The sequence below is a fragment of the Pipistrellus kuhlii genome, unplaced genomic scaffold (assembly GCF_014108245.1).
Source record: "Pipistrellus kuhlii isolate mPipKuh1 unplaced genomic scaffold, mPipKuh1.p scaffold_m20_p_4, whole genome shotgun sequence".
Lineage (NCBI taxonomy): Eukaryota > Metazoa > Chordata > Mammalia > Chiroptera > Vespertilionidae > Pipistrellus > Pipistrellus kuhlii.
Window position 1 is genome coordinate 33,644,278 of NW_023425540.1, and position 144,179 is coordinate 33,788,456.

At 42.6% G+C, this 144,179-nt stretch overlaps 1 protein-coding gene across 4 annotated transcripts; it reads right to left on the reverse strand.

Moving 5' to 3' along the window:
* Positions 1 to 6,092: 6,092 nt before the first annotated feature.
* Positions 6,093 to 67,506, reverse strand: ZNF366 (zinc finger protein 366). 4 transcript variants are annotated; one of them, XM_036410529.2, is made up of 6 exons: positions 67,206 to 67,502; positions 61,116 to 61,287; positions 24,171 to 25,537; positions 20,867 to 21,058; positions 13,321 to 13,495; positions 6,093 to 9,665 (listed from the first exon to the last, which is right to left on the reverse strand). In XM_036410529.2, the coding sequence occupies exons 2-6, from the start codon at positions 61,261 to 61,263 to the stop codon at positions 9,103 to 9,105; spliced, it is 2,445 nt and encodes an 814-aa protein (XP_036266422.1). In that variant the 5' UTR covers positions 61,264 to 61,287; positions 67,206 to 67,502; the 3' UTR covers positions 6,093 to 9,102. The 4 variants fall into 4 exon arrangements, with proteins under 4 accessions (XP_036266422.1, XP_045427539.1, XP_036266425.1 ...); XM_045571583.1 differs by lacking the exon at positions 20,867 to 21,058 and having other exon boundaries at positions 67,206 to 67,506; XM_036410532.2 differs by lacking the exon at positions 61,116 to 61,287 and having other exon boundaries at positions 67,206 to 67,501.
* Positions 67,507 to 144,179: the final 76,673 nt, after the last annotated feature.

A 144,179-nucleotide genomic window follows, 5' to 3' on the forward strand; every position in this document is an offset into this window, starting at 1 on the left:
ACCTGAGAACATAACAATTACTTTAACAGTGTTGTACAAACATCACCACCAGCTGCAGCCATCTCCTCCTGCAAAGGCCTTCCAGAGCACAGAGCCAGGGACAAAGGGACCTGCCCATGCTCACTGGCTGCTCAGCTGGCCGAGGTCTAGAATAGCTTTCCTACACCAGGAACTGGGGAGTCTGGGAGCTGCCACTTAGAATATTCAGTTGGAGATCCACTGGAATCACTTGCCATGACACAGGCCTGCGGAGGAAGCAGGGACTTCCTTTACCGGCTGCCCTACTCAGCTCGTTCTTACTGAGCAGAGGTCTGGGGGCAGGGACTGCCACCACTGCCTGGCCCCCCACCCAGGATAGGTCTTCTGCATAAAACTGGGCACTGGGATCTACTAGTTGGCTGTCAAGCCCCACTGGAATCTTCCACAACATGGATCTGGTAGGCAGCATGGGAGTAGCTATGCCTTCCACCATCCTACAGGGTTCCTGTAGATTTCATTGAGTAAATACTTCTTAAATTGTTGCAAATAACTTGGTCCATCTCCAGAGGTTTTGGATGATTATATTTGCTTTTTTTTTTTTTTTTTTACCAGTTTAATAGCTGTCTTTCTGGGGGTGAGGTTTCACTAGGATTCTCTCTCCACTATTCGAGAAGCCCCCTCCTTCTCCATACTTTTAATTGACCATAATGGAAAAATGCATATTTTTGAACAGCAGCATTTTGTACAGGTCCTCTACCTGGTAAATTCATGTATCAATCTTATACCCCTTTTCTAGTCTTCCAAGGCCACATCTGATCTCAAGTCTGTCTAAAAACTTGCTGGAGATGGCCAAGCCCTTGGCTCAGGGAGCTACCAATCTGAATACGGTGAAGCATTTAATTACATAAACCTGAGATCAAATGTAAAGTGTCCCTGCAGGAAGGTAAGGGGATTAGCAATGTGGAGGCACACTGAGTTTGTACAAACACAAGCCCTTTGAAATCCACAAAATCACCTGTGCCTGCTCATAGCAGCTTAGAGTGACTTCTGAGGGAGGAGATGAGACCCAGTTGGCAGTGCTTGCTTCCCAGAGATGTATTATTATGCTCAATGACTGTTTATTCAATGTCCGCTGGGATGCTGGCATTGTAATTATCTGTTTATAAGGCTCTGCATCACCTTGCTTTGATTTTTTGCTTTTTCTCCCTGTAAAGTCTTTGTTATTGCTGGGGATTTCATATTTCTTTTATTTTCCATTGGCGAAGAGGCAGTTGACTCGATGCTCCATGTGTATAGTCTTGCAAAGCCATAGTTCAGGATTTTAAATACTTTCCTGACTTGGATAACCTGCCACTCCAAGTAAAACTATTCTCTTTGCTAGACTGGCTGCAGGTTGGAAGGGAAGCTGTCCTTCAACAATGTCAAATAGCACAGTCTCTGCAAGTCCAGAATGAGTAATAGATTTTACCCCATCCATCTCCTCATCCTACACAGCTTGGAGACCAGTTTCATTATTACTACTTCCTGGAAGAAATAAAAGTATTTTTCAGCATCTTAATATGATGAATTGCTAAAATGAAAGAAGTATCCTTGTAATCCTTTTAGATGTCTCTTAATTCTCTATCTCTCCATTCTTCTTCTGAGACCATTTTTTTTTTTTTTAAGATCTGCCCTGTGAAAAGACTCACCCTGCATTGTGGGAACCTTAACACGACCCTCGTGATTGGTTTGAAATGGTTCTTCAGGTGTGATGGCAAGAGCTTCCGCAGCCACCCTCCTATTGCCTCTGTGATCTCTGGCATGTCCTTCCAAACACCCCCTTCTCCCCCTCCCTGTGAAAGTGCATTCTGAATAGCAAGGTTTTCTGGCTGGACTTTTTGTTTGGGTCAAGTTCAGAGAGAGTTCTTGCTCTTTTTTTTTTTTTTTTCATCCTTTAATAAAGATGGGGAGGTGGAGGTCAGGGGAAGCACATCTAGCAGATGAAGGGCAAGAGGAGATCTTTGATTCAAAGGCTGGCTGGGGCTCCATCACTTTCTCTTACGTAGAAATTGTATTCATCCCACACTTCCTGCTGCAAATCACTCTGGTAAGACGTGACAATGCAGCAGATACACAAGGACTTTTCCCACATTGCACTACAAACACAGACCCCCCTCTCCAGGGAACCTAAGAGAAACTTCTGGGCTTCCACTTCCCCTCCATTTGTTTGAAGGCTCAAGAGAACACAGTCCATTTTCAACAAAAATTAAAAAGGAAAATCATGAAAAGAGCCAACCTCCTTTTTTTCTGTCTCTTAATATATTGTTGCATCCAGGGAAGAGGAAGCAGTGAGCGCCACTGATACTGGGTCCCCAGGGACCCTATGAGGGTCACTCCCCAGCTATCAAATGAGCATGTCTTCCTCCACTTGTCGAGCAAGTGTGTGACGGGACTGGAAGTTACTCTTGGCTCAGCTCTGCTGTGCAAAAAAAAAAGAAAAGAAATGAAATGCTTCACACCTGGGCTTTCACAGCGAGGACAGTTTTTAGCTCTAAGGCTTTGGAGCTTTGGAGAGAGGAGATTTGAAAAATCATTAGCCATGTTCCTGCCAGCTGCCCTGGGCCTGCTAAGAACTGTGTGTTCCTTACGGGCAGGAACAAACTCCTTCCACACATTTTGTGTTTTTATTTCTTTTTTAGATGCTGTTTGTAGTGCCATGGGCCAATTCACTTTAGGACTTAAAACATGACAACATCTCATTTATTCTGCCTCGTTACAAAATAATGTGTGCACTGGGTAGAATTTTCCAGATCACTGGACTGCCACCCTCTGAGCACTGAACGGTTTAGAGTGGAAATATATTTAGTTAATAAATATGGTTGAGATGAACTGTCCTTGGACCATGCAAGTTTATTATCAGGAACATGTATCAGTTCACTGGCTGGACCTTAGGGATGACAAGGGCTCTGCAGCGTAACCTAGGTCTCCGAGGTCTAGCCTCTTTCCATAGTTTTCTGGTCTCTAATGCTGTGCCCCCTTGTCTTCACTTCTGCCATTTATTTCTGAGGACTCGTGTCCTCTTCAGTCTCAACTGTTTACTTCCTTACCAGTTGTGCCCCAGGATAAAACTGAGGGACACCAGTTGGACTGAATGATGTTTATATTCTGTCCTTGGTAAATATGCTCCCCTGACAACTGAGTGAAGACTGTGGCTTTTATGATAGCTATAAAATTCTGACTCATCCTTTCTGTCATATGAGGAGATGAACCTTATATTGTCATTTTCTTTTTGTAGAAAAATATCCACTTATCTTCTTATTAAAATTTGCCTTTGGTAGAACAAGTCAATTGGACCTCCCAAACACACTTTAAACTGTCCACTTCTAACTTCTTCTATGCTACCTCCTTACTCCAGGCCAATATTATCCCTCAAAGACTTAGAGATAATGGTCCCCCAGCATCATCCTGGCTTCCTTCCAATCTATCCTCTACACTACAGACAGAACGAGCTTTAGAAAATGTCAATCTATGTCACCCTCTTGCTTAGTGACTCTCCATGCCAGCCTCACCTACATCACTCTCTCCCTCCTGCTGTTCAGCTGATCATGAGGAAGGGGTAGGGCTGTTGTTACAGTGGGCCAGGGAGGGATATGTGAGAACCCAGGTCACTCACTTGGGTTCCTTTTGGTCCTTCTTTCCTCACTTGTGACTGTAGGCGAACAGGAAGAACAACCCCGTTCCGACAAGGCCCTGTGTCTGCTCAGGCTGCTATAACCAAATACCAAGACCGGGTAGCTAAAACGGCACACAGTTATGTCTCAAACAGCAAACGTTTAGTTCTGGAGGCTGGGAAGTCCAAGATTAAGGTACCAGCAGCTTCTATGTCCTTCTAGGACCTGCTTCCTGTTTTCAGGTGGCTGCCTTCTTGTGTCCTCACATGGTGGAGAGAGGAAGGGGGGGTCGGGTATCTCTCTTTTCCTATAAGGACTTTGATCCCATTATGAGAGCCTTACCCTCATGATTCCATCTAAACCTAATTACCTCCCAAAGGCCCCACCTGTAAATACTGTCATACTAGGGGTTAGGGCTTCAACTCCTAATCCTGGGGGACACAAACATCGAGTCCATAGCAGCGTGATGATCAAGGCTCAGACCCCTTGGTGATGAGGATCTGGTCATACCACCTGGAAAGGTGAGAGGTATCAACACAGGTAAGGAGGAAGGAGACAATGAGTATCCATCTGTCTGTTATTCTGATTGCCGTAGTGGGGCTGAAGTTGGTCCCGCTAACTCTGGTGTGCTGAGTTTTCCCTCAGGAAGAGAGACCTTCTGGAACCCTGGAGGAGACGCTCCATGTGTGTACATGACATGGATGGGCGTGGTACAAGGGGTGGACTGTACTAGACACAGAGATGAGTCACTGGTCTCTCTTCAAGGAAGGACTCACACTGACCTGTGAGGGACTGCAATCAGCACACAGCCACCGGCTCCTGGAGAGCTGGCCCCAGCTGAAGAGTCACACCTGCCTGAGGTCATGCCCTTCTGGTGGGGGTGGAAGGCCTGATGGGCAGTCCTTCCCCAGAGCTGCCTGCTGGGGCTTGGTTGTGCCTACCTCACTGTTTGGCTTCTCTCTTTGCTCAGTCTTCTTTCTTCCCCCTTCTTTTAACTAATGCCAATTCCTAATTAGCACTTTGCACTCACATTTGTCTCAGCATCTACAATACTTCAGAAACTTCAACTTGCCACACCCTAAATACTTTGCAGGCAAAGGAGGAACTTACCAGCTAGATAATTTGAAGCAAGCTCTTTTACTCTCCTGAACCTCCACTTCTGCATCCATGAAATGGAGATAACAATGTTTGCTTCTCAGAGTTGTGTGAGGCTTAAGTGAGATCGAGTGTGTAAATGCCTGGCACAGTGGTTGGCATGTAACAGTTGTAGTGTTTAAAAGGGGAGCTCCCATAGAAAGCAACAGTTTCCCCTGCCCACACTGCGTGGTGAGTTCTCTGATGAGGAGAACAGAGTGTTCTGCTTCCTGGCCACTTTGCTGATGATAACCTACTAATAATATTATATAGGATGAACTGTGAGCCAGACACATAAGTGACTCAGATATATTAACCTGCATAACAGCCTGGTGAGAAAGGTAGTGTTTTTTTTTTTAGTCTCATTTTACAGATGAAGAAACAGGCACAGAGCAGTTCACAAATTGGTGTCAGTTCCTAAAGATTGAAAGTGGGAGAGCTGGGCTTTGAACCCAGGTATCTGGCACCAGAAGCTGTGCTCTTGTCCACTAAAATACACTTCCTCTTGGTTGAACTTTATTCTACAAAGAACCTGATGCAGAATGGGCAGTACAGTTTCTAACTCCCACTTTTCCATGACACCCTTCCAGAACTAGTTTTTTGTTTTGTTTTGTTTTTTGTTTTGTTTGTTTGTTTTAATAGGAAAGGTGGAAAAGATAGGAAGATGTCACCAGCCAGCAGATGGGCCCAAGTCATTAATCCTTTCTGAAGGAGGGAGGGAGAATCCAGCATCTGTATCCCTGGGCTGAGGTTCCAGCCAATGAGGACACACACACACACACACACACACACACACACACACCCCTTCCCTGGGCCAGGCAGAGGGTATAGGATGGGACTGAGACATTGACAATGGCAACTTCCTTGCAAAATGTGGGTGTTTGCAAATAACTAACTCAGCTTTTTCAACATGTCTTTATTTGCTTAAGTTAACAAAATATAGGCTACATGCTCTTTTCAGGTAAACTGCTTTTTCACTGAGCAGAAAGCAATATTCACAACCTGCTGCTACTACATACTTGGAGTTTTCATCTTTAAATAGCAAGCCAGAATTTTGTACAAAATCAACATTTGGCGTAATGTTGTCTAAATATGAGAAGGATTTTAAATGTTAGCTCCATTACATTTTGTTCCAGCAAAGCAGACAAAGATCACGATTTAAAACACGATGTTAATATTTTATTAGATGCCTCAGGGCTTAATAAATACAGTATTCACTTTAAGCTTTCTCCACGTAGCTACTCAAATGCAAATATACCAGTTATCCTTGCGGGGTTATGAAAGGTCAGCTTCAGTCTCATGGCCAGTGGGGAGTCAAATTTTTTAAAAAAAGAAAGAGTACAAGATTTGAAAGGCATAAGAGGAGGTAGTGATAGGCCTGAATGGAAAGGAAAAGAAAAATATGCCACAGGGCTGGTCAGTTTTTCGGTTCAAAGTGATAGTGGTTAAAAGCCTGGAAAGCATCTGGCAGTGGCCTCTTTTCAGAGTGTCACAATGTGATGAATGTCATGCTGTCCTGGCCCTGGAGTGCTGGTTACCCTGGATGATATCATCCCTGAGGTTCTGTGAGGATGGACTCGGAGGCTCTCCTACATGGTTTCATTCTGATTAATTAGCTCATTAGGCAGGGTTGGCTAACTCTCTCCTGAACTCTGCACCTAGGCATTGGTGTCCGTGTAATTTATTATCCAAACTGGGATAATTTTCAGAGTTTAGGTGACACTACTGGTAATCACCCTGGAACAACAGGTATAAACCAGGATTGTCCTGGGCAAACCAGATGCTGGTCACTCAAAAAACATACAAAACCAACATTTTAACCTTGGTTCTCAGAAGGTCAGTGTATACTAACCATGGGGATAGAGCTAATTAAATATCTCCTACTCAGAGTTACGAACTATACACAGGCCTTAGAATATGCTCCATAACAACTTTTTACTACTTCCCTTGGACCTCCTTCTCCCTGCAAATTAAATTTTCCTGAGAAGTCTAACGAGTAGAACAGACGAAATCTGAACCACACTGAGTGACCTGGGCATGCATGCTGAGAGCCTCTCTTCTCCCTTGCAGCCCTGGAGGGGCGCCCCAATAGACCATGTGAAAACCACTCTCCTGGACCTCACCCTCTCCATCTCAACATGACCTTGTTCCTCAAACATTCCCACGAGATCCATTTTGGTTAGAACAGACTAGAACTTGCTATTCTAGATGCCCTGGTTCCTGTTCCAGCTAGCCAAACCCAGAACAAACTGGAAGTCTGCAGCCCTCAGAGTAGCTCCTCCACCCACAACTGCTAAAAGAGTTAAGTATGGACCAGGACCCTAAGAGCCGGGGACCTCACAGACCGCATGGTCCACCTCCTGGGTGAGTTCAGCAGGGCATCAATGAGCCATATTAATAATGAGTGGACGGCAAGTTGCCCCTCTGAGGACTTGGGACAGGTTCTTGGCCACACAGTTGTGTTTGTAACTGTAGAAGCCACACTAACCTTCAGCATCCCTTTGCAGAGGCTCTGACCTGAGGGCATGGAAGCTTAAGCAGCTTTGGCACTGGGCGGTAGTGAGGCTGAAGGGAGGAGCTTTAGGCACAGTGGCAGGAGAAAGGCATCAGGAATTGACAAAGCACCCGGGGAGAAAGATGAGAATGAGATGAGGCTGATGGGGAAGCACCGTGGCCAAGAGAAAAAGCTAGCACCCAGCAGTCAAAGATGGGCCAGATCTTCTAAAGAAATGTATCGGGGACTTTGGGAGGAGAGGAAGCAAAATAACAAACAGTACCTAGCTCTACAAATAAGAGTTGAAACTACCAACCTAGAGGCAGTTTTTACATAAACACAGACACAGTACCAGCGGGTTCCTGCTTATGGTCAGCCACACGTAAGTGACGTCCTGTCAGTACTGCGCTACTCGGTGCCATGCCCAAGGGAAGCCTACCTGCAGGCTCGGCCCACCCATTATGATCATCGGCACTCACTGGAGTCAGGATTCAAGCATCTAGGAAGACGTGATTAGTCACTATAAATTGGCTATGTGCTTTAAAAACATATTAAGTGACCTTAAACATCTCAGGCATCATCTTGAAATATAGAAAGCATGTGTTCATACTGTGTGTGTGTGTGTGTGTGTGTGTGTCCCTTCCAGAACAGGTGAAAAGCCCAGGTCAGCAGTGTGATTCCTAGGTCTTCTGCTCTCTCTCCGAATGAGTCTGAAGCCAGACACAGAAATCTTCATGGAGTCCCTGGGAGGGGGTCCTGGGAGTCACTATTTTAGCCCAGTCCGTGCTTCTCAACCCTGGCTGCACAGAAGAATCATGGGGCCATTTAGAAAATGAGCGAAGCAGGGCTCCACTCAGGCCAATTCCATCAGGGTCTCGGACGCTGCGGGCCCACAGGAGGTGTTGTTAGAAAGGCTCCCTGCGCTGACACTAATGTGCAGGCGCACTGGGAACACAGCCCAGACTCTCCCCTGCTGGCGACCGGCTGCTGGCCATTCTAATTCTCCAAACAAGTCAGACCTTCAACTTCAGGGAGGAGCCTTCCCCGACTGCCCCAGCTCTAGCCCCAAGGAGAAGCCAGCTGCTCCCAGGGTGGCAACTCCTCTTTCAGCTGCTTTAGCAAGGCCTCCAGGAGGGAGCTCCAATCGGGACATGGGCTCCAGCACTGGGCGTCATCTGCAAACCGGCTCCTAACCCCGCACCCAATGGAAGTGGCTGGACCCAGGCAGGAACCCAAGAACGGCTGGGCTTTCCTTGGTCACAATTATTCATTTTCTCTTGAAACGTTATCTTATTTCTGCAACGACTAGACGAGAACACTCCTTTTCATTAACTCCTGTGTCATGTCCGGCATATATACATATATATATATATTTTTAATAAAGGTAACTTTTATGTTGATATATACAACTTCTCATATTTTCACCTGGAAAAATATTGTAACTTTCACACATTCAAGGAAACAGTCATTCATTAGGAAACATGTCAAGCACCATAGTTTTGCCACTTGGAAGAAATTGACCATGTATTGTATCTTAGTCAAAGAAAAGGAGAATTCCTATAAGCACCTCAGCATCGGCCTGCAGTTAGATACCCAGAGGAGTGTGTGCACAGCGTCTTGCATTGGAGAGGCAGAAATAACACTGGGGAGACCTGCCTGCGTGTTAAAAACCAAGGGCCCGGAGTGACCCGAGAAGCATTTCCATGGCTCAGGACGTCCCTGCTCACAGAGTCGGAGCCATCTGTGAAGATGTGAGCCAGCCGCCAGCAAATGACAGCTCATGCAGAAAGCTATATGTGAACTGCCTGCTTCTCATTTTCCAAGTGTAATTCTAAAACTGTCAACTTAGATACCTAAAAGCACTGCTTGTTTTTCCATTTTCCTCTCCAGTAATTCTTTTAAGCTCTCCTCTCTGTGCTTGAAGTACAAGTAATCAGAAAAGGAGGCCCCCCGCCGCGCGCCCTGCAGCACCCGGAGGCTGGGACCCTCCTCTCTGCCCGCGCCCTCTCTCTCCTGGCCGCCCTCTGCCCCAAGGCTGTCCTTGCTCTTCTCCTGGCGTTCTTCCTTCTGCAAGGCCTCCTCTTCTTCCTCCTCTTCTTCCTCCTCCTCCTTCTCTTCTTCCTCGCAGGCTTCCAGGGGCGCCCGGGGGGCCGTCTCGGGCTTGGTGGAGAGATCCTGGGGCGCGCAGAGCTGCCTGCTCTGCGGGGCAGGGGCCGGGCCCAGGCTGTCCGGCTCCCCCTCGTAGCAGTGGTCCTCCTCCTCCTCCTCTTCGTGGCTAGAGCTGCCCCTGGCGCTGTCCCCGTCAGACTGGAAGGCCCGGCGCTTCTGGGACAGGTCGAAGGGCTCCTCCTGCTCCAGGCTCCGCAGGACCCCCGCCTGCGCCAGGGCGAGTCTCCCCTTTCCAAAACCTGTGAGAGCAAAGGCAGCCGTCAGGCCCTGGGAAAGCCTTTGAAAATGGGGGGCTGGTGGCACCCAGGGCCCTTCATGGTAGCTTGATTTTGCATGTTAAGCATAGATAAACTCCCTGAAAGAATCCACGTGGATGTGAGCCCTTGAAGGTGAATTTGGTAACATGCACCAAAAGCTAAAAACAAGCCTGGCTCTCACTTAGCCATGACACTGCGGAGAATTTAAACTATGCACATTTGCAGGTGAACAAATATGTGTGGGAGTGTGCTCATCACCACATTTTTTAATAATGAAACTGTGAAGACAAGTTATCTATTTAATGGTAGAGATTTGTTTAAATAAATAATAGTACATCCTCCCAATGAACTATGTGTGGGAGATGCAGAGCCCTAATAACATAAAGAGTTATTCTCTCTATATATTTAAGTATAAAACATATATTTATTATGTACTAGAGGCCCGGTGCATGAAAATTCATGCCCTGGAGGGGGGATCCCTCAGCCAGGCCTGCCCCGTTTCAGTCCTGGAGCCCTCAGAGGCGGGAAGTAACTCAGCGATCAGGGGAAGGTGATGCCCCATCACAGCTCTGCTGCTGCCACTGTTGGCAGCACAAGCCTCAGCTGGCCCTGGTTACCTGAGCCTCAGGCATCCCTGGAAGGTATGGGGCTGAGGGGACTGGGAGACTCCAGAAGCAAGTGCACAGGGCAGCTGGACCCACCTGGGGGTGGGCCCTGCCATGCACCTGCCACCCCAGTAGGGCTGAGGGGACTGGCTGCCGCCATCTCGTGGCTGTGGGGCACTGCCATCTTTAGGGTGTGGCAATTAGCATATTCCCTCTTTATTGGCTGTGGGTGTCACCATATTGTGAAGTTGTGATGGTCAATTAGCATATTCCCTCCTTATTAGATAGAATATTTATAGTGTAGACCCAATTCACTCATTCTACTTCCTTTCTCTGTCTCTTAAAAAAATGTCTAAAATCTAAAAAATGAGGTGATTTTTTTACATCTTTTCTTTTTATTTCTAATGTTTTTATTTTATTATTTTCAGTGAGCTGTTACCATAAGAAAAAAAAATCAATAATAAAGATATTTCCACCCTGGGGGAAAAAAGATATCCTATAAAGGGGTCTTTTGGGGACCCCAAAGCCCCTGTGTCCAACTTCAAGTGTCTCTGCTATCAGGCACAGTAACGTGAGAGGGTCTCACTGTTAGTTTTGCTTGAGGACTCTAGACACCCACTTTTCAGGAGCCAGCAGGCCCATGGAAGGGCTCCACCTGACTTGATCTTGGCCGTAAGGCCCTAAGGAACGGAGGCGGGTGCAATGGGGGAAGGAGACCGCGACTGGCCAGGGGAAGTAGGAGGGATGGGTCTGGGCTTCAGCCAGAGCCTGCTGCGCCGCAGGAGGACCAGGCTTCTGGGTGGGGGCACACAAAGCAAGCTGACGTCCAGCGCTGCCATCCTCAAGATGCCCACAGGCACAGAAGTCTATAGCTTTCATCTTGTGCGGGGCACAGGGAGGTTCTTTTTGATCTGGGCCTTGGTTTTTAAGCCATTTCAAAAATCGGACTGAAAAATGAGTGACACCTTTTGTAGATGAAAACATTAAAATAGTTGCAAGTCTGTCAAAAATTTTCAAAGCAGTTCTGTGATATATAGTGGTGTTCTTTATTTCTCCAGGATGACAGAGATGTCAGGTGCCTGCTAGGCTTTGAGTGTCCATACGGGGTGAATTGTGGTGAGCAGGTTAGGCTGTCAGTGCAGGCCTGTCTCATCATGGCCTTCTGTGTCTCCAGCCCTGGAGACTGATCACATTTCAGCTGTTCTGGAAAAATCCAGGCCTAAATTGGGAAGCCACTCAGACAACTAGAGATGTGAAGAAGAGTTCAGGTGAAAAACATCGTCAGGGTGGGAAAATTGCTTTCGTTTTTTTACCAGAAATTTTCAGGGCTTTTGCACCAATTCTAGGCCTTGCTTTATGACCACAGTTCCCTGTCGAAGAAGTCAGGGTGACATTGTAAAAATCTGAAAACCACAATCATTCCGTTGTGTGCTGCTCACTTATGAACGTGTGTGCCTATCTGACCATCTCCTTTGGAAAGGGTGGGAGAAAGAGCAAACACAAATGAATCACCTGTGTTTTTATCTAGTGTGGTAAGCACTGGCTTGACTCAGAAATTCTTGAATTGGAATTCCAGTTCTGCCTTTTAAACTTGCTGTTTGACCTTGAGCAGTTTATATCTCCTCTTGTATAAAAGGAGAACAACACAGTCTACTTGGTGGAATTGTGGGAATGAGCTCTAATGCACATGTGTCAAACACAAGGCTCGCGGGCCAAATCCGTCCTGCCAGGCCTTGCAATGTGGCCCGCACCGCGCTGTCATCACTGCACTCCGCTGTGTTTCCATCACAATGACAGTTTATGACTGTTCAGTAAACCATTCGGCCCGCGATTTAGGCTGGATTTTAGATTTTGGCCCCTTCTCTGATTGAGTTCGACACCCCTACTCTAATGTGTCTCTGCCTGTGCTTTGGTTATACCAGTGACCAGAAGAGAGCGGACAGCTAGTACAATTTTTTTTTTAATTATGCATCCCAGTGGCATTTTTTTATTTTTATTTTTTATTTTATTGATTTTGTACAGAGAGGAAGGGAGAGAGATAGAGAGTTAGAAACATCGATGAGAGAGAGTCATTGATTAGCTGCCTCTTGCACACCCCCTACTGGGGATGTGCCTGCAACCAAGGTACATGCCCTTGACCGGAATCGAACCCAGGACCTTTCAGTCCCCAAGCCGACGCTCTATCCATTGAGCCAAACCGGTCCCGGCAGCTAGTACGATTTAAGTTACCTCTCTGTATGTCTCCTTTCGCTACATGCAGACCTCCCAGAGGACAAAGCTGGTCTCCGTCCCTCACTGCTGCCCGGCTCAGGGCACACGCCTAGGACGGACTGCACTTACTGCCTATGGATAGACTGCCTGATTAGTGACAAAGGAGCAACCTGCCAAGTTCAGCAGATCTGGAACATGAACTCTGGGGGCCCTGGAACTGACAAACAAGGCGAGAACTTTCCATCCCTTCAGTCAGGTCTCACAGAGGGAGACATAGCCCCCACTGAGCAGGAAAACTGCCCTTGAGCCTGTCTGGTCCTGGACAGGTCAGAGGAGGCCTGCAGACATACCTTTGCTGACATCAGAGCTTGCAAACCTGTTTTTCCAAAAGGGGAAAAAACCACATGCCCTTGAACAGCTGTGTGGTGAAGTGTATACACGACAGGCTCTAGAGTCAGAAAGGTCCGTGTTCAAATCCTGACTCTGCCACTTTTCAATTGACCAACTTCTGGCAAACGAATGTTGGGAAGCCTCAGTTTCCCCATCTATAAAATGGGACTAACAGAAGTCCCTCCAGCCTGAGGCTAGCATCATTATAATGTTCCAATTGACTTCCTAGACTTCATTTGTACTTACCACCTTCAAATCTTAGCATTTTATTTATTACCATAACACTGTCAGCTTGCTCCTGCTACCCTGCAGGCCTGTCTCGTCTTTAAAGTTGCACTCCCTTTTTCGACCATAAGGATAAAGCGAAGCCCCCTGTAAACAAAGTTACCCACTGGCCCCGCAGGCACGGGGGCTTCTTGGGAGATTAATACCTTGAGAATGGAGGCCCCGCTCCATGACGCCATGCTTGACTTTCATGTGGCGCGTCAGGTTCCCCTTCAGAGTGAATTTGCTGGGGCAGTAGAGGCACTTGAAGGGTTTGCTGTCAGAGTGCAGATGCATGTGGCCCATCAGGTTGTGCATCCGGTTGAATTCCTTCCCGCACAGCTGTCAGAGACGGAGACGAGGAGAACACAGTCACTTGCAGGCAGAGGACCCCGCCCAGGTGAACCCACAGCCAGGCCCGTGTGAGGCCCTTTGCTTGGATCTGGGCATTTCGAGTAGCTTCCACAGAAAACGTCTCCATGGAAGTCAAGGAGGGGGTGGACTGTGGCCAGGCTCAGACGAGCAGCAGGTAGGGATGGACTCTTGAGATTGTGGTAGAGGGTTTAAAACTCCAAGTAAAAATCACAAAGCTATTAGAGCTTCTTTTGAACCGTTTGAAAAGGGGAAAAGCTGATCCGAAAAGCAATTGCTCAAAGTGTGCTTCACTTGAATAATAATGATACAGTTACTTACTTAATATTTATGGAGCATTGGCAATATGGAAGGCACTATCCTAAGCCTGCCATGGAACATCACACTTAATTTTCACATCAGTCCCGGTAGGCTGCGTACTGTTGTCAGTACAGATGGACAAACTGAGGGATTAAGATGGGCCAAAGCACACACCTAGTGGGTGCTGGAGTTGGGATAATGAACTCAGGTCATTGGACACCAGAGGCCACATGGTCAGCCACCACACCACACTTTTCTAATTTTTAAATTTGCTAATTATTGGAATGAAAATGGAGACATGTAAAGGAAGGAGTATCTTTTCTCTGGGTAGAGATTTCAAGTACTGAAAATATTATCTCAGGTATACAAGAAGTAAACATGTTTTATTTTATTTTTTTTTTCTTTGTCATTTCTCTTTATTTCCATTAAAGTGCAAATGCATGATGGACCATGACAGTGGTTCTACAACTGCTTTCAGAAGAGACACTGTCTTTTCCAAGGCACTGTTTGCAGATGGGGAGAGTGTGCTTTGCTTGGTCTTGTTGCCCCTAAGCCTCAGCAAGGCAGGGCTTGGAGACTCCAGCCCTTCCTTGGCTGTGCTTGGATACAGTGTCAAGGGAGGAACACTCCCCATCCCACGCCAACCTCAGAAGCCAGCACGGAGTGAGAGATGCCATGGAGAGAGAACTAGGAGTAACCCCGTCCTCTAAAGCTGACATCAGTTTTCCTCTCTTCCTGAGAGGTATGTTCAGGGCCATGGTTGGGGATTCTGGGTTGAATTTTTGGTAATGAAGGCAACGTTTTCCTCATGTGGCTATGGAGGTGAGAGTTGAGCTAGCCTTGGCAGAATGGACAGACCTAACAAATGGTGACCTTGAGAGATTAGCTCAAAAGAATGCTGGATGGTAGAAGCCAGCCTGGGGTATTACATTTATCACAGATAACCCACACATGGATAATGAATGGTTGGTTCTGTATTTTTAAGTGATTCATATTTGGGAGTTTTAAGTACTTTTTTCCCTTTTTACTTCCTTACCAGCAAAGATGAATTCCCACACTCAGTACTCAGAGCATGTGCATACCACATTCATTTAGAAAAGGTAACCCAAGAAGGAAAGGCTGAGAGAGTTGGTCTAATTTCAACATCTTTGGAAGCCCTACATGTGGGATGGATATTTGCTTTCTTTTATTTTCAACAGAGACTATGTATTAAGATGTTATCAACCTGTGGCTAAGTTTTGCACATGTGCGCATGTTCTGGGAACCTTTTGTTATCTTTTTATTAGTTTAGTTTATGCAGTTCTCTGTTCTGGCTACAGAAAAAAAAAAAAAGCTTTGAATCTAAAGATTCTGCATTAGATATTCAAGTCATGGTCATTTTAGAAAAAATATACTTAATTTGGTTCCTATTTATTTGGCATGATGCTGCAGCAGAAGACTCAAAAACAGGTCTGCGAAGATTAAGATACTGGCAGGCATTCGTGGAGGAACTGCTGGAGTGGAGAGGACAGCATTCCTCTTGCAGGCAGTTATCTCAACCGCCCACCCCTCTTAAACTCTCAGTTCTCTAAGGAGGGATATTAGTGAGCCTGATATGAAGCCTCAGCTTTCCCATTGATGGCCACATTTATACCTACTTGTCAAGAAGTAGGTGGGCCTCAACATTTAATAGGAAATTGGAACAAGTGTTTGAACTGTCCTTTAGTAGCAGATTGCATTAGAGTTTGAGAGGGCAGAGCAGAGAGGTGATAGAGAGACCTCAGAAGGACAGAGAACGAGCTCCCCCTTTCCTCTTCCCTCAAATGTTGATGATAATTATAGTTTCTTATAATGATTGTTATAAAGATCAAATGAGACCATTCATGTAAAGGGTCTGGCAAATAGAGCTCAATAAATATGAGTTTTTATTACTATCATTATTATGGACTATGCTCTTACATTCCAGAAATAGATCTTTGAAATGGAGTGCTGTCTTTTTAAACTAAATTATTTGCAGGGAATACTGAAGGAAGTGAAGGATCCTTTGTATAAATACCTGCCAGGTTACTCTAAGCATAATAAAATGGAGGCAGTTGTGCCTGACCCGGCACTGGGAAATGTGGGTGGAAAAAGAAGATTGCTCTTAGATTGTAGGTTTTGGAAGAACCCAGTCTCTGGCTGCCTGATCCTCAGCCTGCTGAACAGCTGACAGGCACCCTGTTCCTATCTTCATGGGAGTTCCCAATTCCAGTTCCCTGGTGCCTCTTCCCTCCCTGATCCAGGGCCTGGAGATGCCTCAGGCAACTTCCCATGAGTCCCAGCGATGATGCTGCCAGCCAGAGAAGCCCAGGCGGCTGTGTGCAGCGGGCAGCGGCTGGGCTGCGGCCAGAGGCCCACGAAGCCAAGAAGAGCCACTTTGCTTTGTGCCAACCGGCCTGTGTGAGCCTGAGGACCAAGATGCGCCAGGAAGCCTGTGTTTTCCTATTCTGGGAGAAAAGGTCAAAGAGCTGCAGCCTGCAGCCCAGGAGAATGGCTTCTGCTAAAACTGCCCTTCCCTTACATTCTTCTTCTCTCTCTCTCTCTCTCTTTTAATAAGAAGGGTGTTCCTTTCCTCAAAGGGAGAGAGAGGGAGGGAGGGAGAGAGAGACTGTAAACTGTCCAAAAGGGCCGTGAGAAAACAGGAAGCTTTGAAAAGTACAAGAGAAAGCAAGATGAAATCTATTTGCAGGCGGGCCCCTGGGGACATGTGAGGCATTGTTAAGCAGGCAGTTCATACAGCTATATCCTTCCTTCTGCTGAGGAGGGCTTTGCTGCCAAAAGGCTGCTATCTGGTCACTGCCTTAACCCCCTCAATGCCAGCCTGAGAACCTCGGTTCCAAGTACGGAGCCCCTGAAAGTCCCCACCTGGTTTCTCCCCCATGAGGCATCCAAGAGCCGGAAGGGAAGATGGGGCCTGCTTGGCAGAGGCGGTGGGGACCCTTTTCAAGGAGACCTCATCCTCTTCTATCAGCTCTGCCCTTGGCCTTCAGGGCTCTGCTTCAGACCGGGCTGCAGATGACCTGGTGATTCATAACTTAGGCAGCTCCCGGCTTCACCCATCTCAAAGGAGAATGTGTCCCGGAAATTCTGGATGGCTGCTTTTCCTGGACAGGTTTCCCAAAGACGGCAGCTGGTTCTCTGCTTTTATGGAGTGTGGCTGCTACAAGGATAGCATCCAAGTCGACCCCCGCATGCTTACGCAGAATCTGGGAAGCATCTTTCTGAAACAAGCTTAAGTGCACAGGCGCAGGTCTCTGGACAGGCTCCAGCTGGCTCCGAGAGCTAGGAGTCCAGGAGCCAAGCCAATAGCAAAAGAGCCCAGAAGGGCAGTAATTTCTTTTTTATAAGGAAAGAAAAAGAAACAGAATGGAAACCTTTCTTCTCCTCTAATTTTCCATTCTATTGTTAAAGCTTAATCCCACCGTGAGCGAACTTTGCTGCTTGCTGAGGACAGCTGTTTCCACTGAGCACGGACTGGAGAGAACCAGTTCATATTGCAACAGGAGGAGGGGTTTATTTTAGGAAGGATTTTTTAGTGGCAAAAGTCCCAAGAAATTGGAATCTATTACCTAAAGAATCTCCTTTTTTTTTTTCCTTCTTTTTTTTTTCTTCTTGCAAGGTTGGGGTAAAAGAGACAGAGCTACTTCTCAGAGTACGGCAGGAGCAAGGTCTGCCCTTCTCCTCCCCCACCTCCCCCACCCCAGCCATGCCAATCCTGTGAGGGAAATGCCTGCCCTGTCACCATGATAAAGCCTTGGTTTAGTTGTCTGGCCCTGTTCTCCTATGTAGCCTGCTAGCCACTCCTCCCTAAAGGCTATGGATTACACAACAATGAGCAAATGGCCCTCCATTCCTTTCCCAACTCTCAAATCCCCAACAAGCTCCACCCAGGATCAGAATTCCAAGAATCCAGCACAACATGGATGGGAATCAAAGTCCACAGGACACCCTCTCAAGGTGACCCGTTTCACCATGGCACCTGTAGCTAGCTTTCCAACACACAGAGGCCCATTACAATAGCCTGTGAACTCAGACATGCTCTGAAATGCCTTTGAAGTGAGGAGGGTGATAGTAGAAAGGGTGACCAGGGTGGCACTCTGCAGGGAGATGGGAACAAATAGAGGGAAAACCTGCAGTATGTTTCTGGCACTTTCCAGGAGACAGAGAGCTCATATTCAAGGCGACTGACACCTATTCTTGTTTTAGAAATGTCTAAGAATGGAGAAGGGCCACCTGCATTTGATTTTTTTTTTTAATTCCCCTTTCACATCCAATTATTTTTGTACTAATGATACTAGTATAATCACTCTCCTAGGCGGCCTCCTGACCTACAGCTGCTGAGAGAACCTAGGCCCCAGGAAGAAGTGACCCTGAAGATACCAGTTCAGTTCCGGCTCCAGGCCCATCTCCCCTTGGGTGTGCATCCTTTCAGAGCTGGCATTTTATGCTACAAGTCCCTCTCTCAAGGTGTGACCAGATATCCAGAGCCTACTGCACACCCAAGGAGAAGCCGAGTTGAGTTTCTGAACCATAAAGTTAGCCATCAGACACCCATGTACGGTGCACTATCACTGGGGAAGAGGGGGCAGTTGTTTATGAGGGGAGGCCTGAAACATCAAGCCAGGCTAGCTCACTGCATCACTGGGCCCTTGTTATACTTGCATTGTACAGTTTCTATGAACCGGTACCAGAGAGAACCCTCTAAATCAGCGTTTTTCAACCGCTGTTCCGCGGCACACTAGTGTGCCGCGAGATGTTGCCTGGTGTGCCGTAGGTGCAGACAAGACAAGAATTTTATAATTTTTCACTATTTTGTTTACTTAATATTTCATAATAAAGTAATTATAAAATACTTTCTTTGTGTTTATTTGATTCCTATTCAAGAGAATTACTTTATATATAGTCAATATAGGCACAGAGTTAAATTTTTTAACATTTTCTAATGGTGGTGTGCCTCGTGATTTTTTTCATGAAACAAGTGTGCCTTTGCCCAAAAAAGGTTGAAAAACACTGCTCTAAATCCTCATATACCACCAGGGCCATGAAATCACTCAGGCTCCTCTGATGCCCTCGATATAAAGAAATAGCACTGTCTCTGTGGCCCCAAATCACACATAGCCCCATCCTTTCAGAGCTGCCATTTTATGCTACAAGCCCTTGTCCTGTATTGGTTCTGCCCCCTCACATATCCTTCCATTTCAGAGACGTTTTCTTCCTGATTTAACCACTACTGCTGGACCTGAATTGATGAGGTAGAGGTGGGAGTTGGTTGGACTGGACAGGTGTGAAATTTTAGGGAACTATGCAATGGTTCCCTTCATATTTTAACAACTTTATGTACCAGCAGTTGATAAGATAAAAAATAAAGAATGTGCTTGAAGTCCAAGAGTAAATTCAACACAGGAATGAAGAGTAGAAAAGAGCTCTTGTTTGCACCTCCATTGTGGGAGACAGGAAACCCTGGCAGGCAGCAACAGCTCTATTAAAAGTGCAGGGGTCAAAGGGCTTAGTGAAGTGGGTAGGAAATCAAAGAAGTGCCTAGAGAGAGAGGACTTGGTCGGTGGCGTCCATTGGCTCACGCAGCAAGGCTGTCACACAGGACCCCAAACTCAGAAGGGTCCCGAGTTATGCATGATGCTCTGTTTTTACTCTGTTTTTACTGTCTTAAATCCTTCCTAACATTTGAACAAAGGGCCTCACATTTTCCTTTTGCACCAGGTCCTACATACAGCTTCCTCCCTATTCCACTCAGATGACTCAAGATGGACATAAATTGACTTTCAAACTAACTAGAACTTGAAGGAAAGGAGGGGAAACACAAGTGGGTGGCAGGAAAAGGGCTGGAGGGAGAAATCTCCTTCCCCCACCTCCGGAGAATGCCCACACAGGTCTAGGGAAGCTCTGGTTCCTGACCCCTCTCACCCTGTCCAGGAGTGGCCAGCACAGGAAAGAAGTTGGCTTCACAGGGGGTTCCTTCAAGTGAGGAGACATGCTGCAGGGGCCTGAATGCAGGAACAGCCCCTGGAAGCGGGACACCCTATTTCAGAAATAGGGATCCACTGAGACTATCATTTGGACCCCGTCAGACATGCAGTAACAGAGAGAAGGGAAACCTCCGTTTCCAACAGAAGGGCTTAGTGTTAGCTGAACATGGTGGTTTCCCTCTTCTTCCCCTCAGCTCCCCCCTGAAGATGTGCATTCAGTGATACTTGCCGGTACATTCCTTGGATGGAACTACCCAATCGTGAGCAAGACTCCTTTGGGAGGGGACAGCCTGGGAAGCCCAAGCATTTCTGAGTGATCCCACTCAGTGCTTTGGGTTTTACAGATCTTCAGCTCACGCATTATCTCAGCTGACGAAATAAAAATCCAAGCAAGTTAATGTGACACGGAGACTTTAACAAAGGTACTCCATGGTCCTTAGGAATAAGTCAGAAATGCTCCAGATGACTGTGCTCACAGTCATTCCTCAGCCCAACCGAGCATTTTTGAGGCCATCTGAGGGCTAGCCTCAGAATATCTTCATCATCCCTGGAAGACCTGCATTCAAGTTATGTCACTCAGCGCAAGTATCAGGAGGGCAGGAGGGGAGGGGTCAGATGGGAGTGGGGGCAGTGCTAGAAGCTTCTCTGACTCCTTTCTGTATTCTACTCATTGGCTTGCACAGGGAAGAAGATAGCTCTTTTCTAGAACAGGAGCTCTCCACATCCCTTCATCCCTGAACCACCTCATTCCCCAAGTGGTCCTTCCACCCTCAGACCTTCCCCTACTGGTGCCTCTACTCCCAGGAACTGATTCCACAGTGAGATGAGCAGAGCCCAGCTGAGGGTTGGTGTGAGCAAAGGTGTGGTGGAAAGAGAGAAAGAGTAGCAGATGAGCCTGAGGTTGGCAATGGGCCTACTCTGAGCTTCAGTGGCCTTGATTAAATGGAGTGGAAGGTTCCCTGGAGACTCTTCCCCTTTGGGCGTTTGCACAACCCTCAGAGTCCCCCCTTTCTGAACTCTCCCAGGGCCCCCTGCCCACCTTGCATTTGAAAGGCTTCACGTCAGAGTGGACGATCATGTGTGCCTTGAGGGTCTGTTTCTGCACAAAACTCTTGTAGCAGAGGTGACACTGGTAGGCGCGGATGTTGGTGTGGATCAGCACGTGTCTCTTCATGTTGGCCAACAGAGTGAACTCCCGCCCGCAAATCCCACACTTGTGCTCCTTCACACCCTGCAGGGAGGCAAGAGTCAAAACAACTGTGGTTAGCAGGTAACCTGCTTTCATCTGGTTGAAGTCTTTGTTTTCCTTTCTGGTGCATAAACCCATGATGAGCTTGCTGATTGATAGTGAGTTCCAAATGGTGTAGCTTTGCCTTGTTAAATTGCTATTTTCCTGAAAAAAATGTTCATTATGTAATCTTTTTTTTTTCTCTCCAAAAACCATAAACTACATAAAGTTAGAGAAAAGGAAAGCTAATACTTTTGTTGTTCCTGCTGCTGCAGGGATTAGTAACAGTTCTCGGGGATTAGTGGGATTTTGGTAAGAGCACTGTGGAATGATATTCAAAATGAATCTATAATCCCGCTTTCATGATAATGAGGAAAAAAAACCCAAACTGATAATATCATTTCCCATATCTTGAGTTCTTATTAATGGACTTGAAAATCCCAGAACAACTTATATCCACACTTCCATAAAGTACAACGTGATAATCACCTCTTGAGATGATCCTCTGAGTTTCTATAGGCCACAGTGACCTCTGTTTGATTTGGGTATAGAACCTCCTCTAAGCCAGCTTCTGTCCTATAGAGATTATAGCTTTCTGAATTAGAAAAGGAGATGTTCTAGTTTCCTTGCTGTTTGTGGAGAAGTGTTTGAATAACTTAAGCATCAATGCCCTTAGTTGAAAGGATTTCTAAGGACTCAGCATGAATAGAATATTAGCTGATCCTGACTAACCAGTGCTTCCCTGAAAAGGCCTTTTCAAGGAATCTTGATCCAGGATGACTTTTTGGGAAGGAAAACTTAGAGAACTATAGCATTAAAATGAAGGCTAATATAGATTTAGACCAAGTTGCCTACCTAACAATTGTACTTTATAAATACCATATTGGCTGGTATCCATAGTGACTTATAGAGGGAGGGGTTCTATGCTTAGCTCTGCCTCTCTCTGTCTGCATTTTCAGTTCTTTCATTTGGGGCATGGTAAGAAAGTACTATCCCTCAGTTTTGATGAGCCCATGGCACTAAAGGGTGAGTTCAGATCTCTGCCCAGCCACTTACTGGCTGAATAACCTAAGGCAAGTCTTGTGGCCTTTCCTGGTGAAGGCTTCTTCATCTCAAGGTGAAGAGGTAAGCCACGAGAAGCTGGAATGCTCTTTAGTCTAATTATTGCAGAGGTGTATGGACTGATGCTAATGAAGATGTCTCAATTTAAAATATGTGTTGCATACTCAAACAGTGAGTTTAAAATTATGAAATGAATGAAAACTATTTTCTTGATGGCTTGTAAAATTTACTTAGGATCTTTCTCCTCAAGATTGTCTCTTATACTGGCTATAAGCCAGTCATCCTGGGACCAAGAAGTACCTACTTATCACTGTTTCGGAATTTTCTAAAGAGAAATCTGTGTCCAAAGTAAAACTCACATGTGGGGCGGCCTAGAACCCAAGTGAAGGGAGCCTGGACACAACTTTGGGGAACACAGGAAGCCACTGTGTCTCTAAAAGGATCAGTAGAATCACAGAGGGGGCGTTTGTGGAGTTGTTAGGGGAAGGGAGGGAAGTGGGTGAAGAAAGGAAAGTTTTGGCAATAGGGTTCACAGCTCAGGTACCGGAGTCAGAGATTCTGGTGACCTCTCCCTGCCTCAGCATCTCATTTGCAATTGTGAAGTATTGAAACCCACAAGTAGCTCTTAGCATCATTGAAGCGGATTACATGCAAAGTAAAGCAGCTGCCACATAGAAACATTCAATAGATACCACCTCTCGCTGTTTGCTGACATCCTTCATTAAAATGCATTGTTTCCTAATTTAAATGAGACTTATTTTAGATACCAGGCTGTTTTCCCACTTTGATTTCAGTTTCTACTCTTACAGAATGTTTATGCTTCAAAATGCGTCCTTGATTTCTTATCCACACATGTAGGAGCCCCATAAATCAGCGAATGATCCCTTTGGGCGGAAGTCTAGTTTCTTTGGCGACGGTCCCTGCACTCGGTGGGGGTGGGCCCTTCTTCTCTGGATGCTATCTACAGGGCCTTGCATGGGTCAGGAGCTGTTTGCACAGAGTTCAACAGGCAGCCACACAGCTGATCTCTGCAGCAGAGCCAGAAATGCCCTGTGCTATGTCCTAACCTATCAAATAAAACCCATCATGGCAGAATATAAATGACATCTTGACTGGGAAAAGTCCTCCATGGGCTTTAAGAACTAAAGAATGTTTTAGGATCTCTGGCTTGCTAGAAGTCTCTCCTGCCAAGAAAACCACTTGAGGTCAAAGGTGTGAGGGTAAAGGTCAGTGAGGAAAACCTTCCCTTTCAGAAGCTCAAAGCAGCCCCAAGTCAGCTCAGCTGGTAAGATTTTGGGAGACCACTGGGGCCTTGTTTTAGTTTACCCTGAATGACTTCAGGGCTTTGGTTACAAACTCAGCTGAATGGAGACCCGTAGGCCTGTATTTCTCCTTGAAGACCCTAGCTCAGGGAAGATAAATTCTAACCAGAGAAGGATGCTCTCTCTGCCTCCTCCATACAAACCACATGGCACCACAGTCAACTAGGCAGGGGCTCCCCCAGGGCAGCACAGACCCTGCTGGACGCAGCTTCTGTTCCCCCAGAGCCACCTGCACACGAAGCAGGTCTCCCAGTTGAGGGAGAAGACTCGGGGAAAGGAAACCACTGCTTTAGCAGCAAGAAACCAAGGGAGTTCTCCAGAAAAAGGCTCTGATTAATGTATCTCGGGCACAGTGCTGGTCTCCCGTAGATAAAGCCCGATGACACACTCCTGCTGGCACCCTGAATGAAGTTTCCAGAAACAGAATTTTAGAAATTCTAGGAAACAAAGAAGCAAGAGCACAAAGACCTGCTGCTTCCTTCCTCCTTCCCGCCTTCTTCTCCGAACAGTCCCCATTATTTATTTCCAGGCCCATCTCAGACCCTAGAGGGCTGGCTGGGAAAGCACTTGATTGCTAGTCTCCTCATTCTCCCCACTGGCAGGGGAGGGAGGACATCAGGGCTCAGGGGAGGGGAGCCGCTGCCCAGGGTTGCACAGCCCCTCCTGGCACAGGTGGGGACCCAGGCTGGGGTCCATGCAGCCGGCCCTCCCCAGGCCAGGGCCCCGCGTACCTTGTGGGTGAGCGAGTGCTGCTTGAGGTGGTGCGGCTGCACGAACTCCATGCCACACTCGGAGCAGATGTAGGGCCGGATGTCCTTGTGCTTCATCATGTGGTTCTGCAGCTGGCTCGGGTACTGGAAGGTCTTGTCGCACTCGGAGCAGTTGTACTGGACGGGCCCGCGGTGTGCGGTGAGGTGGCGCTTGAGCTGAGCCAGCGTGGGGAAGTCGAGGCCGCACTCCACGCAGATGTTCTCGCGCCCGCTGGCGTGCTTGGCCTCGTGCGCCTTGAGCTCGCTGGGGTAGGCGAAGCCGCGGCCGCACACGCGGCAGTTGTGCGGCTTCACCTCGCTGTGCTGCATCATGTGGCGCTTGAGGTGGCTGGTCTGCGTGAAGGCCTTGTGGCACACCTGGCACTTGTGCGGCCGCGTGCCCTGGTGCGTGAGCATGTGCGTGTGCAGGTGGCTGAGCTGCTTGAAGAGCTTGCCGCAGCGGGCGCACGCGTGCGGCTTGATGCCGCTGTGGCCCAGGATGTGGGTGACCAGGTTGTACTTGGACGTGTAGGACTTGTCGCAGGTCGGGCACTGCCAGCGCTTCTGCGCGCCGCCCACGTCCACGCAGTAGCTGTCGTCGATCTGCACGTTCACGTCCATGCGCTCCACCTTCTGCTTGGCCTCCTCGCCGCCCTCGGGGGGCTCCGCCTTACGGGGGGGCGGCAGCAGCTGGGAGTCGGGGGGCTGCTTGGGCAGGAAGGGGTGCCGGCCGAAGGGGAACGGGGCGGCCGCGGGCACGAAGAAGGGGAGCATGAGCCCCGGGGGCACCTTGGGGTAGAAGGGGTAGGGCGCGGGCAGGAAGGGCGCGGGCGCGGGCGCGGGCTGCGGCCACATGGCGCTGGGCTTCACCGGCTCCTGCTTGACGCGCTTGCCGCCCCCCAGCTGCTCCAGGCCGCGGTAGAACTGGAAGCCCACGTTGCACAGGTCGATCATCTGCGAGTCGTATTTGGGGGCCCGCGGGGGCTGCGGGAATAGCAGGGGGAAGCTGGGGTGGCCCCGCAGTTTGCTGTCCTCGGCGTGGAGGGCTTCCTCCGAGGGGTGGGCGTAGGGCATCTTGGTGGGCACGCTCTTCCGTTTCCGGGACCCTCCTCCTTCAAAGACCCCTGGGTAGCAGCCATCCAGGTCTCCGGGAGGAGGCTCGTACCGGAACTGGGAGAAAGGGCCCCTGAGAGCATCTGGGAAGGGGTGGTGCCTTTGGGGAGCCTTCCCTCGGGAACCCACTGGCTGCAGGCAGTGGGGGAAAGAGGAGGCCCTCTTCACTCCCAGGTTGAAAGGCACATCCTCATCTTTGATCATCTTCAGTTCCTTCTGCATCCTTGGCAATGTTCCTTTAACGATACAGAAAGCTATTGTTTAAAAAAGAACCTTTTCCCCCATGAAGGGTTTTGGCTAGGTGTCAGTACTAGTTTATGAAGAGTAATACCTGCTTAATACTGACCCTCATTTGTCCTAGGGCTGTTCAAAATATCACTGCCCCCCCCCCCCCCTTTCCCAAGCTCCTTGCAAACCTGGTCACAAAGGTGGAGAACACTGGCCTGCTGGAGGGGAACCCTAGGGCTCCAGGCCAACCATTGGACTAAACTAAATGTTACCGTGTAGTTGGAAGCTGTGAGGATTAGGCAGTTGTGGCATATTGTGTGCAAAGAGGTAAAGGGTAGTATATTATAGGACAGTGGTTGGCAAACTCATTAGTCAACAGAGCTGCGGTTTGCCGACCACTGCTCTAAGGGAACCACTGTCTCTCTCTGTCTGGGGATCTTTGCTGCTGAGGATGGGGATATTCAAGGCCACATGGGAAAGGAGACTTGAATGATTAACTCAGATCTCAGATGTTCTGAGTATCCAGCCTGAGCCAGGTGAGCTGCTGGGATGTATGGAGGGAATGAGATCAGTGTGATTAAGAAAAGCATATAACCCAGTGTTACAAAGTCATCTTAGCATGTGTGCATTCATTTCCAACACCTGAAACATCAGGTGGAAAATTCCAGGGCTGAGAGCCTATAAAACTGCACTTGCATTTCTCCCTTCACACAGGTATCAGAGTAAAAAACACCCTTTGGTGACTCCTGCAGTCCCTGACATTTCTCTGCTGAGTCCGTTACTGTGGCCTGGTTGACTGCATCATGTGCGTCTAAGGACAGGCCGTCTAACCAGGGGCCATGCTCTTTCACCTGTCTCCTTGCCATTTTTCTATCCTCCTCACATGGACACTGGTGGAGTGATCTAAGTGGCTGATTCCACAATTCCATTGAGAGCCATTTCTACCTAACTTAAGTGTTACTAGGATTGGTTGTTTTTTGCTCAGAGCCAGTCTAAGGTCTGGCCTCGGGTCACTGGAGACAGGGCTGGGATAGGGTCCTGGACTAACTCAGGGCTCTGGGCCTTGGGAATGGCTGCATGCTTAGTCTCTGTGTTTGTGTGAGTGGGAAGAGAGCCTGTACTGTCTACTTCCCATGGGTTTCGGGCTTAGTAATTAAGAAGGAGAGCTGGCATGTCCAAGGAGGCCCACTCCTGTGTCCCACCCTCCTGCTTTTTTCTAAAAGTATTAGCTAAATGCTAGGTCTTCTACCACCGCTGCCTGCAGCACCAGGCACTTGTAGGAAGTGATCAGCCTAGCAGGAGGATGAGATGGCGAGCTTTATGAGGCTGGGAGGCATGTGGGAAGGGCGGCAAAGTGAGGGGAGTGGTGCTTTCACTGTCCAAAGCACCAGGACAGAGTGGAGTGAGCAGGGGCTCCTGGTGGTTTTTCATGTTGACTGCATTGCTTCTTGGCTTGCAATTCAGTAAGTCCTGAGCCCTAAACTCACATAGAATTATGGAGGTTGTGGCCTGGCCCAAGAGTTTGTTGCATCAATAGGAATAATTGGCTTTTAAACTAGGCTAATGTGTCCTCTTGAAATGGAGGAGAAATGGCAGCTCCTTTCGCTGGAATTTCATTTTGGCCACCGTCTGTTTTATACCTTCTTTAGAGATAAGGTCTTATTTGCCAATGGGCTGCTCAGACCGGAGACAACAATTCCATGTTACAAGTGTCTATGGCAAACCACAGCAGAGCACAATGGCTCTGTCTGTTTTATTCTGACAGTTAAAAGAATCAGTTGGTTCTTACTTTATAATCCAGAGCTTGATCGGGAAATTAAGCTCTCCAATATGAATGTCAGAATACGGGCCAGAACTTATTGAATTTTTTTTTTTTGGGGGGGGGGCATTTTATTGCTACAAAGGTATTTGAAAATGCATGGCTAATGATGTCTAGTATCTTTATATTATGTTTTATATCTGATACTGGAAAGATACTTAATTGAAAAGTAATATTATCGCTAATTTTGAAACTGCAGATATTTTAGTGTATACACATTATTGTTACCTTTGTTTAATATTTTTTGTTTCTAGTTATGACATAGTCTACTAATAGACTCACCTTAATATATTAGGAGTGACATTTATAATATAATGTCATTTTCAAAAGCATACTGATTTTCAGTGTCTATATTTTTATTTTATCACCATTGATCTAGTTAAATCAAATAAACATTGTTGAGCAGAAGTATGTGTTTTTTAACATAAAAGGCAGAATTATGTTCCCCAAACCCTGAGACTTTACATAGGTACATTTTTATTTTAATATAGTAAAAAATTTTCTGACTTATGCATATACACACCCAAAATAGTAGTTATTAACTGAGGAGGTTAAAAAGGCACTGGGATTCATCCATGGACATTTTCTCAGGACTTTAAAAACAGCAGTTCCTTTCTGCATAAAGATTTTAAGGAACACTGCTAATCCTTACGGAGGCCAAGGAGGGCTAGTCCGTTCCCTCTGCCTTCTTTTTTTTTAAATATTTTTTATTGATTTCAAAGATGAGAGAGAAAGAGGGGGAGAAACATCAGTGATGACTCATATCATCTGTTTCCCAAGCTGAAGCTCTTTTCACCATGAACTGACATCTTGGCTTTGCAAGTTCAAAACCAAGGCTTTTCCCGTTTCCCCGGAGTTGGTCTTATCACAGCAGTGAATGTGCACCACACTCAAAGAGAACCACACTCAGTGTGTAAGGTCAGCATGAGTTTCTCCATTCAGTGTGGAGATCAACCTTCTAGGTAAAGAATACCTCTCATCCCTTCTCTGTGGTTCTCTTTCTTATGGAGATATATCTGGCCTTCATCAATAACAGGTAGCTTTGGTGAGTGGGGACAAAGGGATGGGGTGGTCTGGTCTTGTGGGCTATTTTATGGGAAGTGGAAGAATTGCCCCTACTGTAATATTAAAGGGCACCTTCGAGGCACAGGAGGCCCTATTGGTCAAACCCAAAGTCTCAGACATGGGACAGTGCTGGCTCAACACTGGCTTTTGCAATTCCTGCTAGACCATGGGGACAGGGTCTGTTTTATTCACTGCTGTCCTCAGCATGGTGCCTGGCACATAGGATAAATGCTCAGTAAACTGCTCTGGGAAGAGCTAAGTTCCATATGGAACTTTAAAATGTGTAATTTTATCTTACATTTTTTTTTTTTTAGATTGCAGATGACTTTAGGGGGATAGCCCTAATTAGATCATGAGCGCACTCACAAATTCTCAGGTAGTCATTATGGGAAGACCTAAATTTACACACTTTGTATGTGCTGCTGCTTACCCTCCTCAGTTCCTAAGGGCATCATTCTTTGAAAGGACCCTCAAATTTAGGGTAAGCCCAAGTTTCTGGCTTCACTAATGCTAAGGAGCCATCCTTAAAGTGCGACAAGTTTCTGTAAGCCACTCATAAAACAGATGCCCAGAAAGTCCAATGGGCAGTGAGAAGTAGAAAGACCCCTGGATTGAGAATGTGAAACATAAATCAAAAGTGGGTAGTCACCCTGTACCCTTCACCCTTTGTGACATTAGTAGCAGTTTACCCTTTGCACTAATGTGGGGGTGGGGAGGGAGAGGCCTCAGAATAATCAGACATTTTTATTGCCATTGTCAGGGAATGTTCTAAATTCCTGACTTTCTTCCATGTACACTCAATCACCAAGCCCAGTAGGCTCTACATTGGGAAGAAATCATTGGAGAAGGAAAATATTGGGTTGGTCTGTGTTAGAGAAATCTAGGGCTCAGCACATCTTCTTTAACATGGGAGTTAGTTACAAGGAATGGAGAATGAGTGGATTTTAAAAGCAAAAACAAAATCTTCTCTTTGAACCAAAGCAACCAATTAAAAATGCAAGGCCTAACCAATATGAAACTACATTTGGGGGAAAAAATGCTTCTAATAATGCCCTTTAATTGGGAATTCACCTACTACACCAAAATATAAATATTCCCCAGATAAAATTACTGGTATTTTGTGGTTCTCATTTGAATTGAAGGTCATTCCAGTAAATGCTAGAAGAGTCACGTGAGTCAGCATGACAGGGGCAGACCTATTTACCTCCTTTCTGTTCATCCTGAAATTCACACAATGTTCTCTCACATTCCTTCTTCCTTGACTATTTCCAGTGTTTCATTGGAAAGTGTTACAGTGAGAGAGAATGGCACTTTAATCATGTGGTCTACTCTCAAGAAAAATAGAAGCAGGAGGAGATAAAAGTGGAAGAAAAGTTTAAGAATGGGAAACAGTGCTAAGAGAAGCCAAGGGTGGGGAGTTGTGGGAGGATAAGAAGAAGACAGATGGGAAATACATGGATGGCTGCCAACCTCTCTGCTCAGACAGAGGAATCCTGTTATAAGACTCCTCTGATGTGGGATTTTATTAGACCACCTGGTTATTTCTGAATTTGTGATAACAGGAGACTTTGCGTCTTAGAATTAAATTTCTAATGATTCAACATAATTATCTTAATATATATCTAACTGTGCTGCTGAGTTCTTCAGCTGCAGGTATTTGGCAAATAATCATTCAGTCTTGTATTCTTGCAGTTGGCAGGACTATAGGGTCTCTATGAGTGTCTGGAAGATAGAGCAATAAGTTCTCAAAGAAAAGAAAGGTCTGCCTTGTCACTCCCTGGGTTAGTGGTAGAGCCAAGTAGAGGTGACCATACCTCAGGGCCCTTCAGGATACACTTGTGGCCACCATTTAATTTATAAACCCAAATTCCTCCTATTTTTATTATAAAAATAATTTGTCAACCTATGGCATAGACTGAGTCCCCTAGGTGGTCAGAAATATTAACAAGATCTGTTCATATGTGAAATAATTCATTGAACTCACATAACATATTTTTTTAAGTTCCTAAATACCATAAAGACATATTAGAGTTGAAATGACATTTAGTTTTCCATTGTTTAAACTGTCCATGATGAGGATGCATATGTACCATTTATATATACATACTTTTAAAGAGCCTTTATTAAAACAACAGCAATAAATTCAGTTACTAACTTGCATAGGTTAAATGGATGCATGCTTTACTTAGGAAAGTCCTTAATGCCTAGACCTAGTTTCTGGAAAGCAGGAGTGGATATAATTACTTGTGCACTGGAGCAGCTTCTAGTGTGTTGGGGTTATCTCTGTCCTCGTGACTCATTTAAAGGAAGGAAATGAATTGGTGATATGACTTAGCAGTTCTCTTTCCCAATCCTCAGAGCTAATATAGTTCTTGTGGATAGAGTTCCAATTGGAATGTTAAAGTTTTTCTCCTACTTTATTTGGGGGAAATGTCTTTAGAATATATGTCAATGTTTTGTGTTTTGTTGTAAGTTCACAGATCAAGTAAACTTGATATACCCATTGCTAGCTAAGCAGATATTCATACACATATTAGAAAACCCCATTTTATCCATCTCTGGAAATGACAGCATATTTGTCTGGTGGGTTTCATAACTGGTAGATAATGCCAGAAAATATAATCCTCTGCAAACAAAAATGTTAGAACACATAATAGAGGTTAGCCATCTGTGGAAGGAATCTATTTTGAAAGTGTAACTCAAGGAAGTATTTCTTTGGGGGCAGAGGGGAGGAGTAAAGAACTGTTTCATATTTTGATTGTGGTGGTAGTTACACAACTCTCTATTTGTCAAAGCTCCTAAAATTCAAAGGGTGAATTTTACTGTATGTGTATTAAAAATAAATTTAAAATATAAAGGAAACATACAAAAATGCTACTTTGCACATTATTATGAAAAGAGTAACAGAGGATATTTGGGAAATATCCAACGACAGTTAAGGCAACCAGACTCCACTCTCTAATCAGTTCACATCTATGGAATACATCCAATAATATGCATATAGCCTATAAAGAGAGGAACTGGGGTATATGAATTGATAACAAAAGAAGAAACTTTAGATGGCAGAAAACAGCTTTGGTTTTTTGTTTTGTTTTGTTTTTTTGTATAAATTCTATTCAACAAGAATATCATGAGGATTGGGATGGTGCATTAAGTTATCCTTCAAGGTCTTCTAATCTTTGGTCCTGATTGCGTTCAGTAAACAGTCTCCTATAATTGGCCCAATGTTCTTTGATGTGTAAAGGAGTGAACAAGATCATTCTGGTCCTTGGAATATATACTCCTACGCATCGTAAATCAATAGATTGACATTCAAGTTGACAGAACACTCTTGGAATTATTTTTCCTAAGCCCAAATAATTGAGTGCTCTTACAAAATGAAACTCATGAATCTCCAAACCCACAAGCCAAATTCTGAGTTATGGCAGAGTTCACTGCACCAGGCACTGCCTTCCCATGAAGTCTACCTGAGCAGCTAACTGCCTTCTTTCTTTAATACTTTTCATTAGGAATATCAACCAGACCGTCCCAAGAGTCTACAGGGCAGGAGTGGAGAGAACCTCATCTACTGGAGGCTTTATGGAGACCTAGAGGTGAAACCTTCCTTTCCACCAGAGCTGGAAGAAAATTCCTCACTTCCCTGAAGTCTACCACATTTGTTTGATGTTCCACTCATTGATAGGGTCCCTTGCTGTTCATCGCCTTTCCTTGTGAGTGTGTATCATATATTTCTAACAGTATCTGGTTAGAACATCAGACACTTGCCTGGTACCTTATATGTTCTTGGAATCTAATAATTACTTGGGAATTTATTTGACAAATATTAATTTTCTAGCTTGCTCTTGCTCCCTGATCCTAAGCAGAATTTTGGTATTACTGTGGGAAAAGCAATAACTGGTTGACTTAGACTTTTCCAATCCACTTCAAGTAAACTTTATATCAATAAACTGCCAAGAACATCTCCAGTGAGGAAGACAGTTTAGCTAGATTAAGGCATAGCAATGAGTACGGGAGTGCTCTTCAGAAAGCATGCCCCATGCCCACCCCTTTGCTTCATCCTGGCTCAGGATCCTTGCCTAGTGCATGCCATATTCCTTTGACATGAGAGGTAGAATGTCTTATTACACTGACATAATATGAATATATATGGGAGGTATTCTGGGGATCAGATGCCACTAATTATCTGAGAAAGTGTGTCACCATAGAGTAAAACAGGCCCACATTATAGCAAACACCACGATTTCTCTCACTCAACAACTGCAAGTTCTCAAATAACTCTCCAGGCAATGTCCACTGACTTTGAGGAAATGCCCACCCTAATGAACAGATGGGTCTATAATCTCACCTTTTTTTTTTAATGTAGATAGAATTCCTGCTCTATTTCTGCCTTCTGATGAGTGATCGCTCTTCATCTTGGATATTTTTTCTCCCTTGCACTTTATAGTTCAAGATCTTGATTGACCTACCTATCGATAATGATGACTTTTTTCCCTATTGACTCTGTTCACTAAAATAATTTTTGGAAAATATATATACTTATACAATATATGTACTTAGCTCCTCATGTACATGGGCACATATCCTTTTTCTGGAAAAACACACACACTCAAGAATCTGGTAATATTGGTTGCCTCTGGGCTGGAACACTGTCTGGCTGAGAGAGGAAGTCTGGGAGCCCACCAGCTGAGTTACCAATTTCATGGTCTATAGGAAGGTGTCCAGTTGCCTGGGTGGAAACTTGTAATTTTATACCTTTTAACTTAGACTTTTGTACACTGGCTGACTTAATGATTCAAATACTTGTGGGGTTTTTTTTGTTATTGTTGTTTTGTTTTGTTTTGTTTTTTGTTTTTGTTTTTAATCTATATTGGGTTTCAAACAAGAAATATTTAGACAAAATTAGTTTTGGGTTCTTTTCTTTTCTTTTTAAAAAAAATATATTTTATTGATATTTTACAGAGAGGAAGGGAGAGAGATAGAGAGCTAGAAACGTCAATGAGAGAAATATCGACCAGCTGCCTCTTGCACATCCCCTACCAGGGATGTGCCCGCAACCAACATGCCCTTGACCGGAATCGAACCCAGGACCTTTCAGTCCGCAGACCAATGCTCTACCACTGAGCCAAACCGGTTTTGGCTGGGTTCTTTTCTTTTTAATAATTCTCTTGAAGCATTTCTTTGGACTACTCGATATTTTGGCCAAAGGTTTTTGGTGCCCCTGGCAGAGTTCATCTAGCGTGTACATTGGGCATGCAGCCTTATGACCCAGGTTTATGTCACCAGGGAAATAAGTATAAGCACCTGAAATGATTCTGAGTAGAGAAACCTCTGCAAAGTCATTCACCTGGTGAACCACTTCAGGTGCCTCCTCTGTGCCAGAGATCAGAAAGACAATGCCTAATAAGCCATACATTGGCCTCAAGGAACTCACCAACTGGAAGAAGAAAGTGACAAGCAGGTGTGGGGAAAAAGTCATAAGAGCAGTACTAGAGGAATCTTGAATGGGTATGTTGATTTGCTGAATATGAAAGAACAAGAAGAATGACATTTCTTTCACATAAAATATTTTCTTTCAAGATATTATTTCCCCCCATTTTGTCATTAAAACCTAGGTTAGAACAACATAAAATAGATGAAGCAATAGCTGTGAAAGTGAGACAAGCAAGGGTAATGCCCCCCGCCCCCTACCAGTGTGTTCTGTAGAACAGAGGGAGACTTGGGTGACTTGACAACTGAGTAAACTGAATTAGGAATGCCAGGTGGGTGTAAGTAAAAAGTAAATTACTTTCAACCTTGAAAATTCAGACAATCATGAATCTGATCTGAAGATTCACAGTAATTACAAATTACAGAACAAACATGGCAAATACAACGATTCCAGTTTCTCTGTTCTCATCCCTGAGATTTTCCTTGGCTCCTTCCCCAGTGCTGACGAGGAACTCTGGGATGCTAAGAATAAGACTTTCGGATTTGACACCATATCCAGTCTTCCCCTGGGGTCATAAGGTAGTTGGGCTGTTTAAAGGTTTCTTTAAGACTAAAATAAAAGTCCAAACCTACTGTGATACTGCATGATCATAAAATGTCAAAGCACAAAGCCTAAACTTTTCTGTGTCTTAAATGCCGCGTACAATGACTGACAATTTCATTTTTAAGAATGAGTTTTCAAATTATAGTAATTTTTTAGTGTTCAAATGATTTTGTTCTTCAAACAATAGCTAGCAGATAGAACTCCTCCCTTTCTGCTTTCCTTCTAACAACTAGGCAGAATGGGTTTTTGTTTGTTTATGATTAGTCATCAAAAGGAACATAATTTGTTTTCAGATCTGGTCCATCTTGCTTTTAAACATAGATGTATTCTAGAGGCTATCCAATGTGTTGTGTTTCGAGAATGGTCTTGGAAAGCAATGCTCACATTCTCAAGAAGGAACACATTCATATTAGAACCCACTAACTTTGCACATAACCATCTCTTTTCTGTACCCCAGGTGCCTATTATAATTATAATCATTAAAATGTAATTATACTCTAGGATTCATTATTGCTTCAACATGTCTCTGATTCTTAGATTGTCTTTATCAACTTCTTTTTCTAGAATGTTCTCTTCCATTCACCCCAAATGTTAACGTTGTGCATAGAAAAACAAAAAAGGACCAACGAATCACTTTGCCAACAACTTCCACCTTGACCATTCATTCTTGAATGGTTTTTACAATATCTTGTTCATTGTTTCTTGGAAATAGCTATGAACTTCTCTCCTTCTTCCCATTCTCATATACAGATCACTCATTCAAGTGGCTACTACTTCACCCCTAGATTATTTTCACCAGTTCCCACCCACTCTTCCAGATCTTTCTTCTCCTTCCTTCCAAATTCCTCAAATACCAATGCCAAATCCACTTTCTAAAAATTCACAGCTTTTTCTAAGACAACTCTATTCAGGAACCTGCAATAATAGTGTGTAGAGATTGCTGCTGTACATAATGTTACTATTGCTAATTGCTGTTTCAATATTTGTTCTCCCTTCTTCCTTAAGAAACAGAACCCTGATTTATTTGTGGTGAGAATGTCCCAGCAAAAACACTAGCTTTCCCAGACATCCTTTCAGTTAGGAGTTGCACTTTGCCACAGTTCTGGCCAGTGAGATGCAAGCAGAAGACTGTTAGGGATTTCTGAGAAAGCTTTTGCATTCCTAATGCAGAAACCACCTGCTTATCCTTTCCTGTCTTTCTTCTTTCTGCTTGGAATGTGGATATGAGGCTGGAGGTGGCACCATCATATTGGGGCCGGGAAGCAACACAGCTACTGACAATGCCTCCCACAAGGTATGGTAGAAGGGAAAAGGGAATCTGTCAGCATGGAGCTACTGTTGATATTTTACAGAGAGGAAGGGAGAGAGGTAAACCCTAGGTACTGGTTATCTTGTTATTTAAGAAAATGAATCCTTTATTTAAGAATTTGATTAAGAAAATATATTCAGAGTTCTGGGGCTTGTAGCTAAACACAAAAATCCACCTGAAACACGAAGCAAATCAAGTGTAAACTCCTCGCTCTGACCTTCAAAGTCCCCTTCTCTCCGAAGTCTTCATAACCCCAAGCTTTCATTATTCAATTCATGTCTCTTTGCCTCTGTTTAGATTAGCCTACTTTTGGAATATTCTTTCCATTGATCCATCCCCATTCTTTTAAGATGAACTCAAATTCAGCTTCTTCCTGGAAGCCTTCCCTCCCCCTCCCCCTTCAGTCTTATGCCCGATTACCTCCCCTTTCTCTCAAATCCTATTGCATCATCTCACAGAACGCTGGTTAAATACAGTGTTTTCCCCTGCATTTCACTCTGGTTATTTCATGGTTAGGTTGTTTTTCCAACCAGCACATAAGCTCCCTTCACCATGAGATCCACCCTCTTCTATCTCCCATTTGCATCTTACATGATACTGATCACCATCAAGATACTCAGCACAGAGCTGTTGCCTGGTTGGGATTCGGTTAGTATGCACTGCTATTATTGCTTTTAAAAAACAGTTTGTCAGTGGCTTTAAGAGCACATGTGAATTTAGGCTGCATTTCCATCTGTTAAGTTAATATACTAGTAATCATTGGTTGGCAGTTCAGAATTAATTTTCCATGAGGAGAAACTCGCAGTAGCAAACATGATTGCTGTGGTTTCTTTGTCGCTATGAGTGTTATGTTGGATTCACGAGTTCATAGAGCATTTACTGGGATTGGAGATCAACGTCTAACCCATGAGATTTGAGGTTTCAGCATTAAGAGGTTATGAGATTAGGACTCCTTGGTGCCCACTGCTCCCTGTCTCAGAAAGGAACAAAGTCCAGTTAAAAGACTCGGCTTTGGCAAGGGGCCACACATCTGCTGCCAAGCTCCCGCAAGGAAGCCAGGCAGGGCAGCCGCGGAGGCAGGTCAGCCCCAAGCCTCCATGTAGGGCAGGTTTCTCCTTGGAAGACAAAGGAAGAAAGGAGAAGGAAGAGGAGAAAATGCCAATGAGGCTTAAACCGCTAAGGCTTTAATTAAAATGGAAGTAATCACAGGACTTTTGTTTAGACAGTTTTATGTTCTCCCAAAGGCACTTAACTGGACATCAACGAGGACATCAGTGCAGGGAATGGATATCCAAATTCATAAATGAAGGTTATGTAACTTCTTAATTTCCTTAAGGTATAACTACATTCATACCCTTGCTTTCTTCCTCTCTGTCTCAAATATAACTACATTCATACCCTTGCTTTCTTCCTCTCTGTCTCAAATATAAACACACATACATGCACACACACTCACAAGTGTTGCTATATTCTTTGTGTGTGTGTTATATAATTCCCATGGAATTGTAGACACTATGAGAAATAGTATAGAGGTTTCTCAAGAAATTGAAAATGGAACTACCATATGATCTGGTAATCCCACTTCTGGGTATATATCCAAAGGAAATGAAATCATTATCTCAAAGAGATATCTGTGCTCTCATGTTCATTACAGCATTATTCCATAGTAGCCAAGGTATAGAAACAATGTAAGTGTCTATTAATGGATGAATGGATAAAGAAAATATGATGGTGTGTGTGTGTGTGTGTGTGTGTGCGTGTGTAATATAATGGAATAATATAATGGAATATTATTTAGCCTTAAAAAAGAAGAAAATCCTGTTACTTGCAACAAGATGGATGGACTTCTAGGGCATTTTACTAAGTGAAACAAGCCAAACAGAGAAAGACAAATACTGCATGTATCACTTATATGTGGAATTTTCTCAAAAATCAAACTCATAGAAACAGAGAGTAGAGAAGTGGTACCAGCAGGGAGAGGGGAGATAGGAAGAGGGTTGATAGAAGGGTGCAAACTTAGTTTAAGATGAATAAGGTCTGAGGACCTAATGTATAACATGGTGACTATAGTTGATAACACTGCATTGTATAATTGAAATTTGCTAAGAGAAAGAAAAAAATGTTCTCACCAAAAATATGTGAAGTGATGGGTGGGGGCATATTTTCACAATGTATATGTGTATCAAAACATCATGTTTTACACTTTAAATATCTTATCATTTTATTTGTCAGTTATACCTCAATGAAGCTGAAAAAAATAGGGAATTATCTTCAAAGATATAGTCCCTCCAAATACCATAAATAGCACAAGTCTGCCTTATGGAATAATAATCCTTAATCTAGGCATTGCAATGATTTCCTTACTTGCTGTTTTAATCTCAGTGTGTGCTTTAAAAAAAAATTAATTAGCAAAACAACCAACAAAAAAAGAGAAAAGCATAAAATAATTGTTCCTTTTGGGTTTTCAATGGGACAGACCTCAGGGCAAATGCCCACAGGAACCATTGATAAATGTCTGAGTTACTTTGGGGGTCTCTCACTGGGCAGTCTTGAACATGACAGAAAGAGTGTCCAAGTTTATGAGCAACATTAATGAGGCCTGTGGGCCTTGAAGGCTTCCTCAAATCCTCAGGGACTCAGAAGTGACAGCCAGGCTGCCTCCACAGGGGGATCTCTGATGCCTTTATTGCCCATCACAAGCAAGGCTTATGGGGTGAGGAGAGAAGAGGCTCCTGCAAAGATGTATAAGATACAATACCTTTCCTCAGGGAGCTTGCTTCCTAATGAGCTAGAGAACACAAAATAACAGATTCTCTGAGTTAGAGAGGACCTAAAAAGTCTAAAAAGGTAAGCCATGCCATAACTCTCTTAACCTTCAGAGGCTTGGTTTCCAATTGACTGGGCTGATAATTCCCTTTGCAGTGGATTAAATGAGATCATGTATCTTGAAGAGTGCCTGTACACATTAAGTATAGTTCAATCTGCTTTTATTATTATCATTATGACAAGTTAGCAAATTGTGTTCAATAAATGATGCTGACAATAGGATATCACTTTAGAATGAGGTGGTCAATGAGGTCAAAGGGAAAGAGGATGGTGGCATTCTCAAATTAGAGCACTGAGGATAAGGCACACCATGTCAGGTGGCTTCTGGTTACAGTGGTTATCTGGGCTATCCAATCAGGGAGGGTCTCCCATGTTTCACCAGCCTATAGAAACTTGGTTTTAGGGAACAGTGATCAAAGAGCAGGCATCTGATCACAGCTGTTGCTAGATCTGAGTGCTAACAGAGTTCACGAGCAAAGAAGGCAAGTATGACTCTACAGAGAGAGATGGCCTGACCACTCTATCTGAAGTTATGCAATCTAAAGTTACAAATCTCCCCATCTTCTAGCCCTTTCTTTTACAGCCCCACGTTTTATTTTCCTGGTAGCACCGTCATAACATATCTTGGCCATTCGTTCATGTATTCTCTGTCTTGCCCTGCTAGACCATGAACTCTATGTGATCAGATAAGTACCTTGCCTGTGCTATTCCCTGTTGTACCCACCTAGAAGAATGACCCGAATATAGTAGGTCAGTGCATTAGAATCACTTGAGAAGTTTTAAACATATCACACTGCTCTGCTTTGACACACACACACACACACACACACACACACACACACACGTGATAAATTACATCAGGATCTCTGGGGATGGAGGCTTAGGAGTTGGTGTATTTTAAAAGCTCTGTAGGTGATTATCATGGCCACCCAAGGTTAAGAACTACTTTAGAAAGGTGCTCAGTAAAGCTTTGTTGAATGTAAATGACAGGATCTATGCACTAAGGGGGGCATGAGTGGGCACGAGGTGGGATAGAAGGGATTCTGATAAAAAAAAAAAAAAAAAAAAAAAGCCCTGTGACTTGCACTCACCCCTGCCTTACCCATCAGGCTACTAGTGATGAGTGTGGAGGTGAGAAGGTTCTCCTCTATGCCAAGGCTGAGTTGATGAGGCACAGCCCACAGAAATGGCTATTTTGGAGGCCAGCTAATCCACAAAGGGAAGGTTCCTGAACACGTCCTGCTGTACTCCAGTAGTGGTGAGGGTACCACTAGCATCATGTGCGTGCATATGAGTCTTAGACAGAGACCCTTCCCCACCCCTTTCCCTCCTCCCAAGCCTTCACCCCACCCTGAGGCCCGGACTACAATGCTTAACAATGAGGAAGAGGATCAAGACGGTTTTCTTCCTGCATGACTATGATACTTCTGAAAGGTTGAGCTGTGGGATTTTTTTTTCTTTTCACTTCTCTCTTGGAAATCACCTCCATGTGCTGATTGCACTGCTGTACAAGACTTCTTCTTTACATTGAGAAAGCATTCCCACTATACTTAGGAGGCAAAGTGGAGCTGCTGTTATTTCAGCTTTCTTAATAGCTTCCAATGCCATTTATCAAGGTTGGTTTTCTTTAAAAAGTTTTTTCCCCAAGTAAACAACTAAATGTAAAATCTTCCCTTATACTTTGATTGAAGGTTCACATCTTTTGGAATATCTAGCTCATATTTTTAGAAAGAAGCAGCTGGTTCTTTTCACATTTAATTCCAATACAACACCTCATTCAATTTTCCACTTTCCCAGATAGGGTACACAAACTATTGGAAAATATTCGATGACACAAATTCAATTGTCTACATTAAGTGTGGGAGAAAGGTAGAGTATACTTATAATATCCTGGACTCTGAGCCAATGACATCGAAGTGGCTGACCTTAAGAAAATATGATTGTGACAGAAAAGGATCTAGCTACTATTGCTATCTACAGGGAGGAACCTTTGAAACTGGGGTTGAACAATCAGGTTTTTGTTCCTGGTTCAGGGTGAGTGTTTCACCCAAAGGGCTTTGCTAAAAATCAATGGTATTAGTAGTAATTGTGACAGCTATCATTAACTGAGGATTCACCATATGCAAGACTTTTACATGGATTCTCTGTGTCCACTGCTATCATCTCTATTTTATAGATAGGGAATTTGAGGAACAATGAGTATAAATGATTTGTCTAAAGTCACATAGTCTGGAAGTACCAGCTCTTAGCCAGGGTTTGGCAATCTTTTACTGTAAAGGGTCAGAGAGTACATATTTTTGGCTTTCTGAGGCATACAGTCCCTGTTGCAACTACTCTACCTTGCTATTGAAATGAAAGCAGTTGTAGTGGCCATGTAAACAATGGGAAGTGTCTGTGTTTCAATAAAACTTTATTTACAAAAACAGGCTATGGACTGGATTTGGCCTTGTGCCTGTAGTTTGCTAACTCTTAGCCATGACACTAAGCTCTCTTTTGAGGCCTATTGCTGGACTCTTTTATTTCGATAACCTTTTTTCAAGATCTTTTACATTTATAATACATACGAGTTATTGTAAACACTCATTGAGCCTGTGAATACAATATCCTACTGAGTAAATAACTGAGGTTTTAAATTAACCATATCCCTCAATGCTAGCAACATTCTGAGTGTTGTGATGGTAAAGGGCTTTGAAAGAGTGGATTATAAACCATTTAAGGATCCTTTGGAGGAAAGCCTACAGGTGCATCTCAGCCTTCAGGAGTCTGTAGGTTGGCAGGGTGGAGGAGGAGTTACATTTTTTGCAGTATCTGTGCCAGGTCCTGTGAAGGATTCATCATGCTCTCCTATTTCTTCTTTGGCACTCCTTCCATGCAAGTTTCAAGGAGGCACTCAAAAACCCACCAACAAAATCAAAGAAGTTAAGAAAATGGAGCATTATCTTTAATCCTTACATCAATCTTGCAAGAAAGGTGCCATTATTCCCTTTACAGATGAGAAAGAGAAGCTCAGAAGGGAAGTTACTTGCCTGAGGTCAAAGAGCACATGAGTGGCTGAGCTGGCATTTCACCCCAGATCTGCCCAACTTCTCAGCTTGTACACCTTCCATTAGGCCACTGCCCCCTTTCTAGTGGACTGCACACCTCACCTTGCTTCATAACTCAATACTAAGTAAGCTTGGAAAGTCAGTTAAATTTGAAATTCTACTTAATTCTACCCTATAAAAAGGAGAATAAGAAACATTAGCGTATCCTACTTGCTTCACATAATTGCTGTAAAAATCAAGGAAGTATGTAAAGGATCCTTGCACTTCTCGGCATGTATGGTGGTGGCATCTATCAGGGAACTGGTCATAGCTGTGGGCATCTTCTTGCCACACTGCTGGCAACTAAAAGGGTTCCCCTGCACCCAGGGGACCCCAGTCACTGAATCATTCAGACTGACCAAGTCTGGGAAGAAATTGACCCCCAGAAATCCCCTGAAATCAGCCCAAAGCTTGGAAACTTGGAAAAGGTTACAAAATAGTCATCCAACTTCTAGTCACATAAGTGACTCTTATAAACACACACATAAGTGTCATCGCCATCCCTCCGCACACCACCTTCCTCCCAAGAGACTCTCTTCCTACTTCTATTCTTCTAGTTTCAAATGGGCTTTTTCTTGCTGGGATGAGTATAAGTCCTTTCTCCCTGACCCAAACCCAGCCCAGTGGTTTCAATATTGTGGTCAGGGAATATGGTATCAGCTTCATTCAAAGCCCACAGCTCCAGCTCACTGGAGCTGTGGGCTTTGAATGAAGGTTACATATGTGACCTTTCAAAAACGCTTGGCTAAAACTGAAAAAGTATAAAAGTTGAATAGCTTGATTATATAAGAGGGAAAAATTCCTGTGTATAAAAAATTAAAAAGGAAATGGCAAATTGCAGAAATGTTTGCAACATGCAGCAAAGAGATAGTATTATTTGATATCTAAGAGCTTCTACAAATCAACCACAAAAGTAACTACTTAAAGTGGAAAATAGACCAAAAGCCATCAGAAGGCAATGCACAAGAACAATTCTAAAGAAAAAAAAATTAAAAATCCTTTTGGATAGTTTCAAGTAACTCCCGACACCCAATTCTTGTGTCACTACCAGTAATGGAAATGTTTTGACAAAACATGTAGAATTATATCTGGTATATTGAAGATGTGCATATGTGTGTGGGTGTGTGTAATCTCTCTCTATAAACCTGCACCTGTCTGAGCCATTTCAGATGACTGGAGAGAATGATAATGGAGGAAAGGATAGGACTGGATTTCATATTTAAAGTGTATGAAAACAGCATATACAAATAGAACCAAGATTTCAACTCTGAGAATTTGGACAAAGGGAGAAAGAAATATTTTCAGTTAACCCTCTAACAGCACAGGCTTGAACTACAGTGGTCCACTTAGAGGTGGACTTTTTTCAACAAATATAGTAAATGTATTTTCTTTTTCTTAAGATTTTCTCCATAACATTTTCTCTCTTTTAATTTCCTTTTATTGTAAGAATACAGTATTAATACATATAACATACAAAATATGTATTTATTGTTTATGTCATCAATAAAGCATTCAGTCAATAGTAGGTTCTTAGTAGTCAAGTTTTTGAGGGAGTCAAAGGTTATATGAGGGTTTCAACTGAACAGAGCCAGGGTCCTGGCACCCTTAACCCCAACATTGTTCAAAAGTCAGCTGTGTATATATTTAGGAGAAAAGATGGAAGCAGCCTCACAAACTCTTCTTTTGCAACAATGTCCGGAGTGAAGTACACAAGATCTGAGGCTCATTTAAGGCAAATCACTCTGCGGAAAATCCATTCGTGAAACTAAATCATCCTAAGCAAATGACATTTCAAGAATAGAGACCAAAACCAAAGTGGGAGGGACATTTTCCAAATCAATGTAAAAGTGTGCAGAAATAGCAGGATCTAAATTGAATTAGTGTTGTGTGACAAATTGATGAGGTGATAAGGAAAAGCCAATTAAGATATCCATGAGCCTGTTCTGAGAGTCTGAATGCTATGATACTATATCTAGAAGATTCTGAGTAAAGAATATTTCCTTGGAAGGGTTAGCAAAAGTGTTTTTTCAATAGCCTATTTTCTATTCTTTCCTTCTCCTCCTCCTCCTCCTCCTCCTCCTCCTCCTCTTCCTTCTCCTTTCTCTCTCTCGCTCTCTCCCCACTTCTCTCTTTCACCCACCCTCCCATGTTACCAGCAATAGGCTGATTGTGTTATATTATTAACCTTCTCTGAGTTTCTTATAAAAGGATGCATTTAATAATATTATTTAATGGGATATTTGGGAAATGGCCTCTTCAAGTTTTCATGTTAATTTGTGCTGAGTGAAGAAGTAGTGAGGCTAATTTAAGAAGGCACTCATTCATATGAGTGAAAAATGGAATGAATAAATAACAAAACCCCTTTCTACTAAGGGTATCACCTAGTAAGAGGTAACTCAGATCCATTTGGTAGTAACAACTATAGACAATTCAATCTAAAGTTTAGGGAATTGCTTATAATTCCTAAAAGTTTTAGGTTTTCAGAATGAAAAGTTATTATCTATGGTCTAATGGGAAATTCAATGTGAGTGGAGAATGTTCCTGCCCAAGAACTTCTTAGGGAGAATCAAGCAAGTCACACTTTAAGAATGTTGCTGGGTATATCTTGTTCTAGAAGGATCAATTCCTGGACCAATTCAAGTGAACTTCATGTGAAGAAAGACTGTATGGGATAACTAAGAAAGGAATGAACACTGTATGTAGACACCCTTAAACTGACAGGTAACTCAGCTCTTTGGGTGCTATCTAGGCTGCTGGCAAATGACAGATGCAATATAAAGCCTACATGGTGTCATGGTGAGTGGAAGAACAAGAAGAAAATCATGAAAGCAGTTGAGAAAAGCTGACTGTTATTGATCAAGAAGTAATTAAAAAGACAAATTTAGTAGGCACCAGGATTAGATTAAGGGGACCTACTCTACACAATTTATCTTTAATGACCTTTAGATTATAGAAACACATTACCCTTGAAAAAATTAATACTAAAATGTTTTAAAAAGAAAATAAAAATAATCAATAAAACACCCAAGAGCAACTGTTAATATTTTGCTTTGTTTCTTTCAAGTCTTTTACATTCATGAATATGTTTTCTTTCATAATATTACTAGAGGCCCATTGCAGAAAGATTCCTGCAAGAATAGGGCTTCCTTGGGCCTGAGCGAAGCAGAGAAGGGAGTGAAGCCCACCTTCTCCTGTCTCCACTGCCTTGCTCCCTCCCTTCTCCGCTGCCTCACTCTCTTCTGCAGCTCTTGGTTTCCTTCTATGCCCTCTTTAGTCTTTGCTCCATGTCTGGGTATGCAAACTAACCACCATCTTTGTTGGGTTAATTTGCATACTTGCTCCTGATTGGCTGGTGGGCATAGCAGAGGGATGGTCAATTTGCATGTTTCTCTTCTATTAGTGTAGATTTACTATACATCTCTATGCAATATACAAATAATACTACAGTAAAAACTTTACACATAAAACTTGGTTGAGTATTTCTTTAGGTTAGATTCTCTAGAAATAGAATTACTAAATCAAAGGATATAAAATTTCAGGTCTTAATACATATGGCTAAATTTATTTTCAGAAAGGTCATCTTTACTTAGACATAAACTGCTCATTTCTTTAAGTATATTTTGACTGACTTTTTCCACCTGAAATTAAATAAGCTCCTAGAATTGAGCCAACATTTTTGTAATAGGGATAAAAAACAATCCCAGATTTATTAAAAGGATTGTTTTATGATATTTGTGGTTACTTATACTGAGATAATTTTCAACGTTTTCAAAAATTTTCATACCATTATTACATTTAGTCCCCACATAAACCTCATGAGATGAAGAGAATTAATTGTAGAATTTTGGAACATGGGAGAGGATTTCAGACATCACCTTGTTCAGATTTTATTAATGTTTCAATCAGAGGATATGAGAGTTTTAAAAGTTCTAGAGCCTAAGTGTCTGGAATCTTACTGCATATATTATCTTCCCACTAATGACTTTGACTCTATACTGGCCCCAGTATGTGTCATTCCCTATTTCCTCCTCCCCTTGCACTGTTTTATTATCTTATTGGAAAGTACACCATTCAATCTTTCCCTTTCATCAGGATTTGCAATAACTAGAAATCTGAACCCAGACTCATAAGCAGAGACAGAGCAATCTTGAAACAAGCACTTTATCTGTGATATGTATGATGACTCAGAAAGGAAACCCAAGAGCATGTGGACAACAATGAGCCAATGAAGTTGAGAGTCAAGCTCAAACTTGGAGTGAACTTGATAAACTGAAGTGGTCAAAGGAAACTTAGTAAGAACAAGTCTAGAGCTCCACGCTCAACATATTTTACTACCAGACTATTTTGATCATGAGGATGGTGGAAGGCTATAGCATGCTGAGACACAGGGGAGATTGTTTTTGCTAGATAATTCTCACCTGTTCATGTGACTTAGGTAGCATAGATGAGTTCTATCAATAGACAGAAAGAGTCCTCAAGGAAAATTGTCAAGGCTTTTGAATATTCTTTGCAGATAATCTGGTTAATGCACTATGGAATTACAATATGTTGACTAGAAACTAATATAGCATTCTGTTGATTTTTTAACATCAACCAACAATCTATCATATTGCCTCATTATCCCCCTCCCAAGGGTCAAATTTATTTTATTTAGAAACATCTTAGCATTTCCATTTATTTTTTGTGTGTATAATTTTAAATTCAGAGAAACCATTTCTTAAAATGCCTGACATTAAAGAAAACCTGGCACTGTATTGCCACTACTGAAGCCAACTAACATGTATGGAAAGAAGAAGGGTTTAACATGTTGAGTGCACCAAATTTTCCTTCAAATTAACATTTGTGCCATATGTTGGTACCCTAAACCCAGTACTCCTTAGGCTGATGAAAATGCAAAAGGAAGGATTCTCAGACTGAGTCCTGTTCTCTCTCTTTGTAGACACTATTTTATCTGGATATTAACAATTATCTTCCTTTGGGAGTGAGAATGAATACCTACTCTCTAATTCTTGGTGAGAGGTCAAACATTCTGATTGAGAGGTTCTATTTAAAGTATACTTATCTTTCAATATAAAAAGGGCCTATATTTCCAGTGCTTTGTACATGGCTACTTTGATGGTTTAGAGGTGTGCTGTCCAATTTAGTACTCACTAGCTACATGTAGCTTTGAGCACATCAGATATGGCTGATCTGAATTGAGACATGCTGTGCATTTAAAAGGCACACTGGGTTTTAAAAAGTTACTTAAAAAATAAAATACCTCTTTAACAATTATTGTATTCAATATTAAATTACATGTTTAAACAATCTTTTTATTTATTGGGTTAAGTAAAATGGATTATTCAAATTAAGCTCACCAGTTTCTTTTTACTTTTTTACTTTTGTAATATAACTAGTGGAAAACATAAAATTACACTTAAGGTTTGCACGATATTATGTATCTATTGAACAACCCTGGTGTAAAGATTGTTTTTTATGAAGGATTCCATCAATTTATTATACAACCAGGCCATGGAGCTGGAGAGGACTTGGGGTGGTCATCTATCCCACCTCCTGTTTTCAGTAAGGCTGGACTCCAACTAAATAATCCTACAGTAAATCTTATTTTAAAGATTTGTCAAAAAATAAATTGTCTAACTTCTGTGGCTTGATTGAATATAAGTAATATAAACAAAACACAAGCAATTATTCTTGAGCTCATCAACACTCATGCCAATCCCAAACCAACTTATACTTGTTAAGTACATCTTAGATCTCTACATTCATCCTCACCAACTCTACGCTCCAAGCAACCATGATCTCACCTGAGCTGCTGCATTTGTCTCATCAGCGGTCTTCCACATCCCACTCTTACTGCACTGCTGCAATCTTTTCTCTTCAAAGCAGCGTAGTGAGCTTCTCAACCAGCACGTGTGACCATGTCATCCCCCTGCCTGGAGGCCTCCAATATTTTCTCAGGGATGTCAGGGTGAAGTTCAAAATTTAAACATGGCCCACAAGCCCGACACGGTCTGACTGTCCATCCATTTCTCCAGCTGCATCTTGCCCATGTCCTCCAAGCTTTCTGCATTTTACTCATATGGCCTTCTTTCAGTTCCTCATCCATACTATGCTCCCCCTCCCTCAGAACCTCCAGACATGCCATTCCCATTGCCTAAAACACTACTCCTCTCTCTCTGCCTTTTTTCCCTGGTTGACACCTATTTATTCAGATCCCTGAACTCAAGTGTCCCTTCCTCAGCACCTCCTGACCAGGGCAGATATACCAATTTTGACACTCAGTGTGTACCAGAGTGCTCATTTTACATTTACTTGTGTGGTTAATTACTTAATGTCTGGCTCCCTTTGTAGACTGTTAGTTCACATCCACTATTGTCTCCCAGCACAGTGCCTGGCACTCAGTTAACAGAAGGGGCAAGGGATAAAGAACCAACAAGAATCCTGGCTCTTCTTCCTTTACTACTCTTGAATGGAGAGGGAACACACCTCATCACCATTCCTTCACAGCTCACTTACATACTTAATGGGGCACCTGAGTGACTGCACCAGTATATCCATTAGCAATGGGTTCTGTTTCCATTGTCTATCTAGAATCCAACCATTTCTTACCACCTCATTGCCCCTACCTTGGTCCAAGCTATAACAACCTTCTTCCAGGAATTTTGGCTTTTCTCTGAAATAGGAAGAATATCACTTCCTAATAGCCTCCTACTTCTTTTCCTTACTTCCACCCTTGGCTTCTCTTAGCCTATTCAACAGAATAGTCAAACTGACTTCATTAAAATGTAAGTTGTATCTTGTCACTCCCCTGCCTAAAACCCTCCAACAATTTTCTATTTTAGAGTAAAACCAATGCCCACCCACTCACTAGCCTACAGGCTTTCCGTGAGATAGTTACCTCTCTAACCTCAAACCCGACCACAAGCTCCCTTGCTTACTCTACTCCAATCCCTCTGGCCTTTCGTGGTTTCATATACACACCAGGCATTGGGCTCCTCAGGTCCTTTACACCCACTGTTCTTTCTGTTTGCATAACTCTTCCCCAAGATACTTACATGGCTCTCTTCTTTGCTTCCTTCAAGTTTTTGCTCAATATCACCTTTTCAGTGGGGCCACCCTAACCCTGCTTCCTCCCACCCAGCACTCCCTAATCTCTCTCCTTCCTACATTGCCTTTTGTTCCCTGATATATTCCCAGTGCCTACCACAGCATCTACTAGGAAGTGGTTGCTCGATAAATGTAGAAATATTGAGGCTCAGCTAATGCACCTGAAAAATAGGTGTGTTTGAACCCAGCATCAAGGTGAACATGCAGAGTTGGCCTGTGTCCAGAGGGGTCAGACGTGGCTCCACCTTGGAGAAGTTCAGGAGACTTGGAGGCTCCTTACGCCCTGACCAACTGCCTAACCTCTCAGTTCATTTCTGCAACTGTCTGTGAGGCCCCAGGAAGCAGTTTGGATCCAAGGAGCATCTAAATGCTCCTTCCAACATCCTCCCTCTTCCATCCCCACCACACACAATATTCTACCCAACCTTCTCCCTTTCCAAGGACACAACCAGGCTATTTCAAAAACTGATATTCGGATCCAAAACATTAGCCAACACACTGTGCTTCTGAATGGGCACAGGAAAAGACAGAAGACCTCTGAGCAATTTCCTGGCCCTGTATTTTTCCATTCCAGTAAAAGAGGTCTTCTTTAGCTCAGGAATCTCTCTCGGAACCAAGCCAGTGCCTTAATGGTGCATGCCATTTTTTTTTTCTTTACTGCCTAGGCTTGTTTCTTTGTTCTTTTATTTTCTATTTTAAGTGATCAACACCTGGGTCTCTTCTGTCAAAAACATTTTGACAGCCAGCTCTACCAGGTGTTGACTGCTAGTTCAGGTGCATATAAGGCTAATGGAAAGTTCCCATCCTAAACAGGCATTTTATTTAATGATACATAATGCTTAAATTGCACTCTCTACCTTCAAAGAGTTTTGCAGATTTTACACTCCATTAGGCAGAGCAGGACTTGAGTTCACGTCTGATGGCTAGGAAATAAGCAAGGCTAAACAATTTGCCTAAGGCTATAGCTAGCTGTGCTTCGGACAAAGTACTTTGTGTATTTTAATGGATAGAAAAATATAACTGATTTTTTTAAAAGTACTTCTTTAACAACTGTTTTCATCAGCAAATTAGTTCTGAGTTCTTCCTCCAAGTCTCTTTAAGCCATGTTGTGATTTACACCCTTGGCTGTACTGGCTCCCGGCTCTCTCCGGATACCGTTTCCCATTCCTCTTCGCCCTCTTCCCTTCCCCCTTCTTCTCTCCCTCTTCCTTGCCTTTATCCTCTCCAAGTTTTGGGATACTCCACCTGCTGAGGGGAACCCGCTATAGCCCCAACTTGACAGGAACCTTTATTCCTATCCCTCTAGGACCTACTTTCAGGTGCTAAGCATATTATTAACGGATGAGATCAAGTTGCTAAGGATGGTGAAAACCAGAGAATAAGTTGGTGTATCTTCCTGGCCTATCAATTTTTCATGGTGGTGAGTAATAGAAAATATTTCAAATGAAAGCAAATATAGATATGTTCTGAAGCAGAACGCAAGAAATCAGGACAGGTCCAGGCGTCTTCAAACTACGGCCCACGGGCCACATGCGGCCCGCAGAGGAGTCTGATCCGGCCCGCCAGGTTTTTTGGGCAGTGAGCGCAGCCGAGGTGTTACAGTAGGAATTAGTAGTTCATATAGTCCGGCCCTCCAGCTCTCTGAGGGACCGTGATCTGGCCCCCACTTTAAAAAGTTTGAGGACCCCTGGTTAAAGTCTGAAATTGCACCTGTGGCAGACCACTCAGGATTTTCCCCCCCGCCCCCCAATATTTTTCTCTCCCATTAGGGGAACTTACTAGTAGATTTTAAAAGTCTAAGAAGAACTGACATAACAGTCTTTCCTCTGAGCTCCAGGGAGATGAGATATTGGGACTGATTTTTCTAGGGCTTATGGAATCAGTCTCATTTTTTATTGTTCCTGTGAGCAAGAATTTTTCCCCCCCTGGAAACTCTTAGCAATGGAGGGAATCTGGGCCTTCCCCTGGTCCTTGAACATCCACCAATGAGTAATCTGACCAAACTAAGAGCACAGTGGTCTTTATCTCATTACTCAGCAAATAAAAACAATAAGCAAGGAAACCTATTGCACTTGAGACTATGATTAAAAAGAAAAATCTGGCATCTGTTCAAAGATAAAACTTCTATTACATAATGATTTCACACTGAATGTGTTGATCTTTAAAGAAAATGGAATGGGTAAAATAAAACAAAGGCTGAGCCACAATAAGTCTGATTTGACTTTACCTGTCCACACCCAGGTACACGTGCACATGTATCTCCTTAAGCCCCCAAGGACACTTTAGCTTAGCATCGCATTTGGAGAGAAGGTACAGCATCATGTGTGTAACATGCACATAGGAAAGCAGAGAACTCAGGAGACAAAGTCAGAAAACCTGACTTTGAATCCCAGCTCCACCACCTACTAACTTTCTTAAGCATCCATTTTCTCAGCCATAATAACACCTTTTTCATTAAATGCTTCTAGCTGTTGTGGGCACATGGTTGGGTTGCATTTTTCTTTTCCCTTTATATGTACAATAGACATGGTCATGAGACTTTTGTTGGCCAATAAAATGTGAGCACAAGTGACATGTGTCATTTCATTGTGGAATCTTTGAAAAGCAATCCATGATTCCACATAATTTTCTTTCCCTCTGCCATGGCAGCATTTCCCTCAAGCATTTTCAACAATAGCTGTTCTATCAGCCAGGAGCCAAAAGTTAAGATGACCCAAGTCAAAGCTACCGCTGAGCCGTGTAATGGACATGTGATGAAATGGGAAATATATCCTTGATTTATTTCTTCTTTTTTTGGAGGCTGTTTGTTATTAAAGCATAACACAGTCTATCCTGACAAATACGCTATTTCATGGATCTGGAGAAAGCTTAAAATGGAATAACTAATAGGTGATATGCATAGCACACAGTAAGTGCTACCCATATTTTCCGGCGTATAAGACGACCCCCTAATTTTACAGTTAAAACATAGGTTTAGGCCTATATTCGCTGTATAAGACTACTCCCCACTTCAAAGAAAAGACTTACTTTGCCGTCAAGATCTGCAGGTAATTTTTGTGCAATTTTGGTCTTTTGCCCCCGATTTTTGGTTGACTTTTTTTCGTTTCAAAAAGTCGTCTTATACGCCGGAAAATACGGCGTAAATAAATGTTAGTTCTTTCCTCTCTCACCAATGTCTCTGCGTTGTAATCCTTCCCATCACTTTCTTATCAGCTTTGAGCTGTGCTGCTCTTCAGAGAGTTTTTTCAATGAAAGAAAAATGAAAATAAACTTTAATTCAAGAGTTCTTAAAGTAGTTCCTAAATACCCCGGTGAAAAGCTGAGAGAGCCCCTGCGTGGAGCCAAGAGGAAATTCCCAGGATGGGAAGAGAATCTGGTTCTCTAGAATTTACAGAAAAGAAAGGAGCTAACGGCCTTATGAAAGAAATCTGCCAGAAAGTAAAACCAATGGACTTTGAAAATTTCCAACCACAGAGAACACTCCATCCCCAGCACCGTGCTGCTATTGTGGAGCTGGGATCAGGCCGCGGGGAACTGTGGAGGACCCAGTTCTAACTCTCCCTTAGCAGCTTATCTGTCCTGGAGGGAGGTGGAGTCTTTGTCCTACTTAGTACCAGCCTTCGTTTCAGTGAGAATGATGAAGATGGTCAAACCTCAAGCTTTTAGCCGTTTCCTCACTGGCTCCTTAAGAGGCCTGTCCCTTCCTCCACCTGATCCAGGCTGTGGCTTTATGAAAGGAGAAGCCAACTGGGCCACTGCTGCTGCTTTGAGTAAATGCTTAGAGTTAATCACTTAGCAACTTACTCAATTAGGCCACCAGCCTAATACCTTTTTCGGGTGTTTTAGTTTACTCAGGAGGGGGAAAGTTCCTGCCTAAAATTACTCTGAAAAGCCATGTCTTTGAGCTTTACTCAAAGGGTAAATCCCAATTAAGCCATTCAGAAGGCATTCATTACAGCTGTGGGTCTCCAAATGGTTGAAAATGTTGAGAAGAGGGGAAGGAAAGAGGAATGGAATACAGATGAGACAGAGCTGTACAACCTTTGAAGTTGCTTCAACTGTGACAAGTTTCTTTAATCTCTAAGCACCAATTTCCTCACATGAAAAATAGCGATAAAAAATAATAACCCATCTCACAGGGTTATTATAAGATTTCATAAAATAAAAATTAGAAGCCTCTGGTATAAAAAAAAAAGGCACTTAATAAATAGTAAGAATACTAATATTGGGCTTCCTAACAACCCTGGTAAGAAAATATTTTCATGGTTGTAAAAAAGAAAGAGGAAGACCTAAGACAAGACTAGGGATGGGCAGATAGGAAAATAAGAAGGCAAATCAATAATTCTCAGACCAAAGTCCTTACTTTTTACTCCAGGCCTCTTCATCTGGATCTTTTAAGGGAGAACCCCAGCAGCTCTGTAACCCTGCAAATGAGCCTTGGAGAGCCTGGCTCTACTGTGCACTGGCCGAACCATTGGGATGGGAGAGAGGCCATTCTGAGTCAAACATTTGGAGAGGACCAAACTAGAGAGTTTATAGAGGTGAGGAGACATGAACCCATATCTTACTGAGATGCTGACGGAACCTGGCATGTCATGAAGGAGGTGTGTTGGAGGCCTGGGGCCTTGATAGCGTATTCTTAAATACTTCAAAGAGCTGAGGCTTAAATGGACTGGGTTTGTTTCCTGTGATGCCGGTAGGAAGAAACAGGGCCTATGGGTGGAGGTGACAAGGGAAGCATTCATCTCCACTCGCCATAACCGTTAATTTACTGGAAACTTCTGGAAGGCTTACCCTGGATCTTATTCCCCTTCATGTCTATAGCATCAGCACAGAGCCTCATCACATGGAACAGCTGAGGAGCAGTAGCTGCCAGGTGTTCTACTGGCTGGTCTTGGGGAAAAAAAGCCGATTCTGAGAAGCTGATATCTCTTTATTGACCCACCTGTCTGAGACCTTGTTAAAATAACCATGTCAGCCAGCAGTGACACTCAGGGCAACCTATCTTTTAAAGTCTAGCGACATGCCCTTATCTTCTACCTTCAATACAACATTTTGCAAACACTGAAGAAGAAAAAAAAAAGTTTCTTTCCGGCTCAAATGTTATGTAATAAAGCTCAAGAACTATCAGTGGGATGATCTGGAAGTGAAATTTTAAGCTACATAAACATTGAGCCTGCTATAAAAGGTCATCCTAACTTTCTTTGACCTTCTTATAACTGTGGTCCTCAGCATTTTGATTTGTGGCAAGAAAGCATTGCTTCTCTGCACCTATCGAATGGTCTACTGGCCTTGTTTCCTCTTGAGGAATAAAGCCTGTACTTGACACCAGTGCCAAGCCCAGACACTTTCTGCTTGATCCCTTAAGTACATGTCTTGATGAACCTGACACATAAATGATAGACTTGGAAAGTTTGCTGGACCAGAAGAAACATTATCACCTCTCTAGCTTGAACTCACTGAAGCCAATATTCCCAAGTGTAGCATTTGCCTAAATGCAGGTGCCCCAACTGCCTGTGACCAAGGGAATGTATTGTAGATGGGAATTACATATCTAGAATTGCCCTTTATTCCTAGTTTACATTTATTCACTAATCGACTCCAAGAATGTCTAGCAAGTTCCAATTATGGGTCAAAAACAGTGGTAAATGGTGCCTAACACAACAACAACACCAGCAACATTTGCTGCATGTTTCCACTGCAACAAGAATGTGTCAAAAATGTCAACTCATGTGACTGTCAAAGCATCCTATTCTTTTTCCTCATTTTGATATTGAGGAAACTTGGACACATGTAGATTAAAAAAGTTGCTCAATAAAGGAACGAATCAGTTGTGTGTTTTTTTAAAATAGATAGTTGTTAGAGGGAAGAAATTAAATAATAATGATATATACTTCCAGAAGCTTTCTAGACTTTTATCAAACATACAAACTTACTCTAGGAAGCAGCTTAAGAACGGGAAAGCTCATTGCCATCAGAAGACCAAGGTTATTCAAAGTACCTCCCTACAATGCATTAGTGAACCCCAGCTTTGGCCTACTGCAGTGGTTCCCAGGCCTCTCAGTGTGAGGACTTTCTTTGTAAAATTTAAAAATAAACTCATTTTGCAAATCCCCAGTAAGTTAGAAAAAGTTCAAAATAACCAAAAGCTATCTTGAATTCAGTATCATCTTTATAAATGGTTAATAACCCAGCCCCTGACAAATATTGCTCCAATGTAGTTAGGGAGAACAGACACACATGAAAGAATTATGTGTGCAGGGCAACCCACTAAACGAAACCATGCCTTTGGGATCTAGTTCTAGAACGTGATCTGATAATCTGTAAGGCAGGGAGTGCATGCAAAAGGGTACCTTGCATACGGGGAATTCAATTCACTTAAGAACTGTCACTAAGAGCAAATATATATACACTTTAACAGCTGATAGCTCAATTTTGAAAATGAAATGTATTTTAATAAATACTGCCTTTATAATTATTCAAAGTGTGTGCATACATTTTTTGGGGGTCCACTATATATATATAAACACTATAAATAACACTATATTATATATATATATATATATATATATATAAAACACTATATTTAGAGAGATGATATAGATATAGATATAGATATAGATATAGATATAGATATAGATATAGATATAGATATAGATATAGATATAGATATAGATATAGATATAGATATAGATATAGATATAGAATAGATATAGATATAGATATAGATAGATTTTGGGGGGAGGGGAGTTACTGTCTATGGCTGAGAAGCTTGAAGTGACAGGAACCACACGTTGCTGGTGTAGACAGTCCCTTGCTTCACTGCACGGAGGCTGGAATTGAGAAAACAGGCATGTGCACCTCATGGCGATAGAAGATTTCTGGTTCAGTTTGAAGCTGCAACTCATATTTATTAAATGACTACCATGGAGAGGGAGTTATACAATGGCCCCAATATTAATATTTAATGGTTCAAGTGTAATTTAAGGCACATTTATTATGCAAATAAAAACTTGCTGCTTAACTGGTTCAACCCCCTGCATAATGTCACAAGCTTGAAATTTTATAACCTGCATTCGTCACATTTTCAGGATATAATTGCCTCCAAGGGATGAAATTTTGGAAGCAGTTTCCCTCAATGACATTGGCTTAGGGGCAGCAGAAATTACTCCAGTCTGTCCTTTTGGTTGTGGATTGAAAAGAAAAAGAAAAAATCATTTCATCTCTCCCAGTTCATGATGTTAATGAGTACACAGCTTGATAACTTCAATGCCTTCAGGAAACCTCCAGGGTCCATAAGCAGAGGAGTTCAGATTAATAATTAAAAGGGGTAACATTTATTGAATATTACCAGGCACTGTGCTGAGCTATAACATGAATTATCTTTCTTAATCCTTTCAACAAACCCTAAGAGAGTGGTGCAGTTCTATACCTGCCATGCAGATGGAGAAATTACAACTACCCATGGTCACACAACGGCAAACTAAGGTTTTGGGATTTGATGTCAGGCACTTGCCCCTAAGATGTGGGTTGTAACCTCTCCTCTATGGTGTTTTACTACTACCTCATACCTGGCTTTCTGGGATGCCTTCTCACCCTGGTTGACAGCCATATTTTACATGTTGTTAAGAGGATGGGGACCCAATAAAGTGAGAGGAATCTGAGTGAGAAAAGACAAGCCTTTGGTTGTGGCTTTATACTAGTACTACAGGCCCAGGGCATGAAATTTGTGCATGGGAGGAGGGATTCCCTCAGCCCAGACTGCACTCTCTCCAATCCAGGACCCCTTAGGGGATGTCGACTGCCTGGCATGTATGGAACTGGCAGTCGGACATCTCTCACAATCTGGGATGACTGGCTCCTAGCTGCTTACCTGCCTGCTTGCTGGATTGCCCCTAACTGCCCCCACCCCACCCCCCGCCAGCCTAATCACCCCTAGCCGCCTCTGCCTGCCAGCCTGATTGCCCCTAATTGCCCCCTCTGCCAGCCTGGTCATCCCCAACTGCCCCCCTGCTGGCCAGATTGCCCTCAACTGCCCCCACCCTCCTGCCAGCCTAGTCACCTCATGCAGCCTGCTGTTCAGTCATTACTGTGATAGAGTCCTGGACAATTTGCATATTTCTCTATTATTAGTATAGATGTGGCAGTACTGGCATGCTGGCAGGGAAAGGATCAGAGGAATGCGATGATTGCCTTTAACTAAACTCTCAGAGAACTTAAAATCAGAAGTTTTCTTAGGGACCAACTGTCTAACCCCTTCATTTTATGGAGAGGAAATAGAGTCCTAGGCAGTTGCCCATGATCACAGAGCTGGTGTGGGACTGAAAACTAACTCTCTAACTCTCTAATTCTCTCTCTCTCTCTCTCTCTCTCTCTCTCTCTCTCTCTCTCTCATTATTTTTGATCAAGCACAAAAGGATATACAGCGAAAAATTTCCCCTTAGACACCGTTTCCCCATCCCAGCCATCTCATGCCCTGCCCAAATACAATTATTTGTAGAAAGATGCAACCTATTGCATCTTTCTAGAGATATTCTATGCATGTCAAAAATAGGCTTCATTTTTACACAAAAATTATAGTGTTCTACATACTGACAGAATCTTACTTTTTTAACTTAATTATTCAGGTTAGAGATTGTGTCATTATCAGAACATACAGAGCTGCCTCATTCTTTTTATTTTCAACTTTTTTAACAGCTCTATTGAGGTCAATTTATATAATATAAAATTCGCACATTTTTAAGCATCAGTGTTTTTGAAAATTTATACAGTTGTGACTTCATTAACAAAATACAATTTTGAAATAATTTTAACACCTCCAAAAAGTTCCCTTTTGCTCATTTTCGGCCAATCCCAATTCCACTTGAGCCCCAGGCAACCACTAATCTTTCTCCATAATTTTGTGCTGTTCATAATTACATATAGATGAAATCATCCAATATTTATTGTATATCTGGCTCCTTAAATAACATTGTGTCTGCTTAGCATGATGTTTTTAAGATTTATCCACAACTTGCATATAACAATTTTTATTGCTGAGTAGTAGTCTGTTATATATATATATCACCCTTTGTTTACCCGCTCACCAACTGTATGCTAACAAATGTTTCATTGAGTAGGTAAAAAATGGCATCTCATCATTTTAATTTGCATTTTCTTATGAAGTAAGATGAGTGTCTTTATTGTTTACACATTTAAAAGTTAACTATATTTAATTTTATGTGAAATGTGTGCTTCATGTCATTCTCCTATGTTCTGTTCATAATAATTTCTTAGTGATACATATTACAAATGCTTCCCCTAGTTTTTTGTTTGTCTTTTGACCTTGTTTATTGAGTTTAGGCCCCATAGATTTTATTTTAATGTAACAAAATATATAATAATTGCTAAGCCTGGCTAAAACTAGAAAGAATTCCCCCTACTCAGAGATTTTAAAAAATACATCTTCCTTTTTTTTCTAGTATTTTTGTTTATAACATTTGAAATCTTTCATCTGGAATTTATTTTAATTTAAGAAATAGGGATATAAGTTTATTTCCAAAAAAATAGCTTCATAGGGGACCTAACATCAATAATTATATAATAACTTTCCTCCTTGAAGTGCAATAATATTTTTATCTATATTACATTTTCATATACATTCAGGTTTATTGGTTTGCCATATTTTTATGTGTCAACAAGCACATTCAAACCTCTATTCTCTGGATCAAAGTTTAGCCTTCTTTTTTTGCAACATTCTCCAAACAACACACAGTAAGTGAGTGAAACACCTATGAATTGCTTGCAATAACACTTGAATTTTCCCTCACCTTCTACCCCACTGCCATTAGCTAACAAAATGCAAGTTCTTTTTAACATTGCTAAGAAATATATAATTACGACAGTAAATCTGTTTGGAAATAGAGGGGACTGAGAATTGGATACTACATTCTTCAGTCAAATAACAATTTGGTGCTAGCTCATGGTTTTCTTCCAATAATTTTGGATGGGCTGAGAGCGCGCATGCGTGTGTGTGTGTGTGTGTGTGTGTGTGTGTGTGTTTGTATACACATGTGTAAGGCAGATATGCCACATACAGAGGAGATAGTACTTTACTCAACCAAATCCATATTTGTCCAAGAAAAATAAATTTGGTGCTTTATGTCCTGATCCTTCTGATTGATAGGATTTGCTTATGGTTCAATGTCCTTCCCAACTGCAGGTATTAAATATGTGATGCCAACCCCCCACCCCCCGCCCCCATCCAGGAGGCTTAGAAGATGCAAACAGGAGCCAAGGTAAGCCATGGCAAAGAGTGGAAGATAGGAGCACTTAGAGGCTGTAAAGACACTCCAAATGGAATTGGCTTCTTCAAAATGATATCGTTTGGGGCTGCACCTTCATTTCTAAAAAAGGGCTCTCCACTCTTTCTCTAACATTGCCTTTCAAGCCCAGGCCCTCGCTGTAGCCAGGAGATAAGAACTCTCCATCCCTGGGGACCTTTATAGAGCCAGAGGTGGGTGGTTGTGCCAGGATCTGACTCGGGTTCAGGAGGGCTGTGGGTAATGTTGGAGCAGACGCTAGCTTACTGGCTGCAATCTTTGATGTCCCCTGATGGTCAAAACGATACTCAGAATAGTCCCTCCTTGCCCATATCTCTTAAAATATCTGGTAGGAGGCAGGATTCTCGATACACCTAGGAATTACTATGTAGAATTTTTGCGTGTCCCTTACTCTGAGAGCCCAAGTGCTGGTAGCTCAGAAACCCTGTCTTTACGGATTAAGTATAGTGCTCTTTAGCATCTTAAAAGTGTGCGGTATACACAGATTTTACGGTAATGCTGGAAGACCTCTCTATGTACACTTTTTTTTTTTAACTGAAAAAGTCTGTAGGGGCGGGGTGAGGGGAAGAAGTTCCACTAGGCTGTGTGAAAGAAAACTGCGTGAACTAGAGAAACAGCAAGAAACAAAGTGGCCTTGTGTTGTGGCGGGTGTTCCACCAGACAGCGCTGGAGACCCGAAGCTTTTCCTCTCCCTTTACTTCCCGGGGACAAAGACCAGAGGGGCTCCACGAAGGGGGAGATGCCGCCATCTCCATCCAGGCAGAGGCCCCGTGGTGTCCAGGCTGAAGCAAACCAGAGGCGGTTCCGGTCCTCTCCCTCACTGTCTTCCGGCCCTGCTTCCTCTCCCCACCCCTCCAACAATAGCCCCCTCTTGATTTCTGTTCCAAGAGAGAACGGTGAGTCCCCAGCGCAGAGGAAACTGGAAGGATTCTTCCCGCAGGCCTTTCTAACTGGGGAGAGTGAGGTGTGTGCTCTGGCATCTGCCCGCTGGCGTTGATGCTGGAGACCCAGCCCCCCTTCTTCGCCAGGACGCGAGGCAGTAGCAGGGCTTCTTGTCCCCTTTCTCCAGCAGACAAGGGAGAAGGCTGGCAGAGTCTCTCTCTTTCCTGGAAGAACTCTGAGCTACTCTCTCTTGCACTGCTGCTTCTAAATAGTTTTTTTCAAACTGCTGAGAAAGCTGGACATCTTTTTGGGGTGAGGTCCCTAAAATACTTGCCACTGCCCCTGCTGAGACTTTCTTACCCTGGGCCAGTATTTTTGTGGACCAGAGACTTGGGCTTCTCCCCAGATTTATTAGATCTGGGGAAAGGCCTGGGAACCCGCCCCAGGTGATTCTGAAGTTTGGTGCTCAGAACACACTTGAAAAAACAATATCCCAGACCTTTCCTCTCTGAGATTACGGGATCCCTCGGGATGGAGTTAACCTGCGGAGTGAGATCACAGGAATCATGCCTAATGCTGCTCAGGGCTGAAGAGACCCAAGACTTGTCCAGTAACACCACTATCGGGGAGGGAGTTATGTTGTCTCAGACAAGGTCAAAGTTAACCTTGTCACTCTTTGGAACAGGGTCCTACACTCCGAAATCAATCTGTGTACACATCAGGGCAAAACCCTAAGGTAGTGCTGCTTAGACCTGAATCACATGGAGACCATCTTAAAATGCTGATTCTGATGAGGCAGGTCTGGGACGGAACCTGAGAGTCTAACAAACCCCCAGGTGATGCTATGCTGTTGGTCCTTGGACTACTTTTGAGGAGCACTGCCTTAAGAGATACTTAATTAAAAAAAAAAAGATATATATATATATATATATATATATATATATATATATATATATATAATGTGTGTGTGTGTGTGTGTGTGTGTGTGTGTGTATTAATTACAGATGATACTTTCTTCTTAACGAGAAACTGGTAAGCAAGCAAATCAATCTGGTGACCTCAAACACATCACTCATTTGTAGTTTCTCTGTTAAACAAGCTGCCTTTCTTCATCTCTACAATAGGGGTAAGAAAGCACCTACTTCTTAGAATGGGGGGATTAAGTGAAATGATGCCTGCAGAGTTTTCGGCGGGCCCCAAACTTGACAGTGACTCCTCCATAAATGCTGTCATTGAAGGTGGTGGTGCTCTTCTGGTTATCTCATTCTCCCACTTACCATCAGCTGCCATCAGAGGATGAGGTTTAAGTGAGGCCTTCACATAGCAAAGGGAAATAGGAGAACGGGTCAGAATTGCCTGTGTGAGCCCTGGTACTTGGCACTGAAGAGACAGGCTTTATCGATGTGAACAGAGAGAGCTTCTTTTGTTTCTACCACAAATAACAGAAACCATAGACCCCCCCCAAAGTTATTATTGTCTTTATATTTATCACTTTAAATTTGCCAAATAAGAGCAGAACTGCCTCCGCCCAGGACTTGGTGGTTTGGCTGTCTCCGTGGCCTAATTACATAAAGGAAAGGGCATTGTGCTACACAAGGATGTCACACTTCCCTCCCTGCATCCACCCCCTCGTGTTTGTATAAACTCAGCCCAAGTGGCATCCCTTTAACTTGGATTTACAGCCCTGCTGAGAAAAAAAAAACAAAAAAAAAACAGGGAGCGCTGAGCATTTCCTACAAGGCTGGATCCTGGCTCACGGCTCTTTTAGCCACGGAAAAACAAATGACCATTCTGTCCCCCGAGCCAAAAATAATCTGCTCACCCATCATCTGCCCAGAAAACATGTGAAAAATAAAATGCAACCAACAGTGTCTTCTGTGTATCTGATAAGTGTTTATGTCCACGAGCAAGTGGGCGGCACCCTTCCCACGCTGACACAGGACCTACATGGAGCAGCCCATGAACAGGATGGTGGAGCAAGCCACAATTCCAGTCAGTGTAGTGGAGGGATCCATATGGCAGGCTGGCATGGCATGGTCCAGATCCTCCAAAACGTTTGACTAACGTTTTCACTTATTAACTGCTGCATTTGCCAGTATGTAAAGGTAGTATATTTTACTCCACAGACCACTTACTTATTAAATCATCTACTCAACAAATATTTATCATGCACCTACTATATCTGCATGCCATGTGTTATTCTAGGTTCTGGGCATACAGGAAAACTCATCAAGTCCCTGTCTTCATGCTTGCTTTCTCGTGAGCTTACATATTACATATAACTTTGGATGAGGATGTGTTCTTATTCTTTTATCTAAATGTCGTTGTTTTGACTATGTACATCTATACAATGGAATCCCATGCTGCCATAAAAAGAAGGAATTGTTACCATTTGCAGCAACCTGGATGGAATTGGAAGACGTTATCTAAGTGAAATAAGCAAGTCAATGAAAGAAAAATTCCACATGATTTCACTCATTTGTGGATAATAAAAAACATTATAAACTGATGAACAAAAAGATAGATACAGAGGCAGTAAAGCATCAAACAGACTGTCAAATTACAGTGGGAAGGTTAAGGAGAGGTGGGGGAGATAAGAGATCAACCGAAGGACTTGTATGCATGCATATAAGAATAACCAATGGATGGAAAACATTGGGGGGTGAGGGCATGTTGTAGGAGTGAAGTGGGGGGAGGCAATGGTAAGATATGTACACATATAATACCTTAATAAAATAAAATAAATGTTGTTTCATTTAGATGTAGCTGGTATTTGGCTAGCTGTTTCTGAAAGTGTACATCCAGATATGTGTTGCCTCTCTGTTCCTGTCAGATGAAGACCTGTGTCTGTTGGTGCTTTGCTTAATTGGCCATATAAACATAGGAGGAAAAATATCAAGTGATTTAGGTAGAAATAAAATCAGGAAAATCAAAACAATTTTTCCTATAAGTTACAGATTTTTCTTATAATTAAAGCAGACTTAACATGATATCTGAGTGTTGTTTTTTTAAAATACTATTATCAATTTGTCCTTTCAATGTAGAAACAAAGTAAAACCAAAAGAAACATATGCGATTGAGTCTACCAATATTTTTAAATAGTGAATAGAAAAATGTAGTATCTGTGTTATCCTTGATTACTGAAAGAAGGCATGCTCACTGTAAGATATAAATAATACAGAAATACATAAATCAAAAAAGGCTATTCATACAGAATCACAATATTTATAGATCTCAGTAATTATTTTATATGATTTATATATGTATAGCTAAAGAGCATTGATCAGTCTCATCAGATTGCTTGACTATCATATTCCTTACTCTATAAGATTTCTAGAATAACTATTGATATATTTAAGACTAATTTCCAGAGAGAACATCCAAAACAGAATAGTAATATCAATTAGAAGCATGGTTCTTAAAACATATACTTTTATTTATTGTCAGCGCAACCCTGAAGAAGACAACAAGACACTGACCATCCATTTGAGAGAATCACAGGATGTCAGCGTCAGAATCTCATAAATCTTCTAGTGCAGGGGGCAGGAGAGAAGAGTGTAAACAAGCCCGAAGATGAGCTCTGGTACAGTCTCAGTCTCTCTCTCTCTCTCTCTCTCTCTCTCTCTCTCTCTCTCTCTCTCCACACACACACACACACCCCACCTTAGGAATCACTGATTTGGTCCAATCTCATCATTTCATAGGTGAGAAACTGAGGTCCAGGCAAGTGAAGAAACCTGTCAAGTCTCACACACAGGAAGTGGCAGAACAGAACAGAAATGTCTGACTCCACCTGGCCTTTGTCTACTGCACTGAGCTGCAGTGGAAGACACCTTCTGCTGGAACAAAACCAGCTTCAAATTGCTCTCCGAAGGTTAAGTTGTCCACACAGTCTCTTTGCATCAGAGCCTCTAATTCTAACTAAAGAACCTCATGGTTTGGGTTACTGGTGGTCAATCTGAGTGGGTATTGCAGCTGTATGTTTTGCTTTTGTGAAGTAGAGAGGGAAATTGAACTAAGACCTAAGTTAATGAACCATTATTATTTGACAAACTAATCAGCATATATGTTTTCTGTTTAGAGTGAGAGAAAAATAGCAGCTGGATAAACCCCCCAAACACACACACACAATGGTGACACCTGCGTTCTGTTTATTGGTGTGAAGGTAAGTGGCTCAAGACTAAAATGTTTGAGGCAGGATCTCCAAGGGTGTTGAGCCCTTGGTGGGTGGGGCAACATGTTACTTCAAGTCCTTTTCTCTCTGGTTGTCATGAACTGCCACAATGGTCTCCAACAAAAGTGTTTGCAACCCTGCTCGGCCAGGTCACCAATGACACAGAGCTGGAGAGCTTGGGAAGTGGGTGAAAGGGAGAATGAAATGTCTGCAGCATGGCTGCCGCCTCTTCCAACATTCATCTGAGTTGGAAACTTTTATCCCAAGGCAAACTTTCCCCTGCACGGAGCTCTGCTGAATACAGATGGCCTTATAATGAGGCTAAATCTGGCGTTTCCGCCATTATCGAAGGAAACATCAAAACATTTGCCTCTACCTTCCTTTATTTTACAAGAATTTGGGGTCCAGGATAATAATCTGCACTCAATGTATGCCCAACTCGAAACCTATGAGGAATAATTTTTTTTCAGATAGATGCTAGGTTTAGTACTGATCAAGAAGTATGAAACAAATTAAAATAAATATATTCCAACCACGCATTGAAAAAATACAGTACCTGTAAGTAATAACACGACTCTTAAAAAGTCACAACTGACACTGACTCCCACTACTTGCCATGCATTGTTAATTGCGTTGCATAAATGATCTTATTTAATCTTCACAGCAAGTCTATTATGTTGATGCAATATTACATTTGGGAAAACTGAGGCTTAAAGGGGTTAGTAATCATTTGGAATAAGGCTCACAGTCAATAAGTCACAAAATGGAATTCACACTCAAATTTGTATAACAACAAAGCCCATGCTTTAGTTGCTCTGAGCCACATCACAGCACACAAACCTACAGGTCGCATCCTAACATTACATTTATGCGACATATTTGTAATTTGTTAGAGTATGTGTACGGTTTTGGCACCAGTTAATTAAAAGTGTTCTGTGTGTCAAATACTGGATCACCCCAGCCTGGAGTTCCCCTGATGATATCACAAAAGAGCCTCTGATGACCCCAGAGAAGAATCACACACTGGAAGTTTCCACAAATGCCAGCTCACTCCCTGGAATGGAGTGAACACAGATTGGCACTAACCAGACTAAACTAGTCCATGGCTTTTTTTCTTTCAGTAGCTGAATCCCCCCCCACCTCCCCGCATCAAATATTCTCATGGCAATGACTTAACAAAATCAAAATATTGACTATATTTTTTTTTTCTTTAAGAGATGAAGATCCCCAGAGCTCCTTACCCTCAGGCTGCAGTGGAGACCCATGCTAGACGGGAGGTGTTGTGGGTGCCATTGGCACATCACCTTGCGCCTTGCTCGTCTTTAGTCAATGCAACTCTGCTGTCACTTTTTAAAAACAGTGTGTTGCATTTTATGCTTTTATCCAGTAACTCAAACCGGAGAGCATTCTGTGGTGTTGTTTTAATTGGGCACAAAATTAAATACACTATCAAGGAAAAGCGAAACTGAAAGAAGCAAGTCAAGATCGCAGTCCTGAGTTTTCTACTGGGGTCACAATTGCTAATAAAAGATGCAAAGTGCCCAGTGCAATCCGTTCCTGCTACCTTCTGACCAGAAGATCTATGAAATGGGAGCCTAGGGGAGGTGGTAGGGGAGCTGGAAAGCACTTCCAACTGTGATGAGAATGATTCTGCATCCTCGAGCAGGCACTCACTCATCAGGTCTCTTTTACATTGCACATTGTATAGTCTCCTGAGGAAAGTCTCTTAAAGAAAGGAGAAGAAAAAAGAAGCCTACTAATGGAACAAGACCTACATAACAATCCAGTTCTATCATATTTTCTCACTCTTATTAAGAGGATGGCTCTTGAGTAAAGATTTTGAGTAAAGTTTTGAATAAAGATTAATTACTTGATTGTGGTTAATATATAGTTGATCAAATTAATTTATAAATGAGAGACTGGCTATTTTTATTACACTCTTCACATCCCAGGTGACTTTAACCAGTACATTTCATGGAAATGAATATTTAAAAAAAGCAAACACACCTCCGCATGGTTTTTGTCTTTCAAGCATTGAACAATTCTTTGAATTAAATGATTAATATTAGTAAATTTACATAGTTTTTCCGAGGGACCTTGCTGGCCTATTTTTGACGATGTGATCTTGCCTCCCTCCCGGCTTTCCACGATGAGTTCTTGGTAACATTATCCTCTCTAACGAACTTGACTGAAACAATTTAGTCTTTAAAAAACAAGTTGTATGTTTTTAAGCTTGACTGGTTTGCTATGTCATCCTATTTGGAGTTTGGAAAACCAGACTCGGGGTGACTATGTCTCAGTTACATCTATAGCTTAGTTCTTCACTCCTACTGACACAAGCGATCAATCTCAATCCTCCCACTCAGGTTACCTGGTGTTTTCCAAAACTAAAGCAATCAGCCCCCACATCTTTGTCTTCTTTTGTGTGGCAGATGACATCTTCCATTGACAGTGGATAATCAATTTACACCCATCCCACATGTGGAGCCTGAATACAGAAGCATCCCACACACAGTGCAATTCACAGTGGCATTCCCTTCTTTTTGCCCTCCTGCTTCGGAAATGCAGAATAACCATCATAAATGAGCATTTCTCTTTTGGAGGGTGCTGAGAGGAAAGAAAAGAACAAGAGGAGGGCACCTCAACCTAGACAACGGGTCACAAAAGCCCCAGAGCAAACCACAGTTCTTAGCAGACATCATGGTAAGGTTCCCAAGGCAGAGCACCGAGGAGGAGTTTAATTCTCCAATGAGCCACATCACACATTCCAGTGGCTCCTGGTTAACCCAGCCACGTTATCGACACCCAAAATTCAGATTTAACACAATGCCCCCAATGCACTTCTATTTTCTAGTTCTGCCAGCCTCATCTTTGCAATGCATCAATTTTCTCTCTCTTTAAAAAAAAAATATTTAAGTTTAAATTCTGGTCCATCCATCAGTTGTCCCCCTTGATTAAGGATCACACCCAGTAAGGCATTTTCTGTGGAGACACCCATGGCAGTGCCTTTCTCAGGGACACTGAAATGGAAGCAGAAACGGTTGCATGGATAACTTACCAGCTCCTGAGTCTGAGTGGCTGCAGCAGCCCCCGTGCTTTACCTGGTCCCCTGCTCTCTCTGTGCCTCTCCCTCTCTCTCCCTCTTTTTCTCGTGTGCAGATTGCAGGGAACGTAAAGAACTCGCAGGGACAGTGTTTCAAATGACTTAAGAAAGAGAACAGGAACAATACTTCGTTCTCTTTTTCTCAGATGAGTACCTTCGGGAAGAAGGAAGGAAGGGAGGGGAGAGGGAGGAAGTCAACAACCCTTTGCTTTCCTGAAAAAAAATAAGGAAACAGAAGATAGACATCTCATTTTCTCTTAAACAAAATGTTGGAAGGGGCAAAAAAAAGAAAGAAAAAAAAAATCCTTTGAAAAAAAAAGGAATTCCTCAAAAATGCTCTGGACCCTGGGAGCTTGAAAGAGATGAAAAGCCTCCCAGGCCCGGCCTGTCCAAACAAAGGGGGTTCCAGAAGGAGGCTCTCCTGAGCTTGCCGGCTCTGGTATCTCGTTTGCAGAACTGACACAGCCAAAGGGGAACAAATCATTCTCCTCCACTTGGAGCAAAGGAAAGCTGTGTCTGCTGTGCTAACTGAGGCAGACCTGCAGCCTGGGAGAGTGGGGCGGCCCTGCCCAGGCCCTTGCAAACACCAGCGCTGCTGCAAACCACAGCCTGACTCCAGAACCCGCTGTGTTCTCCTAGGACCAACCCAGGAGCACAGTCTGCATTGCTTACTGAGCCTCATGCCCTGGACCACGCCAGGCTTCCATCTTTGCTGACAGTTAACAAAACATTTAAAAAGCAACTTACCACACTGGTGCTGGACGTAGTCTTCTCAGAAGTGTTGTTTCTTTTGTCCTAGCCTTTATATTCTTAATGCTTCTTGGATTCACAACCTACTCGGAAGCAGCATAGGCCTTAGCCCCAGCAGCCTCAAGGGTGGGGAGGCTGGACAGAAGGAGAGAGAAAATGGAGGGAACATCCTTTACCAAGTTAGGGGCACTTGGAAGTTCAGGGGGCAGGCATGAGCTCCTAATAGGGTTAAGAGCATAGGAATAAGCTTGGCTTAAAATTTTCTGACTTGTGCTGTGTATCTTGTGTCCTTCATTCATGTGCTTAAGACCATTTTCACCGCCAACAGGAACCAGCAGTTATGTGCACCTCTGTGGCAGCCAAAGAAAAACCAGCTTTAAGGTAGTTCCCTATTTCACTCAATTGTGAAAAAAGGGGGGTGGAGAGTTACACCTGATCACAAAATGCAGTTACAGTAATAGCGGGGAAAGAGAGACCCTGATTCCGTCTCTCTGTAGGACTTGTATTGGGTCCCATGGATTTATATGATTATTCTTTCATCACAACAGTTTACTTCCCCCATTAATTAGGTTCATATATTTCCTATCTATCTATCTATCTATCTATCTATCTATCTATCTATCTACCTATCTATGCTTTGATTTAGTTTATGTATCAGAAAGATGTTGTGATTCAGTAGGTTTGTAAAAGCCAGGACAGAGTCTTATTCTTTGCATTCCCCATGGCACATGGCTTTCTGGCATGGGTAACCCAATCCCACCTGCCGATGAGAAAGCTGGCACCCGGAGAAGAATCTGTATGGTTTGCCCAAGGTCGCACATCAGGGACAAAAACCAAAATGCTCCTCTGTCGCCGGGTGCAGCTCGGCGCTCTTTGCCCTCTGCTGGCCTTTCTCTGTATCCTGCCTTTGTAGACATGGAAGTAAAAATGAAAATGAAAACCCAAGAAAGCAAGAGAAGAGCATGAGAGACTGGAGTGAACTGGGGAAGGGACAGCAAGGAGGACTTTTCAAAGGAGTAGCGATATTGGGGCAACCTTGGAGGAATGGTGAGGGTAGAGAAGCAAATCCAGGTAAAGGCTGAAATGTAACCTAAAACGTGGAAGTTGGTGGAGGGAGGGGGAAGGAGAGAGAAGCAGGGAGAGGCTGCTCTGGGTGCTGTGGCAGCGCCACAGCAACAACAAGGGACAGAGATGCTCAGGCTGCAGAATCCTTGCAGGACAGAAACGTCTCTGGTCCCTGAAGAATCAGTGACGGCGGCACTCAGCCCCTTCCATGTTTTTGTTCTTCCTGCTGCCTCGGGGCTGGCCAGGCTGAGCCTCAGGAGCCAGGCAGAGTGCAGAGGATTTCCCTTTTAAGTCTGCAGAATGCGGGGCTGTCACCATGAGGCCTGTTGTTTCCTCCCAGCCAGCTGAGCGCCCAGAGGAGGCCTGTACGGGGCCCTGTGCCCTCTGGGCTGCCCAGCTTCAATATCACGGAGTGGCGTCCTGTTGAGGCCTGGGGACATCACCTCTGGACACACTGGAAGGCGATGTCTCATGTTTTCAAAATACCATTGTGAAGCAGCTCTGGTCTGTGACAGTCAGCCACAGCTTTTCCAAAGGGAGCCTCTGCCCTGCCTGTGCCACGCTGTTCCCTTCAGACAGCCTGTCAACCGGTTTCTCCCCGCTTTTTGCTCTGCCATCACATGAACAGTCAGCCCCTGATGCTTGTCAGCTCACCCACTGGGTGTCCAGAAGCCAAAATTCCTCGTTGGGGTTCACAGGAGAGATTTCCATCGGGCTACTCCAGCTGGGCGCTTCCTCTGTGCTCCCTCATGGGGATGGATGCAGACCATGAAGGAAGCCATGTGTAGAAACAGATTATGGCCACACCGCTGACCCAGCAGGAAAGCCACACATGGCATTGGGCATTAGAGATTATTTGAGTAGAGAAAGGGAGCTGCAAGACCTGGGTCTGGATCCAGGACAAGGAGAAACACCCAGGTTTAAAATTCCGTGCAACCAAAGCAATGACCGGACTCCGAACCACAGAAACACAAGCTCTATTCAACATGGCTCCCCGCTTCCGAAGCATTCTAACTGGTACTGGTCCTGCTTCCGACTAACCAGAACTCCAGAGCTATCTGTCCACGCACGACTAACTTGGCCCCGACTATGGCAGGTGGTGGAGTGAGGGTGGATTGAGATAGAACATACCTTCTGAACAGTGTACATGTCAGTGACACAAAATGAACATGTCTCTGTAACAGAAATGAAACAGACTATCCCCTGTGGCCCCCTAGCCACTACCTCTCCTCAGGGTCACAGGGTCCTAACTCCCACACCTGACCTAGATGTGGATCACCTCGTATTGAATTCACATAACAAATGATATCTGACGTACTTTGTGTTCTGGGTCTCTGCCTCAGCATTCTATTTGTGAGATTCGCCCCTTGTGTTGAGTGTGGTGGGAGTGCATTCCCTCTCGTGGCTGGAGAACACTTCATTTGGTGGCTATATCCCAGTTTATGCATCTGCTCTGCTGAACATGGGCATCTGGGGTGTTTCTCGTTCAAGGCCATTTCTAAATGGGCTGCCGGGAATACTCCTGTTCCTGCCAGACGTCTTTTTTAAGTCTCATGCAGGGCTCACCTCTCTCCAGGAAGATGCCCACTCCAGTGATTCACAGCCTTTTGTTTGATTTCCTTTGGCACATACTTCCTCTCACATCGATGTGTGGATTTCTTTTTTCTTTATTCAAATGGCTTTGGTTTGAGGACATGGTGATGCTGGCAGAGATCCTGTGGAGCTTTGGAAGGTGTCGGGAGCCTCTGCTCTCACCTCCGGCTGCAACCTGGAGAGGCTGCTCCTCCATCAGCTCTCCGTCTCCCTCCAGATTTCCCCTCCCCTCTGGGCTTCTCACGGACAGGCTATGTTTCATTACGTTAATGTGCAGAAAAGGTGGCCAAGTCTCAGGCCCGAAACTGCTTTGACATTTCCTTTGTTTCTTTGATTTATTCTTTTCACCTTGCCAAACCCTGATATGCTCCAGGTCCCAACCCTCAAAACGTGAGAACATTCATTTCTTTCTTCCTTTTTAACTTTTTTGTTTGTTTGTTTAGCATGAAAAGATGATATGAAGAATTTATGTAGACAAATGTTTTAAAGAAAATCTGTTTTATGCATCTAGTTTCTCCATTTGGCAAGTGGGGGGTAATAACGTAACGCCTATTTTTCACAATATTAGGAGTAAAGAATAAGAAGAATGGCTAACATGTCACATACCATGGGACAGGCATTGCACTAAACACTCTACATGTCAGAACTTATTTAATCATCACAACGGCCCTACAAAGCAGCTGCAATTATTGTCCTTTTCCTCCCCCACCTGCTTTTTTTTATTTATTTTTTTTATTGATTTTTTACAGAGAGGAAGGGAGAGAGATAGAGAGCTAGAAACGTCGATGAGAGAGAAACATCGACCAGCTGCCTCTTGCACACCCCCTACCGGGGATGTGCCCACAACCAACATACATGCCCTTGACCGGAATCAAACCTGGGACCTTTCAGTCTGCAGACTGACGCTCTACCGCTGAGCCAAACCGGTTTCGGCCCCCACCCGCTTTTATAGCTGAGGAAACCGAGCATAGAGAAGTTATAATGCTTCCCCAATATCACACAATTTAGTAAAATTTCAAACCCACTGTATTCTAGCTTGGAGCCCTAATTTTAAACAGTAAAGCTAATTTGCCCTGCCCTCTAAGCAAACACTGCCTGTCACACAATAAAAACTCAGTAAACTGCCCTTCAAATTATAGAAAACAACATCTTTTATAAAACAAAAGAGAAATCGCACGTGTCTAATGGACCAGAAAGCCCTATGCTAGGTGTGGTTAATATGCCTCTGGATTTCATTACCATGTAGTGGAGAGACACACTAAACAAATCACACCTGACTATCTAAGCAATGTGGTCAGTGCTCTGAAGAGGAAATCTGGGAGTTGAGAAAGCTTATAGTCAGGTACAAAATCTGGACAAATGATCAGAAAATATCTTTCTAAGTAAAGGACATGCAAATTGGAGCCTGAGGAATAAGTAGGCATGCTCTAGGCAATGAAGGGGAGGCAGCAGTTGACACAAGGGGCAGCCGGGTGAGTCCAAGTTCAGAGTCTGAACTTGATCTTAAGATGAATGAGAAATCATTAAATATTTTACACATAAATAGGATATGATCAGATATGTATTTCAAACAGCCGATTTTGATCATTATGTAAAAAATGGATTGTGGGCCGAAGCCGGTTTGGCTCAGTGGAAGAGCGTCGGTCTGTGGACTGAAAGGTCCCAGGTTCGATTCCGGTCAAGGACATGTACATTGGTTATGGGAACATCCCCGGTAGGGGGTGTGCAAGAGGCAGCTGGCCGATGTTTCTCTCTCATCGACGTTTCTAGCTCTATATCTCTCTCTTTCTCTCTGTTAAAAATCAATAAAATATATTTTTTAAATGGATTGTGGAAGGCAAGAGTAGAATCAGATGAAGAGTTGTAAAGTCTAGTCTAGGTTTGATCGTGCCAGTAAGGACTCTTGGGAGATATAGGTGGACATGTTAGTTGCCCAGAGAAATCATGGCATGATCCAGTTTGAGAGCTATGTAAATATGTTATACAAGAGTCTGATGGAAAATGAATATAGGCAGTGTCTGGTACACAAACAGCTAGCTTATGAAAATTCATACTTTCAGATGGCAACACCTCTACTATGCCCCCACCCCATCCCCAATTCCCAGAGCCTCCAAAGCTGAGTACTTATCTGCCTTCGCCCCATCCCAACCTTTTGGTCTACTTGCCTTGCTATCACTCTCCTAAGATGTATCCCCATGCCTACATTTATATATATATTATTTATTTTATATATATATTATTGATATTTTACAGAGAAGAGGACAGAGGGATAGAGAGCTAGAAACATCGATGAGAGAGATACATCGACCAGCTGCTTCTTGCACACCCCCTACCGGGGATGAGCCCGCAACCAATGTACATGCCCTTGACCAGAATCGAACCTGGGACCTTTCAGTCCTTAGATCGACACTCTACCACTGAGCCAAACCGGTTTCGGCTTTGCCTACATTTCTTAACAGTCACCCAACAGAGTTTGCTTTCCTCTATCACATACCCAGTGCTATTACTGAAAAACTGAGGTCATCCTCAAAGCTGGCCCAAGAGTGAAGAATTTGAGGGATGGAGTAGAGCTCAGTGTTTGAATACTAGGGTTAAAGAAAATGTACCCTCAGCATTCCATGTTAGAACCCAGGCTGAGATTTTCTAAGGAAGGTCTCTTAAACGTGGTGAATTGGTAGTGTTACAATTTACAATAGTTACAGTGTATTATGGGTCTTAAGGACTGGCCTTTGGACTTAATCACCAAGGAATGTGTAATTTCTACAAGGAAATGCATTCTAAGCTCCAAATATCTCATATAAACAAGTGAGTATTTTTAAGTTGGGGAATAACAGTAGTTGCATTAAAAAGAAGCTGTGAGTTTATTACCAGGTCAGAGGTGAGTGAGCATTTTCCTCCGGTATTCACTTCCATAATTCAGTAGAGCTCATCTTTACACTCTTCCTCCAGAGTGGCTTTTCCTTACAGTCTATCTCTACAACATCCTAAGATTGCATGTGTCTGTGGCAAAAATGGACAGGAAATAACTTTATTTCATACATTAAATTCTGTATGATTAGAGTTCTCGCTCTTTGATAAAGTTGACTAACAGTTATATACCATTATTTTTCATAGCTCTCACTGCTTCCTTTCACAGTTCCAGACATTAGCCCTGAGCATTGACCAAGGTCGGCTGATCCATGGTCTCCTCAGAGGTGGCTGGTTCTGCTCATGGCTCCTCCTCAGTGCCAGGTTCTGTCCTGGGAGCATCCACCAAATCTTCTAAGACCATGTTGACTAGTGCCCAGACTGCTGCCTTTATCCCTGTCATCTCTACAACCTTATATTGGTGAGACTCAAGGTTACTGCTACTCTATGAAAAAAAACCACAATTTGTCTCATTTCCCAATCTTTTGGGATCCAGCCCACACAGGGGGCTAGGTTTTTCCCTTCTTCAACCCCATTGCCACACCTTTCAGTTTCTTTGTACATCGACCAGTGCTAAAATTAAATATTAAATGAAGTAGAACTTAGTGCCCCATGTTTAATACAAGAGGGTATGGTGGGGAACATGGCAAGTCAGAGTGCATGTCCCATCAGAAGTGGCTTGTGACCATGTGAAAACATAGGCCGAGGGTGACCAGATTATCTTATTTTTAAAAAAGTAAGACAGATATCTGGTTTTGAATATGAAGTCTCCTGGTTTTAAAATTTTAGAATTAAAAAAAGACTTTTTTAAAAATATTAAGGAATTATTAATCTGAAGAGGTCATGATAATGGTGCAATGGCTTTGTTCTAGAATATATATAGGGCAATATTACCAGCTGAAATGTGATTTGTTTTATATTGTAATTCTACAAAAAATAAAATAAATTTTATATGCAAAGGAAATCTAAATTTGGTGGTTTAAAAATATATATACATATCTTAAATTATTTGATATTCCTCTCCTAGATAGATGGCCCCAACCACCCATACCTTGAGATCTAATGACTTAGACTTAGTGATTTGTTCCTAAAAATAGAATAGAGTAATGGGGAGTGACTGAGGAGACCAGGTCATAAGGATTGAGGTTCCTCCTCATTCACACTCTCTCAGATGGCTTGCTCTGAGGAACGTAAGCTGTCATGTCATGAGAACACTTCAGCAACCTGTGGAAAGGGCCACATGAAGCAAAACTGAGCCCTCCTATAACAGCCTTGTCAGTGCATCCTGGTAATGGATCATCCAGCTCAGTCAAGCCTTCAGATGAATGCAGCCCCTGCCACATCCTGATGGCAACCTCATGAGAGGTCCTGAGCCAAACCCCCCAGGTAAGCTGTTCCTGAACTCCTAAACTGTAGAAATGGGGAAATGGGAGGAAGGGGATAATAATTTTTTTAAGCCAGTAGGTTTTGGGGTAGTTTATTATGCCCCAAAATATTATGAATACATTAGCTGAGAAGGCTAATCTATAATTTTTTATCTTAATTTTTCACATGAAAAATCCTAAGTGGAAATATTTGCTGGTAGCAATCACAGTTTAACCCTGAAACTCAACAAGGCTACTAATTGCTGTACCTACCTTCACACCACTACCAAGCAAAGGGGGTCAACTTTAGAGTATTCCCAAACCTGTCCCCTGCTACCAGGAACACCTCTGAGGAAAATGCATTAGTGGCCCCTGGCATGTATATACCGTACTAGAGTTCAGCTCACCACCTATACCATCAATTTCTTATTTCTCTCCCACATTTGTCAGTGAACGGAGGTGATACTGTCTGGAGCAAGTTCTCTTTGTAGGTATCTTTACTTGATAGGTTTTAAATTGCCAAGGATAGGAAGACCAATAGCTAATCTCCTTTGTGTGGTGGTAAAATCTCCACTTAGTGTAGTGAGTGTTTGATGAATACCAGTTAATCCTTTGAAAGCTAACTATTGGATTTTATTTAAAAGGGGAAAAAATAACAGAAACCTTTTACCAATAATAATAATAAATACTTAGAAACTACTACAGACAATAGAATGTAAGTTGCACAGGAACTTAAACTTAGCTGATTCATTGCTGTATCTCCAGTGTCTAAAAGTCACCTAGCTCATGGAAGTTGCTCAATAGACATTATTGAATGAATGAATGAATGAATGAATGAGTGAATGAAAGAGTGAAACCAAAGAGAAGAGGCTCCATTGGAGGAGGAGGGTGAAGTAGTATTCACTGGGCACCTTTCTTCCCCCTTTATTCCCCCATCTCCTCTCAAATGTCAGCCTCTCTGAAGCACCTTCAAGGAGGCGAAGACTTCTTGAGAAACACAGTTTTAAGTGCAAAGACCAGGAAGACCCCTTTGGGGCTAAACATGAGCATACCTGGCCCCTGTCGTTCCACTTACTGGCCACAAGGCCTGCCAGTAGACGTCACAGATCTTCTTTGGTTCTGATTGCTGCTTCTGCGAAATAAGATAGAAGCTTCCAGTCTCAATCCCAGAGGTGTCATGAGCTGTCCAGGCTTCCCCTCCTTGTAATATTCAACCCGAAGGAGATAAGTCACCATTTGTGAGGCACTTTGAAGCTGACAAACAGGAGGCCTCAGTGCGATGTGACCTGAGGCGCACAGCTTGGCCGATGACCTGTTGTGACTGGTGTTCAAAGCAGCTGTCAAGGAATAGAAAGAGACCTGCACAAAGGAGCCAGCCAAAAATAATGAGGGAGGTGAAAAGACAAAAAAGAAGGAAAAACCATGCAGGGCAGGGCTCAGGGTCACTTGTGTTTCCTCTGGTCTCACCACCACCCTCTCCTCCTCCACCCAGTCCTCAAACAACCCCCTCTGGCCTCCTCCAAAAGAAAAGTTAAAAGCTTTTCTTTTGGAAAAAGAGTAGTTTGCTTAGACTGCTGCTGTTTACCTTTGGTAGGACAGCCATCGCTGGCAGAGTTCAAACACAGGAAAAGGCCTCTGGTTACAGGAAGAGTTGCAGACAGGCTGGAAGACTTGCTGAGATGCCGCGGGCAAGCAGCCCTGGGACTTACACTGGGCCCTGGCCTCCACGGCAGGCAACCTGCCTTCAGCTCTCTCTCAGGCTGTACACCCTCCTCCCTTCCCCTGAAGATATTAATCCTAAAGCATAAAGACAAAGAGGGATGGATGGTAAGTGGGCAGGGAAGGAGGAACAAAAAGAGGAAAAGAGGCTTACATTAAAAACAAAGCCATAATGACCTCATTTTCAGGCTAGTATAAAAAATATAATTACAGCAGGTAGCAAACTTTGGGTTTATCTTTTGGGAATTTTATTTGTTTTCAACCTTTAGAATCATCTGCCTTCAACTAAAGAGGCCACATTTGGCCGAAACCGGTTTGGCTCAGAGGATAAAGCGTCGGTCTGTGGACTGAAAGGTCCCAGGTTCGATTCTGGTCAAGGGCATGTACCTTGGTTGCGAGCTCATCCCCAGTAGGGAGTGTGCAAGAGGCAGCTGATCGATGATTCTCTATCATCGATGTTTCTAACTCTCTGTCTCTCTTCCTTCCTCTCTGTAAGAAATCAATAAAATATATTTTTTTTAAAAAGAAAGAAAGAAAGAAAGAAAGAAAGAAAGAAAGAAAGAAAGAAAGAAAGAAAGAAAGAAAGAAAGGCCACATTTGCCAAAACAGAGCCACAACTCTGCCCCCAGAAAACTGACTTATCTAGCTGTCACCAGAACCCTGCGATTTCTCTGTGAAGGGAAGGGAGCACTTGCTCATGAGGCCTACCCACCCTGAGAAGGGTTAGACTAGACCAGTGGTCGGCAAACCACTGTTGACTCATGAGTTTGCCGACCACCGACCTAAGCATTTAAAAGAGGAACACTGTGGCTCAGCCGTTGAACTTCGACCTATGAACTAGGACAGTGGTCAGCAAACTCAAGAGTCAACAGAGTGGCAAACTGTGACTCGGGAGCCGCATGTGGCTCGCGAGCCGCGGTTTGCCGACCACTGGACTAGATGGTGAGAGAAAGGAAGAAAATCGTGCTGAGGAAACAAATGTTGTCAAATAATCAAAATCTTCTGGGTCTTCCCCATTCTCCCCAAATTTCTTCCCTCTAATTCCACTTCAGAAAATCCCCTGGCTCCAAGAAGCACTATACTTTCTGTTCAGGCCATTTTCAAGTTTACCGTGTGGATCTCACTTCTCTCTTTCCCTGATTTTAGAGCTAATTGTATCAAAATCTTTCTGTCTTCCTGAGGGCCTACAGCATCTTGTCTCTTCCAGAAGACCGTGCCCAACCGAAATGAAAACAACAGGCTGCTAACCTCCGGTCCAGCCACCCACCTCCTTTTACCCAGCACTCAGTGTCAGTGAGCTCCTTACATAGAGGAGGTGCTATGTAGAGAAACACAGCAATTTCTCCTCCACTGACAGATTTCCCCTGATACTTCAAGTTCACTAAACTTTGACTGCATTGTTTCACTTGGTGTGGAATGAGTCTGTAAAAAAAATCCTTTTGGATTCTTTCAAGATTATTCTCCCTAGGATTGATTTTTAGCAGTTGGAATCTGATATTCGTGTGTGTGTGTGTGTGTGTGTGTGTGTGTGTGTGTGTGTGTTTAAATCTGCTGGGTGGGGGATTGATCCCCTTTTTAAATCTGTGAATTTCTCTGTTTCTCCAAACTTTCTTTTTTCCCAAGTATTCTTTCCTCCTCCATTTTTCTCTCTTCGCCTTCATGATTCCCATTGAACATTCATGAGAACTTTTGATATTGTCGACAGGTTTCTGAGGATCCTCTCTCTCTCTCTCTCTCTCTCTCTCTCTCTCTCTCTCTCTCTCTCTCTCTCTCCCTCCCTCCCTCCCTCCCTCTATCTTTTTTATCTCTCTTTTCTCTGCCCTCCATATTGGATCATTTATATTGACCTATTTTAAAGTTTGCTATTTTTTTTCTGTTCTATTTTACTGTTAAGCCCAACCACTAATTTTTTTTTGATACTATAACTTTCAGTTCTAGAATTTTCATTTAGCTCTTTCTTGTTTTTAAAATAGCTTTGTAGAATCACTTTCTAATCTATCACCACACTCATCTGTGAAACATCCATATGAAGGATGGTGGGCTACTTTTGTTAATTCTATTTTATATCTAAAGACACCAAGGAATTGAGAGGTAAAGACGATTTATCAAGATCAGAGAGGCAGTGATAAATAGATCCAGGATATGTAATATATAATATGTTCGTTAGTACAGGATGTGAAGACAAGGATGGGAGGAAATTAAGAAGTGTGAGAATGAGGGGCAGTTTGCTATTTCAAACAGGATGTTTAGGGAAGCCTCATTGCGAAGGTGAGAACAGAGAAAACAGCTGAAAGAAGCAAAGGAAGGGGAAGAGGCTTTCGTTTAGTAGGAAAAGCAAGGGCCCTTGGTGGGTTATGATATTATGTATGTAGGTTGTATATGTATCACAGGATCTTCTATTATATCTTTATGATGGGGTACAAGTTTATTATATTGAATCCCAAAAGCCAGAAGCGGTCATGACTTAAAGTTATATTATGAACTATTTCATATCACACCAGATGGAGTCCTTTAAAAGGATTTGATGATTGTTGCATAAGAACTTTTGGTTCTATGGGATATATTATATCCTTGGTATCTGTAAAGTGCTCTATAGGGAGTAACAATTCATAAACAGGAAGCAGAAAAAGAAGACTGTGAAAAATTTCCTTTCCTCTGATGAATATGTAAATTATAACTTCTATTCTCAGTAACTAATGACTAGAAAATTTGGACCAACCCTCCCATTAAGAAAACCTAAAGAACTAGGCTAAATACACAAAGACATCTTCTTAAAAGCATCAAAGTGTTAAAAAGGTACTGTCAAGTTTGAAAGCCAAAATGTAGAAGAGGAGAACCCAGATAAGAAGACTGATATTCAAATCTTTAGGGCATTTGCCAATCCTAAAGAAACAGCTGCAAAACCGTACTTTTGACAAATTCCTATGGGCAGGGGACAAAAGGCAAGACCTGCAATCTACCAGAAGTGGGAATTCTAATAAACCACCTCTATTTCAAACCTACTACCGTAGAAGTGATATCTAAAGAGTTACAGCTTCACATACGGTGAATCACTAATAAGTCAATCCCTAAAAAAATTTCCTTCTGCTTTATGTTATTGAGGGGTTCAGGGAACCTCAAGCCTTGAACTTGCTTTGAGATGGATTCAGATTGGTAGCACCTCAGACATCTGGCAGACACAAATAAAAATCCTCCTTGGAAGAAGATACTATCATGCTAAGCCTCAAATTGTTCTTAGAAATAGTATTTAAAATACAATGTCCAACACACTGGCAAAAATTGTCAGTCATACAGAGAAACAAAATATAGTAAGCAAGAACCAGCAGAAACAACAATTTAAATAGGCCTGTAAGAAGTGAAAATAATGTGTGATTGAATTATTAGCCACAAATTATAAAACCACCTTGCTATGATTGAAGAAGACAGAGACTCTTGTTTGAAGAAAAGAGATATCCCAAGGTAATGTTTAATATGTAACAACAGAATATTTAGAACTAATGAAAGACATCAATCTGAAGATTCTATATAGTATGTCTATACAACACTCTCAAACACAGCACAGTAAAACCACAATAATCCAAAGAAATTGAACTGTATATATACCATATATTAAAAGCAGCCATAGGGAAAAGTCCATATTACTTTGAGAGACATAAAGTTAGACTGACATCTGATTTCTAAAAATCAATAATGTATGTTAAAGGACAGTAAAATATTTTCAGCATACTGAAAGAAAACAAATGCCTGCTGAGAATTCTATTCCTAGAATTCTATTTCATATATATTATCAATAATAAGAATGAATAAAGAATTTTTTAAATGAGAAAGTTCAGTAAATTTTAAAAGATATATTTCAGGATGAAGTAAAACGACCCAGATGGAAAGTCTAAAATGCAAGAAGAAATAAAGAACACGAAAAAGTACATTGTGGAATTTAAGTTACATAGAATTTAAAATTTTTACAACAGTAGCAAATGAGTTGGATAGCGGTTAAATGAGATTAAGCTGTTTATGTTTCTGAATAGTATAGACCAACGATAAAGATCAGTATTTATATTAGATTTGGATAAGTTAACAATGCAAGGTCAAAAATAGGAAAAATAGTTTGTAAGCTAGCCACTAAAAAAAGAGATAGTGTAAATCTTTCAAAATAGGAAAGGCAAAATGTAACAATAAACAAATCTTAATCAATCCAAAAGAAGTAGTAAAACAAAAGAAAAAAAATCATAGAAGAGATAGGACATAGAAGAGATTGAAATCATGGAATAAGATGATAGATTAAAACTCAGGTATATCAGTAATTGCATTAAATGGGAATGGGTAGCCTTACTATTGCTTAACACTTGTACATCAGACAGCTGTAAGGAATGTGAGAGAGTGCACAGGGCTGAGGGGAAGACCCCTGAATTCAGGTGTTGATTTAGTTATCAGCTAACCATGGAATTCTGAACAGTCCTCTGCACTTCAGCTCCCCAGGAAATGAGCACATTAAGACGGATAATGAGTGAGCAAGTGAGTTTCATTCGGCCCTCACAGACATAGAGATGCTCTCATGATCTCTTTCCATAGGTCCCAGGTCTTAAGATAGCTTCTTGTTGCTAAGGGCTTGTCACATTCCTAGAAGGAAGTGACGCCCTCTGCTGAGATAAAATTGAATTCTGTTAAGCCTGGGTCTGCTACTGGGCAAGATACCTGCGATGGCATATGGAATATGGAAATGGTAGATGTTAGAGGTTCAGAGGACATACTTATCTTATACTCCTGCCAGAATCTTCAACAATGATGTGTTTGAGTTAGCAAATAAAAAATGCAACTCATTGTCTCTAAAGAAAGATGGGCAGAACTTTCAAAGCTATTTATATGCATCTTCCCCCATAAGAAATTTAGATGTATCAACTTTTAATACACCCAAGGACACTGTTCCCCTCACTTGGTCCATATGTAAGATGTAACAGAGCTGAAGTTATCCTGAGGGAAAAAGGGGAATTCTACCCTATGAAATGGTTGACCCTCATACTGTCATTTCTTCATTGGCTCTCATTGTACTGCAATGAAATACAGCTTATATTTTGCCAGCTTACAATTTGGACAATTGACTTAAAAAGATTCCTGCCAAAATAACTACAAATTAGTATTAATAATGCAAGCTCAAGCAAAGTACATGAAAATAGCAGACCAGCCACTTTTCCTATTCCTTTAGCCATATCACAAAGCAAGAACAATTATAATGTAATCAGATCTGCAAAGAAGTCTGCTAAAAGTACTAACCACTATCAAGAAGGGTTTTTAATAAATGAATAAACAAAACAGAAATAGACTCATAGAGAACAGACTGGTGGTTGCCAGATGAAAGGCAGGGGAGGGGCTAGGAGCTGAGTGAAAAAGGTGAATGGATTAAGAAGTTCAAATTGATAATTATAGGATAGCCTCTGGGATGTAAAGTATAGCATAGGGGATATAGTCAGTAATATTGTTATAACTGTATGTGGTGCCAAATGAGTATTGGATTTATGGGTGGATCCCTTTATACCTATGTCTACTACTAGTCCTTAATTCTTCTGTAATTAAACAATTACTAGTATACTACTTAATATAATAGTGTCAACTGTAATGAAAAAATAAATGCAAGAAAGGTTTTTTGAAATATAGATTTATACCCTATGTCATTAATGAAAACTGCAATATCAGCTATTAGCTCATAATAGAATGGGCTCATCATAATTAGCAGGAAATTTGAAGAGTATGGCTTATTACATTTTTCCCATTATTTAAAAAAAATTGTCCTATAATGAAATAATATGATAGCTTGTGTATATAATTAGTAAAACAAAAAACAAAAAACAATTAGGCAAATATTTTGGAACTGTTTGCTCAAATGAGAGTTGTGGGGGTACATTAAACAAACAAAAAAATATCTGGAGGCTTTAGGCACACCATTGAATCAATGCATTAAAAGCCAGATCTCTGGCATGAGTCCTCGGCTATCAGGAACTGAGCAGTCGAGATCCTTGGACAAGAACAGTTGGGGACTCTGGTGTAGGGGCTCCGAAGGCAGGCAAAGTCTCCAGTTCCAGTCTGTGCCTCTCTGGGCAAGGGCAACATGTCTCCTCACCCACGGTGGCCAGGTGGTTATTTCCCTGGTTGGAGTGCTGTCCCAGCTCCCTGCTTAACTCAGAGAGCCAGTCTGCTACAGGCGTAGAGTCCACTGGCCTCCATCCCCGAAGGAACTTGGATGGAACTTATTTTCCACATGCCCCATGACTTCAACTTTCCAAATATTTGCTATTTTTAATTGTTAAAAAGAGATTTTTCCCCCTTCTGATTCTGAATGTGACATGTATTTTTAATGTTTTCTATCCCATAAATATCACCATTCCTGTTTGTATTACAGTAGAGAGATGTATTCATGTGATTACTTTGCCATCTGACTCAAAAATCATTGGACATTCATGTAAAAGGTTCACCAGCTGAGGCCCAGGTTAGGCTTCACAGGTGCCAAAACAAGGTGTTAGTAAAGCACAGTCTCTTGATTGGAATACAGTGTTCTCTCCATTTCCCACACTGAGATACCAGATTTTATTTGCTTTGGTTGTCTGCTTATGTAAAGTTATGTATTTATTAAGCTCCAGTAGCCTGGGGATACAAACATATACAGTATATTTGTGTTTCAAACTAAATTAGCTGCAATGGTGGCGTGTGGAACGGCCCTTGCAAGACCTGAGCCCTCTCCTGAATTGTCCAAGAACATCAGCTGTTATTTAGTCCAAAATAGCCATTCCTCCTAGCCTGGTTCCTCTCTCCCTAACAGATGTCTCACTCCAGATAATGCCAAGCCATTCGGAGTCCAATTACTTAGCCAGTGAGTGGCACAGCATGAACTATGTGAGCCAATTCTGGCCAATTGGACATGAGGGCAGGCGGGATACTTCTGGAAAAGATTTCTCCACTCCTAATGAGAGGGATAATAAAAGGCAGCTCCCCTGTTGTTTCTTCTGGACATTGGAAATGTCTGCACGTGACTTCTGGGGCTTCCACAGACATACATATCGACCTTGAACTGAGCCAGCTGAGAGGAGAGTGGGAAAGTGAGACGCACCAGTTGCTAAGGATGCCGCTGGGCCAGCGCGTTAACAAGCTTTACTCTTCCCAGCCTCTGACGGTTTGCTTTGTGAGAGAATACATTTCTTTATTGCTTACACCACTTTGAGTTGCAGTTTCTGTTACCTGAACACGAAAGCATCCTAACTGACAATCCTGCTTCCAAATGGCTCCCACAGTGAGAACAGCGTCATGTAGACCAGCGTTCTCCAGTGCAAGCCACAACATAAGCCAAATGTGGTATCTAACATTTTAGTAGCCACAGTAAGATGAACTTAATTTCAGTAATATATTTTTAACCTACTATACGCCAAGTATTAATTATCATTTCGACATGCAGCCAACAAAAAAAATTAAGATATTTTACACTCTCTTTTTTTATGTGAAATCTTCAAAAATCCATTTAGAGAAGTTGGGTCACTTTATTTTCTCATGCTATTACGCCAACTGTGGTCTTTATTTCAGATGTAAAAGACCCAATAGGAATCTAAAATCTAGACAAAGAATAGGTTTTCCAATCTCTCAAGAAAGGGAACTGTAAGAAATTTCCCGATAGGATATTTGCTTACCTGGCATTGGGAAAGTGAAAAACTCTCTCTAGATTATTCTATTTTACTTATTTATACTGTGTTCAGGTGTTTTCTTGCTAGTTTTAGAATCAGCACTGTTATCATTTCTTAATTATCTAACAATATTTATGCTGTTCATTACCTGAGGTCAATTTTTAATTCAAGTTGGCTTTTTCCTGAATTTAGCACAACAAACACCTTGGCTCATTTGCCCCCCACTGCTCAACTAGTTGGAGCTCATGGAATGCAAACTAATTTAAAAATAGGCAAGGGATTCCAAAGGCAAGGTTTTACTTCCAAAATAATAATAACAACGCATTAAGAGTCAACTGATATTACTCTGACATCTGGCACATCCTATTCTTCACAACAGCTGCAAACCTGAAAATATCCTCAAAGGCCTCTAGGAGCGAGCACTCTGGGAAGATTAAACCTGAGAAGGTCACATAAGACACAAGGCAACCATTTCTTGCCCCAGGCAACAGCACACACTCTGAAGGTTATAAAAGCCAACCATTGAAAATATCATAACCTAGTAGTCCAGGAGAATTAAGTGGGAGAAAAACAGAAAAATCAAGCGATGAAAAACTGAGAAGCAAGGGGGGGGGCGGGGGGAAAGCCAGATCAAAGCCTAGAAATGTCGGTGATTCTGGGAGAAATAGACCCCCTAAGAGTGAGGAGAGGGAACTTGGGAAACCTGGAAAACAACTAGGGAAAAGCAGTGCAGCCCAAAGAGCAAAGCAGATTGGAGACCTGCAGGGTTAGCCCCCTGCCCTGCCCTGCACCGCTCAGACCTCTGACAACCTACACACAGTATTCAGTAAAGGTCTTTATTCTGTACCCCCTTTCTTACTTTAAAGAACAGAGATCCACTCATGATTTTGGGGGTTATGGGGGGGAGGAAGTTACTGAAAGAATCCATGTGTATTGAAACACACTTTCCTTTTTACTAAATAGGAATAATATCTTTTATCCCATTGAATTGAATGTATTAAATAAGAACATATGTGTATCATTCAGAGTCCTTCGTTGTAAACATAGACTTGCCCTGTTGGCTTAAGCACGGCAGTGATTTATTAAGGGATGCTGAGGGACCACAATCCTAGGAAGGCTGGGGAATCGGGCATGGAGGAAAGGAAGCCAGGAAGGCTTCCCAAATTACACCACCACGTGCTCCTGGGAGATCCTCTTGCTGCAGCAGCTGGCACAAGCCCCAGAGCTGATCCCGCTAGTCCTGGGCCAGCCATGCCCATTAGGGCTCTGCTGCTGCTTCTGGAAGTTAGGCTTCTCGGGACACCATCTTCTCAGCACTGCCCTCCAAGCCAAAGTCTCACACAACCTAGCAGTTCCCTCTGTTATCCTCTCTGTAGGTCTCTCTCTGGTCATGGCAGCCCATCTTTTGACCCATTTTCCTCTCTCTTGTTTCATTTATTTGAGACAATTATCTACCTGTGTTTAAGGTTGATTCCATCTTTGGGTGAAATTTAGCTTTTTCACTCTCCTTTGGGAATACAACTGTGTGACCTTGGCAGGGATCACCAACTTTCCTTGCAACCTCACCACTTCACCCCTCACAGCCCCAAGTTAGCACCTTATCCCTCCCTGCTGTAAAGCCTACACTATCTTTAGGCCATCTGGTATATTCTCAAGTCTGGTCTGAGTCAAGTTCAGTTACTAGCTGAGCCACTATCTAGATATTCTTTGATTCAATATCCAAATGTTTCCAAGGCCTAGACTAGTGGTTCTCAGCTCCTGGCTGAAGATTAGAATGAGGGGTGGGTAGGAGTCTGATTTAATTGATCTTAAGTGTGCCCAGGTTTAGGCATTTTTAATAGCTCTCCAGTTTGGTTTATCAGAGAAACTGTCTTTTAAAATCTCAATAAGATTTTAAAGGTTTAAGGAAGAAGTAAAAATTTAAAGCACAATATCAAACAAACATGGAAGAGGGTACTATACTCCCAATCTCTAATAACTATCTGCAAATATAAACTTTTAACAGTTTGGCAAGTAGGAATGATGAATTAGATTTTGGTTCATTTTAGCGTCTGAGTTTGAAAGTCGCATGAATTTCTCCTAAGTCATTGTGTACCTATTAATACTGAATTTAAAACGAAAATGGATCGGAGGAGAGAAGGGATCTTGAAAGATGTGACACAATGCCTTGTTGTCCAATCTCTAAAATAAGTGAGGAATGGCAGATTCTAAATTCTATTTATCTCAAATGTTTGGTTCATTCAATAACATGAATCATCTCACCATATGGACAGCTGTGAGAAAACCAGGGTGTTTATTACTCATCCCTAAGTCCATATAGCTCTTCAATATCCCCATCTATTCACCATTCTGAATTGTCAATTATAGTAATAAGGAGCAGAAGGAGGCGATCAATATGCCTCAAATGATAGAATAGGTGAAGTGTTATTGAAAAATGGAAATAGCATCTCAGCATGACTCACAGTATGTACCTGAATCATCAACCTTGAGGTGATGTAGTGTGGGTAACTACAGGAACAATGATAATCCGTTGCTGCTGACATTGTGGACAAATCATGAGAAGACTTACCCCAAACTGCCATTTGGTGCACAACCAGGCAGAAATGCAAGGGCTATGGGACAGGCATGTTGGACTTGTCATTCCTTTTGGCAAATTAACATTTTGAATCCCTGTCCTATAGGTGAGAATCACTCACTCTCCTTCATAGAAGTTAAGAGTGTCATACACTCATTTAGTCTGTTGAGAGAGGGCATGGACATTGCTACTTGACCTAGACTCCACCAACCACAGGTAAGCTCCAGTCCTAGAATTAGAAGGCCAGTCAGCAATCAGAAATGGCACGTGATGACAGTAAGCCATGGTTCTACCAGAGGGCACTGGGGTGTGGGCTACAAGACTGCGGGTGTGGTGTTGGCAGTGGAAGGGCATCATGGAGCCAGCTCTTCACTATGATGGAGCTGGCTTCTAGACCACTCAGATATTTGATCAGCCACCGGTATCCTTTCAATATTTTTCTTTTCTGCTTAAGTGAACCTGGATTTTTGTGACAGTTGTGTAAGTATTGCTCTAGTGAATCCTGGCCCGTCTATAGTCTATTCTCAAAGGAGCTAGCATGTTCCTCTGAAAAATGACATCATGGCCTAACATTTCTCATTTCTGAACCCTCCAGTGGCATCCTTTCTCACTCAAGGTAAAAGCCAAAGACTTGACAGTGGCCTAAAAGTCCCTACATGGTCCCTCTGACCACATTGCCGTTCCCTTCTTCCTCACTCAGCCTGCAGCAGTTGCTCACATATACCTGCATCAGGGACAGTTTGCTTGCTGTAATTCTCCTTGCAAAGTCTTCCCCCAAAAATCCACATGACTCACTCCCTCACCACCTTCAAGCCTTTGCAGAAGTATTCTCTTCTTGGTGAAGGTGTCCCTGGCAATGCTATTTAAAACTGTATCCCATCATCCCTGGCATTCCCTTCCTTACCCTTCCCCTGATCAATATCTAACCTATTTCATACTTGACTTATTTGTTTATTTATGAGTTTCTCAGCCCCTACTAGAATATGAGCTCAAAAAAGGCTGGGCACACCACCACCCTGCCCTTTCTCTCAGCCCTTTGTCAGTTTCATAGCTCTTACCAAGTACACAACTACCTAACTTATTTGCTGCTTTCCTGTTTCCAGGCTGTGCCCCCTCCACCTGCACACAAATCTATAGGTACTAAAAAGATGAGGCTCATATCTGGTTCCCTCCTTTTTCATGGGTATCTACCTCAGTGCTAGTTCTCAACAAATATTGAATAAATAGTGAATGAATTTAACATCTTGAATCTAAAAGGACATTTCTCTGTACTCTTCTATTTGGGGGAAGAAAAAAAAGGTGAGGGGGTGGATCTGAAACAGTAAAACAACAAAAACATTAGATACAACCTCTGTAATATCCCAGTGTGGCTATGTGTGAGCTTCATACCAACACTTTTAAGATTATTAAATGAAGATATCCCACCTTAAATGTGAAAACCAATGTGATTTTTTTTTTTCTGAGAGGGAGAAAAGAGGAAAAAACTTTGATGAGTTCAGATCTGAGAGGAGAGGAATTGGTTTCTTTCTTCTCTTTACCATTTTTGTTATTTTGATGTTTAAATTTAAATTGTTCCCTCAGCTTCTAACTGAACCTGTGCCCTTTGTGTCCCCATCCCCCACCCCACCTATGTGATTGAGTACTAGAGTTGGAAAGACTTTGAAAATAATATTGTCCAATCCTTCCTTTTGTTGACAAGGAGAGAGAAATCCAGGCCACACTGTGAGAGGGTGTCAGGACCCTGATTTAACATGGAGGAGTTAGCTGAAGCTAACATGTTAGATCCAACTCACTTTGACTTGTTCCTTCTGGTTCACCAGGGCCCCACCCACTCTTCAACCCCAAGACAATAGTTCAGGAGGCAGCTAGTCAATATTCCCATCTGGTCTGAAGACAAGAACAATCCCATAGATGTCAGCCAGGACCTTTCTTTTCTGGCAACACTAAATGAGACTTTCTTTCTCCAGTCAGCAAGTTCAGCCAGAATATTTCCAATGAGGAAAGTCTTCTTCCCTGAAGACAGTAACTTCACTCCATCATCTGGGTTCATTCCATAAGTCTGACAAGCAATGGAAATAGGTGTGCGGCTAGGGAAAGCCCCACAGTACACATGCTAATCCTTGGAAAGCTTTGCTTTTCTCTCTCTGAGACTGTCAAGGCCAAACCTTTCTCATTTCCCTTTTGTTCTATCCTCAGCTCCAGAAAGAGAGAGGGCCCCAAAATGCTTTGGTGGAGAGAGCAATAAGTGTAAGTCCTGACAGGCCATAGGGAAGTTGCAGAAAAACCGTGTCCTCATTTACAGCCAGTCTGGGGCACTCCTTTGGACCCACATAGACCCTGAAGTGTGGGGGACAGACCTGAATGGATTGGGTCTGCCTTTCCCTCCTCTGTCCACCTTCACTGCAGACACTGAGATGAGCTGAGAAGTGCTTTGCTGTGATCCTTCCCTCCCTAGAAACCGTATTAACTTAGCAATAAATTTCATGTACAAGTTCATTTTTTTCACATGGTTCCATATATTTCTTGTTCGGGTTTATTCTTGACTTTTATGTTGATTGCTTTGGGATTTTTGGCCAGTGCATGATGGGTAGAAGCAAGTAGGATTCGATATTTTAAGACAAAATATCTCAACTTCATCTCAGTTCTAAAATTGTTTTTTAGTTCATTTTCTCTTCATCACTCAGCACATCCACTCATCCACTTGTTTATTGATTTTATTGTTGTTTATAAGTTTTTGTCATTGGTTTGGTTTGTGAGAAGGTTATTGATTTTAAGATAAGCGGCCCACATTTACCTCCATCTCTAAAACTGCCTGTGCTTGAGTTATATTCCTCACAACACTCAAATTTAACTTGATTTTTCAGTTGCCGTCAGTGATTTCAACATCTTCACATTCTCTCAATCTGTGACTCTTCAACTCTTTCCTCCACTTAGTTGCCCATTCTTCTGAACAGAGTTTCTTATAAGAACTTAATTTTGATAGCTTCCTGCTTTGTATTAGTCATAAAATTTAGAAATTATTGGCATAAATTCTACTCAAGATGGTGTTGCAAGTTTAAAATATGAGGCTTTGTTTTATTCCAAAAGCATTGCTGTGATTTGTAAAATGGAAAAAAGCATGGCTGTGTTCACAATAAGACACATATCCCTACATGCTACAGTAGAAAGAGAAAAAAATGGCGAGTGGGACCACTGGGCCTGAACCACAAGTAAGCAGAGGTGGCCAGGCATTCTTACTCCTGTGGGGCTATGGGAACCAAAATGCCCCAAAGAAGGTGGGGACAGAGTGAAACCGCAGGCTATTCCTCATCCACAGCCCCCATCGAATGGGACCATGCTGGGCAGCCATATTTTGGACCATATCACATTGTCCTACTCCCTTCAAAACTGTTTACTGGACCAAGGGCCAAGGCATTCAAGCCATAGGGCTCCTAGGAGGGGCCTGGACTGAAAACCTCTACCAAATGCAAAAGAACTGACCCCAAAATGACTCTTGTTCCAATGAAATTAGATCAGGAAACATGTGGAGAAGCAAACAATTTTCTATGTAAACTAAAGCTGAATGATCTGGAAGCAGAGAGGGGCAAAGGTCTCTGATGAATCACCATCAAGACACAGTCACGAGGAAGCAGAGTCTCTGAGATCACAAAATGTGTAAGCTTTAGAGTGGAGGATGAAGATACCACTTGACAGTTGAAAGAGGAAACCAGACGCATAGAGAAATTTGGAGTCATATTAATGTACACAGGGAAAGTGAAATTCTACAACTCCCCCGCCCCACCCCCGCCACTGAGATCCAGGGGAGTGCTCCTGATTCTGAAGGTATTTCTGATCTCAGCCTCCGGGAGACCTAGCCCTGCAGTCATTCCTGCTCTTCCTCCCAGAGGCTCCCGATTTTGGCTCCTCGACAATTACTACTAAGCTTGGGGCTGGTCTTAAACCTCAAATTCCTTGGTTTCACAGGCACCTTTATAATGTCTCCCCTCTACAACCCCAATTATTTGAGGTTCTTTGAATGAGACTGTTCCTTACAACCAAGAAAACCCAGCTGATACATATGTTAAGTCATTTAATTCTCCAACAACTCCCATTTTACAAGTGGAGAAACTGAGGTTACAGAGCATTAAGAAGCAAGATTACATAGCTTCTGGGTTGGTCATTTGCTTATTTGCTCTCACATTTATTTTCAAGTCTTCCTCTGCTTTGCCAGATGTGCAAACTATATTTCCCAGGCTCCCTTGCCAACTGGCTTCTAACTCACCAAAAGGTTCATTGGCAGGAAATTAAATAGCAGAATAAAGGGGAAACCCCCTCCCCACCATGCTTCATATATCTGTCAATAACTGCCTCTTCTTTACATCTCAGATCCCACGAGAGTGCCTTTCTCCCGTGTTCCCAGCTACCACCAGGAAGCCCCGTCCTCCCTTGCACACTCCAGTCCTAGGGGTGAAAACAGCATCCTTCCTTTTCTAGTCTTTCGGTGGCCTCACTGTCTCCTGTTTAGCTTTTTTAGCTCTTTCATTCCGTTTGTAATTAGTTCTCCATATTAAATTTCACCTAGTAACTGGCTCTGTTTTCTTGAACAGATCCTAACTGATAGAACATTTAACTAAGGGGCTCAGGGAGGATTCAAAGTTCAGTCCATTTGATTCCAGAACCCACACTCTGAAGACTCATCATATTGACAGCTAAGTCACACAGAGATTCTCTGAACTTCAACTACAAATTAGTGATGCTTGTTTCCCCCAGAGCAAGCCCGGGAGAATGATTCTCACTTTGTGTTGTCACCACCCACAGTCATGAGTTAACTTTACCATGCCACCAACCCACCGATCAAAACGGAGATGGAAGAGTTCATTCTAAGGGCTGCCTCTGGCAACGCAACCCATTATTACTGTTTTGTTTCTGCTCCCTGATCCCCCAGGGCCAATATAGTAGGACTGGATTTTCTAAGAGATGAGAAAAATCTCAGGGCACTGAGTGTACACCATGAAGGCAGGCGGGAATCCCATGTTGCTCAATGGGCTGCCAATGCTTGCGAGCAATACAGTTTGTTCCCAGTGCTCTAGGTCCTTTCAGCTCCAGACTCTATCCTTTCATGATAATCCATCCCACTTACACACAAGGTCTCAGTATTTTGTTTGTGTACTTTCTCTTGCATGCTTGTCTCTCTCTCTCTCTCTCTCTCTCTCTCTCTCTCTCTCTCTCTCTCTCTCTCTCTCTCCCCCTCTCTCCCTCCTAGAAAATCTTTTTTTTTTTTAATCAAAGAAAGAAACCTCAATTGTATGGTCTTTAAATAAACCTATAATAGCTTCCCTAATTATGAATGCCTCCTGCACCTGGTCTCAATCCTTTAAAACTAAGTTTAGTCCATTCATGGGTGAAGGTAGATGATTTCGGCATTTATTTAACAAATATATGATGCGAACTATGCTAAGCTCTTGAGGTTTATACTATATAATATCCTATAACTAGCGATGAGTGAATTCTCTGTCTCATAGACCACAGTTGAACAATCTGTACAATTATTTGCAAAAATAACCAAGTCTTGTTATAAAAATGGGTGTTATCTTTGGCATCTCCCTCCTCACTGCCTCCAACTACACCTCCCACATCACAGCTGTCTTCCAATCCTGTGAGGGTTTTTGTTTCCCCCAAAAGCTTTAGTGGTTTTTCTGTTCTTTCTTTTTCTCTCTCTAAGGGAATCTCAGTGTTACTAGAGATTAAAATGGATGGCCATATGTCAGAGAATAAAATATCTTTCTGAATCCTTGTCTTCTGGGCAGACCTATAGAAGGATTGACTGCATGGCCTAGGGAAGGCTCCTCACCCTTTCCACTCCACCAGCAGGTAGCCAGCTCCTGGTGAACATTCAGGTTTCAGCAAAAGAGTGACATCCTTGGGAAAATGTTCTCCAACCTCCAGCCAAAGTTGGGATCATAATAGTAATTATCTCAGCATGTAAATATATCCAAGCTATGTTATCTGGATAATAGCTGTCTACCCCATGCAAGACTCATAAATATTCATGTCCCAAACTGTATTTCATGAAAGCAGTATGTGTGTGTAGGTGGGCATTGGGGGAGGGGTGAGTGTCTGTGACAAATAAATTTGGGAAATGCTGGATTAAGCCAAATTAAGCAAATTTCTTTACTATAGAATTTCTTTTCTTTTTTAAAAAATATATTTTATTGATTTTTTACAGAGAGAAAGGGAGAGGGATAGAGTCAGAAACATTGATGAAAGAGAAACATCAATCAGCTGCCTCCTGAACACCCCTTACAGGGGTTGTGCCCTCAACCAAGGTACATGCCCCTGACCAGAATCAAACCTGGGACCCTTTAGTCCATAGGCTGACTCTATATCCACTGAGCCAAACTGGTTAGGGCTGTAAAACTTCTTTGAGCCTTTAAAATACTAATGTGTGCAATAATCACCAGCATTTTGCAAATCATATTAACAATGATCTTTCTTTATATTACATGTTAACATTTGGAGGAACTAGTGTTGTGTGGAATATGGTTTGGGAAAGGCCAATATAAAAGGAATTACAAGTGATAGCAGAATGGTAATAGTCACTAGCACACAAATCTCAAATGACCTTAGAAGCAGCAGTGGAAAACTGTGACAAAACTTGAGAGACAGTTGATCACATAGAAAGAGATAGGTGGGCTAAAGGTAAGTTTGAGGAAAATATTCCAAAAGAGGGAGGGGTGATGAGAAAGAAAGCTGGCTTATAGACCATGCAATGATGGGGTTCCAATTAAAATAGAATCCATGCCTACCAGCTGACTGAAAAGACAACTGATAAGATTCTCCTCACACCAAACCAGTTTGGCTCAGTGGATAAATCATTGGCCTGCGGACTCAAGGGTCCCAGGTTCAATTCAGGTCAAGGGCATGTACCTTGGTTGCGGGCACATCCCCAGTGGAGGGTGTACAGGAGGCAGCTGATTGATGTTCTCTCTCATTGATGTTTCTGACTCTTTATCCCTCTCCCTTTCTCTCTGTTAAAAAAAAATCAATAAAAAAAGATTCTCCTCAGTACTTGATGCTTATGAGTGAGAACCAAAGTGACACCTGCTACACAAGACAATAGGAGAAGGAGTGGCGACCTTGACCTTGGCTGGCTTTCACATATAAACTGAACCAAATGGTCAACTTGTTCATGATAATGTGAAGTTCAAAAATTGAGAATTTCAAGTTCTGTGGAGTTATAATATTCATGAACACAGCAGTATACAAAATTATAATTAATTATTCTATATAATAAAAGGGTAATATGCAAATCGACCAAATGGCAAAATGACTAGTCACTATGACATGCACTGACCACCAGGGAGCAGACGCTCAATGCAGGAGCTGGTCCCTGGTGGTCAGTGTGCTCCCACAGGAGGAGTGCTGTTCAGCCAGAAGCCCAGAAGCCAGGCTCCCAGCTGGCGAGCTCAGCAGCGGTGGCGGGAGCCACTCCCACCTCCATGGCAGCACTAAGGATGTCTGACTGACAGCTTAGGCTCACCGTGGGCCTAAGCCATCAGTTGGACATCCCCCAAGGGCTTCTGGACTGTGAGAAGTCACAGGCCGCACTGAGGGACCACCCTGCACCCCCAACTGCACTGACCTCATGCACCAGGCCTCTAGTTTTAAATAATTTAAAATGTATAAAATATGTAATTTTTTAACTTGAGATAAAATCATTTAGGTATCTTTTAAATAAAAACATTAGTACCACTGTGAGCTTTGTTACATGTATGATGTGGAGATAGATGTTTATTGATTTTCCAGATTCATTATGGGAACAGAGTTATCGGTTAATAAGTGAATGCAGAAGCAACTATTCCAACTTAATGACTAGGAGGCTACCATGGATACATTATCTTTTGGAATTCATCCAGACAGTAAGAACTCCCTTTTTTAGTTTAATTTCACAACAAGGCATGTGATCACATATGAGCAATGGAAACCTTGTTTTGGAAATCAACAAAGATTTAGTTTTTCACTTCAGTCAATCAACTGAGATGACAGTTTTTATGGTGAAGGTATATAGTGACTAGTCATTTTGCCATTTGGTTGATTTGCATATTACCCAATTTCAAAACAGTATCAAGGAAATTTTCCCTTTTTATATATGAATAGCAGACAAAAAGTAGAACTTAGTTGTTTGAGAGTATGAAGACTTTCAGGCATTTGCATTATTGCTCAAAACAAACTTAATTCTTCATTAATGTGGAATATATCTGGATGACACATAAACAGGTTTGTCACGCAAAGGCAAAAAGAAGAGAGTTTTGGAAAGTGCTAAACAGTGAGAATTTGGCTTCCTTGAGGCTATCTTTTATATCGACACTGGAATCTGTCTTGACTTTAAAAGGTTACTATCAAGAGAGGTTTAATTCCAAAGGACGGCTATTCTTTAAAAAGGTTCCTGGGTCTTAACACTTAGAGGCAAAAACAGAACTTGCAAAGTCTGGACAAAAAGATGGTTGGGAACAGAGTGTTTTAAGGCCCTGTGTTTGTGAGATCATGGCTGTTTCACTAAGCTTTGAACTGAGGAGCCTGAATGCTGAGTGAGAAGTGAGAGACCGAGTCAGTGTGAAGAGGGAAGTAAATGTGTCCCTAAGGGTGGGAGGGTGGGCTGGATCTAGTGACCAAACGCAAATCCAGTCCGCTTTCTCATACCGCAGTCCCCCATCTGTTCCTCCTCCCTCTTCCCTGTATCAGGGAACTCCCCCAGCAAAGCCTGTCAGGTTTAGCAACTTCCACCTCACTGACTCAAGACCTACCCTCTCTCACCCTTAACTCCCCACCCAGAGGGACTACTCAGCTTAAACTTCCTCAAGAGACTTGAAAACATGAAAGCTCGTTAGCCTGTGTACGCCTGTTTGTACGCCAGTATGTGTGCCTCAGACTGACAAGATTTAGGGCCACAGGCTGGATTTCTCCCTCCCACTTTCTGTCTTTTTCACCCAAACCAGGGACCTACCACCAGGTTTGTGTAACTTGCCCCAGTAGTTTCCCCATAACCCTTTCATAGCCATTTTAGCCTTTAGGTTTGTGTAGGGCATGTGACCATGCAAAGTCCCTCAGTTCGGCTAACAGTGAATTTGCATACAGTGCATGTACACAAGCAGTCATAGGATGAAACTGGTATCCTAGCCAGCCCTCCATCTAGACCAGAGCTGGGCCTGGGCAGCCTCTCTGCCTGCCACAGGGGACACCAGGGACAGGGCAAGCAGCCTTTTGCTCCATGTGGGCATCCTGAGCCTCCTTATTCATCTTCAGGGCCTTTCTTTTGCTCTGGAATAAGCAACAGTGCTTTGTTCAAGGTTCACTTCCAGAGACTTACATATCTTTACCTATATTCTATTTCATTCAAAGAGATTATGGCTTCATGGATTTCTATGAGACTGTATGTTCTTTCAACTTAAGTTTATTGTAATAAACAGAATAAAGCCAAAGAAAAATGGTCATGGCCTTTTTGGCACCAAATGTTAATACCCATTCCTCTGAAACGCAGCGACATGGAGGCAGCTTTCTGGTCTTTCATTCTGAATGGGACTATCGGCGCTGTGGAAAGGACAGATGGGCCACTTTCTCCCTGAACGCTGCTCATCACTAGCGTGTGCTCAGGGACATGAGCCTAGGTCTAACGTGGTTCCCAAGTCCTTATTCCGACCTTCTTCCTATTCCTCCAAACTCCCAAGTCTGAGGCATGCTGGGGTGACTTTGAGGATCAAGTGCAGCCTCTGGAACATCTGGGTTGGGTTCCTTTTGTTCTGTGTAAGCGCTGAGGGAAGTAACTTCACTCTGAGCATGTCAGAGGCGCGAGGAGAGTGCATTACCAGGGAGAGCTTTGTCCGCCCTCTGTCCCTGGAGGCCCTTCTATGCACAAAGGGAAGAGGCCCAGGACTGTATGTGAGTCTCCAAACTGAGATCCTGGAGTTTATCTTCCTTTTCCACTTAGAATAATCCCCAAACTATCTTAATAAGTTTTTCAGTATTTCAATTCATTTCATTTATCTCCTTCAGATAAGATGGGCAAAAAGTGTTTAAATTGCCTAAAGGGCCCTTGAACCAACTAGATGCGTGGTGAGGTCTGTAAGAGATTAATGCCTTCTAGCATAATCTTTCTCTGGCATCCACTAGGGCAGTTGATATCTGTTGAACATCAGTAGGATGGCTCCAGGTCTGCTGGAAGGAGTTATAGACTAATTTCAGAATGGAGATAAAAGCCTGTGAAATATGCAAGGGCTCTTTTCTAATTAAATAATTCACTAAACTAAATTTGTTAAAATTTAGTCCCCTCATCTAGAACAAGTGCTATCCAATACCCCAAGGAGAGGGCAAGGTGGATGATGGCCGAGGTTTTAGGGTTTACATTTAGTGATTATTTGCTCACACCCAGTGTGGCAACCATCTTTAGGGTTATTAAAAGAGGATGTTAATCATGTTTTGATCACGCTTTGGTATCTGCCCCATCCATTCCACAGTCCTTTACAAAGACTCTACTCTAAACAAAGAGGCTCTCGTTGCTTCCACACTGGTCCAAGCTGCCCTACTACTCCAATACAAAGAATTACCTTTTAAGTGGACTGCCTCCTTCTGTCTTTGTCTCCCTACAGTCTACACGGTATTCTCAACACAATGATCAGAGTGATTCTGTTAACATGTGAATTAGATCATAAACTCCCTTTGTTCAAAATCCTCCAATAATGCTGTCTTGCTCAAAGTAAAAACCAAAACCTTCCTAATCTGCTTTTAGTCACACAGCAACTGCCCCCTCCCTCCTCTGCCCAGCCACCCTACTCTCTTTGCTCCTTCCTTCCTGCAGATTTCCTTAGAGTCACCTCACTGAGATACACACACAAAAGCAAACTTCAGTTATTTCTCTCATTCTGATTATTCCTAAGCTGGGATGCGGTGGTATGTATTTCATCAGATTGTGGGTTCCTTCTCCAACAGCTGCAAAACTGAAATAGTCCCTGAAATCAAAGCAGCTCTAGCCCATTACCCTTAGAATTAGGTTACATCTCCCCAAATCCAATGCTGAAAACAGCTCCTAACTTCTTAGGAGTGAAAGACCAGAACTCTCACACTGCTCTGCATGTATCTGGGTGGCCAGACTTTTGAGAGGGAGGGAGGGAGGGAGGGGGAGAGAGAGAGAGAGAGAGAGAGAGAGAGAGAGAGAGAGAGAGAGAGAGAGAGAGAGAGAGAGAGAGAGAGAGAGTTGAGAAACTGGCAAACCTCTTAGGACCCTGTCAGAAATAAGCTCAAAACTGTCTCTGCAGCCCAGGTATACATAGGACACTTAGAGAAGGTGATTTCCACTGCAGGTGAGCTAAAAGCAAATAAGGAGATTCACTTTGCTCAGTGAAAATCAACTGGTGCAAAAATAAGAGAAATTATACCCAAAGAACTATAAATATTAGGTTAATCTAAAAGTGATTTTAAAATGAATATGTTTAAAATGTTCATCAAGATGAGGTAAAAATAGAACTCATTAGGCAAAATGGGGCATTTGTGGGGGAAAGGAGCAGAGAGATTTGTAAGATAGTCAAATAGAAAGTCTAATAATGAAAAAAAATATTTTTTTAAATAGAATCTCCATGGTGGGGAAGCAGCAGCTAGCAGCACTTTAAGAGCCTCCAATACAAAGCACTGCCCATCACTGATAACTGGATTACTGAGAACTTAAATGAGATATAAACATTTAAAACTTTTTAAATTTGCCGAGACCGGTTTGGCTCAATGGATAGAGTGTCGGATTGGGGACTGAAGGGTCCCGGGTTTGATTCCAGTCAAGGGCATGTACCTTGGTTTCGGGCATATCCCCAGTAGGGGGTGTGCAAGAGGCAGCTGATCAATGACTCTCTCTCATCGATGTTTCTAACTCTCTATCTCTCTCCCTTCCTCTCTATACAAGATCAATAAAATATATTTTTGTTTAAAAAAAGAGTTAAAAAAATAAAAAATAAAAATAAATAAAAAAAATTTAAATTTTTCTAATTACTCCTAAATAGACTCTCTGACACCTTCCTTTCCCAGCTGGTAACTGATCTATAAGTACTTTCAGGGCAGCTTCTATAACACTTAACACTTAAGGTTATTGGAATCATCTCATTTGGATAGAGAATTTCCCCATTACCCATGGAGTATACATTCCAAGACCCTCAGTGGATGCATGAAACTGCAAATAGTATGAACCCTATAGATACTATGTTTGTTTTTCCTATGCATACATGCCTATAATAAAGTTTAATTTATAAGTTAGGCACTAGTAACATAACAGAACAATTATAACAACCTATTGTACTAAAAGTAATAGGAATGTGCTCTTTCTCTGATAACCAGTGTGATCACTGAGATGACTACTAGGTGACTAATGGTGGCCACGCATACAAGGTGGACATGCTGGGCACAGGGATGATTCACGTCCCAGGTGGAAGGGGGCTGGACACCACAACAGTTCATCATGCTACTCAGAAGTAATATTGGAGGAGGAAAAAAATGAAAACTTTAGGAAGAATTTATTTGCCCCATGGACAAATGATGGGCCTGCCTTAGAGGGTCATGTGTGAAAGAAAGAAAATAGCATTTAACCAAAGGGAAAGTTCTGAGTCAGAGAAACCTGTCTCTCACTTTCCCCCACAATCCTCAGCTGGCCAGAAAGGGAAACAACACGATTTCATTTAAGGATGTTTCTAATGAGAAACCAGGCCAGTCGCCATCTAGCTGTGGAGGGCCGTCTATTGAAGGAAGTGGGGCATGTTTACCAGGCTCAGACGGATGTGTTATGAGTGGTTATCTAAATGTGACCTCTAGTGTCCAACTTGTGTGGCATGTTCAGAGGAAACCTAAGTGATTTGATGGGCCGGGCACCATAGAACCTTGAAATGCCACTAGAGAGCATCCAATCCAGTTTCCTGCTTTACAGATGAGTGATTACAGCCTAGGAGTGATGAAGTGACTCGCCCAGAGTCAGACACATAAATAGTGGCAGAGGTGGAACTGAACCCAGCCCTTCTAAGCCCCTGTCCAGTACCATTTCCTATACTCTTGAGAATATTTCCCATCAAATACAGTTGGCTTTATTTAGGTCATTATAGAACCTCTATATGGAAGATCATGAAAGCTAAGTGTTTATTTACTATGGGCTGAATTATAGAGAGGATGGTGACATCATTTATTTGATCTGAAGCAGTGCTGAATCTTACATTGTTCATGTCAAGAATTGTTAACAAGATTTCAAACTCTTTCCATATTTTCCCCATTACACACCACACATTTAAGTGACAGATTATGCCATTTCTTCTCAGCCCAAAGTTCATAGTGATTTTCAAAGGAATGAATTACCCCCATGTAATAGGAACAATCAGTTGGGGTGAAAATCCCTCCTGAGAGTCCCCACCATGGCCATTGTGTGGGCAGCTGTTATTTTCCATTTCCTGCCCCTCTGCTCACAGCCAGCTGAGTGAAGCCAGAGGGCATCATGCCACCATGCACGCTTATTCTCCAGCACACCTAGACGATCGAACTTCAGCTGGCTCTTCTCTACCATGAGGGGTGTTGGGGTCCCTCCCTCTCAAATTACTTCCAACATCTCTTCCACCTTCCAGTGCCTTCTTGAATGCCCAAGGAGTGTCCAAAGTATATGTGGATGGCATGTGTGTGACGTGGAGAGCATGTTCTATGAGAGTTAAATTTCATCATCCTCTCATTCTTCCTTCTTCCTTTTCTTTTTGGTCTGGATGTATCTTTGTTCTCGTTGCTTCTCTTTCCGGAACTATGTAAAAAGAACTCAAGTATGGCAGGTGGAGGTGGTATAGCCAAGAAACCTCATCTTATTTTAAACCGTTTAGAAGCTTTCCTTGGAGCAGGAGGAGTTTAAATGCAAGATCCCAAGAAAGCAAACACAGATGCATCATTCCAAGAAGTCAGCAAGGAAGATATAATGCTGTTTCTCAGATAAGTCCACTAGGATTGATGGAAAATTATCTCCTGAGATGGGAATTGAAGGGCCAGGTGACAATATTGCTTACACTGGTCTTGTATTCATGGATTCAGCCCTGAGTTCTCCAGAAAAGTTCATGTCATTGTCTGAAACTGTGTCATGTACATTGTTACCCTTACTGTTGTTCTGGTTGTTATAATTTTACTTCTACTAAACCCAACAGCACTGCTGAGGACTTATCCTCTGAGCTAAAACATCCTAAAAGATTTGTATTTGATGCCAAACAATAAAATTCTGCTGAAAATGGTTTACACTGATAGGGGTTCTTCTCCCAAATAAGAAGGCAACCAATAGACATGGGGCTTCCCGTTCTGTCCTCCTGCACACACGGCTGCTGCCCTCCAGCCGGGCAGCCTGGTCACTTCCCAAGCAGCAAAGGACAGAAGGACAAAGGAGCAGAAGAAAGGTGGTCAGGCCACTCACATCTGTCTCTTTGGAAGAGGTTTCCCAGAACCCATATCCAGTTATCCCACTCAGATCTTATTGGTCACAGGACCATACCTGTAAATGAGTCTAAAAGGGTGATTTTGTCTGTTTGTTTTGTGTTGGTTTTGTTTATTTGTTTGTTTTTGCCTCTTTAAGGGAAGAAAAAAGGGAGAAGAGTTGTGAGTCAGCTACAAGAGATCTTGAGTAATTCCATGACTCTGTCCTGCCTCAAACTAGGTTATTCCCAAACATAATTGTGTGCATGAAGGTATGTAGTGAATACTGGAATACTGGAATACAGAAAGTGATCACTTGCCCTGTTTCCTCTTCACAGCAGAACAAAAGAGCAAGATTTGTCTATTAGAAAACACATGCCTTGGGAGTTGCTTCACTGGGGTCAAACCTGTACTCTCAGCAGCAAAGGTGATTATTTTTCTTAATTACCAGGGCTTTGCATCTTGTTATGTGAGCTGCCAGCGTCTTAATTTAGCTGATGACTTTCCACAGTCATTTTAGATTTATTTGGTACCTAATTTACTTAACATAGCTTTTGCTGTGAAAGTTAATCAGAAGCCCCAAAACTCTTAATAAGCTCAATATTTTACAGTGAACACCACCCTGAGGAATGCTTTATGAAAATGATGACAAGGCACAGGGTCTGTAGCTTTCAGAATCAATAAGTTACCGACTAATGAATTAAGAAGGCCTTGAACTTACACTTCACCACAGGCTTCATGAAGCAGAGGCACAAATGAACATTTGTAAATGGAGCTGGTCCTTCGTAGAAAAAGTCCATTAGTCCAGCAGCTAGGTATAGGAGAACCTGTGCAGTGTTAGAAATAATGACTAAAGAACATATACTGCCTAGCCAGCATGGCTCAAAGACTGAGCATCAACCTATGAACCAGAAGGTCAAAGTTCGATCTCCTGTCAGGGCACATGCCCAGGTTGTGGGCTTGATCCCCAGGGAGGGGCATGTGGGAGGTAACAGATCAATAAGTCTCTCTCATCACTGGTGTTTCTCTCTCTCTCTCTTTTCCTCTCTGAAATCAATAAAAATGTTTTTTTAAGACCATATACTATTCAATAATTAAAATGATTTTGCTGCAGAGACCGGTTTAGCTCAATGGATAGAGCGTCGGCTTGGGGACTGAAGGGACCCGGGTTCGATTTCGGTCAAGGACATGTACCTTTGTTGCGGGCATATCCCCAGTAGGGGGTGTGCAAGAGGCAACTGATCGATGACTCTCTCTCATCGATGTTTCTAACTTTCTATCTCTCTCCCTTCCTCTCTGTACAAAATCAATAAAATATATTTTAAAAAATAAAAAATAAAATAAAATGATTTTGCTTTGCCACCATTTATTTAGCTATTTCATTTGAGATGAAATTGTTTTGTTTTCAGGTTCCTACTAGTCCTGGCTTTTGATATCAGTGGAAATCACAAAGTTAGACAAAAATGCCCTGTTCACCTGCACCGGTTTGGCTTAGTGGATAGAGCGTCGGCCTGCGGACTGAAAGGTCCCGGGTTCGATTCCGGGCAAGGGCATGTACCTTGGTTGCGGGCACATCCCCAGTAGGGGGTGTTCAAGAGGCAGATGATCGATGATTCTCTCTCATCGATGTTTCTAATTCTCTATCCCTCTCTCTTCCTCTCTGTGAAAAATCAATAAAATATATATTTTTTTAAATGCCCTGTTGAAGTCTCTCTCTTCATGCACCTACTAGGGGTGAATTCAAAATGCAGGAACCCATCCTTGTGTAATTTACAATCCATGGCTGAATATTCCAATGTAGAAAAATAAAGAGTAATCATAAAAGACCTACCACTTAAAAATGCAAATAGCTGCCCCCACCAACTGTACTGCCACTTTCACTACTAAATAATTAAATAGTGCCCTGCAAAAAGTAGAAACTCAAGGAATATTTGCTGAGTAAACACGTGGTTTTCATAGTGATGCTGAATAAAAGGGAAGAAGGATGGCAATGGGTACAATACCTGGGGAAGAGGAGGCACACAACATATCCTTATAGAAAAGCTAGGACTTCTCTTTTTCTCCCAGTTAAAGAAGTATAGACAACCTGAGGTAAAAGGAACAAGAGAAAACATTTGTCTGTAGGGTGGGATGGGAAGACCAACCCAAATTTCTAGGCTCTAATCTGGAAGGCACAGAGGATAAAGAAGGATCTGAGAAACTGCCATGTGAGCCTTAGGAGAGGCAGAGAGAGAAGCAATGGAGTTAGGGGTTAAAGATGTGAAACATTCCTGGACTCTGAGCCTTGGTTCCCTCATCCCTAAAATAAGAATAAGAATAATACTCGCTCCACTATTTCAAATAGGTGTCATGGGAATTAACTGAAATGGTGAATATGAAAACGTTTTCAACACTTAAAAACACTATGTTAATGCAGTAGGTCCTTCTGGCCGGGGAACAAGAGAGCAGGTGCTCTCCAGAAAAAAACTCCACCCAGAGGCAGTCACCCCCTCAGCTGTAAATAGCCTGGGGTCACTTTAAAAGGTTGCAGTAAGAGTCTCAGACACCCTTTATTTTTAGGGACCCACACTTCCTGAAATGTTTTCACATAAAACGTGTTTATTGCCAGGGAGACTTTACCAGTATAAGGAAAAGGGAGTCTTGGACTCAAGAAGTTAAGGGCTAATGAGGCACACATCACAGAAGTTAAGGGCTAATGAGGCACACATCACAGCAGAGCCAGGACAAGGGCTCAAGCCTCCTGGCTCCTAGACCGATGTTCAGGAAAAGCCTCCAGCAGATTTAAACTGTTAGCACAGTTTCCTTTGTTAGTGAACAGGAGCAAGGAGAGCTATCACTTTCCTGCACTTCTGATACCTCACCTAAGAACAGTTTCCACAGGGAAAGTAATGGGCTCCATGTTCCCTCTAAATTGGTCTCCTCTGAAGGCCAAAAGGCACATGAAAACATGCTCAAAGTCACTAATTATCCGAGGGATGCAAATCAAAACAACAGTGCGGTACCATCTCACACCTGTCAGAATGGCCAACATCAACAAATCAACAAACGACAAGTGTTGGCGAGATTGTGGAGAAAAAGGAACCCTCGTGCACTGCTGGTGGGAATGCAGACTGGTGCAACCACTGTGGAGAACAGTGTGGAATTTCCTCAAAAAACTGAAAATGGAACTCCCATTTGATCCAGTAATCCCACTCCTAGGAATATATCCCAAGAAACTAGAAACACCAATCAGAAAGGATATATGCACCCCTATGTTCATAGCAGCACAATCTACAATAGCCAGAACTTGGAAACAGCCTAGGTGCCCATCAGCAGATGATTGGATCCAAAAACTATGGTACATCTACACAATGGAATACTATGCTGCCATAAAAAAGAAGGAATTCTCATCATTTGCAGCAACCTGGATGGAATTGGAGAACATCATGCTGAGTGAAATAAGCCAATCAATGAAAGAGAAACACCACATGACCTCACTCATTTGCGGATAATAAAGATCATTATAAACTGATGAACCAAAAGATAGATACAGAGACAGCAAAGCAACAAGCAGATTGTCAAATTTCAGCGGGGAGGGGAGGAGGATCTGGGGGAGATAATAGATCAACTGAAGGACTTGTATACATGCATCTAAGTACAACCAATGGACATAAAACTCTGGGGAGGTAGAGGATGTGTGGGAGGGAGAGAGGGGGGAAAAATCAATAAAATATGTAAAAAAATAAAAAATAAAAATAAAAATTGGTCTCCTCTGTGCAAAGCTGACTCCATCTATTTCCGGGTAAAAGCTGGGTGCGTGCGGCTCCCTGTGGAGTTCTGCACGAGGACTGGACCAGAGGGGAGCATCACAACTGGCCAGCCCGCCCCGGGTTCATAATGGAAGAGGCAGACCTGTATTCGATGGTGGATTGAGAGGCTCTCTGCTTTGAGCTAGATTTCTTTATCTGGGAGCTGGGCAGAACACTGATTTAGGTTTTTCTGCTAACGAGTTTATCTTAATCAGTTCAAGCTGCTATACCCAAATACCATAGACCATGGTTTAAATAACAAGCATTTATTTCTCATAGTTCTGGAAAACTGTGAAGTCCAAGATCAAGGCACCAGTAGATATAGGGTCTGTTGAGGACCTATCGATAGCTTGTAGATAAGTTACCTTCTCCCATATCCTCACACGGCAGAGAGACAGATCTCTCTATCTCTCTGCTGTGTGAGGATATGGGAGACATCTCTCATCTATCTCTTCCTACAAGGGCACTAATCCCATTCCTGTGGGTTCCACCCCCATGAACTCATTACCCCATTTCCAAATACCATCACATTGGGGATTAAGCTATGACATATGAATTTTAGTGGGAAACAAACATGCTGTCCATAGCAGTGGGTTTTTTTCCTTACCTTTCCTGTTGGACCCAATGCTGATTCTTTCTGATTTATATCCCTTTAAAAAGTATAAGCAATGGCCCGTTTTTTGTTTCAATTACACAGACTATTTTCCTTCCTACTGAAATGAGAGTAGAATGAATGTACAATAAAATAGTTTTGTGAAGTAAGCACTGAAACTAATGAAAGCTTGTTGCCTGACAGAGATTACCTCCTTCCCCCTTCATGGTGTAAGTAGCCAGCATTACCAAGGCAAATGTGTACTACAAACTGATTATCAGGGAATTACTCGGGCATATTTGATACGTATACACATATTTGTGGATTTCTATGAACCTTAGAAAACCAACCTGGAAATATACTTCATTTGCTTTTGTAGTCTATACTACACAATTACTTAACTATGTAATAATTCTTTCCACATGTTGATTTTGAAAGCCTTTTGAGTTGAAGATCATGCACTAAACTTCTTTTATGACCTCCACAAGACCTAACACAATCTTAAGCATGGAGAAGGTGTTCAAGAGATATTTTAAATTGGTTGATTCCAGTAGGTAAAATATTAATTCTTAGGTATTAACAGATAGCTGGAGAAGGAGGGTCCAGCTGATGAAGAGCTCTAAGTACCACGTCAAAGAAGATGATAATATCTGCAGCTGATGGTCATGTGGTGAGTGGGGCTAGAAGTGGGGAGGAAAGTGGAGAGATGATGGCAGCTGGGAGATCTTTTGGAAGCTGTCGAATGATCCAGGTGGGAAAATGTCTAAATCTTGGCAATGACAGGAGATGTGGAACAGATAAGACAGATGCAAGAGATACATAATAAGTACACTGAAGCGGGAAGGGCAGTGGGCAATGATTCCTAGGTTCCGGGCTTGAACAGTGGTGTCATTATGCAAAGTAGGAAATGCAGCATGGTGCAGATGCCAGGAGTGGGAAGAAGTAAACTATTTCATGTTAGACATTTTGAGTTTTGAGGCCAGCAGGAAATCCAGGTAAAAGTATTTAGTGAGAATTTATATATGTGTGGGCCAGTATCAAAGAAAAGGGCGTTTGAACTATGGATTCCAATGTTGGGGACGTCAGAGAGTGGATGGCGGTTAAAGGCACAGTTTTCAATGAGGGAGTGAATAAAGGAAGATGTTAAGAAGAATCGAGGCAGGCCCATGAAAGAACTTGAGAAAGAGCTACTACAGGCCTAGAAGGGACACTGTGATGCCCAAGGCCTGTTCAGGTTAGAGCGCAAGATGGGGACTGCAGGTAATAAACCCAAAGGCCCACAGTCTCAAAGAGGTAAAAGAGCTGGAGAAAGGGAACCCCCAAAAGAGCAGCAACAAGTGTCTGACAGTGTCTTTTTGTACCAATGTCCTTGGAACACGGGTTTAAGCAAATTAGGATCACAACCAGACCTTTTCTGAGCCCATCTGGTGCCCCCTTGTCAGACACGGTCTGTGCCAAGAGGATCACAGTGAGAGAGCTCTAGGGTCTCCTCCTTGCTAAACTGTAGCTAGGTGTCTAGCAAACTGTTGGAAAATAATCATGGCCAGTGCATATCATGAGCTGACCTGCATGAGGTGGAAGCTTTGGACATGCTCTCTGGGGGAAAGAAAGAGACCTGAGCTGTCTGCCCCTTTCCAGGCCCCAAGGGGTGGGCCATTGAAGCCCTGTGGAGAGGAGTTCAGGAAAAGGCAGAATTGTTGTTGTCTGACTTATAGAGGCTCACGTGGAGTTGGGGTCAGAGTTCAGGAAAGACGAACCTCTCCATTTGCTCCCAGAGCACAGCAGAGAGATGAAACCAGAGGAAATGTGGGACTATGAGGTCATCTTGTGGGGTTTTGGCTCGGGGGCCCAGTGCCAGAGGCAGAGGGGGCCACCGGCCATGCCCCCTGTGCTCACTGACTGTGCTGCAGCAGGCACCCTTCATTTGAATAAGGACTTCAGGCCATGATGAAGGGACTGGAGGGAGACATGAGGGAACTCGGGGAGCTCCTATAAATACACCCAGGTGTCCCTGAAGTAACTGGCAGACATTTTCTGACGGGGGCAGAGAAAGAATTTGGACTCTTTTATATGAAGGCAGGAGTTATAAATGCGACTTAAAAAATCCAAATCAGCCAAAACCGGTTTAGCTCAATGGATAGAGCGTCGGCTTGGGGACTGAAGGGACACGGGTTCGATTCCGGTCAAGGGCATGTACCTTGGTTGCAGGCATATCCCCAGTAGGGGGTGTGCAGGAGGCAACTGATGGATGACTCTCTCTCATTGATGTTTCTAACTCTCTCTCTCTCTCCCTTCCTCTGTACAAAATCAATAAAATAAATTTATAAAAAATCCAAATCAAAGGTTGGGAAAACCTGTCTTGGTTTATGGTGGAGAGGCCGATCCAGCCCAGTGCTGCTGGACAGCTGCTGGGAAACCAGAGGTGGGTCGCTGGTCATCAAGGTCCCAACCTCAGTCAGATCCAGCCCAGATAGAGCAGGAGGCCCCTGGGCATGGACAATGGCTTCCGGCCAGAGCACCTAAATATTTCCAAAGGCCAGTTGATCAAACTTTGATTTTAATTGTGTCCAACTCATCTTCAGGGGTTTTCACTATTATTATAAACTTGTTTTAAGCAGCTTACATATCTAGGATCTTTTGTCAGTTTGAATTAAGGTTGCCAGAGTTAGCAGATAAAATACAGGATATCCAGTTAAATTTGAACTTCAGATAAACAGTGACTAATTTTTAGTATATAAAAAAAAACTAGCATGCAAAATTTGAGGCATATTTATACAAAAACCATTCATTATTTTTATAAAATTCAAACTTAACTGGGTGTTCTGTGTTTTATCTGGCAGCTCTCCTCTCACTAGATCTTTTCCTAGAATGCAGAGCAACAAAACATCTGGAATAAAGGAAAAGGTCTGTGGTCCTATGTCCTGCTGGGTAAAACTGCAGTGGCTGATAGATTTGTCTCTCTTAAAACGTACTTCCTGTTTACTTCCCCAAAGGATGAAAATGGCCTCAAATAAAAGGTAGAAACCATCAGGCCTTTAGAACAGAGTTAGGAAATCAAAGGAAACACAAAGGGTTGGGGAAGTCTGAAACCCAAAGGCCTCGACTGGTGTGGTCACGGTTGATCTGTGTTTTTGTTAGCCCAAAGCCAAAAGAAGAGACTAGCTAATACAAGATCACAGGTGATTAAAGCTTTTCTCTGGTCCTAATTGTTAGAGGACTCTTCATACAGAATAGAATGTTCACCATTGTGGTCCCCATCGTATGGCCAGTTAGGGGTCTCAAACATCTGGAATGCCTGGACGTGAGGCTCGGCTCAGCCTCACACCATCACTTCAGATCTCTCACCTCATTTATTTATCTGTAACATGACTTGCCCTGCTGAACACATTACAAATGTAAGATATTGTTACTAGAGCTGGGACTCAGGGTATTAACACCAGCAATAATAATGTGTCCTGTGAGGGTTTTATAGGAAGCACATAAACATTCTTCAAATGACAGTTATTACATTAGCCCTTGATTTTAAAAGACTAGGACACACATTAGTATTAATGTGGCAGTTCAGCAAAGCCTTTCTCACAAGGTGGGTCGCAGAAACAAAGTCATCCTGGCTGACCTCTCTGCTCTTGAATTTGCAGACAAGAAGATGCTCAGAGCTGGCTGTGGGTGCTGCAACTTCATAGAGCACAGGTACAAGTCATTTCTCTACCATTTGCTAATAATCTCCCCGGCTTAGAAGCTGAGAATAAGTTGTCTTGACCAAAAAGCAATCCAAAAGCAAGAGGGAGCACCCATCCGAGGCAGCACTTCTCTCAAGGAATTGGCAACACTTGGCCAGAGCGATAAGAGAAGGGAAGATAGGTGTCTGTGGGCTCCACTGGATTGGCAGACAGGCTATGGAATGCAAATGCTTCCACCCTGAGAAATGGCTGGTAGGAGCCCACGGAATAGCACTGTGACTCCCACTGAGTCCCTTCTGCATTAGCCACATTTGTAAGGGAAAGCAGAGGGCTCCCTTCATGCTCACAGAATTTCTAGAGAAAATACGCTTTATTTTAGAAATTTGAGAGAGAGAGAGAGAGAGAGAGAGAGAGAGAGAGAGAGAGAGAGAGAGATTGAGCACCTCTCGGTCCCTTCCCCATGGCCCAGAGGCTCTGATTGCAGCAAGGTGGGTGGTGGGCAGGTGAACAGCAGCAGGCAGGTGTGAGGGGTGGGGCAGCATGTGATTTTTTGCGCTGGGCCTCTAGTATTAATAATAATAATAGCAATCATTAGATGCTGTGCTGTTTCATATGCCTGAGCTCATTAAATTCCTGTAAGAGGGTTCTATTACTACTCCCATTTTACGATGACAAAAGAGGTTTGAAGATGATCCTTTCTTCCAAGTGGGTACAGAGAAAAAAGACCCCTGGGAATCAGGAAAGAACATTGTTCATTTCTATCTTATTTGCAAGGCTGGTTTGCTGTAACTGAGAAAGGTGCAAGACCTGAGGGCCGATTATTCACAAAGTTAAACAGCAATTAAGTACCTACCATGAGAATATCCTTAAACGAATCACAGGAGAATGCCCAGATGGCTGCTGTCCACACACCTTACAATCTAGTTGGTCTACAAAAAAACGGAAGTAGAATATACCTGCCGTCAGAAAGGTACCTTGAAGACCTTGCGTCACACTGCATCCCTCTGATCCACAGCCTTTCAGGTGAATTTAATATCAAAGGCAGCCAGAGGTGCCTGATGAGGGGACCTTGCTTGGTAACTGCTTTCCTAGGAGAGTGTGGATTGAAGCCGAATGTAATTCTCGGGGCGGGGCTTCAGGATAGTTTGGCCCAGCGGGCAGGCCATTATGCTGGCGCCTTCAAATGAGGTCCCTGATTCTCCTGGGTACATGAAGGCCTTTCAAACTTGGTCGGGGATGGGGTAAAAGCTGGGATGGGGATGAGGAAGCGGGGAGGAAGTTCAGAGTGACCTCATCCCATTGGAGACACTGGCTCACCTTATTTCCCGTCAAGAATAGTTACCATCACCTCTCGGATAGAGAGCAGAGGAGGAGGTGAGGGGTGTGCACTGTAACTCATTCTACTGGTCAGTGAGTGGAGGAGTCTGGCCGCAGAGGTAGGGTGGGTGGCTCTTCTCTCCTTACAAAGGGTATTCCTTAGCTGGAGTCGGAGCCAGGGAGCGCCACCAAGAGCCTCAGCTGTGGAGGAAAGACGCGCCCTCCACAGGACACAGAGCTCCCTGGACATCCTGTGCTTTCTCAGCTGTGCTGAGAAAAACTCGGGGTGCTCGGTTTCCCCAGCCGGGGCCTGCACTACAGCGAGCTCCTAGTTTGCTTTGTGTACTTCTTGCATTTTTAAACAGCAGTTTCTCGGAACAGAGCTCGGTTCTCCCTTCCCGGTGGCCTTTCTGCACAAACAGCAGATTGCCCACTTCTGTCTTCTTAATCAAAGGAAGGAGAAACATGCTAATCGTGTTATTTTTCTCTTCCTTCTGCTGCAATGAGCTGTGGGAGCCAAGGGCCCTCTCTTTTCCTCAGCCTCTCCCCATGCCGACACCCCACATGGGTGATTTTCCGGGGACATCTCACCACGCCTGCTTCCCTCGGACCGAAGGTGTCCTTTTAAAACAAAATCTTGGTTTGGTGTCTTTTTTTAGATCTCTACTTTTTTTACTTCCTAGGAGTCAGGTTGCCATGCCGTTACTGGTAATGCCTTGATTTCTACTTTTCTGTATATTAAAAACCCCAAACTAGGTTGAAATCTATGGAGACCATCAGCATAAAATTGTGCTCATGCCTCCTTTTCCCAGGGCCGCTGCCCCACACAACTCCAGAGGCCATCACTACACAGCACTGTGTAGCTATCGATAGTGACACAACATGATGCATAGATGTTATGAAAAACAAACAAGCTTAGGCCATAAAAAAAACTTTTTTCCCCCTCATGATCACTTGTTTTGAAATGTTACGTATAGGTCCCCTTCCAACACTCTTTGCTTGGTGGCATATACTCTGAGCAGTCCACCCACTGAGCAACCCACCACAAGGCTGCTGCAAGCTAGCCCACTGCTTTAGCAAGTGCCCCAGGCACCAGAAAACTAGAATGGTCACACCTACTCCTGAGAAAGAAAAGAATAAAATGAGCATTAAGACTTGGTCTCTAGAAGAGAATAATACCTGAAAGAATCTGAAATCAAAACAGGCCACATTCAGCCGAAACTGGTTTGGCTCAGTGGATAGAGCGACGGTCTGCAGACTGAAAGGTCCCAGGTTCGATTCCGGTCAAGGGCATGTACATTGGTTATGGGCAGATCCCCAATAGGGGGTGTGAAAAAGGCAGCTGGTCGATGTTTCTCTCTCATCCATGTTTCTAGCTCTCTATCCCTCTCTCTTCCTCTCTGTAAAAAAAAAATCAATAAAATATATTAAAAAATAACAAAACAAAAAAATAAAAGACAGGCCAAATTCAAATGGCTTCTATCAGCTTTGCAGAGTTGTTCAGTGAGGCTATACATAGTGATAATGGGGGTTCCCTGCCCCAGCTAGATTCTCAGTTTACATAATTTGCCCCAGACCTACCTGTTGGGGTTGCTCTGAGGAAAAGCAGCCTGGCAGGTCTCCGCCCCTTCCCAGCAGGGTAAAAAGGGAGGCTATGGCAGGTGCCTTAGTTGGCACCTAACCAGAAAACAGAAATCACGCAAGAACTTACAGAAGAGAGAATTTAATGCAGGAAATAGGTTACACGGGTTTCTTGGTTGAGGCCTCAAAAGACCCAGAGACAAGGATTTGAATGCAAGTAGTTTAGCTGGGAGGCGATCCCAGACACTTACAAGGAGAGAGGTAAGATGGGCAAGAGAAGGAGGCCAATCCATTACCAAGCACATTACCCCCGGGTGTTTGGGAGCCAGTGTGGAACAGCTTTCGGGTGTTTATCTGCCAACACTCCTGAGCTGCAGCTGCTTCAGGGAACATCAGTTCCCCAGCTCCCTGTAAACACAGGCTGAGCGTGCTCCGTGGGTCAGAACCGGACGGGCCAGCAGGTCTCAGGTGTTCCGGGAAGCAGCCTTCGGTTGTAAAGATCTAAAAGCAGTTCATGGAACACATAAACACACCACTGAAATTCTCTAGCACATCAAAAAATAAAATTTTGCCGCTCTGACCAAAAAATAGGTATCATTCTGATTCACTCACACTGTACAGCGTTTGTTGTGCTGGCTGTTGTCATTTTTTATTTATTTATTTAACAATCTAAGGGAAAAGAGGTCAGTGCCCCTGACTAAATAGTCAGGTCTCATATGTTTTAAAAATTATCGTGGCTGACCTGCACCACAGTGTCTGAGACAACAGATAAAAGAGCCACGAAGCCAAACAATAGAGACGGAGGCCACCCAGAGGAGAGCAGCAGCAGCAAGCGTCTGCCACTTCTAGGCCAGAAAGAGAACCGTGGGAAGCCACATTCCTGGGTTGGGACCACATGGTACTGGCTAGAACCAAGAAAAAAGAAATGGGCCTACAAAAGCAGAACAATAGAGAGGGCGCATCCACTCCAGAGACACTGCCGAAGCAGAAGTGGTGACAAATACCTCGATTTCTCTTTTCCCTCCTCAGTCTCTCACCAAGGACCAAACTTGCTGGGAGCCAGCTAACAGGGGAGCTGGGAAATGGAGCCTTCAGAGGTTAGTGATCTCCTCTTTTCTTCAGTAACCCCCTTCCCACCATAACACAGAGCAAAGCAGGGAAAGGGTAAGGCCTGCATCTGAAAGCAAACTGGCCAAGGATGGCACAGGATATGTGAATTAGTCTCCTTGCCACCTCCTCTACACATGCTCCTCTTACAGTAATAGGGCAAGGAAGATGGTGGCCTAGGAAATGTGTGACAGGGCCTCCGTCCTGGGGAGATAATAAAGTGTTCGTTAACCATTTGATCCACACAGGGTTGACACCCACATCTCTAGGAACAGGTCAAGGACCATGGTGCGGAGTGGGGATCTCCAGAAGAGGAGCCCTAATCTGCCCTTGTAGGGACTTGGGGAGAGATCAAAGATGGCTGTGGTGACATCACCATGTTATCCAAGTCCATTCACAGTGTAGCAGCATGTTCTAAACCAGCGTTTTTCAACCGCTGTTCCGCGGCACACTAGTGTGCCGCGAGATGTTGCCTGGTGTGCCGTAGGTGCAGACAAGACAAGAATTTTATAATTTTTCATTATTTTGTTTACTTAATATTTCATAATAAAGTAATTATAAAATACTTTCTTTGTGTTTATTTGATTCCTATTCAAGAGAATTACTTTATATATAGTCAATATAGGCACAGAGTTAAATTTTTTAACATTTTCTAATGGTGGTGTGCCTCGTGATTTTTTTCATGAAACAAGTGTGCCTTTGCCCAAAAAAGGTTGAAAAACAGTGTTCTAAACTATTGATACATCCTGCTAAATAAATACAATAACTGAACATTATACACTCTTCGGGAAGATTCAAAATGTATATTATTGGCTCTGAGGAGTCTTAAAACATTTTTCAAAACTTCCTGGAGTCTAAAATATCACACTCCCCATTTTTTTTAATGTGAAGTGCCTCTTACATCTCAAAGAAAAAATATTTTCTAGCACAAACTTTAAGCCCTAAACTAAGGAATTTGCAATTAAAAGAGTGTTGAAATCTCCAGGAGGGTATACTATAAAGTTTCTGGTGGGGTCTTGGACTAAAAACAAGTATGATGAGCCACTAAAGACTGTAGCATCCACTGGTGTCTGGAAGTCAACCAGCACCGGCTCGGGAGAGCCAATGTTCAATTTCCTGGAATTTTAAGAGCTGGTTGTTTAACACAGCCCTTATTAACAATTAAGTCCTATGAACTTATAACTGAATATATTTTATTAAAATTAGAGGTAATAAATACTCAAAACTCATCACTATGTAATTATTTGGCTATTATCTGTGTTCCCTGGTGATTGCTGTCTATTGTGTCAGGAAAGTGGAGATACTGTATGGTGCCAGTGCTACTGTGCTTCTCCTCCCAACTCTGTGTTCAGTGATGTTACATCGTTAGCTTGAACTCAGTCATGATGGGAGTATTTACACCATGGAAATCAGAAAACACAATACCTCGGGGCTTGATATGTTATTTTATTGTTTATCTAGACTTTTAAAATATAGAGAAAATGTTAATAATGCAAATTAAACTTAAAAGTTGTTGTTCTAGCAGAAACCGGTTTGGCTCAGTGGTAGAGCGTTGGTCTAAGGACTGAAAGGTCCCAGGTTCGATTCCGGTCAAGGGCATGTACATTGGTTGCGGGCACATCCCCGGTGGGGGGTGTGCAAGAGGCAGCTGGTCAATGTTTCTCTCTCATCGATGTTTCTAGCTCTCTATCTCTCTCCCTTCCTCTCTGTAAAAAATCAATAAAATATATTAAATAAAAGTTGTTCTATAGGCATTGCTCTGTGAATAGCGCACACACAGAAGTTGAGGAAATATTCTTCCAGGATTCAAAAACTGTGGGGAGGCACGAGACTTGGTTGGAATGTCTGTAAGGAGGATTCTCCGAAAGATCGGGGCCTCTGAGGGGACCCTGCGGAGGATAGTAGCTCCTACCTTGACTATTCTAAACAAGTTTGATGCCACGGGGTGTTTTGCTAGAATCTCTATGTTTAGTTTTTAAAGACCTGACCTTGTAGAAGCATATACTTTCTCAAGGATTCTTACCCTAATTGTAGGTTAATTTTAATTCAAGCTGTTATGACAATAAAAACCTAAGGAGTAGTGCCTTATCCCTCTCTTGCACAGAAACATGTGTTAGAGTAATCATTAATTCATCATTCAGGGTCTGCTGGTCAGTCCTGGCAAAAAAAAACTACAATTCAATTCAGCAAAGAAATTGCTAACACCATTGATGAATAAATGAAGTTCTGATATGTATAGTGCCAAACTGAAAGAAGTTTCAGTTTAATGGCTGTCACCTTTACAAGAATAACAAATAGTGTAACAACAGATTTCATATCAGAGTAATGATGATAAATTTACTGGGAAAAGAGAAGACTGGGATGCACTCCATTTATTAAATCATGGCTCAGTTGCAACACAACTTGGCTGCAAACACAAGAGTTCAGCAAAAAATGCAGATTTTGGTCCATAGGTCTTGGGTGGAGATGAGACCACGTTTCCAGCAAGCTCTCGGGTGCACACCACAGACTACACATTGTGCAGCAAGGACTTGGCACACAGGCTTGCTGACTGGACAAGACCTGCTTCTGGAACACAGACTCACAGAACACACCCTTTCTCTGCTTTCTAGTCCTAGAAAAATCACTTGACATCATGTGACCCTGGGTCCTCGGCTGAGGGAAGAAACATTCTGGTAAAAATTCTCCTTGACTAACCCCTTATCTTCTATGGAAATGTACACCGTTGTTGAGTCAGAATGGCGAGCAGGTACAGATCCTTGGGATGGAAAATGAGTACTGGGGTGGGGGTGAAAAACAATCCTCAATACATTAATGAGTGTCCTTGGTAGGCAGAGGACCCTTCAATAATTGATGAATGGGACCATTCAGTGTTTGCAGCAGCTCTGGCCAACACTGCTCATTATGGAGATGATTCACTCGGTTTTATGGAACAAATTGTTCCAAGGTCTAACTCCATGTCCATTACCTTTTTTCCCCCCCAAATAAAAAGCATGCACCTGTGGAATTCATATGCATGCGTGTCCAGAATAGATAAAATATAATTAATTTATGTCCCAGGGCCCATAATAGAGAAACCCTGAGGACCCTGCCAGGGGGCTTGGCTTTGGAAGCAACTTATTTCCTCAGAGAGAAGGAAAGATACAGATATGTTGAGTCTATGCAGGCTGCTTAGATTCTAAGAGCAGCAGGAACTGAAATGAGATCGTCTTCCCCAAAAAGGCTTGTTATTTGTTAGGTTTGGCAAAGGGAACATTGGTATTCAAATGGTATGCCTATAGTTTAGATTGTGCATCTGGTAGCTAATTTAGTGTGTTCAGTACCTGTTGGCTATGTGCTTCTAAGTGCTTAGTGTTGCCTTGTGAATTGGATTTGGAGAACAGTTTAATTTAGCTCTCAAGTCTGGTGGTTTAACAAGCACATATCAAGCTGCTCTAGTTTACCTATAACCGTGTTCTGTCCCCAAGTTTGGAAACTTCTGTTTCCTTGTTTCGATTCATATTTTTCAGGAAAGATGCCAATTTGTTCTGTAAAATGAAGTAAAAACAGTAGTTTCACTGGCCACATTTCCACAGTGGTTCAAATGTGTGCAGATTCAGCCCTGATGAAACCCTTGGTGAGAGGGCCAAGTGATGGCCTGAGACACAAGGTCTCTTCCTTATTCAACCAGAGAGCCTTCACAGCTGAGAGAATCCGGGGTGATCCAGCAGAGCCTGATGGTGCAGAGGCCCAAATGTGAGCCCTGGAAAACATCATCTGTCCTTTTCAAATCCTAAATCCTACTCAAGTTTGCGGATGCTAATAGGACTCTGCCCAGACCCCAGAGTATAATCTGGGTTGGGTTGGGCTCAGAAGCTGTACCCAGCTGTGGCTCTTTTCTGACTGTCTCCAACAAGGCGTTGGACTGACTAGGCTTTGGGCTCCTTGGACAAGGGACTAGATTTCCCTGCCAGATTGGAACAAACCAACTCCTGAGGAATCTCAGGGACTCAGAATCACACTTCTGGTGGAGCTGGGTCACCAGAGAGAAAGCAGCTTTCTTTACCCACATCTTAGCACCTTATGAGTCAGTGACCCTTTGAGGTGGAAGATGTTTGCTTTAGGATCTCTGTTCTACTACTTTCCTGTGAGGTTGTCAATAGTTAGCTAAACTTAGGATCAGAAATGCCGTGAAAAGGCAAAGAGCTCAGTGTTTCCTCTCTTGTTTGCTGACTCCTCCAGGGTCCACTGCCTATTGTTGAAAGTTGACCTGGCCAGCAAACTCTCTTCCTGGCCTCCGGATGCTCACTTGGAAGCAGCAGTGTCTGCAACAGCATTCCATCTGGCTGATTCTAGAGAAACTGAGGATATTGGTCCAGATTCTCACATCTGTCTGCTCTTCCTTCATACCCAACTCCAGTGTTACCTTTGAGTCCAGGTTACCTTAATGTCCAGAGATATCCTGCATACCACAGAGATGGCACGGACAAGGAAGAGGTGAGAGCGTGTGTTGGGCAAGGTGCCATTCCAGGTAACGCTGAGGGCTGCTCCTCCACAGTCACCTCTCCACTGGGCAGTAGCCTGGACCACTGGTGCTGAGGAGGCCCCCTGTGGCCAAAGACAGGGCACTCCGAAAAGTGCATCCCAGATGCCAGTGTTGGGGGAGAACGTAAGGGTCAGCAAGTCTCCACCCACTGGTGTTTGGATCTCACGTTCACTGTCCTTCCCTAGTAGCCATGCAGGAGGTACCTGAACAGCCTGTGTTAATTTGGATATTCTGAGAAATAGGTTCCAAGCAAGAATTAAATGTGCAAGGATTTTATTAATGAAAATGTATGACTTAAAGAAATAGGAAGGGAGCCAGGGAATGCTGGGAGAACATCACTAAAAATGCAATTCTGACCCCAATCTGCTCCTTCTGAAGGTCAGCATCCTAGACTGTCATGCAGCTCAAGGGTATTTCACAAAGCCTTCGGTGAGTCATTGGCCCCAGGGTAGGCAAAGGAGTCCTTGTTTACCTGGAATAGGTGGCCACTGGCAGGGAGCAGCACACAGACACATGGTCTCAGGACAGATGCTACCATGGTGCTTCTCCCTCCCCCAAATCTCCATGGGCTCGCCAGTCTAAGCTGCCCAGTCTCAGCCTCGCACCCTCCCAGACCAGGGAGCAAGGACAACCAGACATCTGAGTGGAGCTAGGCCAGAGCAGAGGCAGAGGCCAAGTGTAGAAAAACAGGCAGCTGCAGAAACCCCAGCCTGCCTCACATGGGCACTTGGGACAGCCATGTGACCAGTGCTTACAGTCCATGGATCTCAAGGCTCAGAGTGGCTAGTCCCGGTTGAAAAAAGAAGGCTGTGTACACAATCAACAAGTGTTCCAAAATTCTTCTTCGAAATCCATTCCCAATATTCACTTAGCTCCAACTGACACATTTAAATAAAAGCTGATCAGAATTTAGGGGGATGGGTTCCCAACGGGAAGAGATGATTTGAAATGCCCATTAGTTCAAAAACCCATTGTTTCTATCCTTCTTTGTAAAAACAGTAGCATTTTACAGCTATTGGAAGTGACTCCTTTGAAAACCTTGAGGAAATGGCTTAGAAACTACAAAAGGGTAGTTTCATAGAAATTCTCAAGGACAGTGTACATCATCACAGCCATCAGACTCTTCAGTTTATCTGGGGAGGTCCTGCATTTGGCCTCCAGCACCTCTTCCTGGACATCACAGGCCTATCCCTAGTCTCTGACCTGTAATGGATTGATGATGAGTCTGGGGTGTTGCCATCGAAAACATCTCCAGTCTGGTGAACCAAAGTCAGGCTGCTTTTAGGTCTGTGTCTGGATTGTACATGTTATGGTATCCAGGCTTCACTGTAATCATATTCGGAGATTTAACACACACACACACACACACACACACACATCATGAAAAGAGAAATCAAATGGGCAAATGGGGAATAGCTTCTGATGAGAGTCCATGATTCCCACTCAATTTTCATTTGATAACATGTGAGAACTGAAATTTAGAAGTATTTAGAATGTCCTGCTTTCTCCCACATTGCATCTACAGTGTGGCCAACATTACAACCAGAGGAAGTAAGTAAGAAAAGGGAGTTTTAAAGGTGGAAAACTATGTCTTAAAGTGCAGATTCTATTCTAGTAATGGGCCAAGGATCCATACAAGGATGCAAATAATAGACTTATAGAAAAATACAATAAATTTTAAATAGTGTCTTTTGTGACAATGTGGATGAATTTAAAAAATATTAAGATGAGCCCAGACCGGTTTGGCTCAGTGGATAGAGCGTCAGTCTGCTAACTAGAGGGTCCCAGGTTCACATCCCACAGCTAATCAATGTTTCTCTCTCATCAATGTTTCTAACTCTCTATCCCTCTCCCTTCTTCTCTGTAAAAAGAAAAAAAAATCAATAAAAATATATTTTAAAAAAATATTAAGTTGAACAAAAGAAGCCACAAGCAATACTCTCGGTAGTTCCATTTATTTAAAGTTTAAAACAAATTATGGCAATAAAAGTCAAAATCATGACAGTCTAGGGCAGGGTGAAGGTGGATTAACTCAATTTGGGAATGGTTTCACAGTAAAACACATTCAGCAGTGGCCTGAGTCTGGCTCTCATACTCCTAAGACGCAATTCTTAAATAATCAGAATAATTTTGTGAGCCAGATGTTAAACCATTGTGAGCTTGAAATCAGCTATAATGAGAGTATTTAAACTATGAAAGTTAACAAATGTTACAAATCAGGCTTTGTGTTTGTGCTTGTGTTTTTCCAGAGAGCCAGTTTACCAGCATATCCCTGAATATATCTGTCAAACTCTTCCAACACTTACACTTTCTGGTAAGAATCCTAAAGTTTCCTGTATATAAAATATGCCTCTGTAAAGCACTAGTAGCAAAAAGCAAGCCCCTCATGAGTTCTGTTTTCTAAAATTAAGGATCACCATGACTGGTTTGGCACTGGTACTATGGAAGCTGTTGAGCTTATTTAATCCACATGTAACTGCTTTTAATACAATATTCATCCTAATTTTTACTTCCACTCTTTTTTTAAAATATATTTTTATTGATTTCAGCAAGAAAGGGAGAGGGAGAGAGAGAGAGAGACCAAAACATTGTTGAGAGAGAATCATGGATTGGCTGCTTCCTGCACGTCCCCCCCATTGGGGAGTAAGCCCACAACGTGGGTATGTGCCCTTGACCAGAATCAAATCCAGAATCCTTCAGTCCACAGGCCTACACTCTATCAAACTGGCTAGGGCTTTACTCCCACTCTTAAAATACACTTACGTACAAAACGTAAATATGCATCCCACTTTATTAAAAAATTTAATATGTAAAAATCTTAACTTGCCAAGCAGAGCAAATATTTTATTACTTAATATTGACTTAGTTCACAAAGTATTCTTTCTAATTGAATAATTCCCCACAGTTTTTGCTTTGTTTTTATTTTCTTTTGTTTTGTGGGCTTTCTTTAAGCTGTGTCAAATGCAAACAACACAAAAAGCCAAGAAGATGGATCCCCGTAGACTTACCCTGAGTGCCACTCTCTCAGTGGTAAGACTCAGCTGCCCAATCGCTCTCCACACCTGTATCATACAAAAATAACAACATACAAAGACATGCATATATACACACAGTTTTTTAAAACAAAAATAGGATTATGCCTAACGTCATATAACCTTGTCTGTTTACTCAACATTCTACAGTCCCCTTTTCTTTTTCATATAGATTAGCTCCATCTTAAGCTTTTTAAAAGCTTCATGGGATACATACCACTCTTGATTTAATCATTCTCCTTTTACGAAAATGTAGGGGTTTTTTTTCCCAAGCTGCCATCATTTCAAGATGCTATAATGAGCATACTTGTACTATAATAGATTGAATCATTTGAAATTACTGTTTTTGTATATCTAACCACAGTAATTTCATATGGTTCACACTATACATTTGTATTTCTATAGAATACACTTCTTGAATTGGGATTGGCAAGTCAAAGCATATGTGCATTTTTTTTTTTTTAATTTTGTAGCTACTGCTACACTGCTAGGTTCATTTCCCCGTGCTCTTGGCAATAATAAAAGCATTTAATCTCTTTAGTATTTGCTAGCAAATTATACCTCATTACTTTGCTTTACTTTGCTTTGCTTTCATTATTACTGAGGAGGATGAGCATCATTTTGTATGCATTTTGCTCCCACGGCAATATCATTTGATTCTCCTACAGTTTTCCAGACACACACTTTTTTTTTAAGAGAGAATCAAGCTTGTTTTTGAAAGAATTAAAGAATATGTGCCTATTATTAAAAGAACCTCTTTCAAGAGTCTGGAATGAATTCTGTTTCAGCCTTCAAATTTCTGTTTGTTTCTGTTGTGGACACACAGAAACAGGATGTATTGTTTTTACCCAGAACGAACCCCTTTGACCTCAGCAAGGCTGTGGGCTTTGTAGCCTTGTGCCCAGCTTGCCAGCAGGGGGCCTCTGCAGCTCTGCTAGCTCTCCTATCCTGAGCTCCATTTTCCCCGAAAACAAGCTTCATCCAACACAGAGGCAATTGCTGGCTTCTGCTTAGGCAGACTAATTTACCGAATTAAAGTCATTTGGCTTCCACCATAGCAATTAGTATGCAAATTACCGGAATATTACCTGCCAAGTCATAAATTACATTGACAAACTTAATATTCACAGATTCAACATACCAGTGTGGGTAATTTTTCTATTTTTCAGTAGTTATAGACCAGGGCGATTCATCGTCTTATTGAACCATTACACATTAAATCACTAGTTGAAAAATTAAGCATTTTTCAAAGCATTTTGTTATGCATTTATTTCTTTCAGTAAGCAGTAAAATGGAACCTTAAATATGCAATGTGTCTAAGTGTCTAAATGGCTGGTGAATACATTTAAGCCTAACGCAGCTCTTTTGATACTTTAAAAAAGAGACACAACAAAGGAAAATCTATACCATAATACAATCTATTGAATCCTATTCACCATCATTGGAACCAAATATTTCCTAGTCTGGGTTCCTGTAACTGTGAAGAATCATTAAACCCCAATATGGGGTGCAAGTTAATGCTGCTCACAGCTGGAAAGTGGTCGGTAATCAGATTCGAGCTTCCTAAATTGTCACTAGGGTGTGTAGCTATGACATAGCTTTTGAGCTTTGGTCATTAACTCATTAAGTAAATTATACCCACTTTTTTTCTGTTTTGAGCCAATAAGTTACTAAGACTTCAGATTGGGAAAGGGGTAGGGTGAGTCCAAGTGAAAGTGGACAGGTCAGGTCCGAGCACTATCCTTCCTTCGTTCCTATAAGAAGCAAATGTCAGTGGGATGAATCCAGTCCCAGTGGGATTGAAGGACTATTAGAATCAAAGTCCCTGAGCTCTGCACCTGCTGATGGAATAGCATAGCGATCAGGAATCACTGAAGAGTCTCTGGGACCTTCCTGGCACTGAATTCTCTCCCCTAATTCCTCTCTGTACCCCCAACAAAATAAGTTACCTTTGCTTTAAGATTCTAACCTTGCTACTAAGGTGATTAAAGGATATATATCAAAGCAAGGAGAACTGAGAAATGTTATTGGAGTTAGTTAACAGGAATATACTGAGAGACACCCATTCACAAAAGTGTGGATAAGGTCAAATTGTAAATAAACCAAGTGACTGATGTTATATTTGGCGCTTAATTTTTAAAAGAATTTGGTTTGCCTGGACAGTGTGGCTCAGCAGTTGAGTGTCCACTCAGGAATCAAGAGGTTGCCAGGTGGATTCCTAGTCAGGGCATATTCCCAGGTTGCATCCCTAGTAGAGGGCATGCAAGAGGCAGCTGATAGATGATGTTCTCTCATTGATGTTTCTATCTCTCTATCCTTTTCCTTTCCTCTCTACAAATCAAGTTTAAAAAAACATTTTTTTTTTTTTTAAAAAGGACTTCATTTATATAGAGAATTTTTTCTATGGAGATGGTGCAATGATTAATCTTAAATGTCAGCTTGATTGGGTTCTTAGATGCCCAGACATCTGGTTAACCATTCTGTCTTGGTGTGTCTGTGAGGCTATTTCAGAAGAGACCAGCATTTGGTTTGAAGGACTTAGTAAAGCAGATTGCCCTCCCCAATGTGGGCACCATCCAATCCACGGAGAGCCTGACTAGAATAAGAGGAAGAGGACAGAGGGATTTACTCTCTGCTTTAGCTGGGAATGAATTTTCTCCTCCCCTCCATGCTCCTGGTCCCCAGGATTTCAGACCTAGACTGGAATCTACACCATCAGCTCTCTGGCTCTCAGGCCTTGGAAGAACTGAACTGCTGGCTCTCCTGGATCTTCAGCTTGCAGAGAGGAATAGCTAGGAAGGACCCTCCTATGTGAGTAGGGAGAGAGAGGATAATGATATAAGCAAAACTGACAAATATGAATGTGTATGTCTAGGAGCTGTCTCCTCCATTCCACAATCAATCAAAAACTACAGAGCATAGAGACAGGCATACAAGAATAGCTTATACTTATTATTTGCATACAAGAATAGGCTTATACCTATTCTTGTATGCAAATAATAGTCCTAATAGTCCTGTGTGTATCGATTGGAAGCTAAGGGAATTTGGGCTGTTACCATATCAAAACCCACCATGAGCTACAGTTTGTGGCCTGACTTCACCTAGTAGTGAAAGGTGGGGAACTTCTTTCTTAAGAGGAAATAAATATCTTTGCTACCTGCATTGACTCCCGAGACTTTACCTCAGCCTAGTGTAGCCTGGGATCATCATCAATGTTTAAACTTTCACTACAAGGGGCGGAAATCCATGTCCTGGCACCTGAGATTCCATTTCCTCAGGAGTTTAGGTCTGTTGCCAAGTTCCCTGGGATTGCCTTCAGGCCTTGCCAGTTCTCAGGTGAACTGAGAGGTTGGCAGTTCCAGGATGGAGCCCAGGTCTCCTGCTCCCTCTCAGCTAGAAGTATACTCCCAGCCTTGAAAGAATGTGGTTCCAGAAGCTGGAACTGACCCCAGACTGTGAGAAAGGCAGTGATCCAATAGACCCACAGGGTTAATAATGATTGTACAGAATAGGGGAAAAAAATTTATTTCTCTGTCTTCACATGTAGACCAAGCACAAATCTTAAAATTTGAAAATAAATCAATGGAGTTTATCCTAATATATAAAAGCCCATGGTCTGTAACAACCAAATGAAGGCTCGATCAAACACTGAAAGTCAGTCCTGCAGTCTGGAACGGGCACAGTGACCCAGCATGACTGCTAAGGGGGCTGTGGATCAGGCCCTGAGTGAAGCCCAAAGAGAGAGGCAGGGTCTGATCCACAGCCTCCATGACAGCTGTTGCTTTGCTCTTTCTCTCCAGGCTTTACCAGCAGCCACACCTCTGTTTCTCTCCAGGACTCTTCGTTAGCTGCTGATCAGCCCCAGCTCTCTGATAAGCCCAGAGATGCCGACTGGCATAGAAATCAACCAGTCAGAACCAACTTGACTGGCAGGGGAGAGCAGTTGGGGGCAAGATCAGACCAGCAGGGGAGGGCAGCTGTGGGCAACCAGGCTGGCAGGAGAGGGCAATTGAGAGCAAGATCAGGCTGGCAGGGGAGGGCAGTTAGGGGTGATCAGGCAGGCAGGCAGGTGAGCCATTAGGAGCTAGCAGTCTCAGATTGTGAGATCCCATAGGGATCAGGCCTAAAGCAGCAGTCAGACATCCCCCAAAGGGTCCCCAATTGGAGAGAGTACAGGCTGGGCTGAGGGAACCTCCCCCCCTCTGTGCACAAATTTTTGCACCATGTCACTAGTATGTTATAAATATAGAAATATATATACCATATATGTGTAAACAAACTGTGCTATTATTTGTGGAGACAAGTTAATTTTATCATCTAGGAGTGTCTCTCCCTCAATCTTGGGCTTGTTTACTCATGGTGTCATTGATGGGAGGACAGAATAGTGAGAGGAATATTCTCACGTTCTCTGTTTGGTCCAGGACTTGGATTACAGTCACATGGTTCTAGAACTGTGGAACCAGCGGATTTATATTTTTAGAAGTAACTGGAAAAGTATATATGGAAAGGAGGTCAAAAGTGATGGGCAAAGCATAGACAACTTGTAGTCACTTGCTTTCCTAGTGTCATCTTTCAAGTATTAACCATTTAAGCATTTCTTGTCACCCTTTAGATACAGGGAAACAAGTCAGGCAATGATCAAGTGACTAGCTTCCGTCAGCCCAGCAAGTTACCACCAATGGTTAAGAATTCAGCCCTCCTAATTTCAAATACATCCTCCTGCCTTGACTCATAGCCATTTCCCCTTTACTCAGATGCACCTTATCGGAGCTTATAGAAATGGACCTTCAGAATCCAAAATACATTTCCCAAGCAGAGTCATTCAAATTTTTATGAAAGCAAAATATAGTGGTTTGTCATCCAAAGAAAAGATACTGGAACTTCATATTTCTTTGTCTAACAGTAATTATTGCTGTCTACTTTTAAATGAATAAAGGCAGTTTTCTAGAAATGGAGAGAAATACAATCCAAGGCCCCCTTCATTCAGGTGTTCGGTATTTCATTAGAGAGTCACAGTAAGAAGGCTTTCTATATTCAGCTAGGGGAATAGGCCTTCAAACAAGTTATAATACATATATACACAGTAGCTTAGCAGGAGCATGCCTGGAAGAAACTCGTGGTTTTAATTGACTCCAAGTGCAACAGGAGCCAATGATCTGATTTGGCCTCCAAAAATAACTGATTCAACTTCAGCTGTCTTTAAAGAGCCATAGTAAGCTGAATACGTGAAGCAGGAATTCTTGTCAGAATCCACATGGACATACCATAATGCGAGCCCCATATTCTGCTCCCAATAACTTGCCATTAGAAAAGACCTTTGTTACCTGAAACCCATCCAGCCAGGAGAACCTATGACAATAAAAGCACTTAAAACCATGGCCTACAAAGGGCTAGGCTTGTTTAGCCTGGAGAGAAGAATTCTTAAGGACATCATGACAGCTGTTTCAAATATTTTTAGGACAGTCACATGAGAGAGGAATTGGTGTTGTCAAATGTGGAGCCAAACTGGAATACAAAATCTTTCTACATAGGAAATTCCAGGAGTTTGGAAGAGGCATTAATTAATGGAAAATATAAATAATAATAGTAAGGAAATAAGAGGTTTCATTCTATTTTAAAGAAAGTCTAATTCAGCCTTGAGCCCTTTGCTTTTACCATTAAGCATGTGGGACCATCTCTCTGAAAAAGCCCTTTACAGAAATTGGGTATACAGCCTTGTGATTAGGTATACAATGGTACCGTCACATTTTCAGGGGGTGGAAATTAAACAAAGGAAAGGAAAGTCAGTAATTTTCCACATCCCCAGGGAGTTTAGAATCCACTTCTCCATTTTTCTTTCTTCACACTTCTGTCTGCGGAAATCAGCAGGCTTCAATGCTCTTATCTCAATTAGCCATCTCCTCCAGTTAATAAACATGGTGATCGTCTGGGTTAACATTCCTCCCCAACACCCAACTCTGTTTAATGTATATACTTTTTATACATTTAATTTTTTAATGCAATCCCGGGCAGAGTGTCACAAAAGCATTTTTGATGGAGAGGTATGTAGCTAGCTACCCTGGAACCAAGAGCCACACATAGTGCCTTCAACTTAAATGTGCATGGTTTCACAAACACCATCTCACATTCTCACTTGTGCTTTGCCCTGATACACTTTCTGTTTCAAAATAAGCTATATTTCTTGAAGAACCAGAATCAAGTGATTTGTATTCTAGTCACAATATGGGGCTTTGATTGAACGGGCTCAGCTTTCTCTCACCTGAACTCTGCAACTAAATAAGAAAAAAATGAAGTCCCATTCAAAATGCAAATGACAGAAAACCAGAAACTGTTCTGCCTTGTAATCAAAAGCAGAAAGCTGTTTTTGTAGCCCTTCCCCAGCTCCAGGACTATTAATTCACTGCAGAAACGTGGTCCTAAAAGGAAAGTCTGGGCAGAATGACATTGATTCTGTGAAAAAAAGAAAAACAAACAAACAAAAAAAAAACAAAAACAGTTTGTCTCAGTGGCATCATTTCCAAAGTCATGGATGGAATTGACAGACAATAGATGATTCATTTGGGTACTTTGTTCTGGCCACATATTTGTTTAGGAATAAATAAATAAATAAATCAACTTCGGTCAGAGCCGATCTGAAATTAAGTAATTAGGACAATGACTGCCCTGGTGAAATTTAATAGAGATGGGGAATTATAGTGCTTTCTTGAGTTAATATTATGTTTATAATCACTATGAACTTCTTGAGGTAAATTTGACACCATGCCTGTTGATTCTGAGTCTTGAAAATATTGTTTGAAGTTTCCCTCAGACCTTTTTTCTTTTCTTACATTCTTCCACAAAATGTTATTTGGCAGCAAACTTCAAAGGATCCAACAGTGATTTTCAATTACATTTGTTATTAACTCCATAATCAGCCCATGTATTAAAAAGAGCAAAGGCAGCAACTTGGACCACTGGGAAATGGTATCAAGTTTCAAAGTTCATTTGGCTTTTAGAGGGTAACAGATTTGGTGAAAATTTTACCCCAGTTCTGCTTTATTGCATTTTGTTTCATTTTCAATTCTCCACCAGTGGATTCCCGAATCTCAGACAGTATGGTTGCCTTCACTGAATGGTAAAAATAAAATAAAAATATTTGTGTGGTTGGGGTTTTTTTTTTGTTTTGTTTTTTAATGTTTTAAGGGTCTTTATGCTGCCAATCTATTTCTCTTTGTTATTTCCCTTGATTTTCTTTCTTAGCTTTCAGGATACATTTTAATCCGTTATTGGCTCATTTCTAAAATTTTATGAGATTACATGGTCATGAATTTCAATGCTGTTGATTGCTATTGACATAGCAAAACAAAAAAAATTATTTAATAATTATAGATAGTAGCTATCACTCTAAATTGAGAATGCTAAGGATATAAGATAGTGACTCGGTAGATAACACTGTCTTCTCTCGAGGTTTCAAATGATTTCTCAGTATCCTCTCTGACTGTAACTGGAGCCACCACTTTTCCCTCCAGTTCCCACACTTCTGTGCTAGAAGTCAATTTTCCCAACGAGGGCTTGGGAATTTATTCCACGGAAAAGAGGATGTTGCTTATGCCAACAGCCATATCAACCAAATGCTGTGGAATTCAAAACAACCAAAATTGCTTTATTCGAGACAAAATGTTATGACTTTAAAAACCAAGGCAGTATTGTCAGGGGGAGGGACCTAAGACTGGAAGGAAACCAGGGAGAGAAGGATGGGGTTGAGCCTGAAATGGAGAGGGGAGAACTGATGCTGGTAACCTACTCTGAATGGGACAGGTTCAGCTCTTGGTATCTGATTCTCTATGGTCTCCAGGCAGAAAAAGGGCTTCAGGAAGCTGGTCTCTGACAGAGGCTCTTTCACAACCTCCGGATGATTCACCGCAGCTGGAGTGGTTACCGCTGGACCAAGACCAGCCACCACTCAAACTCGCCCATGTGGTGGCAGCCAAGTTTCGCAGGCCAGTTACAAATTCACGCAGCACAGTGATCACCCAGGCACTTGGAGTGAGTTGAGCATATTGAAAAAATACAGACAGTGCTTCAGTTTTCATTTGCCCCAAGGCAAACGCCGAGATAGCCCCAAGGTCAAGAGAGCCTCCCTCTGAGGTGGCTGCCGCTTACTGTGGTTTTGCAGGCAACTCATGCCGAGTTCTTGGGAGCCTGGAGTGCAGATGGCCTGTCAGGTCCCATTTTTCTCCTGGCCTCTTCATAATGTTGGAATAGAGCCTTAGCTCATCATCTGATTTAATTCTTGGAATGTGATACTCAACGTACGCTAATGCTGAAATGAGAACATTTTGAACATTCCCAATTATAAAATAGTAGGGGCAAGGCCTTAGCAAAACATAGGCTAACATTTTTTCCTCCTACTAAAATGGCAAGATATTATAAAGTGTACTGACAAACAATTCACAGCACACTTCACTTTATAAGATATACAGGTTACATTTTCAAAACGTGCATCTCCTGTTTTATTGTGTCAGAATAGACAATGATCTTATTCATATAGACATCCTCAAGCTTAACGAAGAAAGCACTATTTAGTTAAAGAAGAAGAAGAAGAAGAAGAAGAAGAAGAAGAAGAAGGAGGAGGAGGAGGAGGAGGAGGAGGAGGAGGAGGAGGAGGAGGAGGAGGGCCTTACCTGGTTTGACTCAGTGGACAGAGTGTCGGCCTGAGGACTAAAAGGTCCCAGGTTCAATTCTAGTCAAGGCACATGCCCGGGTTGCAGGCTCAATCCCCAGTAGGGGGTGTGCAGGAGGCAACCGATCAATGTTTCTATCTCATTATTGATGTTTCTATCTCTCTCTTCCTCTCCCTCTCCCTTCCTCTCTGAAATAAATAAAAATATATTTTTTTTAAAAATGAAGATGCAGGTTGGCCAGAAGCTGTGCTTTTCCAGTCACAAATAAAAGCCCAGAGGAACAAGGAGAAAGCAACCACCTCTTGGACCTTCACTCTCTTATTTCATTCATGTTTATGATGAGGGCCAAGAGCTTTGGTTTTCATGAAATTGAGAGCAAAGGAGGAGGGCAAGTGAAAGTTCAAATAGTTCAAGTAATTTATTATCACACAGAACTGTACTTTCAGAAAAGCAGAGGTTGTTGCTGAGACTCTAGTCTTTGTAATACACACACACACACACACACACACACACACACACACACACCCTCCGTATGACCTGCAGGAAGAAGAATCCTTTGAATTTGAGTTGCATTCCATTAATAAACAGATCCAATGGCAACATCTCACCACTACCACCTCCATAGAGATCCAAAAGCTGATAGAAAACTACATAGTCTGTGAATAAAATTAATTTGAAGATATAAGAACTAATAAATCTGTGAGTACTTAATGTTTCTGGCTCACTGAGTTCTGTGAATAAAATGGTCCAATATAAAAGTGTAACTTTATACTTTTATTACTTATTGTTACAAAATTCAGGTTCTCTCTCTGTGTGTATATCTCTCTCTCCTTCCCTTCCTCTTAAAAATGTCGTTCTTGGGAAAGATTTTAAAGCCTTCACTGGTCTTAAACTTCACAAGAAAACCCGACGGCTTCCTTTTTCATGGATACAAAATAGGTTGTCTTTACATTTAACCTGTTGTTTAATTCCAGCTGCTTTAGTTTCCAACATTAGCAAGGCCATTTAAGGGTAGTGTGGGGGGAGGGTCATTCAATGCACTGTTTGTTACACCTGAAAGCCATACACAGTGAACTTAGCCTACCTAATACTATGGTGTTGAAATCTGATGGTTTCCTTGCAGTGAAAGTGAAAATATTTTTCTTAAATGCATACAAAGGCTATGACTAATTCCACAATTACCATTTGCACAGTGATCTTTCCCTGTATGGAGACCATTGCTTTATTTTAATTCAAGAGGATTTTCATGTAAAAGTGCCTATTTAAAACAAAAAACTAAAGATGTCTTTGACCCTATGAATCACTTCCAAAAACAAATCAAAAACAATACAAATTAAAATAGTTCTTAGGTTAAATTTTTTTTTAGGATCAGATAAGACTGCCAAGCCAGTGAGATGTGAAGGAAAATATTTTAGACATCATGGGGCTTCTTAGGAATAGAGGAATAATGTTGAGTCCCCACTGTGTGCCTTTGACACTCTTCTCTTGTAGTAGATCTTTGACTCTTATTTCTCCAAAAATTAATGTAACACGCATCCCAAGACAAATATTTTCTGTGCTTGTAGATTTCCAGTCCACAGGGGAGTGCAGATTGGCTGATGCATACACCCCACTATAAATATCACAGACAGTCTCCCTTCCCTGACATGCTTATATCTACTTCACTCCACTAGCAAACAAAATGAAAATTTTAAATGGAAACTTGAAACGCTAAATGAACAAAATGCTTGCCTAGTATTCGTTTACACACACTGCATGCACACACATGAGCAAGATGTGTCCAATCCTGGAAGCATTGTGCTTTAGAGCTTGCAAAACACTTCCCGGCCCATCCTAACAATTGTATGATACGTGGGGTGCTGGGAGAGGAGGCAGCTATCATTATCTCCATTACTTTCAGGTAAACCTAAGGCTCAGACAAGTAATGGTGACTTTTTCCATTGTCTCTGAGCTAATAAGTGATGGAGTCAGGATTTTAATATATATATATATTTTATTATTATTAATTTTTTACAGAGAGGAAGGGAGAAAGATAGAGAGCTAGAAATGTCGATGAGAGAGAAACATCGACCAGCTGCCTCTTGCACACCCCCTACCGGGTATGTGCCCACAACCAACGTACATGCCCTGGACCGGAATCGAACCTGGGACCTTTCAGTCCGCAGACCGACACTCTACTGCTGAGCCAAACTGGTTTCGGCTGGAGTCAGGATTTTAAACCCATATGATCAGGCCCCTACTCCAACTAGTTTAAACTTACAATTCACTTGGCCTCTTTCTCTCATTTTGTTTTTCTCTACAGCCTCTTATCCATTTGAGGGTTTTTTTTTCGTCCTAAAGAACTAATTAAGTAGATATCTGAAGGAACCCAGCCTTCTTGAATCTGAGAGAACCAACATTACAAAATGATGTGAATCAGAAAAGATTTGCATCCCACTCTCTAGGCCTAGCTCCATGCCAGGGTCATGGAACCCACCCTTCACGCCAAGTTTAAGTTAGCCATGTCTCTTGTGTGCCACAGACTCCATTTTCTTCCTCGACACAACAATAAAGCAATTCTGCTGGATGCTGAGGAGCTTAAGGAAAGAACTTTTTAGCCACCAAATGTCAATGGAAACCCAATTCTGATGTGTTGATAAATTCAGCCCCCATAAGTTCTTCAACCATATGTTGAATTTCCTATATATAGGGAAGCGTGACTCTTCCCCAGAAGATAAATTTTGAGGACAGAGAAAATATTAAGGTACAATCACAGAAGCAGCTCTGAAAGTGAAGTCCATTCTGCGGGTGAAGAGCACATGCTGGCTGCACAGTGGTGTGTCCGCAAGCAGTAAGCTATTGTATGAATTTCTGAGTGGTAGACTCAGCCAAGAGCTACTGTCTAACTCCTTCTTTGGTATGAAATGCCACACATGAAGACAGCTAATGAGGATGTGGGAGCCATGCCTCCCTCTCCCTCACCAGCTGCTTCTTGAGGCACTAGCTTATTTATGGGAGCCTCCCATTCCAGCAGGACTCCCCATATGGATGCTCTCCGTGCGGAAGACAGAGGATGTCCATCCCCCGGACATTTCTCACACTGTTTTAAAGTTGGTGCTCCAAGAGGAAGATGAAAAATTGATTAGTTCTCTTAAGTAGAGCTGGGGAAATGAGTGATGCCAACAACTCAGAGAGTGGCACCTACTGGTAAGTGACACCTTGATGTGAGGAATCTCCTGGCCTGGCTAGCATGACAGCCCAGATGCCCAACTCCAATGTCAGGGATCTCAAGGCAATGACTTGAAAGCTTCCACAGGACTCATTTATCAAGTTTATGTCTTAGACGACTTCCTTCTTAATGAGAAAACGCAGGCCAGCAGTGCTGTGCCTCTGTGTGCTTTCCAAGGAACAGGAAGCCAAAAAAGATCCCCGCAGGAGCTACATGCTTGCCTATCATATAGGAGGACCAGCTGAAGTCAGGTATATACTCATAATGCATAGTTAATGCATAAAATAAATTTACATTTCTACAAAGCTGTTTACATTCCCAAGCACATTTGCATTCATTATCCACATTATGACTGATGTTAAATAACTTGCCCCCAGTTGCAGGACCAGCTGATGGCAAGGCCATGGCTATGATGCCAGGCTTCTGATTCCCAATGGGAGGTGCTTGAAACATGAGAGCTTGTTTCTTAACAACATTCAGCTTATATTTTTATTAACCTGCTAAAGAAGTTGTTCTCATCTCTGTTCTCTCTCACCGGCTGTATTACTCCCAGACTCCCACGCATGCAGCACACAGCAAAATAAAAGGGCACCCTGCTGGGGAGGATGAGGATCAGATGCCGCCACATTCTCTGCTGGCTACCTTGGGGCAGCCCTGCTGGGCCTCCTCTCCCATTTCACCTTGGCAAGTCCCCAGCATATCAAATGAATCAGCTTGGCCTTTTCTGAGCTTTCTCCTTCTGTCTCCCAGGGTGTGCTGGAAGTTTTAAATGGATTGCAAGGGAGTGAATGACTCACATGTGGGATGGTAATGAAATTTTGGAAATGAATATCTACAGAAAAGCAGAAAAACGGCAGGCCCTGCAGGGCTTGAACACGCTGAGAGCTTATTCACTGACGCAAGAGAATTACAAGAATTCTCAATTTAGACTTATTAAATAAGGAGGAAAGAAAATAACACAAGATATATGGCACAGTAATTTTGCTTTTTAAAGAGGCTCCCTTTCTCTCTCCCCTTTTTTCCCTGTCTCCCTTTGACTAACTAGCTACACACACACACACACACACACACACACACACACACACACACCACATGTATGTGCATGCTCAGTAATTCTATTAACGGTCAAAGATGAGATCCTCTCCTCTTTACTGTAACCCAAGGGGGATTTTCACATAATGACCAGGGTAACAATTTTTGAATAGTAGTGCTTCAGATCTGAAGAGTGTCTTATTTCCAGATTACAGACGCAAAGCTCTGGCAAACATATTGTCCTTATGAAATCCTCTTGACGGTTCCATGGGAGTGAGCCACACAGTCTCCTGGTGCTGCAGTGAAAATCCTGGAGGCAGGCTTGTGTCATGGAAAAATACTAGCCTTGGAATCAGGAGGGCGGGGGGCTGGCTCTGCTCTGCCACCAACCAGATATGCAATCTTCAGCAAGTCCTCTGACCTCCTTGGGCCTCTGAGGCTCATCTGGCCATGGAAGAACTCGCTGAGCTGATGGCCCAGCTTTCCTCCAGCTTTCCTCTAGTGTGACAAGACATCTGAACTGTTACAATTTATAAAGTCTTTCACAGAGATCCACCCAATCTTCCCCACAACTCATCTTAGCAGTTGAGGAGACTGGGGCCCAGAGCTAACAGGGTTTGCTTGGGGGTCACAGAGCTAATAGAAGAGCCAGGTTTGAGAACCAGGTTTCTGACTCCAAAGCCATATCCCTGGTTCCCAAATGTGTTTTATTCCTTATTGTAGAAAAGTGAGATTTTTTTTAATAATAGTTTTTTTTAAGTGATTTTTGCAGTTTATCAATCCAAATGTTATAGTCAATCAAGAACAGCTTTTTTCCAAGGACCAGACCATGAGCTGCTCTGAAGAAGGGTGAGCTGTGACCTCACAGGAGTTAAAATCCCCTGGAAAATACAGTTGTAAATTGCACACAACCATAGCCACAGGGCCATGCGTTCAGCCTTATGTACTGGGGGTGTCCCTGGGAACTTTCCTTTTATGAAAACACAGTTGGTAAGTTGAGCTATATGTTGAACACATAAAGCTCATCTGCACTTTAAAGTGGTCATCTTAGAAAATTCTTGCATAGTTTAAAAAGAAAGAGAACATCTCCTAACCCAATAGTTCTCTACTGAGTCACATTTCTAGCTACGGAACAGAGAAACCAGGCAGAGTGGGGAGACGTTGGCCAAGATGGACAACTGCCACCAGCTCCTCACATTGCATCTGCTCATCACCCCAGTTGCTGGGAGCAGGAATGGTGGGTGTTGCTAGCTCGCAGCTGAGCCCCAGTTGCCTAACCCAAGGCCACATGCCAGTTCCCTGTGGCGGCCAGGTGAAGCGCTGGTGTACCTCAGAATGAAGCCTGGCCCTTCGCCCCAATTGCAGACAGCTCTGCAGGGTTAGCTGAGGCTTCTGTTGTGGCTGCATCACCACACAGCTTATCCCTTTGCCCAACCCTGCTTCTCTCTCTCCCCAGACATATTCTGCACTCCAATCTCCATCTCAGAGTTTGTGTCATGGAAGCCTGACCTGCCACACACGTCTTCCTTTCTCTCAATCCTGAGCCGGCAAACTCTCTAAAATCCCCACTTCTTTTTCTCTGATTATTAAAAGCAACTGTCCTGGCAAGGCCTCTGAAGCTGAGAGCCAATATTGAGGAGGACAGGGCACGGCTGTCTGTGAACTGACCCATGCGCACCTATAATTTAGAACCTGGGAACAGCATTTTGAGATAAAACCACATGAGAAATAGGTGATTTTGCGGAAGCAATAGAATAAAGAGAAAATGATGTTGCATAATGATTGAAGAAGAAATTCTACCTAATACTCAAGAACTTCATCCAGGGAAAAAACAAAGCCCGGTCTGACGCCTCCCCAAGGGCCCATGTTCCTGGCCAGACCGTGTCTGCTTCAGTGTGATGGAGCACACCTTCCATCCTCAGGAGCAGAACAGCAGTGATGCCCTCCCTGGTGGTGTATTTTCTGCATGAATTCTCTTCCCTGAACTTCAGGGCATTTGTGTTTGTCATTCAATCTGCTTGCAATATTATGACCCCCCTCTCTCCCAATAGGGAAAGTAAATTAGTCAGTTACAAAATCTGAATGTGTCTGCATAAATCTAGCTATAACCGAAATCATGGTCAAACTATCATAAGTAGGTCACATGATCTGTGTTTCTCAGGATTTAATGTCCACGGACAACCAAATCCTCCATGCTGTGGGCAACACAATGCAGAAACAGTTGTGCACAGGAAATTAAGATTGGATGATGTCATCTGATCTTTTGAATCTCTGCCTTTTTAACTATGAGTTGACAGTATGGAAAAAAAAAAACTTGAAGGAAAAAAAAGTCATATCCGCCTCTAATGATCAGATCAGATCTAATTTGATTGTGAGAGTGCTAGGTACAATTTTTGGTCATAATTTGGAGAGTTAACTGAAACGGAAGTCTGATCTCACCCCCAAATTTGAGGGTTATGCATATTTGTCCAGGTCATTGGTAGAATTCAAATAGAACATTATTTCCAGAGCAAACCCACTAAGTGTTTCCAAAAAGCATCAACATCCCCAGTTCTTCTGGCCAATACAGAAAAACATATGGATGTTACCTGAAAATACACACAGTGATACCATGAAAGGGTCAGAAATGGGAAGGGAGTATAATGAATGATTTCTGTAAATCAGACTCACTACTAACCTGTCTTCTCTCTGAATGTGAACTTACAATTCCTGGTTGGCCTAATATGACATACATCTACAGAGCTCCTGCCTATTGGATAGTTGGTTTTGAATGAAATGTTACATAGGTTTGCATGTCTCTTTACGTGGGGTTGCATGTCAGTGAAAATGAAGAATGAGCAGGTACAGGAAGAATGACTCATTAGGAGAAGCACTCACAATCAGCATCACTCAGAAGCCCAGCAGGAAACAAAAGTACACACACATGAGGATAATCCAGGAGGGACTATTTGGGGTGAAAAAATAAGATACATTATTATAACTGTGTCCTTAATTTTTTTTAATTTTTTTATTAAATTATTATCTGTGTACATATACCATTGCCCCCCCTCCCATACATGTCCTCCCTCCCTGTGTCCTCAATTTATAAATGAATGAGGACTGATATAAAGTAGATTATGTCAAAGGAAGATTTATTTATATAAATATTATCTTACTATTAAACATTATCATCATTATTGTGATTATCTAAATAACTGGGGGCCCAGTGCACAAATGCATGCACCTTGAAAGGAACTGTGGGCTGAGAGGTTGCAGTTGGCACAGGGGTGGGTCTCAGCCCATCCTCTGCGCCCACCCACAGGCCCTCCTGCTGTGGCCCCCAATCCCCTTTCTGCTAGCAGTCCCACTCCTGCTGCCACCACTCACATGTGCTGATGGCACCAGCCCCAATCGCACCTGGTGACAGCATGGAGCAATTGGGGCCGGATCCAGCAGCAGGTGTGAGCCAGACAGTGCTGTCAGTGTGTGAGAGCAGTGGCTGCTGCCCCAATCACCCTTCAGGAGCAGGGGGAGGTGGAGAAGCCCTGAGGGGTGATCAGGGCCAGCAGCCGCTGCTCACATCTGCTGATGGCACCAAGAGATGGGGATTGACACCAGGTGCTGGCAGCAGGTGCGAGTGATGGCTCCAGCACTGTCTGTGGGTGCAAGTGGAGCCAGCACCTGCAGCAGGTGTGCCAGGTGGGACCGCAGTGTGTGGTAGCAAAGAATTTTCTGTAATCACCAGAGACTCACCCTGATAACAGCGATTGGCAACCTGCCTTGGTCTGGTGACCCCACTCACCTGCTCCACCATCCTGCCATGGCCAATGCCTGTCATATTCTGCTCACACCCCCTGGTGATCAGCGCACATCATAGCGATCAGTTGTTCAGTTGTTCCAGTCTATTTGCATATCAGCCTTTTATTATATAGGATAGAATAAAAGATGATGATCAAGTTAAGTGATTTGTCACTACCCTTTAAAGTCATGAGTTTCCAAACTTCTTATTTAAGTGGTGATTGTGTATAGTTACATTGTGTATTAACTTAGGCTTAGGTTTTAACTACAAAAACAAACAAACAAACAAAAAACCCAGAAAACTCAACTAAAGAAAATTTGAATGCGATAGAGGCTTACTGTATTTTCCTTTTCCATAGAAGTCCTAAAACAGGCAATCCAAGGCTGGTATGGAGACCCTATAGCCATCAGTAATCCAACTGTCTTCTGTGTTTGTGTTCTACCTTCCATAGCAAAAGACTTCTATCATCAAAGTTGCCTTACTGCCAAAGATAACTGCAGGAACTCCAACCATCATATCTGCAGTCTAACCAGGAAGAAAAAGTAGGGAGAAAATGGCAAATGGATGTATTCTCCTACTGAGTCAACCTTGTTTTAAGCAGTTTTCCAGAAGCCAACTTAATGAGTTTCAATTATATCCCATTGACCACCTCAACTAGTAAGGGAATTTGGAAACTGTGGGAACAGCAGAACACATTACCATCAAGGAAAGGGGAGCATAAATATTTGGTAGGCAACTAATAGTCTCAGACACAGTTTGCCTATCAGAAACATGCTACCACAGAGCACACAGTGATTCCACTAGACCAGGTGTCGGCAACCTGCAGCTCCAGAGCCGCATGAGGCTCTTTGGAAGCTTTACCACGGCTCCGACAACTGGCAAGCCTGTGTGAAAATGAAGGTAACGTCTTACAGCCCTGATGTGCTGACACTGTGCACTGAGGTTCAGGAGCAAAAATCCCATTAACCAGGTAAATTAAATATTTTAATTAGCTATTAATTTGCAAAAATATATTTTACATTGTTAAGTGAAAAAGTCCTTTTTTTCTTCAGATTGACAGCTAACTGCACTATCCGGTATATAGCATTAAGGTAAGAAACAATATATGCAGTGTTATATTTGTTTTAAATGTCGCAATGGTTTTGCGGCTCCCAAGTTTTTTTTTCCTTTGGAAATGGGTCCAAGTGGCTCTTTATGTCTTAAAGGTTGCAGACCCCTGCACTAGACCATACACTCTCTGGGAGCAGGACCTCATCTCTTTTGTTCACTAAAGACCTCCATTCCACCCCAGCATCCCAAACACTACATGAAATATAGAGTAAATAACTGGTCCAAAGTTACTCCAAGAGTAAGAGGCTGAGTCAAAATTAGAACCCTAGCCCCTCCCCCCAACAATGCCCAAATGCCTCCAGAATTCCTCCATGCTCTGCGGCTGTACAAAGAGGTAAATGGCAGAGCTAGGAGAGAGGCTGGAGAGGAGGATTGGGGCCTAGTAGTGACAGTTCTGAATACCTTTCAACCAGAGATTTTAAACACAGATTCCATGAGGAGCAGTGAAGATAGCAGGAATTGGAAGAGAGTCTATCCTATAGACTCTATAGAATAGTGCACAAATCCAGGTTAATGCTGATTAGCCCTAACCAAGGCGTTGTCAGTGGGAACAGAGGAACGGGGATGAATTTGAGAGACAGCTTTCTGGATCCACAAGACAAGGGCCATAGGCAGTAGAGATGGGGAGGTAGCAGGGATCACAGGCTTCTAACTCAGGAGGCAGTGTAGATTAAGATGGCATTTGTAGAAACTAATAGAAGACAAGGTTTTTAAACGAAAGTTCAATGAGTGTTTTTCCACAGAACACCACCAAAGGATAGCCAATTAGTCCAGTAAAATAACCTAATTCAGCCAACAGACTAGAGGAATGAGCTTATCTTTAACCTCTTCTGTTTATCACATGTATAATCCTCAGTCTTTCTGTTTCTCTTATAGGCTGGGCAACTAGAAGAATTCATGAGAACAATTCACGTAGGACCAAGCTCACTGTTTTCCCAGCTCCCACAGAAGGAGGTGCCTGCCCAGCTCTACAACAGCTTTTCCAATCTGACAACCGCCCTAGACTGCATCCTCTTTGAAAATGAATGCCAATGTAATACTTCCAATGTGGCTTTGTGAAACCTGAGAACTTTCTACTCCTCTCTTCTGGTCATAATTATCAGGTGTTTTTTCCTTGAGTGCAACAAAGCTGCAGAGAACCACTGCGAAGAGGATACAACATGCTTTCATCCACTTAATCTGGGATTCTCACACAGTTAAAGATGGGCAAAGCATTTGGAAATATTAGAGGCCTGAATTTTTCCAGTTTAGTTTGATATCCTTCTGGCCAAAGCGCTGGCTCCCAGTTCCTTGGAATTATCTGAATAACTCCACATTCACCAGATTTTATTTTGCTAACAATTATTTTGTGTGTGTTTTCTTTCCAATGATTGCTTAAGAGACATCTTGTAAGGTTCTTGAAATGGGAACAAATCTAATTTATGTAGTGGTACATAACATCAACAGTTGATTTCATTATGAAGCAGAAATGCAAATGGAAACGTTTAAAAGAAATTTCCATTGCCAATTAGTTCGGGAAAACAAAGAAAATTTAAAAATTTAAATAGAAAGAGACACATAGCAAACTATGAAGGGATATTTTAGGACCAGAAATATGTAATTTAGTTTCTTTGTATATTACTACTCCCTCCCTTACCTTCCTAAATCTTTTATTGTCTCTTTATTTTCCAAATTGAATTACAACCTGATGGATTAGTTTCATTAAAAAGTTACAAAAAGTTTAAAGAAATCCAATAATATTAGAAATGGTAAAATATACCAACTCAAATAATAAAGACAACTAGAAAAAGAAGCAAAATACTCAATCTGCTTGCTTCTTGATGTCCTTAATTTGAGTGATTCATAACCAATTTCTAGAAGAGTGTATGTATCTTTAATTAATTCACTACCAATTTGCTTTTGAGTTTGTTTGTTTTTTTAGTTTTCTTAGAATTTCTGGGTCAAATGTTCAAATATAGCAATTCCTATCTTCTGTCTTTGTAATTTAAGATATCATTATTTAGCCTTGTTTTCTATAAATAATCCTTAAGGCCTTGAGGATATAATTGTTCCCAGTTCATTAATGAACAAAATATTATTCTAAATATATTGAGATTTCTAGGCACATTTTGTTTCAATATTTCTAACTAGGCCTTTTGCATACTTCTTTCTGCCCACTCCCAATCCAATTCTCAGGACATGAGAATTCAGGCAGAAATTATCTTAGATGCCATTATTAATATTTGTCAGGTCATATAATTCATGTATTTTAGAACTTGAAGAAAACCGATAGTTTTGAAGACACATTTGATATTCTGAGACCTATGGTATGACTCTCCTTGAAGTTTCTCTTGGTGTCATTGAATACTTAATCCTATTCGTTGCCTACCATAGCATTTCATAAACTTTGCAAATGAATCATCCCTGATCTGTCCCATGTGACATTTCACTTTACCTTTTCGAAGGTGGACTTATGAGAGAGAAATAGACACCTGTTTAGAAAATTTGGTCCAAATTTCCCAGAACATTTTTAAGCATTTCAAAGTCCAAATATGTCTACACACCATTTCTCCATGAAATTCTAGAAGCATTCAAACTCTATTGCTATACTAACAAATCACCTCCAGCATTCATTCAGGGAAACAAATCTATGTTACCACGACTCCAGGCTGGTGGAAAATGACATTTACGTCAATATCACTCTAAAGAACTTCTGCTCTCTTACAGCTTATATATTATTTTCAAAACACAGAAGTAAACTATAACCCACTCTGAGCTCCAACTGAAGTCATCGATATAGTTTTCAGCAAATAAATCCCTTACACTGAAAACCAACTTTGTCACAATAGAGCTATTCTAATTCAAACCACAAATCCTTCTCTAAAATAAAATCCTCTCTCTCGTATCTCCAGGAAAAGAAAGTGCATTCCAGGCAGGTTTAAAAACCATTGTTTGCTGAGCATCTGCCAGCTCTGTTCTCTGTCAAACCTCCCCAAATCCCAGCCCCTCCTCAAAAGCTCCCATATATTGGCAGCAGTAAGGCCCAAAGCCATGGCCACCACTCCAGAGATCAGCACCATGCAGCTCATAATAATCCATTTAAAGGACAATTATCACTGTGCATTCTTCATTATTTATGTTAACTTATTTTTGTTCTGTGATAATTCATCTTGATCCTATAGACTCAGAGAAGGGGCCAAAATCTAAAATCCAGCCTAAATCGCGGGCCGAATGGTTTACTGAACAGTCATAAACTGTCATTGTGATGGAAACGCAGCGGAGTGCAGTGATGACAGCGCGGTGCGGGCCACATTGCAAGGCCTGGCGGGACGGATTTGGCCCGCGGGCCTTGTGTTTGACACATGTGCTATAGAGCATAGTATATAAAGGTGTTGCACTTACTTTCTTTACACTGGGTTCTGTGCTACCTGCCAATGAGAGCTGTTCTAACTCTTAAAGGAGCCTACGTGTTACTTTATGATGTTTCTCACATGGAAAGGTATTTAATAAACATTGCATTTGCTTATTAGCTTACAGCTCCCTGGCCCCTTATACTTCTCTAGTTAAACAAAGCACAATGGAAAAGGAAGGAAGGGGAAGCTTTTATTTAATGGGAATGGACCACTGCTTATAAATTACTTCAATGACCAGAATAATCAAGTAACACAAACTATTAACATATATGCGCCTATGGGAGGATTGATTGATTGATTGATTGATTGATCGATGTGAAGGAGTCTTGCTAGCCGGGTCTAGTACCTACACAGAGCCCCGGTTCTGCAGACTTACTGCATGACTCAGATCTTCACTCTGCCACTTTCACGAGGAATATTTTTCTTCTCTGACCTTAGTGTTCTGTTAGGTGAAGCAGGCACCATCACCACAATAATATACCTTGTGGGGTTGTGGTTAGGATAAAATGAAAAATGACACTTGGGGCAGAGGAGGTAGAAGAAGGGTGTGACCAAAGACCCCTTTGCTTCCTCTTTTCAGGCTCTGGCCCCTAAGTGTTTCTCATCCCTGTTTTTCCCTGCTGCACTCTCAATCCAGGGGCTAATGGCCAAGACCACAGAGCAAAGAACTGCCCTGTCATCCGAGCATTCACTCTACATGCAGTCAGGGCGTGCAGTGAGCTCATGTGATTTGGGAGGTCCCACTTATTTCATCCACAGCTTGACAATTCTTTGTAAAACATGGGATTCTACACAGGCTAGGGATCTTCCTGGATGAGGCATTACAAGGCTCCATGTTGGAGTCTACCTATTTTTCCTTCTTTTACCTCAAGATCATTGACAATTATTCACTCCCATGACTTTACAAACCATCTATAATTCCAGTTCCCATCATTAAGGGCCTGCTGTGGCCAGCTGTTCTACTTGTCACTTACCTTATATAAAACTGCAAGATGCAGGGGATAGGGGCATGCATGGGGAGGGGTTCGGGATGGGAATGGGGGGGATGAGGACAAATATGTGATACCTTAATCAATAAAGAAATTTTAAAAACCTGCAATATGGACACTCTTTCTCTTCTTTATAACTTATGGGGGAACTGAGATTCAGAGAATCTAAGCAACTTGCCCAAGACCACACAGCTGGGAATGGGCCATGCTGCTACTCAAAGTTGGATCTGAGTCCAAAGACCTCGTTTTTTTCACTCTACCGGAAAAGGCAAACACATTTCTACTCATGTCCAATAATATGCATACTCTTCCACTTTTATTTAACAGTCTGCTACGCCAAGTACTCTTTAGTTGAGGAGAGCCGTTGAGTCTGTGCTTTTGCTTGGTTTGGGGCGTTCCCCTCTTCTTTAATCATCTCAGTTGAATCCACATAGATCTTGAGATCAGGAACAACAGTTGTTCTCTGCTGTTATTTGTAAACAGACTCAACGTCACTCTTTCCTGCTACAGAACCCAATTATCTAGTTGTTGGGTGAGAGAGTAATGTATCTTGGAAGTCTAGGTTTGAAAACAGGAATTTCAGTCCGATGTGCAACTCCCTCCTGACAGACTCAGAACTTGGCCCTGGTTCCTAGATTCCTTGGTGCTTATTTTTTCTTAGGAAAAAAAATGTCTGGTGCCTGGTTCTTAAAGCCCAGTCATTATTAATGCACCAATGAATACAATATCTTTTATATCTGATGTAGAGGCCCCATTTCATGTATAAAGCAACCTTCTTATTGCATTACTACTTAAGTGGCTTGTTTTGGTTAATATAGAATTCAATTATGATGTTTTTTTAAACAGGTAGATGGTACTATAGAGGCTTTCAGGAAATGGGAATTCACTTGTGGCGGATTTAAATGATGACAAGACTCGTTTTTTCATACATCGTTTTTCCTTCAAGGAGGAAAATTCTCCTTGATTGTTCTAAATCAGGGAGGGTTTGCAATGATGTCAAAGGCTGGATTTCTTTGAATATAACTAGCCTCCCTAGCTTATGCCATCATGTCATATTTTCCTGTTTCC

Coding starts and splice junctions, on each gene's coding strand:
- ZNF366 (XM_036410529.2), bottom strand. CDS start 61,263: ATGGCAGCTGATGGTAAGTGGGAGAATGAGATAACCAGAAGAGCACCA. Junction 21,059..24,170: donor AGCACTCGCTCACCCACAAG/GTACGCGGGGCC, acceptor GCCTCCCTGCAG/GGTGTGAAGGAGCACAAGTG. Junction 9,666..13,320: donor GCGGGGCCTCCATTCTCAAG/GTATTAATCTCC, acceptor TTGCTCTCACAG/GTTTTGGAAAGGGGAGACTC.